Raw genomic sequence first — 140,067 nt, 5'->3', positions numbered from 1 at the left:
GCCTTGAGCTCAAAAGAAAGCTCTAGACTGGAGGTGAAACAGGTGGAACATCTAAGACCTGGCAGTCATGAGGGCTCAGGGTGTGACCGGCTCTGAGCAGAAAGATAAAGGCACCCAGGACCCAGCCCTGGGAATGGGTAGAGTTAAAGGCTTGTGGGAAAAAAATGAGTCTACAGGCAAAAAGAAGCAGGCAGAGAGGTAGAAGGAACCAGGAAGGAGCCAAGGGAGGGCGCACCTGAGGAAGGGAATGGTCAACTGTTCCTCCTGCTGCTGAGAGGTCAAGGGGGAGGTCTGACAGAGTGAGCAATCCCTCAGATTCGGTAACACGGGAGTCACAGGTAACACCAGCCAGAGGTGCTTCGTAGCACGGTGGAGGGAACACCAGTGGTTGAACGTGCACAGGAGAGAGGAGCCCATCGAGCGTGGGAGCCTGAGAAGATGCGGTGGAGGCAGGGGCGCCCCAGGTGAGTAGGGGATTGGCCTCGGAGGGGAGGGAGGCCCCACCGGGCGACAGGAAGGTCCAGGAGAGGATGAGCAAGCAGGAGGACTGTTGGCAGGCGGGGTTTGACGGCTGTGGGATTCTCGTCTACAGCTTCCATTTTCTCTGGAGCAGGGGTGTGGGAATGCGGCCATGGCGGGCGGAAGCAGAGGGATGTGGTCAGGGCCGCTTGCCCTGAGGCACTGCGGGGATGACAGGCCCACGGCAAGAGGCAGGGCGTGAGGGGGTGAGGTGGACACGGGAGAGGCCAGAGTGGGGCCACTCAATGGGCGGGCTCTCCTGAGGAGCTGTCAGCACCCCTGCCTGGCCCACTAGCTATCCCCAACCCAGGAGATCACAGCAGCATGCTGATGTGCAAAAACACAGAGCCAAACAAATCCTGTGCCGCCCACACGTGGCTCCCCTGCCCTAGGGTGTATACTTTGCACTCAACAGGTGATCCTGGAATCGGACACTGGAAAAGTATCAGTCTAGGCTGGAGTAGAAATTTAAAGAAAGAGGGGTGATATCCCTTAAATGTTTTAAAAAAATGTTTTTAATGTTTATTTTTGAGAGAGAGAGAGCATATGTGGGTGAGGGGCAGGGAGACAGGGAGACACAGAATCTGAAGCAGCCTCCAGGCTCTGAGCTATGAGCACAGTGGGGCTTGAACTCATGAACCATGAGATCACGACCCGAACCGAAGTCAGACGTTTAACCAACTGAGCCACTCAGGCACCCCGATACCCCTAACATTTTAATCACAAATACAACAGAGGGTGGCATGTTTGGTCAGAGAGGCAAATCGACCAACGGCAACAGTGTGCTGCAGGGGTTTCTGGAGAACCACAAACAGCCTCCCCTCACCTTATAGAACTGCAAGGCTTTGGTCCGGGTCAGAACGAAAAATCACGCAAAACTGAGCTTGGTTAATGCCTCTGGGGCCCGAGTACCCTGCCTGTTTCGCTGGGTTTGCGCACCGTGAGCCATCAGGCTGGACAACGTTCCCAGAAGCACTGATCAGGTGGAGGAGGGCAGGGAAGAAAGGCCAAATGGCTTCAGGTGGGGTGTGAAATTGGGCAGGAGGGACAGTCAATCCCACTAGGAGAAGCAACCCAGACGGCAAACAAACAGGGAGGGTGGAGTGAGACCAAGTTATGTGGACAGCTCAGCGGTCACAGAACTCCCACAGAGCCAACATAGCTGCCTCCTCTCTGCACCTCCAGAGACCAAAACTTTCCACTAGGAACAGCATTTGGAGACAGCATGACGTGGCTGTCCCAAGACAAAGCCAGAACGTCCACCTAAGGAATGTGACATGCAGTCTTAACCGCAAGAAGGACCCTCACGTTCAGACTCTAGCCCAGCACGGGGTATAGCCAGGCCTCATGGTGTCTTTGTAGGACAAGAGAGGCCCCCCTGGGTCCCCGAACTGCAGCATTCACAGTGGCACTCAGGACCACCGCATTCACCCACTCTTCCCACGAGATTTTGTTGACCTCTCTCTGCACCCCCTACGGGCGGCCACACTGGCCTCTACCAAACCTTGTTCACTGTGGCACCTCAGAGCCTACTAGAAGGGTCAGTCGTGATGTTTCTAAACAACATATGAATGAAAAGGACAGGATGGACCCCCTGTTCCTAGGCAAAAAAATCAACAGCTCTTAGTTCTTAGTCAAGTTTTTTTCTGGGGTCGACTCCGTACCTGCTAAATCAGATCCTTTAAAGGTGGAGCTCTGGCATTCATATTCCTAATTAGGAGCCACTGTCCTACAAGAGAAGGGTCTCCTACTTTAGCGGGCGTAAGAATTACCAGAGGTTGGGGCACCTGGCTGGCTCAGTCATTGGAGCGTGTGGCCCTTGACCTTGGGGTTGTGAGTTTGAGCCCCATGTGGGGTGTAGAGATTACTTAAAAATAAAATCTAAAAAAAAAATCAGCAGAGGTACTTGATAAAAATGCAGGTTTCAGCCACAAACCATTTGGGAAAGGAAACGTAAAAAGTATTATTACTCAGTACCATCAAAAAACATGACCCAACCACGGATGAGTGGATAAACAACTTACATGTTGATTTCCAACATAGATGCCAAAGTAATTCAACAGAGAAATCTTTTCAACAAATGGTGCTAGAAAGTTGAATATCTGTAAGAAAAGAAAAATGACCTTGACTCTTACTTCATACCAAACACAAAAAATGGCTTAAGATGTATCCCAGACCTAAACATGAAACGTTAAAACTACAAAACTTCTAGAAGAAAACAGGAGAAAAAGTTTTGTGACCTTGATAGGCAAAGATTTCTTAGGTGGGACCCTAAAAACAGTAACTATAAAGGGGAAACAACTGGAAATCTGGACTTTCTCAAAATTAAAGTCTTCTGCTCTTTGAAATTCATTGTTAAGGAAATGAAAAGGAAAGCCCCAGACTGGGAGAAAAATATTTGCAATACTTACATTAAACAAAGGACTCGTATCCAGAATATATAAAGAATTCTGAAGGCTCAGTAAGAAGTTGAACAACACCCACTACATACACAAAGCTTTGGACAGACTTCTCAAAAAGACGATACACAGACAGCCAAGAAACATACCAAAAAATGCTCAACACTGTAGTCATTAATGCAAAGGAAAGCCACAGTGACATACCTCTATATATTCACTTAAGGAAGTCACGTTTAGAAGGCTGACAGTTCATGCATATTAAAATCGAAACGACGGAGACCAGCAAGCCTTCTGTGCAAAGATAGCACACCTATCTGTGAAGCAGTCCACATTTTTAAATGACAAGACAGGCTTGGTAGGAATTGTGAAAGAACATTCGAAGGCTTACTTTACCTCTTAACACTTCTAAGTCAAGAAAGTTAAGATGGAGATTTCAGTAAGTTTACAACTCTACATTCAGCTAAACATCTACACTGTATACCATCATGTGGTTCATACTCAGGTATTTCTAGAAATAAAACTACTCGCTGTATCTTCTGATCTTCCACTTTTATCGCAGTATCATCTTGGTGCATCAGTTATCGTGAACTTTTTTACTTTTGCTTTTGGGGGGAAGAAACATTTCTTTACAATTAAATGTCTTTCGATCAAAGCTGAATATATACTGTGTATATAGAGAGAGACCCTTGAGCACCATGGGTTTGAACTTGTGTGGGTCCATTTGTACCTGGATTTTTTTCAATAAATACAGTCCAGCACTGTAAATGTGTTTTCTCTTTCTTACAATTTTCTTAAAAATGTTTTCTTTCCCTAGCTTACTTTATTGTAAGAATACAGTATATGATACTTACACAAAATAAATGTTAATCAACTGTTTATGTTATGGATAAGGCTTCCAGTCAACAGTGGGCTATTAGTGAAGTTTCTGAGGAGTCAAAAAGTTATACACAGATTTTTAACCACACTGTAGGGTCAGTGCCCTTAACCCTGGCATTGTTCAAGGGTCCACTGTCTATATAAATCTATTAAGTATCATATATTTCAAAGTTGAACTACCTGTTTTTATTTATCATATATATACATAATACCTATATGTACATAATAAAGAAAAGACCGACAAAATCAAGTGTTGTGTGGATGTGATGTAACTGGAACTCTCATACATTGGTTTTGGGAAATCAACACGGAACAAGCCCTTTGGAAAAGTATTTGAGAATTTCTTATTCAATTGAACACGCACGGTATAACCCAACAATTCCACTCCTTGATATTTATCCAAGAGAAAATATATTATATACATGCACAAACTTGTTCATAACAGCTTTACCCATAACAGCCTAGATGTAGGAACGATGCAAATACCCATCAATATTTGAAATGAAGAAACAAATGCAGTATATCCATCCAACGAACTACTACTCAGTAATCTTAAAAAAATGAATGACAGTTACAAACAACATGAACAAATATTAAAATCAGGCTGAGCAAAAGAAAGCGGGCGCACACAATTTTATCCCACATGCATTCATTTGTTCCCTAGGGCTGTGGTAACAAACTCTCACAACCTTGGTGACTTAAAACAACAGAAATATATTCTCTCAGAGTTCTGGACACCAGAAGTCCAAAATCACGGTGTCCCCAGGGGGGCTGCACTCCCTCTGGGGGCTCTGGGGTGGGTGGGGGGGACCCATTCCTTGCCTCTTCCAGCTTCTGGTAGCTGCCAGGATCTCTTGGCTTATGGCCACATCACTCCAGTATCTGGGTCCATTTCCCACTCACTTCTCCCGCTGTGTGTGTGGTGTTGAGTCTCCTTGTTATTTCCCTCTTATAAGGGCACCCATGATGGCGTTTAGGGCCCACTTAGAGAATCCAGAATTATGTCCTCATCTCAAAATCCTCAACTTAATCCCATCTGCAAAGGCACTTTTTCCAAATAAGGTAACATTTACAGGTTTCAGGGATTAGGACATCATACCTTTGGGGCCACCATTCAAGCCAACACATTGAATGATTCCATTTATAGGAAATTGTAGAAGGAATAAAACTCATCTGTAGTAACAAAAAGAAATGTTGTCTGGGGCCAAGGGAGTGGTTAACTGACGGGCCTGAGGGAACTGTCTAGTGTGAAGGAAATACTATATATCATGATTGAGATGACGGTTACATGACTGTGTAAATTTATCAAAACTCATCAAACTTTGCCCTTACAGTGGTAACATTTCATTATACATTAATTTGCCCCATAAAAATTAATTTTATTTTATTAAAGTTTATTTATTTATTTTGAGAGACGGAGAGAGCACGAACCGGGGAAAGGGCAGAAAGACAAGGAGAGAGACAATCCCAAGCAGGATCGTCAGCGCTGAGCCCAATGCAGGGCTCAATCCCACAAACCGTGAGACCGTGACCTGAGCCAAAACAAAGAGTCAGACACTTAACCAACCTAGTCACCCAGGTGCCCTCAAAATTAATCTTAAAAAAAAAAAAAAGCATAAAAGTGTAGCTTTTGGGAGCCAGTCTCGGCCAGGCAGATTTGACAAGTGTTGGGTGCATTCGAAACAAACAGCCCAGGTGCCCGGAAGCAGGCGGTCCTGGAACCCTACCGGAGAAACAGCACTCTGGAAATTGGGGAAAAGATCTACCTCATCCCACTGTCTTCCCTTTGGCTCCTCAGATACCTCAGAGCCAGGTGCTGAGCTGGAGGTGCCCCACAGTCAAGTCCCGTTCACAGTGAGATCAGGGTATCAGGACAGACACCCACTAACTCGCTCCAGCACAGGCAGGTATGACAACACCCGACAGCTACTGAATCAAAGAAGAAGATGAATGTTGACCCCTGATTAAGCTAACACTCTCCGGACAGGGTAGCATGTGAGCTGGGCCTTGTCAATGGAATAGGATTTTGACATGTGGGATCATAATGCCAGTTTCTTCCTGCTCGTGTCCTCTTAGTGCACTCCGGGTCCTCTGTGCCACCCTCCCCATACATGTCAGGTCTGCTCAGGATGGCCTCTCCAGACATTCTGTTTGCCCAAGCCAGGTTCGACGCCAGGCATGCCAATCCCTTCTCTAGATTCTTCATCTACAAATCCCCAGAAACAAGACGTGGCCTTCAATAAGGTGTGCTGGGGAGGCCCCTCCTGTAGAGAACCAGCCTCCTTGTCCCTTCTCGTGACTATTCTACCCCCAGGCTCCCATCCACGGCTCCAGCCAGGCCCTCGTGTTCCAAGGGCTCTACCGCTTTGACCTGACCCCTTGGTCCCTTGCAGCATCTGCTCTAACCCTGGTTTCTCATGAAGCCTTTCCCGATTTCCAGATGGCCCCTGCCCTGCACAGCAGAGGGGTCCGTGGATGGCGAGCTCTTCTCCTGTGTCCTGGCGTCTGATCCCCGCCTCCGTCCTGCATCCCTGGCTCTTCCCAGGCCTCCACCGCTCAACTCCTAGACTCTCGGGAATGCGCTTGGACCAAGGAATCCAGCAATTTGAAGCTTCTCGGACCTACTCACAGCGCAATCCCTGGATTGCATCCTGTGTGTTTGCCTGAAGAAAGTGGCTTAGAATCTCTCAGCCTATATGGTCCTCATCTCCCAGTAAGCCAGGGAGCTTCTCCCCTGCCCCTCCCCGCTTTGCTAAGTGCGGAAGGGCAGGCTTCCAGGAGCCAGGTCCGAGCCACTCTTCCAAGTGGGAAAGCCGAACCCCGTGTGCTCCAGGCGGCCCTCCCTGTATCCTTGCTGTCATCACACGAGAACGAGATGTTCGATTCTCTGCGCGCACCATCTTCACGGAGTGAGCACAGCTGTCCCCCGACTGCTGAGCAGGTAGACCTGTGACAGGTCCCCAGACAGGAAGTGTGCAGCCTGCAGGGCCACAACCAGCTCCAGTGAAGCCTCCACCTTTTGGAGAGCTCTGTGGCCTCCGAGAGCGGGTCCCAGCAGCCAAGGAGGGAAGCCACGGGGCAGGAATGGAGACTTCTGAGGCGCTCACAATCCTAGAGTGATGAAAAGCCCTCAGCCTGACAAGCACCCTGAATCCACCACCTTGGGTCCAAGACGTGGACCCAGAATATTCTTAAGTGGGACTTCCAGGTCCCAAATGCCCTGGTGAGGAATAGATGCAGGAAAGAGACTGCCCTCCTCTCGTTCCAGAAGAATAGGCCTGGACCTTGGGCAAACAGGACACCAAATGGGGCTCCAATAAATGTCCAAGTCCTCCATCAAATCTGACAGGCTGTTCCAGCAGCAGGTACCCAATCATGGGGCCAACAGGCCCCCCGGGACACCATTAGCATCCCCACCTACTCTGGGAAGCATTCTGACCCCTGAGGAAGGGATCCCAGGGATTACAATAGCCAAGTGGAGCCCAGAGCTTACTCTATCGAGAGACTGACGAGAGATAGTAATATCAGCTGTTCCTAATATTTCAGCTCTTCATCCTCCCAGCACGTGGGATTATACTCCCTCTCCCACTTTAATTGGATGGGGTCACGTGAGTAGTTCTAGCCAATGAGTTGTAAGCAGAGGTGACACGTGTCGACTCTGGGTTGGATCACTCGGGTGCTGCTATGTGATGCTCCAGAGCCCTCTGTCCCCTCTGCCATGGCACCCTGCAATGGTCCAGACGGTGGCTACGCCGTCAGCCTGATGTGATGTGACGACCTGGTGCAAAGCTCCCAATCTATCCGCGGTGGATATGAGCATGGGCGAGAATTATATCTTTGTTCTTTCTTCCTTTCTTTCTTTTTTTCTTGAGAGAAAGACGGTGGGGAGGGGCGGAGGCACAGGAAGAGAGAGAATCCCAAGCAGGTGCCACACTCAGCACAGAGCCCGACACAGGGCTTGATCCCAGGAACCTGGGATCATGACCTGAGCCGAAATCAAGAATCAGACGCTTAACCCCCTGAGCCACCCAGGTGCCCACCCCCCATCGTTGTTATTTCAAGTCACTGACATTTGGGGGGCCTTGTTACTTCAGGGTAAACCAGCCTGTGCTGACTGAAATGGGGGTCAGAGGCCAACCGGCTCTGCCCACGATCAATACCACCTACTCCCAGTGACCCTACACAACCTTGTTTGTTTCCCAGTTGCCCACTTTTCACTTTGGGTCCAAGCCACCGTCCTAACACAACGTGAGGGTGAGGATGCCAGAGTCCTGTCCAGCCTGAAGATTTGAGACGATGATCTTTCTCTCTGAGACCGAGATGCCAACACCTCAGGATTCGGTGGATTCCCGGGCAGGGTTAGGATGGGGGGGCTAGGCAGCCACAGGTGCCAAAGCTCAGGGGCTGACCTGTGGCATGTGAACTGATGTCTGCTATCAGACCCGGGAGCTCCAACAGCTTGTGCCCGGTTTGACGAACAGACTTTTCCTCTTCCCTGACTTGGGAAAGAGGCCAAAGGGAACTCCCACCTGCGGGTCCCACCCTGCCAACTGCACTGGGCACCACCTTCAGTGAGTCCTAGCGGTACTTCCGTTCAACCACCGGTCTGCTGGTTTGCTAGCTCGTGGAGGTGCGGCTTCTAGCCTCACCTCCCTGCTTCCACCCCTCACCAGCTCAAGCCGCAGGCCTTGGCCTGTCACACCCTTCCCTCTCATCATTTAAACCAGGAAGGTTCTCCTGACTGAGAGAGGCTATCGGGTCAGTACCGAGGCCTCACCCTACCCACCCCTACAGTGCCTCACTCATTCGAATTCTCAATTGTACATTTGATTGCATCTTTGTTGTCTTATATAGACCCAATTTTACCCTTTCAATCAAGCGGGTAGGGAGGGGGGAATAAATGAATGTTTCTGAACCTTTGCGATGAGCTAGTCATTCTTCACTCACTCATTCGTTCATGCTGAGAGGTTAGGGCACAGGCTCCGCCATTGAACCTGCTCCACCGTTCACGTGCTGTGTGATCAGTGACATGGTGCTTGACCTCTCTGGTCCTTATTTTCTTTTCCTTTCCCTTTCCTTTCCTCTCCTTTCCTCTCTTTTTCCTTTCCTTTCTCTTCTCTTCTTTCCTTTTCTTTTTCCTCCCTTTCCCTTTCTCCTTCCCTTTCTTTCGTCAACCAGGAATAACATGAGATGGCCATTAACAAATAAGATCGCTATGGCTACTGACTGAGTTGCTACACAGAAAGTGCTGAGAACAACGTCTAGCTCAGAGTGCTCCATGCATGTGAGCTGCTGTGACTCACTTACAGAACATCTGAGTGTGCCAGACACAGGAGATACACAGGAGAACAAAACAGACCTATTCGTTCATTCAACAAATATTGACTGAGAAGCTGCACGTGCTACACTGTGGTGGGAGCTGGGGACACACATCTCCACCCTCATGAAGGTCACAGTCCAGGAACAGAGGTCAGCAGACACGGCACAAGTAAACAGATCAAAATATACACCAGGGAGCCGTGGTCCCGGCTAACAAGGGAGGGACCAGGTGCCAGAGGAGAGACCGAGGGAGGCAGAGAAGCCGGGGTGGTCAGCAAAGTCCTCCCTGATACTGAAAGCATGATCCAAAGGGGAGAGGGGGTCAGGCCGTTCACAGCAAGTGTAAGGGAGCCCTGTGGGGGTGAGGAGGGGAGGTGGGAGAGGTAGGGGCCAGGCCATTCAGGCCCTACCGGCCATGGTGCCCTGAGTGCAACCAGAAGCCGCCAGGTGGTTGTAGGCGGATTAGAGGCAGAGAAGCAGCAGGATCTTTTGCCGAGGAGGTCACTGAGGCTCAAGGGCGCTGGTAAATGGTGCACCTGAACTAGAACGGGTCCCCTAAGCCCTCGCTCAGCGAACTGGCCAATTCACCCTGCACTCCTCACTCACCCCGTCCCGCGAGGCAGGGGCCAGCTGCACAAGGAACACCTTGTTACCTCCAAAAGCCCTTCGCAGGTTCACGGGGTCAGCGTGCCTGTCTGGGCTTAAGGTCACGCCATGCCCACGGCTCCGCCATGTGCAATTGGGTGTCTCGTGACAGTTTCCATGCCAATGGCTTCTGGAGACAAACTGCTTCCCCGCGCTTCTTTCCCGCCACTGTTTCCATCCCCCACAACCACGCCAGTAACCACAGGTAAACGTGCTTCTCCCCGGGACACAGTTAAACACACGACCGCAGAGATGTGTCTCGGGCCCAGAATGGAAGGGGCCAAGGTGCCAGGGATGACAAATCCCCCGAGAATCCAACTTGAAGCTCCCCTGAGAGACACCCCTCCCCAGAATAGGCAGAGAGGGTCAGGAACACCCATGCAAACAGCTGATCCACAAAACCCCCACTGTACCCACAACTTTCCCCACCTCAGCCCTTTCTATTTTTATCAGGAGAGTGAGAGGGGGTTGCCAGGCGGGGCCGGGACGCTGTTTATGTCTGAAATTTGAAAAGATGCACAGTGTACTTGGGAGAAGGTGTTTGCAGTTAAAGGAATTTCGGAGAAAATTTTCAAACCCAGCGGGGTGAATAGGTGCCTTGTGTTCTGGTTTTTGACTCTGGAAAAGCCACGTTTCCAACCAAGGCACGCAGAGGGGCTGGGATGGGGAGAGAGACGCTGGACTGTGAGATTTGGGCAGGCAGCGGGACCCAGCTCACCTGGGCACAGGGAACAACCAATTTTCAAGTTGGAGGGGTGGGGGCGCTAGGGGGAAGTCCTTCTGCCCTCCAGCGTAATTTCTGTTTATTTGCCCCCTAATTTAAAAAAAAAATTTTTTTTAACATTTATTCATTTTTCAGAGACAGAGAGAGACAGAGTGTGAGCGGGGGAGGGGCAGAGAGCGAGAGAGACACAGAATCTGAAGGAGGTTTCAGGCTCTGAGCTGTCAGCACAGAGCCCAACGCGAGGCTCGAACCCACGAACTGCAAGATCATGACCTGAGCCCAAGTCGGACGCTCAACCGACTGAGCCACCCAGGTGCCCCTATTTGCTCCCTAATTAATTCATAGACTTTCCTGCCCTCCTACCCTCACCTGCTTAACCCCCTCTCGGGCCTAATCATTCCCTCACTCAATTATCTGCTTTCTATCTCCTCTTGATCAGTGAGTTGCACTCAGTATTGATTTTTCTCATATAGCCGTATTTTTTGTCAGGGCTTTAAATTGCTCTAATTTGACAATTTTCTGCTTCCTACTTAAATTGTTAAGTGTCCCTTTGGGAGCCGTATGGCTGCTATTTCTTTGACACACACACAAATTAGGACCTGGTCGAATGCTTTACTCTGTAGGCACATGGCTGGGACTCCCTGACCCTATGCCATCAACTGGAGAAAACGGGAGGCCAGAAGTAACAATGAGGTGACACCCACACACACGCACTGAATGCAGTTCACCCTCTTTTCTCTTCTTCATCTTTCAAAGGTTAAACTGGCTCTGGGACAGCTCTCCAGAGAACTTCTAGCTCAAGCTGGCCAGAGCCCTTATTGAGCCAGGGACGCTCAGGAAGGCTGGGGTGACCTTTGGAGGGCTGGACTTCTGACCTGATCTGAAACCAAGGTGGGCCCGGTGGTGCGACCTGGCCAGCGTGTATAAGAAGATCAGAACTGTTTATCTCCTTTCTTTGTGCCTAGGGATACATGCCAAGAGGCACGAGCCTCATCTGTACCCCCGGCGGCAAAAATGCAACAGTTTTTAAAAGTCATTAGCCACAGAGTCCTAACAGGCACAGGATGAAATGGTTATGCATCTAGACCATAGCTCTATGTTTCGTGAAAGTTCACTGCTCCACACTTGTCCATGTTTCTGTCTCTCTATAACCCCCTTCTATGTATCACTTTTCCTTGAGCGTGTCAGGGTCTCTGGCATTCTCTGTACTTCTGGATGTCTCTGTTTCAGCATTCTTGCATTTCTATCCAACAGCCCGTCTTCTTCCATCTTTTCTGCCCTTCTTCATTCTCCCTTCAACGGTTACAGCATGCAATTAAAGTCTATTTTAGCATTTGTTGGATAGAATTCAATGTTCCCTGCTTTTATATGTGCGGAATCTCAGGCCGAGCATTTCCCCAATTCCCAGGCCCACAGTTCTCTCAGCCTGCTGGCCACCTCCACCGAATGTCCCTCCAACCCCGTCTGAACACACAACTGTCTACCACGGAACTTGCTGTCTTTCTCCCAAGCCAGCTACTCTTCCTGACTCCCTGGCTGCTGTCACAGGGACTCCCCATCTCCCAGCTATAAGGTTCAAAAGTTTGAGACCATTCCTGCCTCTTGCTTCTCCCTTTCCCCCAAGATCCAGCGTCACTGATTTTTCCACCGTAGTGGCTGTCTCCCGGGATGGGGCGTACGCTCTCCAGTTTGTCTCCAGCTTGAGTGAAAGAAGCCAGAGACAAAGGGGGACTCACAGGATAATAATATTTCTATCAAGTTCAAGAACAGACAAAACTAGGGCACCTGTGGGGCTCAGTCAGTTGAGCCTCTGACTCTTGATTTCGGCTCAGGTCATGACCTCTCGGTTTCTGCAATCGAGTCCCGCATAGACTGCACTGAGCATGGAGCGTGCTTGAGATTCTCTTTCTCTCCCACTGCCCCTCTCCCCAGCTTGTGCACTCTCTCGCTCGCGCTCTCTAAAAATTTTTTCAATGTTTATTTATTTTTGTGGGGGGGAGAGAAAGAGAAAGAGCGCAAGCAGGGGAGGGGCAGAGAGAGAGGGAGACAGAATCCAAAACAGGCGCCAGGCTCTGAGCTGTGAGCACAGAGCCCGATGAGGGGCTCAAACCCACAAGCCGTGAGATCATGACCTGAGCTGAAGCTGGAATGTTTAACTGACTAAGCTACCGAGGTGCCCTCTCTAAAATTACATAAAAGACAACAACAACAAAATAGACAACACTGGTTTAGTGAGGTCAGAATAATGGCCTCCCTGGGTGAAGTGCACCAAAGAGAAGGGGCACAAGGGAAACTTCTGGGGAGCTGGAAATTTCTGTATCTTGACTTCATTGTGATTACAATGGTGTCTATGTGTGTTAAAAATTCATCAAGTTGTATGCTTAAGATGCACTTTATGCTATGCAAATTATGTATCAAAAGAAAGGGAGGGAGGAAAAAACATGGATACAATGCCTAGCTTAATATCTGGCACAAAGCAGGTGATCAATAAATAGTCACTAGTAAAAGTTTTTTTGTTTTAAGTATGAGGGCTCCAAAGCCAGGTGGCCTGGGTTAGATGCTTGGTTCCATTTAGCAATGATGTGAACTTGGGCTGAGCGTCGCTGTTCCCAGGCTCTTCATCAGTGAGATGAAGTTCATGAGACTTCGTAGAGTCTGAGGCTTAATGAAGCACTTAGCACAGGGTCTGGCACATAGTAAGTGCTCAACAAATGTTACTGCAAAATAAAGACAATTCCAACACATGCTCTAATTTGTATGAACCTTGACGACATTATGCTACGTGAATAAGCCAGTCAATAAAGCACATAAATACTGTATGATTCCACTTATGTCAAGTACCTAGAGTAGTTAAATTCATGGAGACAGGAAGTCAAATGGTGGTTGCCAGAGGCTGAGGGGGTCAGGGGATGGGGAGCTAGTGTTTAAGGGGTGCAGAGTTTCAGTCTGGAGAGATGAAAAGACTGGAGACAAATGGTGATGGTTGTAGAACACTGTGAATGTATTTAATGCCACTGAACTACACACTTAAAATGGTTAAAATGATTGACTTTGTGTTATGTATATTTTACCACAATAATAAAGGTATATGCATATTTTACCACGATAAAAGAAAAGGAAGGAAAGAGGGAAGGGAGGGAGACAGAAGGGACAGAGGAAGGGAGGAAGGGAGGGGGAGGTGAGAGAGGGAGGGAGGGGTTCTCTGCTTGGGATTCTCTTTCCCTCTCTCCCCGCCCCTCCCCCACTCGTGCTAGCTCTCTCTCAAAATAAATAAATAAACTTAAAAAAAAAAAAACCCAGATCAACAGCAACAGCTAACATGTCAAGATAACTATTCCCCAGGATTTTGCATCAAATAAGTGCCAGGTTTCCTGGGGAAAAGCCATGCCCGTGTTTTAACAGATGATTTTCAAACTATGGAGACGTTTTCTGTACCTCTTACATTTCATCTCTAGCAAGCGACTGTGGGATGCCATATTTGTTCATTTAATAGGCATGTATTTTGCTATCTCTACTGTAATGGGCAAAACACGCAGATGAAGTTTGCATCAAACTTCGGAATGATCCGATGTCTATCAAGGAAAGAAAATAAAATCATCAAGCACAATGTGACAAGAAGGGCTGGGCAGGCAGTCCCAAAAGACCCCAGTGGCGAGAATAAGAGAAAGAGATGGGCTCCAGGTGTGGGAGGTAGTCCCTTGGGATTCAGGGTTGGGGACAGAGAAGGTGAGCAGGCTTCTAGGAGCTGCAGGGGCTGAGGCCATCGGGGGGAAGGATCCTTCTACCTCTCCTCTGACCCCAGGTGTGTGGCTGATGCTGATTCTGTACACCAACATGGTCCCCCCCGTCTCCCCCAGTGTCGTCCCCTGCGTAGTCTCAATGATAAAAACACTAGTGAGTCATGAGTAAAACGCTGCCATAATTTCCTCTTTTATAAATGGCAGGGTTTCACTGAAAATAGAATCCGCTATAAATTCAGGGGGGGAAAAATCAAACTTAGTCTTCAAGAACTGAGTGTTTCCTTAAACGTGCCCTTCAATATCTTTGTCTTAAGTGACACAGCACTTTCGTGTTACTGAACGTCATTATTCCATACGGACCTGTGGGGAATTGTAAGTGTTTCATTAACTTACCCCATGTTCTTTATTATTAGAACACTTTCCTCTGAGTTTGTCACTTGAACAGTATTAAAGGAATAAGACAGCACTTTTTGAATGTTCTACTAATTCTCAGAAGACCACTCCCCCGCCTCGGTCTGCAATGAGAAGGCTTTTCTACATCCTAATTCTATGGCCCTTTGCTTCCAGAAATGATCGCAATCTCTCTACACACATTGCCTATAGTATTTATCATTGCCACACTCCAAGGAGGTGAGGATTTTAGTTTCTTTTACAAACCCAGAGAGCAGCACACACTTACTCAGGGACATCAAACTGTAGCGGAGAAGAAAGGGAAGAAATTTCACCATCTTGCTCCTGGAGCCAGATCACTGCGTAAGTGCTGACATCACTTAATTCGAATCCTACAATTCCACACAATTCCGTTACACCGATGAGAAACCCCAGGGGTGCCTGGGTGGCTCAGTCGGTTAAGCACCTGACTTCGGCTCAGGTCACGATCTCACAGTTTGTGGGTTTGAGCCCCACATCGGGCTCTGTGCTCACAGCTCAGAGCCTGGAGCCTCCTTCACATTCTGTGTCTCCCTCTCTCTCTCTGCCCCTCCCCTGCTGGTCCTCTATCTCATTCTCAAAAATAAACAGAAAGAAAGAAAGAAAGAAAGAAAGAAAGAAAGAAAGAAAGAAAGAAAGAAAGAAAGGAAGGAAGGAAGGAAGGAAGGAAGGAAGGAAGGAAGGAAGGAAGAAAGAAAGAAAGAAAGAAAGAAAGAAAGAAAGAAAGGAAGAAATCCAGAGAGGTTAAGAAACTTGCCCTCATTCTCTGTGCCAGAACTGGGATTCACTTCCAATGTTATTGCACACACAGGGAACCTGATGGTTTTAACTGTCCACAAGTTTCAATATCAACCAAAAGTGTGACAGAGCTCAGCAACTCAATAATCTCTGGCGGCACCATCAGGAGCGGGATGCTGAAGGCTGTCCTGCAGAGATGGGGGCAGAGGTGTTGTCCCAGAGAACAGGCTAGACCGCTTGCTCGTATAGGGATATTGGAAGGATGCTTCGGAGGAATTCTGCAAACACCCTGCGCTGGGACTTAGCAAAGTACATGCGTGGCGTCCCCACGTAAGGGACAGAAACAAGCAGTCTCGATGCCACATTTAGGTGGACTGGGAGACTGGCCGTCCTCTAAGAGCCAGTCTACCGGAATGTAGAAGCCAACCTCCAAGAGGCTTCCCAGCAATCCCCAACCCCTGGTATTCACACCTTTGTATGTCCCCTCACACACTAATTCAGGGCAGGTCCTGTGTGACCAATAGACTATGGCGGACGTGGCAATGCGTGACTTCCAAAGCTAGGACATCAGACCACTGCAGCGTCCACTCGGCCTCCTGTGTCACTTGCTGTGGCAGAAGCCGGGTGCCATGCCATGAGGCAGCTCCACTGGCAGGCCAGAAGGAGAAGAGCTGGGGCCACTGGCCAACAGCCAACACCGACTTGCCAGCCGCCTTAGACCTGGACCCTCAAGCCCCAGTCAAGCCTTCAGCTGACATCCGACTGCAACCCCATGAGATAACCCAAGGCAGAACTGCCTGGCCATATTTCTCCCAAAGTCCTGACACACAGAAACCATGAACAATCATTGTTTTAAGCCACTAATGTTTGGGTTGATGCATTACACCGCCATTATAATTGTGGTATGGAGCATGGCATCCTATAATTGCCTTATGGAGCCATGACACTAAGGTTTGGGTTGATGCATTACACAGCCATTATAATTGCAATATGGGGCATGGCATCCTGCCTGCTCTAGAACTCAGCCCCAGGATAAGGTAAGACACAAAAGCGGGACACTAGTCAGCTTTGTAGAAAAGCTGCTGCTAAGAACAACAGCAAACAAACTGATAGAAATAGGATCCAGGTTGAGGAGGGCACTTGTTGGGATGAGCACTGGCTATTGTATGTAAGCCAATTTGACAATAAATTATATTAAAAAAAAAAAAAAGAAAGAAAGAAATAGGATCCAAGATGGTCAGGAGTCGTGAGCTTAACTTATTAGGGAAATTTTTAGGAGAAGCAAAGATAAAGTCCCACACTTGGATTACAACAACCCATTATACCAGGGAAGACACTGGGCCATAGCAGTACATGTGGAAAGGGGATCTCAGTCGGCTGCAGGCTCAAAATGAGCCACGATGACACTGCCAGAAAAGCACATAAATGTAGGCTGCATTAACAGAAGCATAGCACCCCGTCAGAGGAGGTGAGATCCCCCCTGGGTTGAGCACACTAACAGGTCTGTGTTTAGGTCTTGACACAGGACAAGGAAAGTCCAGACCTGCTGGGAGAAGATTGGTGGGAGCAGGTGGGAGTCCACTGATGGAGAGAGATGAGGAAGGACAGTGTGAAGTGAGAAAGCCCAGCCCTAAAGGAGAAGAGAGGGAGGGTGAGAACAGTGAAATCGCTGGTTACAAACGCAAAAACATCCACCATGTGGAAGGAGGTCTGGGGGCCAGGGCCAAGAGGGGGAAACGGGCCTGTTATGTTCATTGCTCAACCATAGTGATGGGGACCAGTAGGTGCTTCTGTGAAATCTAAGAGCTGCCTAAATACTAGAATCACATGAAAATGGGACATGGCCTCAGAAGAGAGTGAAATCCATGGCAATATTCACGTGGAGTAAATGTTCCAGTCGGTCAGGACACCGTCCTCAACGTTCCCTAAGAGCCCTTCCGGGCTCTGAGATCCTCTCGGCTGGTAATTTTGCGATTGAATGAGTAGAACCTGCTGAATGATACCAGCACAGTGGCCCTTAAACTTCAGAAGGCATATAAGACACCTGGGGGATCTTATTAAAATGCAGATTCTGAGTCAGAAGGTCTGGAGCAGGCCTTTGGCATTTTGCATTTCGATTTTTGCATTTCGAATAAGCCCCCAGCTGACACCACGCTTGGACAGCCAGAGGTTAAAGGTTGCCCACCACAGCAGATAGGGTCAGGCAGCCTGGAAAAGGCATTAAGCAAATATTAAAGTATCTGAGCAGAGGAAGAGTGACCAGCATCAGAAATACCACACAAGGAACAGACTCTGCACTGAACAGGGGAGCATCCATATGCCACAGAGGGCTTTCTGACCTTGATGTCCTTTGATTTTCTGAACATGGTCTTTAGAAATGTCCAAGCACTTCTCAATCATCCTGGGTTTTCTGTAGCCTGTAGGGGCAGCAGTGTGGAGTTATGCCAACCCACACTCATTCACTACCTGGGTGGCCTGTGAGTCTGTTTCTTAGTGCATAAAATGGGAGTAATATCCACCTGAAAGGCTGCTGTATCAAGCAGTGGGCACGTAATTGGTGCCCATTGTATGTTTCCCTGCCTCATTACAACACTAGATGATCAAGAAGCATTCGCTCCCTTCATTACAAAGATTAATTACCGAATTAATATTTGTCCTTGAATCGAACTGTCCTTCGCTAACCCTGGGATGTAAGTCAGATATGACCCCATTTTACAGATGAGAGCGCGGTTTGTACTCACCTAGAGTATCAGGCAAATCCTGGCATGAGAACCCATGACTCCTCCTGTTGGAATTTTAAGGATTTTTTTTTTTTTTCTGGAAGAGTCACTTCCACTAGCCTAAGCATTGGAGTCAGTAACAAGATTGCATCCCACTTTCTTGTCTGAGAAACAAGATGCTATTTCCCCTTGAGGGGCTCTGATCACTATCAAGCCAGCCCTGCCCAAGGTGCTCTGTAGCTTGCATACCTGACCGGGAGAAGCCAACAGACTCAGGTAGAAAAGGAGTGAAGCCAAGAGGTGCCCACCAGTGGAACATCTCAGCCACAACTCCCGGGGACCAGTGGGTAGAGTGGGAGCCACGCCCTCCCCAGGCGTCACTGCCCTGAGCAGAGAAGACACAAGAGAATGTGCTGGGCCAGGGCCAGTCCTGCCCCCTAGCAGAGATGGCCAGCAAAATACCCACACGATTCCAGAGTTGTCACCCTGGGGAAACGGAGCCACTTCCCTGCCTTTGGATCAAGAAAAGGCTGAGTCTATTATCTCTGTAATGGGCAGCCCACAGAGATGCCACTTCGTGTTCTTCAGTCCATGCCCAGTGAGGGAGTCAAGCGGCTTCTACCACACCGACCGAGGCCACTAAACCTTAGCGTCAAGCACCACCAGCTCCCTCCATAAGGACCCCGAAGGCCACCAGCCCAGCCCGAGTCCCCCAAAATTTCTGTGCCTAACCAGCAGCTTGTGTAGCGGAGGGAGCATGACTGTGGATTTGAATTCGGACCCCACCAACTCCATCACTCTCTGAGCCTCAGTTTTCACATCTTTTGGGGGTGAGGGAATCCTAATATTTACCTCATCGGGGTTTGGGGAAAATCAAGTGAGATATGAATGTATGTTAAGCAACTAGCTCACAGAAGGTGTTCAAACGCCGCTGGTTCCTTTACTCTCTTGCCTGGAAACAAAACTCTTAAGGAGGGTGGTCTCGGGAGCTACAAAAGTACTGGAGAACTCCTGCTTCGTTGGAGATGTCCTCGGTCTCTCCGGGATTGTGAAGACCCTCAGCCTTTTGCCCCGAGGCTCCGGGTCCCCGGCACACCTCCCCGCCGCCGCCTAACCTCCTTCTCTCCCACTCCTCCCTGCCATCCCGGCGCACCCCATCCCCAAAAACTTTCAGCCGGCTTCTCCCGAGGGTCCTTCCAAATCGCGGCCGGGGAGCAGGGGGCGCGCCCTGCCCTCTCGCGTCTCCCCACCCCCCCCCTACCCCGGGCGTCGGCTGCACACCCCGCGCCGGGAGCCCGGGCGCCCCGTCCGGCCACCGCGGGTGCGGGTGCGGGCACGGGCACAGTCCTCCGGGGCCCCTCTGACTGCGGAGCCGCCGACCGCATTGCAGCCCTTCCCGCGCCTCTGCCTCCCGCCGGCCCCGGAGCTGCCGGCTCCTCTCGCGCCCTGCGCCCCGGGCGGCTTCCCCAGCGGCGCGCCGGTCCGGAGCCGGGGTCCAGCGCGCTCCAGACGCCTCCGCCCTCCCCTCCCCCGCCGGCCGCCCCTCGGGTCCCGCGGGGGTGGGGTTTCCCTCCCCTCCCCCGCCCGCCCCTATGTATGTGTCACCGCGCGCCATGCCCGCCCGCCCGCCCACCCGCCCACCTACCTCCCCGCCGCTCCAGAGGGGGCTCGCAGAGCTGAGGACGCGCGCCACGCCGCTCAAGGTCTCTCTCTCCGCGCGCTCGCCGGCCGGCATCTGACGCGGGTGCCAGGGGCTCCGGGCACCTTGCAGTGGCCCTTTCCTCGGCCAGCCGGGACTCCGCAACCCAGTCGCCGCCGCCGCGGCGGCCACCGCCCGAGGGGACCCGCGGACAAGACGCCGGCAGGCGGAGGGGTGCGCGGCGCGCGCGCAGAGCGTCTCCCTCCGCTGCGCAGCGAGACCCGGGCCTCGCGGCCCCAGGAGCCCCCGGCTGCCTCGCCAGGTGCGCGGCACTGAAGTTCTCGCGGAAGGGAGTCCAACTCTTCGAGGTAACTGTCTCCTTCCCTTCCGGGGCGCCCGGCGAGCCGGCAGCGGAGCCGCGGCTGGGGGGGCTGCGCTGCCTCGGTCTCCCCTCCGAGGAGGCGTGCGCCGGGGGCTCCCGACCGTTGCGTGCGCGGTGCAGTTGAGCAAACTTTCCGGCTGTTGCAGACTCCGCGTGAAGGGGGCAAACGAACGCGTGAGGAGGGGCTCTCGTCTGCCGCCGCCCCCCCCCCCGAAATTCAGGACTAGAGGACAGGGAGCTTTTACTCCAAACTCCCGTGTGTTTTCAAGCCGTAGGGTCCGGAACGAGCCCCGGTTGACATAGCAGCCGCTTTCGAGTCGGGGGTTCAGATGCCCTGTGCTACTTTTGAGCTGGAGAAGTTGCTTCATCTTTCTGAGCCTTGGCCTGTTCTGCCTAGAGGGAAAGGGGAGGCTTTTTGGCAGGATGGCTGGGGGATAAACGAAGTGACACGGGCAGCGTGTCAGGTACGCAGCAGGTGCCCAAGCAGAGGCTGCGCGAACCCATTGGTCCCACTTGCTTGGCCACTTGGCCTGCCCCAGGAGTCGCAGGGTGCCCAGACGGGTGGGGGAGAGCTGGGGGGGATTGGCAGAACCCAGGACCGGGCCACTGAGCTGCCAGCAAGGGAGACGAGCTCTGAACATGCCACCAAGAAGGGACATCTCTCAAGGAAGAAGAGGGGAAATGAGGACACATGACCATGGGCAGTTTTGCTGTCTCTGGGTCCCTCTGCCTCTGAAGCCAGTGATGGTGGAGACTTTCTATCCCTGGGGTTGGGTGGACAGTTGTCGAATGAACCTGTGTTCTAGGCCAGAGCAAACTGTGGGGCGGGGGTTCGCCTCCTCTTGGGAGACGGGACCCAACCCAAACTTTCCCATCATTCTACTCCTTGCAGTCCTGAGCAGGGTTGTGATAGGATTCTTCTAGGGTCTCACCACTGAGGAGCCCAGGTCCCAGCATTCCGATAGGTGCATATGTCCCTGTTGTGTGGGGGTGGTGGCCAGGAATAAAGGAAGATGCAAAGCTGAGCGGGTTAGTGTGGTGTTTCAGGTCCCAGACACTGAAGTGGGTGGGTATCTGACAGTCTAGGAGAACCCCGGACCTTGGAAACACATTGGAGAGAAAGTGAACCCAGAAAGATGTGATGACTTTCTAAAGGTCACCCATGACTTACCGGAAGGGCAGGACTCCTCCAACCCAGGTTTTCTGAGGCCCTCGTCAGTTGCTTGTCCTGATTCAAGAGTTCCGAAGTCTGGGCTTTTATTCTTGTGCCTTCCTTGCCTCTGGGTTGCCAAAGGAGAAGAGGCGATCGGATTGCCTGTGCCCCTGGGCACGGTGGTTTCAGGAGGTGTAGATCAGTGTCAGTCACTGAGCCTGAAAGAGACTGCCATCAGGGAGAAAACCCCCGAGGCCACGGGGGAGAAAACCCGAAGGAGGGGGGTGTTTCTACCCCGAAGGAAAAGAGCCCTCTGATTTAAAAAGTTTCGGATGAAGGCATTATCAGAAGGAAGAAAATGTCTCTCAAAGAAAATGCTGGCGTGTTTCAGGTTACATCGAGCTTGAGTTTAAATTAGATGTATTTCTGTGCAGCTTCTCGTGCAACACCTGGTTCCTTCATTCATTCTCCGGTAACTAGTGAGCGCCACCTAGGTGCCAGGCTCTGTGCTCAGTGCTGGCCCGTAGCGGGTCCTCAGTTAACGGTAGCTGTGATGACACAAGCACTTAGCACGGTGCCTGCCACGGGGCAAGTCCTCAGTAACTATTTGGTATCACTATTATTATGACTACTAATTTTAATATTCAGGAGACATTTTTCTTTTCCTAGAATTGTCCGTGAAAATCCTACTTAAGTTAGGATTCTTTCTGTATTATTTGAAAGCCCTCTGGTCAATATAGGAGTAAAGAATCCAGAGCGGGAAATGACAGAAATATTCTTAATTATTTGCAAGGCGTCTCTGTGCGCTCGAGTGGCGAGACCCTGTGCCGTCTGGTGTGGGCCGCACCTGACTCCATGCCCCTTCTCACACCCACGCACACATTTCACCCCTGCGCCCCCTCTCACCCACACCCCTGCATGCTGAGTGGGGCACCCTCCATCCCCACATGCCCAGAACAGATTGTCCAACTCCCCAGTCAGAGAGAGAGCTTCAAGATAGTTGGTGGGGGAGAGCTGTGAGGGTGGAAGCCTGCCGGGCAAGGCAGACCTGCGTTCACATCCCAAGTCAGCCACTTACTGGCTGCATGGTCTTTGAAGAGGTTCTTGCCCAGATCACAGGAGGCACCAGAAACCTGAATTCCTCCCCTCTAACGGTTTCTAGGCCCCCTTGGGGTCACAAACTGTAAGCTCAGGAGATTACTGATTTAGAATATTCTAAAACCGTAAAAGACTGTGTGTCCTAACTTTTTGTGTGGAATTTTTTCATGATGCCTTCTAGAACCTGGTCCCTCCCAAGCCCCTTCTTGTTGGGCATTGGGAGGGCCTCAGCTGAGCCAGGGGAGGCCCACGGGCCCCTGCTTGGAGTCTCACTTTCAGTCTGTCTCTACTCCTGTAGGGACATGTAGCATAGAATGTGTCCATCGGCAGTTTAGGGGGGTGTAATGACATAGGATAGAATAATCTCATAGTGCCTCTCATGCAGTAACAATAAGTATTGTTTCTGGAAGCTTCTATTTCTGTTATATATTTCGCAGTCCTCTCTAAGTGTGTATGTGTGTATAATATACACACAATATATACAAATTTGATGTTTATGTGATGTATTTCTTACTGCGGGTTGTGGTCAAAAAAGTTGGAAAGACACTGATCCTGATAACGTTTCTGTCTCTGAGAAATGCCGGCCTCGTGGCTCTGGCCGGCAGGTGCCCGTATATTCACACCTGGACTGGACCATTAAGCATCTTGGGAGTGGAGACAGGAAGGGGTGGAAGCTGGGGGTAGGAGTGAAAGTCAAGTTCAAGGCAGAGGGTCCAGAATCAGAGAGGAAACAATGCATGGAGGACAGACCTACTTGTAAGTGGAGCAGGAAAGGTGACAGGGCCGATGGGCTGCCCTGGGAAAGGGGATCTATCTGTGGGAACATCTGGAGACAGGAGTCATCCTCTCTGCTGTCACCAGGCGGCCTCTTGGCCGTGCTGTGGGCCTTGACAGGAGCTTCACTGCTACCCTCCTTCCTTGAGAAAGCTCTGTTCTACCCATTCTTTTGGGTGAAGGGGGGCTGTGGCATCTCCCCTGGCTACTCTCCTCCCCCAAGACCCGTCCTGAGAGGAGGTCTGGGCCCCTGGGTGTGGTTGCAGATGGAGTCAACATTGCAGGGGAGGAGCTGCTGGGGGGTGGGGTTAGAGGGAGAGCTGGAGTGAGCTGGAGTGAGGCAGAGGGAGGACCAGAGAGAGGGGGAATTTGTAGGGAAAACGGGAAAACGGTTCCTTTTTTCAAAAGTTGAATCCAGGGCAAGGACGGAAACCGTGGAGTTTACTTTTAAAAACTCAGAGCCTCCTTGTAAGCGGCTGAGTGTGTGTGTGTGTGTGTGTGTGTGTGTGTGTGTGTGTGTGTGTGCGCGCGCGCGCACGAACATACTAGGAGGGCGGGCCCTGCGGGCTGGCCTGGACATATGAGAGGCGACTTTTCTCCCTCTCAATGGCCTTATAGTGTATCCTAAAGAAGCTTTTTGTTAAACTCATGAATCGGTGGATTTGGGGTGTGCGATGCTGGCCATCACGATTTGGATATTTGGTTACCTTTGAGGTTACATGTTTTTCCTTTTAAGACACACACCCAAAAAAGGAGCCACCTCTCCTGCGTCAGGTCTGTTTGGTGCAGGCCTTGCTCGTCTGTCTGTGATTGATTTGACTTGAGGGGTAAGGGTATGAAGGAGAAACTCAGGACTGGGCGGATGTGTAATCTCCAGCCTGGCAGACGGCGCCCCCTCAGCCCCACGACTCTGGGCCTGTGAGGTGGAACATGGAAGTTCCCAGACCACGGACATCCAGGGCCTTCAGGGCCTGTGATGACCCTCATGGAAGAGATCACGAAGGGGATGGAGGCCCAGATAGGAGAAGGTGCACGACCCAGGCCGGCCCAGAGCAGGCCAGAAGGATCTGGATGGGAACGTAGGCCATCGGGCCCTCATCCTGAAACATACCATGTCCATGGAAACCGTTCATTCATTCTGCCTTCAGCAGCATTTGCTACGTGCTACAGGCATTGCAGTAAGGGTGTGTCGAGAATTCACTCTCCCTGCCCTCCAGCTGCTCATGGTCTAATGGGCAAGACAGGCTATAATCAACTTGACCCTGACCCCGCATTCCTATCAAGCAGTGGTTCTCAACTGGGGAGCTGTTTTGCTCCCCAGGGAACATCTGGCCTTGTGTGGAGATATTTTTTGTCGTCACCCCAGGGGAGGCGTGATGGTATTGGCATCTAGTGGACAGAGACCAGGGATGTTATTAAATATCTTAAAATGCACAGGACAGTACTTTCCTCCTACCGGTAGGGAATTCTCCAGCCCAAAATGCCAGTAGTGCCAAGACTGAGAAGTCCTGCTCCTGACCTCCATTTACTTATTGGGCCAGACTATGCCCAACTGTGTGCGACAGCGGGAAGACTAGAGGTGGGAGGGCAAGAAGGGAGGGTTTGGCAGGCAGTGAAGAGCAGACAACAAGAGAAAGAAAAAAGCCAGGCCGCAATGGTAAAGTAGAAAGAACGTGGACCTTGGTAGCCCAGATGTAGGTTGAAATCCCAGCTGTGTGCCCTTGGTCAAGTCACTTGTTCTCTCTGAGCCTCAGTTTCCACATCTGGGAAATGAGACTTGTCTGATGATTGAGAGAGTTCAAGATAAAGCGAATAAAGGACATGGCACAAAGTAGACTTACAATAAAACAGCAACTGCTGTTATCATCTTTGAGGCTTTTCAAGGTCCCACTGTGGAAAATTACAGCACCAGCAGGTGTGGACGTGGGATCACGAGGCCAAACAAGGTTGCTGTTTGGGGCACGGTTGCCACAGTAATGCCTTCTGGTTGGTGGGGGGGGGGGGGCTGCTGTGTGTGCAGCACCTCCCCGCCCCCCTGCACACACAGCTCCCAGCAAGGGGTGAGAATCAGGGGGAGGGGCTTGCTCCAATGAGAAGACCAATGTGTGCATCCTATAGTGTGGGCAGTGGGAGAAGCGTTGGACTTGAAGCCGCTTGAACCGGGCACTGACTGGCTGCATGATGTGGGCAAATTGCTTTGCCTCCCTGAGCCTCAGTTTTCTAATCTGTAAAATGGAGACACGAAGGCCTGCTTTCTCAGGGCAAGATCCAGGGAGAAATTACTTCTAGGGAGGTGCCTTGTAGGGGGGGGGGGGGCATCTATGAAGCCTAAGCAGGAATATTTTCTTTCTTTTTTTTTTCTTAATTTTTTTAATGTCTTTATTTATTTTTGAGAAAGAGAGAGTGAGTGGAAGAGGGGCAGAGAGAGAGAGAGAGAGGGAGACATAGAATCTGAAGCAGGCTCCAGGCTCTGAGCTGTCAGCACAGAGCCCGATGCGGGGCTCAAACTCATGAACTGTGAGATCATGACCTGAGCCAAAGTCAGACGCTCAACCGACTGAGCCACCCAGGAGCCCTAGCAGGAATCTTTTCTATCTGGTGTGCACTGTTCCTAATCCAGTGCCTGGCACACACAGGCAGCCTGGTTGAATGAATGAATGAGCAGACCCTGGCGCTATAAATTCCTTGCAATGCTTGAGAGAAGCTGTCCCACACTTTGCCTCTCCTGCATCCCAAGCAAGCCTGAAGAAGCCAGGACCTATGTAGTTCCCAGTGGGTACCAGGCTCAGATTACAGCACCGACAGCAGCGCCCTCTAGAGGGTACTGCAGTTACAGCAATGGAGTTGTGCCAGCCACCAGGATGGAGCCCCACTGGGAGTGGGGGTAACGGGGAGACATCAGAACAGAGGAAGCCCAAGCTACTGAAAAGAAGCTGATCCAAATCAGCATCAGGAACCTGGAGACTTACCTCAGTGCAGGCACATCCATTTTCCCATCTGTGCAACAGGGCCTTTGCTCCACCACGTGGAGTGGAGCTTACAATATATCAAGGCCTAACTGAAAGTCACTAGCCAAAGGAGTGGCTGTGGGAATTGCCAAGCTTCCCTGAGCCTCTGTTTTTAAGTCCTGAAGCATTAGATCAGAAAGGGACCCAGGGGACACCTAAATAAATCACCCATGTCCTTCATTATGCAGATGAGGAACCTGAGTCCTAAAGAGGGAGTTCGGGCTGCTCTCAGCAGAGCCACGGCTCCCATCAGGGCTGCTTCCATGTCACCTGTCACATTCAAACTAAAAGGAGGCACCTGATCACAGAAGCACTGTGCCCACCAGAACCCAACTATGGACACACTTCATCCTGGGGCCACCCATTGTCTACCCTTGGGCCACCTTCTGACTCGGCACCTCCCGAGCCCTTGCTGGTTCCAGGGCTGCTCTGGGGAAGAAAGCTCCTATAGGAGAAACGTCCAGGGCGAGGAGAAGCCCAGCCTCCCAGCTCCCTTAGAACACCTGGACTTCCCGATCCCAGCCTCCGCCCTTGATCACATCCAGGGGGTTTTCCCCAACCAAACCTGGACCTTGGCCTGACCTTCCCCTCCCTACTCCCCTCCTCCATCAGGTGCTCCAGGTGGCTCGGGAGAACACCTGGATTTTAGGATGACTCAGGAATGTAGTGGATGTTTGTCAGCTTTACAAGGGACTGACAAAGGGAAGCTGGGTGCCATCATCAGAAGTAGCCTCTGTCCCTAGAATCGGAGGCATTTGAGAAGCTTTGGAAAAAATGAGATTCTGCTTGGGAGGGGAGGAGAGGGGAGGAGAGGAATCTGTGCTTTGCAAAATCACGCCAGGTGATTCCAATGCAGTCCAGTTTCTGAACCCTTCGTGTAAAGCCCAAAGCAGTTCCTCTGGGTGCATTTGGTTCTAAGCCATCTCCTTGTAGCCCTGCCTCTGGGGGGTCACCTGCCCTCCCCCCGCCCCCCTGCAGGCAGAACTACAGCGTTTGCCCCCAGTGTGTCCTTTAGGGGAATGAGAAGGTCAAAGCCTGCTTCTCTGTCTCCTCCCTCCTGCCTGAGACAGGGGCCCTGCTTCCTTCACATAGTTGTCCTTGACCCTGGATTGAAGTACATTTGTCCCTAGAGGAGGATGAAGCTAGGCCAGGGTTCCCACGGTGGAACCCACAACATTTCCTGCAGAGATGGTCAATGCTCATTTCTTGGGAAAAGGGTCTCATCCCTGAGTGTCAAACAGAACAAAATGCACCCTTTTTCTGCAGGAATTCTCAGTATGTTGGTGGATATTGGAAATCTCCCAGAGTTTCTTACACCGAATTTGGCCAGGGAGCTCTCCTTGCCTAGAGAGGACTGAGGGTCTACAGAGATGCTGATTTAAGCAATCAGCCAGGGCTGATCCTGCAGCAGGAATGAGGCAGCTGCACCAGGGCCCCAGGGGCAGACAGAGATGGGGAGGACTTAAAAACTTAAATCTCAAACACCCGTCACTGACCCAGCAAGCCGTCTCCACCCCCAGAGCAAAGCGGTGCCCGCCCTCTCCTTTTTCCACCTCATACCTGCCACCTTCTCTTTAAAGGCTGGCCATTTTAGTTCCATTGTTTCCCGGATTGAAAAACCTGGGAGGGAGGTGGAGCACCCAGTGTGGTCTCCTTGGGGATGGGAGAGTCCTGCCTGCAGACACGTTCTTGCTGTGAGCCTGGCTGGCCCCTCCCAGCGCGAGGGCCAGTGGCCAGCGGCCTGACTTGGAGGGCCAGTGCTCTACTTGCTGTGAGCCTCCAGGGGGCGCCAGTATAATGGACGTTCCATCCCCTGTGGAGTGAACTCCCGGCCCCTGGAGCTGAGCAAGGAAAAGCTGTGTCTGCATGCTTGTCTCTGTCCCCTGTCCTCATCGCTACAGCCTTGAGTGTCACTCCCAACCCAGCCCCACACAGTTCATCAGGGGGCTGCTTCACCTTCTCTGGGCCATTGATTCCCCTTGAAGCAGCCTCGTTCTGGGACTCCCCCTTCCAACCCGCAGTGACTTCTGCTTTTCTTGCTTTGCTAATGTTTTAGCAGAGTGGGTCTCCCTGGTGTGGGGGGACCTGACTGCATAAAGGGTCTCCACACCCAGTCCTGATGGAGAAGAGTGCTGTGGGGCTAGGTTGGGGGTGGAAGCACCTTTATTAGCCAAGAAAAGACCTAGCACTGGCTTAGACCTCACCTCCTACTTCTTCCCCTGCCCACCTGCCCCCCCCCCCTCCTGTCTGCTCTAATCCAGCTGCCATCTCAGTGGCCCAGGGGCCCCAGGGGCTTACCCACAGGGGTCAGTGAGACTCACCTATGCCAGGGAAGGCTCCAGCAACATTCAGTGGCTGGAAAATTGTGACTAGTCCAGCCCCCTCCTTAGTCACTGCAAGTGCGGTATGGAGTGACTGACCCTTAGATGCTTGCAGCAATCAATCAGGCGATTTGCACATCCCTCCTCAGCCTTCTGGGGATGGCAGAGGCTCTAGGAAGACCTTCCACACTTGGAATAAAGCCCAGTCCCCTTCCTTGGCCCGGAGGCCCTCAGGCGCTTGTCTCCCCTTCCCCCTCAGCATCCTGATTCACCTTCCCCTCACCCACCACCCTCCAGCAGATCCCACTTAATTCCTGCCTTAGGGCCTTTCGCCTCCTAGCCTCTCCCACCTGAAGCTCTTCCCACTTGGCTTTGCAAGGTTGACTCATCTTGGTCATTCGGGTCCAAATATGACCTCGTCCGTGAGGCCTTTCTTGACCACCCAGTTGAAAGAAGATGAACACATCCCGTGTCCCAGCAGCCCTGAGTTGCACTGTCTTTGCAGCTTACCACCGTCTAAAAGGTCCTGGTTGGTTGGTTTTCTTGGAGGTTGTCTGCCCCCGCCCCAGCCCCACCCAACCAAAAGCTGCACAAGACATCATGCAGATGATCTGACCAGATCATCTTGCTGTGAGACTCCAGAAAATGCTTAGCACACAGTAGGTGCTCAGTACAAGTGTGCTGACCAGACAAATGACTTCAGTACTTTTCAAACTGTGCTCCAGAGAGTCTAGAGTGGTGATGGGGTGTCTGCAACACCCCACAGGGGCCACAGGGGTGAATAGAGAGGTGGCAGTGATTGTAGGGGTCCCCATGTCAGATTTGATCAGAGTGACCCTGATTTTATGCCTTTTGGAAGCCACTGTTATGGGGCTTTCTACTCTTGTCAGAGATAAGAGAATGGACATCTGAAAAGGAGGATGTCCGGTAGAATGCTGAGTGAAATAAGCCCATCAGAGAAAGACAAATACCATATGATCTCACTCATAGGTGGAATTTAAGAAACAAAACAAGCAAGGGGAAAAAGAGAGGCAAACCAAGAAACAGGCTCTTAACTACAGAGAACACACTGCTGGTCACCAGAGGGTAGGTGGGGGACGGGGAAAATCCGCGATGGGGATTAAGGAGGGAACTTGTCGTGATGAGCACCGGGTGATGTATGGAAGTGTCGAATCACTATATTGTGCACCTGAAACTAACGTAACGCTATATGTAACTATTCTCGAATTAAAATTAAATTAATATGTCCTGCCTAGGGGCATATGGCACTGGATAGTGTCAAAGCTAGAACTAGGTCCCAACTTCCTAACTCCCAGTGCTCTTTCCAAAGCAGCCCCCACCTATCCCGGCCACCTCAGCAGCCCCATCTCCCGCTGGCTGTGGCTCAGAACGGCCACCAATGGGATCCAGCTAAGGAGAGAAGAAGCCACGTTCCATATGCCTGCCTCCCCGCTGCCCCTGGCCTCCCTTAGTAGTTCATGATAACTCGAACATCAAGGGGGAGCAGCTGCTTTTAGGAATGAATTTATATTTTTAGGTTCTATCACTGGGCTACCCAACATGGGCCACGGGCCTTCTGACATTTCATTTCCAAGCTGCGGTGTCCCAGCGCTCCCTATGACATGGAGGAGGCAGGCCAGACACCAGGGATAGGACGGAGATACGGTTCCCTGGCCTGGCAGAGTTCAGGGTCTTCATGACCCTGAAGATCTCAGTGGGCAACCTTTCTCAGCCTTCCCCATCCACACTGAACGCTGAATGGCGTCTCTCCCCCCGCTGTCCTATGCGCCTGTCCTCTCAGACTCCCCCACCGTGGGCCTCCATATCTCCCTCCAGCCCTATCTTGTCTTTCTTTTGCAATGGAGGGTCCAGCACATAGTCGCCTACGTTTTATTCCCAGCCTCCTTCCTGATTGTAGCACTTGCACTCCCTGAAGAATCCATCAGGCTCTTGTCTTGTACGAGTGGAAGTCAGGCAGATGAGCTCAAGGTCCAGTTTGGCCAATTCACCAGTGGTGGGAGCTTGCCAGATTTGACTGGTCTCAGTTTCCATATCTGTAAATCAGGTATACGGTCTCTTACCTCTTGAGTTTGTTGGGAAGATAAAATAACAGAGGTTAACCGAGGTACCTGGCCCAGAGCAAGTGTCCTCGAAGCTGTAACTGATGTTAATCGTGAATATCCCCGGGTCATTCCTGGTATCTGAGAACGTGGGTTGGGTGGTCATGTGACTGCCTCTTTTTGCCCAACCTGAAGTTCCTCAGCTCCTTTCCTGACCACTTAGGCTCTTTTTTTTTAATGTTTATTTATTTTTGAGAGAGAGACAGAGCATGAGTAAGGGAGGGCAGAGAGAGAGGGAGACCCAGAATCCAAAGGAGGCTCCAGGCTCTGAGCTGTCAGCACAGAGTCCGACGCGGGGCTCGAACTCACGAGCGGCGAGATCATGACCCGAGGTGAAGTCAGATGCCAAACCTACTGAGCCACCTAGGCGCCCCTGACCACTTAGGCTCTTAAGGCAGCCATGCAAACTTGGAACACAGAGGGATGTGGGGAATACAAGAAGAGGCTTATGCTTTTGCCACCCTGAAGCTAACTGGGGAACAGGCAGGTCCCCTAATCTACCCCCCGCCCCAGCCCCGGTAGCTGCAGCAAGCCCTGTTGTACCGAGGGGCCCCCACCACACCATTCCAGGGGGTGTTGTTCCATTATGTTCCATGTGTAGGATGCCCTCCGGAGTGGGGCAGCGCACAGCCCCTTGCAGCTTTGCACAACAGCCCTGATCGTACCCATTCCTTCTGCTGCCCCTTGGGACTGCACCACACCTACAAAGCAAGAGATTCCTTTTCAGGTGTTCTAACTGCCACCAGCTTTCAGGAGGCAGGCAGCTTTCAGGAGGGAGGGAGGGGCTGGTATACTAGGACCAGGAGCCGCTTCTGGCCCCTCTGATCTCCTGCTCCAGGCCCTGTCGTTTCCTCCTGGAACTGGGGGAGCTAGGAAGTCTAACTGTCCTGGGAGAACCTTCGGTGGTTCTGAGCGTGTTAAGACAGCTGAACAGCCTCAGTTGTGCCTCTGTTGAGACATCAGCCTTTCTTGGTCCTATGTGGACACTAGGAGAAAAGAGGCTCTGAGTCTCGATGGGCCAGAAAACTCAAAGAAACCTTCACTTCTGGGTTTTTGTTAATAAAATCCAGACCAGGATCTGGGATAGGTTTCTCCCCTCTCCTGGCTCCCTAGAATACAGAGAGCCACATTGTCAATCAGTGAGAACAGAAAGGGAAATGGAAGGGTCTGATGATGACGTCAGGGTCAAGGAGCCAAACCAAGAAAGTCACAAAGATTGAGTTTAAAGGGGGCTCCTGGGTCACTCAGTAGGTTAAGCGTCTGACTCTTGATTTCAGCTCAGGTCATGATCTCACGGTTTGTGGGATCGAGCCTTGCAGTCAAGCTCTGTGCTGACAACGTGGAGCCTGCTTGGGATTCCATCTCCTTCTCTCTCTGTCCTTCCCCTGCTCACATTCTCTCTCTCTCTCTCTCTCTCTCTCTCTCAAAATAAATAAATAAGCATTTTTTTAAAAAGTTAAAAAAAATATTGGGTTCAAAGGGCAGTTGAGAAAGATCTAGAAAAATCCATCAAGAACAATCCTGGTGAGGCACCTGAATGGCTCAGTTGGTTACGCATTTGACTCTTGATTTCTGCTCAGGCCATGATCTCACAGTTCATGGGTTCAAGCCCTGCATTGGGCTTCGTGCTGTCAGCATGTGGAACCTACTTGGGATTCTCTCTCTCTCTCTCTCTCTCTCTCTCTCTCTCTGCCCCTCCCCTGCTCATGCTCTCTCTCTCTCTCTGGCTCTCCAAATAAATAAATAAAAACTAAAAAAAATAATAATAATCCTGGTCTACACTTGCAGAGCCTGCTTGGGGTTCTCTCTCTCCCTCTGTCTCTGCTCCTCCCCCTGCTCGTGCTCACTCTTTCTCTCAAAATAAATAAATATTTTAAAAAAGAAGAAGAAAAGAAAAAAGCAATCCCAGGGATCCTGGCTGGCTCAGTTGGTAGAGCCTGTCACTCTTGATCTCAGGGTTGTGAGTCTGAGTCCCACATCGGGTGTAGAGATTACTTAAAAATAAAATATATATATAAAAAAAAGACCAATTCCAAGGCATGACGCCTGAGTGGCACAGAGAAAAGAAAGGCAGGAGAGGGGCTCCTGGGCGGCTCAGTCGGTTAAGTGTCTGACTCTCGGTTTCAGTTCAGGTTGTGATCTCACAGTTCACAAGTTCAAGCCTGGAGTCGGGCTCTGAGCTAACAGCGTGGAGCCTGCTTGGGATTCTCTCTCTCCCCCGCTCTCTCTCTCTCTCTGCCCCTTCCCCGCTCATGTGTTTTCTCTCTCTCTCTCAAAAATAAATAAGCATTAAGAAAAAAAGGCAGGAAAGATTTAGGTCAGACATGAGAAACAATTTTCGAAAGAAATCGAAATCATCCTGAGGTTGACTACCAAGTAAGGTTTGGCAATCTCCTTTTTCAGAAGTGTTTTCAGGAGTAGTAGTAGCAGTAGTAAAAAAGTTACCTATTAGTTTCCTGGGCTGCCACAACAAAGCACCACAAAGACCACAAACCGGTGGCTTAAAATGACAGAAATGTATTGTCTCACTTCTAGCCAGAAGCCCAAAGTCAAGGTCTCTTCGGGGCCATGCTCCCTCTTAAACATGTAGAAGAGGCTCCTTCCTTGCCTCTTTCCAGCTTCAGGTAACAGCCCGGCCAGTTTTTGGCATTCCTGGGCCCGCCTTGTCTCACTCTGGCCTCTGCCTCCGTGGTCACATGACACTCGCCATGCGGGCCTGGGCCGTCACTCACCGTTTCCCCTTCTTCTGAGGACGCCAGTCGTACTGGATTCAGGACCCATCCTAATGACCTCACCTTAACATGACTACGTCTGCAAAGACCCTATTTCCAGATAAGGTCACATTCACAGACTGGGGCTTAAGGCTTCCACATCCTTTTTGGGGGGTGGGGAACTTGGTTCAACCCATAACACCCTTATTGACATGCTACTGTATTTGGTACTTGGCTTCATTTCTGAGATGTACGGGAAGTTCTATCAAATTAAATAAATGACACGTCCTCTGATTCATCAGTGCTTTCATGTAACCAGAGACTGGGCATGTTGAGTAGAAAGGATTTAAACGTTGTCACATAACCTGGAGCAGCAGGAAGCTCTATGAAGTAGGTCTGATTATCCCCATTTTGTAAATGGTGAAACTGAGGCACGACTGATAAGCGATAGGGCCAGGATTCGAACTCGTGACTGTCTGATTCCAAAGTTCATGGTTTCCAGCTATTTCATGCCTAGAGAGAAGGTGAATTTCTCAGATTGGACCCAGGCAAAGAGAAGCAAAGGGGCTTGTCGCCTAGTCTGGGGCCCATCCATCACGGTGTATGTCCAATAAAGCTCTGCTCATTCTGGCATGCCATGCCTGTGAACATCATGGGCATTCGTTGGCTCACAGACAGGATCACCTTTGGGAGAGAGTCATGAGCTGGAGAGACCTTGGACCCAGAGTCTGTTGAACACCTAACTGTAACAGGAGAAAATACTGTCTCTCAGTACATTCCCCAGAGTTTTAATACATAGAGAACTTTCTCCTCTCCTCCAACCCCCACCCCCACTCCCTCCCCACCCCCATCCCCTGCTGGCTATCACCTTGGTCACTGGGGAGTTTATTGGCTTTGACACACAAGCTCCAGTTCTAATGGCCTGCCAGGGCTGGAATTTATTGTCTCCTGTGGTTGTCCTGAATGCAGATTTTTTTTTTAAAGCATATAAAATTTCATTTTATTTTTGGAAACACTTTTCCTTTGAAAAACAGTAAAGGGCATCATAGAAAGTTTAGGAAATATAAACACGCAAAAATGGAAAAAATAAAAATCTACCATAAACCTAACACCCAAAGATAACCAGAGTTAAATCTATGTATATCTTTTGGGTCTTCCCCGCCCCGTGAATAGACACACACTAAAAGGGAATGGAGTTGTGTTCTGCGTAACATTTTGCAGTTTGCTTTTTCGTGTGAGCGCGTTTGCAAGTCAGTAAGCGGTTTTCCATAATTAGAACATTCTATGTGCCAGGCTGCCTATGGGACACAGTGGGGAATACACAAGGCGGAGGAAGTCTGCCCTGCCCTCGAGGAGAGCCCATGGTCCCCGTGGGAGAAAGCCATGTCTGCAATGAAAACTAAGTATGAAGCAGAGAGCCCCAGGCCTTGTCCCAGCACGACGGCTGTCTGTGCAGCTGTGGGTGGATTTTTCCACCCTCCTTCCAGCAGGGAAGGTAGGCACTGCTGCTCTACCAAGCTAAGATGGGTATGAGGCTCAGCTACCGTGCAGTGATAGTTACTGAGAGAGAGCACGCTTCCATGAGGAAGTCTGCAGGTGCCTGGGTGGCTCAGTCGGTTAAATATCCGCCTTCGGCTCAGGTCATGATCTTGAGATCTGTGCGTTCAAGCCCCGCGTCGGGCTCTGTGCCGACAGCTCGGAGCATGAGGAAGTCTCCAGACTCTCCCAGGTCTGGGGCATCTGTACCCTGCAAGCCGGAGACAAGAGACTCAAATTTGCTTCTCCCAGAGAAGGCCTCACTTCCCTTGTGCCTCTCATGGTATGGGCCTCTTGAAGAGCCAAGCATGTTTCTAGTTTTAATAAGTATTGCTCACATAAGATAGCCCTTCTCACAAGCCAATTAATTCATCTGCTGCTCAGATAAAGAAATAGCCCAGGGGCACCTGGGGGGCTCAGTCGGTTAAGCAAGCATCGGACTCTTGATCTCAGCTCAGGTCTTGATCTCAGAGTTGTGAGTTCAAGCCCTGAGTTGGGTTTCACACCCAGCGTGAAGCCCACTTTAAAAAAATTAAAAAACAGGGGCGCCTGGGCGGCTCGGTCAGTAAAGTGTCCAACTTCGGCTCAGGTCATGATCTCACCCTTTGTGAGTTCGAGCCCCACATCGGGCTCTGTGCTGACAGCTCAGAGCCTGGAGCCTGTTTCGGATTCTGTGTCTCCCTCTCTCTCTGCTCGCACTCTGTCTCTCTCTCTCTCTCTCTCAAAAATAAATAAACATTAAAAAATAAATAAATAAAATAACCCAGCCCAGAAATAGAAAAAGACAATTGTATTTGATTCATTTAGAAAGAGTGCGAGGGGGCCCCAACATGGCGCCCTCTGAAGAAATTTTCAAGGGAAATGTTGATCATACCTGGTTTCCACCTCCTGTGGCTTTGGAGCCCACCCCCGTGACAAAGCAGGCTCCCCTAAATGCTGAAGGCAGTGTGGTACCTGGCAGGGCCCTGAGTGCACAAAGTTCTCCTTGAATATATAAAGCACTCCAGGAAAAAAAAAATGGAATCTATCCAATTGGACTAGCGCATGAAATCTCTAGATAGTGTGTTAGATAGGGATATTGATTTTCCTCGTCGAAAGGACAGACAGTCATCAAATTCATAGGGACAGAAAGTAGAATGGTGGCTGCCAGGGACTGGGGGAGGGGGAAACAGGAGTTACTGTCCAATGGGGACAGAGTTTCGGTTTGGCAGACGGTGGTGAGGGTTGCACAATAATGTGACAATGTGAATGTACCTCACGTCACAGCACCGTAAAATACGCGCAGAATAGTTACGATGGTGAATCTTGTGGCTTGCGTATTTCACCACAATTCCCTTTAAAAGAATTTAAAACAGCAGCAACAACAACACAAAAGGAAAGGTGGCTTTCTTGTGAGGCCACGAAACACTGGCGGGAGGAGCGGGGAGGCAGCAGACAGAGTGAGTCCCTAGAAGGCGTTTTCTGGAAGGCGGCTGCGCTGGCATCCTGTCGGGAGGCTATTAGGCACTGTAATCCTGACAGCCTTGCAGGGCAGAGTCACACAGCCAGAAAAGGCTGGCCGAGGACTAGGGACACGCCGGAGGCAGCTGGAAGGGGAGGAAAGAAGGCCGGGTGTCCCATCCTATGTCAGTTGCTTCACAGCTCGTCGCCAGCTATTCCGGAACAAATTGAGAGTCAGAGGGGGTCTGTGAGGGACTCAGAGAGCAGGCTCTTTGGGGTTTTCAGCCTTGCTCTGCAGCCCCACGGTGCTCTGAGTCAGACTCTGAGGCTTAACCCGACCCGTGGGAGGACTCTTGCCGCAGGCACGCGGCAAATGTCCGCTGATGGGATCCATGCTTTCAGGCTGGTTCCGTAGATTGTCAAAGGCTTCGTTCGGATGATGAGAATAAACTGACAGGCTCCATCCTTGTCACCTGCCCCCATCGCCAGCATCTGTGTGGGAAGCAGAGCCCTGGTGAGGAGTTAGACCCGCTTGGGCTTGAGTCCTGGCCCCCTGCCACTCCCTGGCTATGGGATTTGAGATAAGTTATTGACTTGCTCTGAGCCTCTGTCCCCTCCATTCCAAAATGACGCTAGCAGCAGTGTGCCCTCCCAGGCCCAATCGTGAGCATTGAAGGAGATGATGCGTTTGTTCAGACTGCTATTGGGCATCATGCTGGCCTGGGGTCAACTTTCAGTACGTGGCAATATTTAGGGGAAATGGTGGTGGTGGGCACTCAGGCATGAGGGAGACCCAAGGAAGAATGAGCCTGGTCCACGCCCTGGTGGGTGCGGTGTCCTCACAGAGGTGGACAAATGCTGCAAGCCGTGTGTGATCCTGCTCCCATGGAGGAGGGTGAACTTGGTCATGATGGGGCACCAGGGAGACTTCACAGAGGCATAGCCAGCCAACAGCTGGAGCAGAAGCTTCAGTTTCCTTCTGACTCACCTCAGATCGGGTCTTTCCTGAACCCCCAAGAGCCTCCCCATCACCTACAAAATGAAGCCAGGTTCACTAGCCTAATTATGAAGGTTCTTCAGAATCTGGCCCAGCCTTGTTTCTGACTTTATTTGATCCTATACCACTTGGATCCTACTCCTTTCTCCATGCCTTTGTTCATGCCTTTCTCCCTCCTAGAATGCCCTTTCCCTCTACCATAGGGTCTTGTCTGTCAAGGCTCAGCTCAAATGTCACCTCTTCTTCAAAGCCCCTCCAGGCCCTCCAAACAGGAGTGATTTCTGCATTTTCTTAGCTCTGGAACTTTCTCATTGAGAGCAGCCCTTCCGGTCATTGTAAGGCTTATTCATACATCGTATCTCCCGTCCCACACCATCCATCTTATCTCCCATGGATTCACACGGGCCCATCCTTAGATCCCCCTCAGCACCTACTACAGAGGTTTCCCTGTGGTGGGAGTTTGACAGAGGAAAGGAGGGAGGGACGTAAGGCAAGAAATGGTTGGAGCTTTTCCAGATGAGAGGCAATTATACCTTCCACAGGAGAGCTAAAAAAGAATCCTCAGCTCTTCAGAGCACATGCCCCAAGAAGGGACAGCAGTGTGGGTGACGGATGGCCATGGGCTGAAGGTGTCTTGACCACTGTCCCATCAGCCAACCCTGAACCACGCTGGGCAGGACGGGCTAACCTGAAGGAGCAGTTTCAGGAGGTCTCCAAGACCACGTTCTCATTCAGTAAGTTCTTTAGAAGGATGCTCAGAAGTCAGCAGAGCTGTTCTACTCGTGGTTTTGGTGTTTTCTAGCAGAAGAATACAGATCAATGAGCAAAGCAAAGAGGCCCGTAGGAAGGCATCCCAGGGTGACCAGCTGTGTTCGCCCAGGGGAGTCGTGTGGACAGCACACAGGGTAACACAACACGGAGCACTGCCAACCAGGGAAGCTCACCGAGCCTCGGCGTCCGGAGTTTTTATGGGGGGGGGGGCGGGGAGTGGTCACGTGGCTGACTGCCCAAATGGTTGACCTTCGTCTCCAGCACCTCCAGAGGTCAAGTTGATACCGTATGACCCAAGACGCATAGGTCACATTGTTAGCATAGACTATCCAGTGTGCCCTAAGGCCCCCAAGAAAACTTAAATGTCCCCTCCTGAAAGCTGTGTCCACAGCTCCCATTGTCTCTCAAAGAGGAGCATGACCCAAAAGGAGTTAATGGCTGTTCTCCAGGAGTCTTTCCCAGTCCTGGAACAGAGGCATGCAAACTAGAATCAAAAGAATGAGGTTTGACTCCAGTAATCCATTTTCCTTCTTACCCTTGACTAGACCCTGGAACGAAACTCATAGAACCTGATCATCTGCCCCACAAGTTTAAGGGGTTGGGTCAGCTGCTCCCCGTTTCCTGCCTGCCACTTGCCAGGCATCTGGCCCTCTGCCTGCCCAGGGACTCGACTCTAACCCCAAACACCTGATGGCCCTTTCTGACAAGCAGACATTTCCAACAGGACTCTCAGCTTCCAGAAACCTCTACCGAAGATCATTTTTGAAACCTGGGCTCCATTCTCAGTCAGGGAGGCCACTGAGGAGTCACACTGGGTCCCCTAGCCCCTTTCCCAAACCCCATCAGGAAGGAGCTCTCTGTTCTGCCAGGTTGGCGGTCAGCACCACGCGGAGGGAAGTCAGCTCTTGGCCCAGGATCCCTGCCCCAAAAAGGGTGGCTTGTGCTTGATGGAAAGTTTGGGCTGAAGGACACTCCTTTCCAAAATCCCAGGTTCGATATTTACACAATGTCTGAAATTAATGCAGAGAAAACCTCTAAGTGCCCGGCTGGAAGGGGAGGCTGAGAACAGGAAGGGGCGGGGCCCAAACCCTAGGTTTTTTTCCACAGAGAGAACAGGGCAAAACTAAATGTCCCTGGGTGAGTGAAGAGGAACCAATAAGCATGCCATGTACCCCTCCACTTTAAACTGGTTTTCCTGGGAATTTGCAACGGAGAGTGGGGAGAGGGGGGCAAAACGGGGAAAGGTTGGTGGTGTTGAGCTGAATTCTGCCTTCAAGTGCCCCCACCCTTGTCCAGGCATATGCTTCAGGGCCGGGGTGGCCACAGGCACCCAACCCTTAGGAAGCACCACCCACGGCCAGCCTTTCTTCTCAGCTCCTGGACTCAGCCTCCCTCCCAGCGCCTTGGAAGTACAGCCTTTGTCGTGTTCTGTTTTGTTCCTGGATGCTGTCTCTGGAGTCGCTCACCACTCCCTGCCTGGCCATCCTGCCCCACTCTTGGTCCCCTCCTAGCAGGAGAGGAGCATGAACAGATGTTTCCATGGGCCATGTATGGATGTTGCCATGGGCTACGGGAATGCTCCAGACTCCCCTGACAGCCCCTGCTCACAGCTGCCCTTTCTCCTAGGGCTTCTGGCAGTCTCCAGGACTGAGGAGGCGGGAATGCTCTACAATCAGGTGACATTCAACAGTTACGATCAGTCTTAAGCTTTCCACGCCTTCCACTCCCAACCTTGATCCGGAAGGGGCATTGCCCATTCATTAACAGCCATCCGTTCATTTATTCAGTGACTATTTCTTGTTTACCTACTACCGTGCCAGGCATTAGCACTGGAAATACAGCAGTGAGCAAACCAGACAAAAGTCCCTGCCCTCACGGAGTGTATATTCAAGTAGGGGAAACAGGGAATAAGCAAGAAAGGACATTAATTTCCAATAATAATAATATCGATAAACAACATCAGGGAGGCACTGGGTGGTGGTGAGAGAACAGGGCGCTCAGGGAAGGGACATTGGGACTGAGCCTGGAATGCTGAAAAGTGGCCAGGTAGGGGAAGATCCACAAGCGTGTGCCAGAAAGAAGGAAGGGCAGTTACAAAAGCCCTTACAAGGAAACAAGTCTTTGTGTTTAAGGAACAGCTAGAGGGGCGCCTGGCTGGCTCAGTCAGAAGAGCTTGTAACTCTTGCTCTCAGGGTCATGAGTTTGAGCCCCACGTGGGGTGTAGAGATTACTTAAATAAAGAAAACTTAGGGAAAAAAAAAAAAGGAACGTCTAGAATATGGCTGGAAATAGAACTCTGAGATGTGGCATGAGCAGGAGCAGAGGCAGATCGTGTAACGCCTTGTAGGCCGTGGCGGAGGGCTGGCTTTCACTCCAACGACATTCATCCTGCTTTGCCAGGACGTACATAGGCCAAGCTTCCCTTTGCCTTAGCCATCCCTTCTGACCTAAGCTTCCAGCGTGATACAGGCTCCCTCCCTCCCCATTCCTGTCACCTCACACAAGAGGATCTGACTCCCTGGGGGACATAGAAACTTCTGTTTTGTGATTTGGAAGGAACAAGAGGAAGTTTAGAACGTCATTCGCTGCCTCTCCTCCTGACTGGAAGTTAGCCATTTCCAGAGGCCTCACCCATAGACTTTCTGGCCAGAGATGCCAAGACGCTTGCCCAAGTTCACCCGAATAGCAAGTTATAGGTCAAGGGTGTGAATTCAGGTTGCATTCTTAAGGTATCCACCTTCTCCCATACCATACCATAGGTTTCCCATATTTGAGAAATGTGAGAAGAGGCCATTTTAGGATATTGCAAAGAGCCTGTGTTCAAAGTAGACCCCAGAGAGCAGATGAGGAACAGCATATCTCTTGTCACGACAGATCCGAGCCAAACAGTGATGACTAGCAAGGACGTTTATCAGTGGGTGAAGGAAATCAAGACAGGCCAGAGAGGAAAGAAATCGACGTCTTCTAAAGTCTTATATGTGCTCCGTGCCCTGACCCGGGTCTCCTCCTTTCTGTTCCATGTTGTGCTCACCACCCCCCTCCACAGGCAGGACCTTCACCTACAAGACCACATATGCCTTCAGCAAAGTGAGGGCAGATTTGTTTTTATTGTGGAACCAGCGTCCTGCTAGGCCCCTGGTCAGGACGGTGAGGTTGGCCACCGATCGGCATTGGCAGAAACAGCTCCTTGGGCTAATTTCTGAAGCTGACGTTCAGAAAGGGCTTCCTTCCCTTAGCTCCCCTGTCCCTGCCCCTGTGGGATCAGCAGCACAGGAAGCAGCAAGGAGTTGGCCAGCTCTTCCAGCTGCCAGAGGCCAGGGTCCTCCATGGCAGAGTGGGACAGTAAGAGAGACCCAGAAGACCCAGCTCAAGGGAGGGCTCTACTGGCTTTCCTCCTGAGTTGGCCGATGGGAATCCAGCTACACCAAGTGATATTCATGTTTTTGCAGGTACACTGGCTGAGACAAGACCTGTTTAATCAGGAATGGCTCAGTTAGAGCTTTTTACTTTTGAATTTTTATTAAAACAATTTTTAATGTCGGGGCACTTGGGTGGCTCAGTCAGTTAAGCGTCCGACTTTGGCTCAGGTCATGATCTTGCAGCTGGTGAGTTTGAGCCCCATGTCGGGCTCTGTGTGGACTCCCAGAGCCTGGAGCCTGCTTCAGATTCTGTGTCTCCCTCTCTCTCTGCCCCTCCCCTGCTTATTTTCTGTCTCTCTGTCTCTCAATAATAAATAAACATTTAAAAAAAACTTTAAAAAAAAAACATTGAACTTTTTTTAACGTTTATTTATTATTGAGAGACAGAGAGACAGAGCTCGAGTAGAGAGACACAGAATCTGAAGCAAGGCTCCAGGCTCTGAGCTGTCAGCATACAGCCCGATGCGGGGCTTGAACTCACAAACCGCGAGATCATGACCTGAGCCAAAGCCAGTCACCCAACCAACTGAGCCATGCAGGCGCCCTCTGATTAGAGCTTTTTAAAAACCCACCTGAAAATTCCTGGAAGGAAGTTAGCAAGGACCACCTGCAATTCCGCAAGCAGAAGTGGATTTGTGTAGCGGCCATCCTTCTTCCTCGAGCATCTTCCCTGACAGGCTTTGGGGAGGAGCTGCCATGTTGGGCTGCAGGAACCAGTCCTCCTTGGGTTTCTGGGGGCACAGGGAGAGCCAGGACTGGGGACACCTGCAGGACTCCTCCCTGCTGATGGATGGTCCAAGAATGGGTTAGGGCTCTCACTTGGGAACTCACTCCGCCCCCCAGACTCGACCCTGCATGAATGGTTGTCAAGAATTTAAGACGCGTCAGTGACAGCAGAGCAAATAACAAAATAGGAAAAAGGCAATCAAAGATATGGAAAAAGACACGGGTAGAGAGAGACTAAGGAATGGGAGGAAGAGGGAGAGAGGAGAAAGAGGAGGAAATACAAAAAGAATATTCACATGCACAAAAAATACCTTCACAATTCTCATGGGGGTGAAGCTTGCGTTGTGATTCCAGTTTACAGATGGGAAAACTGAGGGCTTCCATGGGTTCCCCCGTGAGTTAGGACAGAGCTAGGACTGTAATCAGCTTCCTGGCTCCCCCTTTCCATACCTTCCCACCATGTCCGGTTAGAGTATATGGAAAATTAGGAGGTGTATTCGGGGTCACTCTGGCTAGATGTGTCCTTGGTGTGGGACCCCTGCCCCTTTCTCTATGCTGGGTTTGAAATCCCAGTGTTAAGTGCGCGTGCCAATACCGTTATGCACAGATGTAGGAAGGGGCTTGTCCACGAACAAGAGACATGGTTGTGAGATTAGCCTGCAAATAAGTGATATGATGGAGGCCAGTGGCTGGAGGAATGGGTGACCTTGGTCCTTTTCAATCCTTTCCTCAGGACTTAAGTCACGGACATAGAGCTGCTTAGTTACTGGCAAATCTTACCGGTCAATCAGTCTACCAAATTCCAATGTCCACTGGTTCATCAATAAGTAGTATCGAAAATCATTTTTGTTGTTCCCAGCGCTGTGTGAGTTAACACGGAGGGAATTCTTTTTTTTTTTTTTAACTTAAAACTTGTCCTTCATCCTTAAGGAGGTCATGATCTGCATGATGAGGCAAAGCTAGCATCTATAGGAGAAAAAAGAAAGTGCTAACCTGGCTGTAGCCCAGTTGTGAGAGGAGAACCAGCCTTGTTCTTTATTTAGTATTAGTTACTTCCAGTAGTGTGCTGATAAGCCCACTCCCAAAAAGGGAGAGCAAGACAGAAGTCCCCGTTTGTAGTGTTCCCTCATTTCTGTGCCAGAAATGTTCCCATCATGACCAATTTCTGGCTACCAATGTGATGTCGTTGAAAACGGAGCTGGGAAGAGATATCCAAAATTGTCTCTGGCCAGCCAGTGCAGGCTGGCTGTGGCATCCCAGTAGTTCTCCCTGGGGCCCTGGGAAGGGAAGACCCTATTTGTCACACCCCTGAGCTGCACATGGGCTGTGACCTTCCCAAAGTCACATGCCATTATTGGGACGCTGGCATGAATCAACACAGCCATGTACATCACAAGCGAGCAGTATGTATCTCTCTAGCTGAGATGTGCTGAATGCAAAATGGGAGCGGTCTACCCCCAAAAGCCATGCCCCTCATAGATGCTTAGCCTCCAGCACCCCTTCTCCTCCTTCAGAGGCCTAGGGTGCTTAGGCCTCCATTTATTCATTCATTCATTCAGCAGATATTTCCTGATTGACCTCTCTCTGGGCTGGGTGCTCTGCTGGGGGCCGGGGAGACAGGGAGGCACAAGACAGATGTGGCCACTGCCTTGTAGAGCTTACAACATGGGATGATGATGACCACGCCCCTAGTTCTGGCCCTGGTTCCATCTTCAACTTACTATGTGACCTTGAGCAAATCCCTTAACTTCTTTGGACCTCCGTTTCTTCACCTGTAAAATGAAGCAGTTGAACTTGACATGCACTAACGTCTGTGGCTCCAGGAAGGAGGGTGAGATGTGGAAGGTACATGAGGAAGAGTTGAAGGAACTGGGCAGCTCTGTGGGAGAAGACAGGACCCCTGAAGATCTGGCATGAGTCCCTTGCAAGAGGAGTGGACATTTTTATTGCGGTCCCTGAGAGTAGAGCTCCTGGGTCGAAAGTATAATGGGGGTGGGTCATTCAGACCCCAGCTTGGGAGATGTTGAACACCATCCCAGCTGCCCAGCCATGGCATGAGCCACCTTGTGAATGGGCACCTCCTATTCAGTTAGAGACTGCAGACCACGTGCCTCAGATGCACGTGGACAGGATCCCTGGCAGGGAGGTCACGGCTGTGAAGCCCCAGCCGCTGGGTGCTCTTCCAGCCCACACATCTGGAGAGGCTCACCCAGTCCTGCCACCAGGGACGTGGGGGGCAGTGGTGCTGACAGATGCCTACTGAGTTCCGAGCTGGAGACACGGCCCCCACCCTCAAAAGGGAACCTGACTGTCACATTATCTCTCTCAGTCTCGGAACAGCCATGGGGGTGGGTCCTGTGTTATTAAAGTAGGAGGTGGCCACGCCAGGACCAGGACTGGATACCTCTGGCCTGGGTGGGGGGGAGCGGGGTGTGCCTCAGGTCCGGGGGTCTCCACTGCACGGTGCGGGAACAGAGAGATTCAAGGCAAGCGGGTAAGCTGCCCACCCAGTGTCTTAATTGGGTAGAGTAAAGGCTAAGGTCACGGCCAGGTTGGCACCCAACCACGTGACAGAGGCTAGCTGACGAGGAGGAGGAGGGTTTCCCTATCTATACGCACACGCACCCGCACCCTCAGCTCAGTTTAAAAGCCCCGCTAAGCTTACTTTCCCCCGTCGGGTCTCCTAGCACTTCTCTCCCGAGGAAGCCAGCTCCTTGATGACCAACCCAACCACACACGGAACCCCTCGCACCCCGGCCTTCATCCAGCACCCACTTCCTGCTCCCCCAAACTCCTCTTTCCCCTTCCTTTCTGACGCCCCTGTCCCCTTGCTCTGCCCCGGCCACACATTCCCCCCTCACCTCCACCTGGCTTTGCTTCCCATGGAGAAAGGCCTCCCTGTTGACCGTCTGGCAGTGCCCACCTCCTCCCATGAAAGACTCAGTGAGTCCTGGAGACACTTGGAACCCAGACAGAATGGAATTTCTCCCTATTTTCTTTACAGCTGAGAAAACACACACACACACAAGAGCATATTTATTGCGATGTTTCTAGCCCAAAGTTTGTCTTTAAAAAAAAAAAAAAAAAAAAGAAGAAGAAGAAATAAAATTAGTTTCTCTGCCCAGTCCACCCCTACCCCAAGCCTCCACCCTTTTCATTCCTGGTCGAGGCCAAGGAGAAACACAGAGCGGGCCCAAGCCCCACAGAGAAGCACTGCATCCCAGACAATATCAGTCTTGTTCACAGAGTTTGGGAAGAAACACACCTCCGAAAACACACAAAATTTCCCAGTGGAGGGTGTTCTGAGGGAAGAACAGGCGGGCCCTGTGTCTGGACACAGTATCCCTGAGGCTCTGGGAAGAGAGGAGCCCACAAGTCTAGCCCCCTCCCCAGACCGGAGGGGACACCTTACCCTTTTAGCCTCAGTGGGGCCGGGGGTGTCATACTGGGCCTGAACAGGGGTGCCCACAACTCAGTGGCCCCTCACGGTCCCAGCACCTGGAAGCCCAGAGATCGTTTTTTGAAGGCAGCATCGGAGAAAAGTCCCTGAGGAGAGAAGCAAGGGGCTGCTTGTTAGATCTCTGGCATTTTCCAGACTTCCTATGGTGTGAGGGAAACGTGCCTCACGCATACGTCTCTGTCCCCCCAGCAGGGCCACACAGACAGCCCTTCCATCCCTCAGGTGACCAACGTATGTGGCATGAATGACAGATTGTGATGGAAAGAAATGTCACTCAAAAGAACAGGCCAGGTCACCCAAAAGGGTTCCTCAGAGTCCTGTCCCCTGCCCGCCCCTCCCCCAGGCATTCCTGGGATGGCAGCCCAGGAGCCCCCCGCTGATGGTGACTGAGCCAACAGCGACACCTGCTGGGCCATCAGACTCTGACCCAGCAGAGAACCCGGGGGCGTCACCCCAGCTTCCCAAAGCCCCCCGAAGCTCCATTCTTGTCTTTAGTTCCAGATCCTCCACCCTGTCCCCCTCCAGGGCTGCCTCTCTCCTCCCCAAGGAGCATCTGTGATGCAGACACTTTTCAAACCAAAATTGAATGCTTCCACACCGGAGAGGGCAGGGTGGGCCCCAGCACAGGACCCTCCCGCAGGAGAGCTCAAGGGACATCGTCAGGCACATGTCAGGGAGTGCCAGTTACAGGCCTCCGCAGTGTGACTGCACACCCTCTAACCAACGGTGCTCATCTAGGCCGCACATTAGAAGCATCTGGGAGCTCCTGAATGCCTGAAGACCAGGCTGACGCCCAGGTGATTTCAGTGCACAGCCAAGGCTGACAACCACTGCTCTGGCTGACCTCTTAGAAATTTAATGGGGTCTTTTGAGGGTCTGTGCACGGTCCACTTGGGAGTCAAGAGCCCAATTGTGCAGGGAATGCCTTTATGATGTGATTGTCACATATCTGTATACTTGGCGTGACAGTTCTCCAGCAGAAAAAGAAGGTTTTTCTGATGCACATGAAGTCATTGTTGAGGCCAGCAGGAGGGCTCCGGGGGTCCCGGACTCTCATTGCTCTCCTACATTATTAACCTGCCCATCCCTGAGCCTCCTCAAGAGCTCTCTGGGTGGGCATCCTTCCCCTGGCTTGAAGCAGGCCCCTGAATTGTGCACGAAAGCTTGGAGCATCCTTCATCCTAAACACACAAGGTTCTTGAATTTGAAGTTGGTGACAGGTCTGGATTTCATCAGGGAGGTTGGCTAACTCATTTCATTTCTCAGGGATTCTAACAGGGTTCTCCAGAGAGGAAGAGGCAACTGGAGGTATGCATACATAGAGTAAGAGATTTACTAGAAGGACTTAGCTCACATGATTACAGAGGTATCAGGCAAGCTGGGGGCCGAGGAGAACCAGGGTGTCGTTCTAGCCTGACTCTGAAGACTCGAGACCCAGGAAGAGCCACTGTCTGGGTTCAAGTCTGAAGGCGGTTTGAAGGTCATCAGGGAAGAGGAATTCTCTCTCTCTCCTGGGGGAGGTTCAGCCTTTTTGTTTTATTCGTACCATCAACTGATTGGATGAGGCCCACCCATATTAACAGGCCAATCTGCTTTAGTCTACCAACTTAAATGCTCATCTCGCCCAAGAACACCCTCACAGACACATCCAGAATAACATTTGAAGACATACCTGAGGACCCCAGGGCCCAGTCAAGCTGATATAAAATCACCCATCACAGGGATCCTTCCAGATCAGCCTTTGCAGATTAGAAGATGGGAGGTTGCCTAGAAAAGACAGGAGGTTTCCAGCCTGCCACGTGCAATGAAACCGAGAAACCTGTGAAGGCTTTGTGAAAAGAGGATTCTTGCAGAAGGCATCCCTCCAACCACATGTAGCCTCTTTATCTTGATGTGATTTCAGATCCCTGCACGTGGAATTTATCACCTTGCGTCCTATGCCCACGTGACCCTCAACCTCACTGTAGCTGAACCTAACTCCTCTGCCTCCCTTCTTCCAGGTGAACTATGACCACTTTACTCTTGGTGTTTGTGACTCTGAGGGTCATTACAGCAGCCAGCGCAATAGAAGCTTCAGGTGAGGACACTCCCGTGCGTGTCTCATGTATCCAGCAGGCACTGAAGACTGGATTCTGGGTACTGGGTCCCGAACTTAGTGCTGCTACTCCCAGGGTTATGATTTCCCCTTTCCTGGCCTTTTCCTGGCCTTTTCCTGGCCCTGGCTCTTTCCTATCGAACGAAGGCAAGGCTAACCACAAGGGATGAGGGCGACACGCGTGCATCCAGGAGCCCTTGCTTGGGTACTGCTTCTCCCGGCTGCCCTCTAGGATGGACAGACAGCATGAGGGGGAGAGCTCCTGGCAGGTGCCCATCTTCCCAGTCTCCCCTCTGTGGACCTTACCCCAAATTGCCACATACTGAGCTTGGGGTAGAGACAGGATATAGATAAGCCAAAAGAGAAAATGCCAGCAAGGGAGGATCAACTGGGATATCAAAGAAGAGAAACTTGCTTGAGAAGTGGTCAGAAAGAAGCCACCAACAAATCACACAGGTCTTTGTTTATCTAGGCAAGCCATCCTCAGGGAAGACCCCCCCCCGCCCCCCCCCCCCCGCCCGCCATGGTCTCTTTCATGTGGCAGGCACTAAGTGGGTTTCTGGTCATCAGGCCCTAAACCAAATGAACAAACTATCCACCGACCCCAGGACGGGTTTGCCCCAAAGTGGGCTGTATCTCCCTTAGACCCAGGCCAGAGAGGCCCCTGCTCTGGGCCATGCACTGTAGAGGCCTTCCTCTGGCCCTCCTCCAGCCCCAGTGCTCCTTAAAGGATGAGGAATCTGTAGGGCCAATGAGACATGTCCACACAGATCTATGCTCCCCCTTTAGACCACACTGGGTACCTAGGATGCCCCTAATTCCCTGCCCAAGTGGACCCAAGCCACTTCCAGAGACACATAGGTGTCTCCTCTGGGCCCATCCTCCTAGACGGGGGACCATTCCCCTGGTGTGAGCTACCCCAGGCCCGTGGGAGGAGTCAAGGGGTGGCCGTTTGTATGGGGTGTGGACGGAGCTGGGGCATGAGGGCTGGGGTAAGCACGGAGCCCTCACGGGGCCTCCTGCGTGGCCACCCAATCCCAAACTCCAAGGAATCCAAGAATTCTAAATGTGAGTCTGGCTTCTCCTTTTGAAAGGTATCATTGTCCAATAGCAAGATAGAACGGATTTTATTTAACAATCTGTGGCCTTGATTTATAACTTTTAAATATTTATACGCAGGCTCTATGGGTCTCCATCTGTACTCCTTCTCTGGGACCCACAGATACCCGGCCCCGGGCCGTAACCTGGGTGGTTTGTCCACACAGGCAAACCGGTTCCTAGGGTTGGTTGAGAGCTTTAAAAACTGCAGGGTTGGACACTGCTGTCACTCTTAGCTCTCCCCAGAGAACCGCCAGCGCTAAAACCATGCTGTGTTACGGGGCATGGGCTGAGCCCTCAGAGGGAGATTTTTGTGGAAGGACCTGGTGGTGGCTGCCCAGGACATCAGAAGGTTGGGTCTGGACCCCAAACATTCCTGGCACCCCCTTCCTTGCCCTGTTGTGTGTCTACCACCCACAAATATCTGGAACATTTTTATTTTCAACCTGTAGGCTCTCCTGGAAAAAAAAGGGGAGGGGGCCATAAGTGTATGACATGCCATGAAAGGTGCTGTTTTTGCAAAAGCTGTTTCTTTCCCGTCCCAGGAAGATCTTTTATTTCTGACAGGATTTGGTCAGGATTTTGGTCCCTACTAACACTCTCCATGAGTTTTTATGGAGCTGATCATCCCCCCCACCCACCCCCCCACCCCGGTCTGATGTTTTGCAGACATATGTAAATGTCCGACCCCCCCTCCGTTCCCCAACAGCAGAAGAGAATGCCTTATCCCTCAGCAAAGTCGGGATGGAGTCCAAAGTGGACCCCCTCAGCTGGGACACGCCTTTGAAGTTTCGCATCGGAGCTTTAAACATTGTGTGGATTTTTTTTTCTTCCCCATAATAATTTTTCCTGCCCCAACATGATTTTTTTCCCCAAAAATCTTTGAGTCAAGCTGTCACTTCAGGCAGGTGATCCTGTTTGTCTTATGGCTTGGCATCCCCCGGGGTACCCCAGTTTGAGGAACAGAGAAGAGGCTGTCAGCTCTGGAGCTTTCCTTGCCCTCCTCTGCAGCCCGTTTCCAGCTCCGTAGTTCCTGTCTCGTGGCACAGAGACCAGGGGGCTTGAGGAACGCTGCTCTGGAAAAGGTGTAACAACGCTTCCCGGGAATTCCTGATGGCACAGGAACGGCCCCCACCATAGACACGGACACGCTCACGGGCTTTTGTCATTTCCAAAATGACAGGGAGGCTGGGCGGTCCTCTCTCGGCACTAACAGCTCTGTCTCTCCCCCACAGACCCTGACAACTCGCTGAGTGTCAGCATCCCCGAACCGTCCCCTCTGCGGGTCCTCCTGGGGAGCTCCCTCACCATCCCCTGCTACTTCATCGACCCCATGCACCCCGTGACCACCGCCCCCTCCACCGCCCCCCTCTCCCCGAGAATCAAGTGGAGCCGCATTTCCAAGGAGAAGGAGGTAGTGTTGCTAGTGGCCACGGAAGGGCAGGTGCGGGTTAACGGTGCCTACCAAGACAAGGTCTCGCTGCCCAACTATCCGGCCATCCCCAGCGACGCCACCTTGGAAATCCAGAACCTGCGTTCCAATGACTCTGGGATGTACCGCTGTGAGGTTATGCACGGCATTGAGGACAGCGAGGCTACCCTGGAGGTCGTGGTGAAAGGTGAGGACCTCCCACGGGGATGCTGCTTCGCCTGGGGAAAGAGCCAGAACAGTATCCTCACAGCAGTGGACCCAGACAGGCTGGTTTTCAGATCCCAGCTGCCCCCCACCCCCAGCTTGCACCTCCCTCAGTCAAGTCAGTTAAGCTTCAGCTGCTGCCCCTATAACACGGAGCTGGTACTGTCATTCTCTCTGGACTTTGAGGGAATTAAACACATCCTAGCCCTAGTCACCTGTAAATGAAAGTTTGCGTTGCACAGCAATCCCAGGATTCAGTGGACCTTGTGCTCCTCCCCATCTTACAGACTAGTAAACTGAGGTTAAGTGACCTGCCTGAAGTTTCCCTGGAAGTGACTCTTCACCCAGGTGTCTTTTCCCTCCCCCAGCCCCATTCTGTTCCAGAAGCCAAAGAAAAAGATGAAGTCTCTCTGGTTCCCTTCTCTCGATGGCCCACAGGGAATGGTTGTGGCCTTTCGGTTGGCTTGAGGACAGGGCTCGCACTAGGATGCCCCTGGGCTGAGGATACATGGGGCTCTAAGTGTCCCTCTCCCCAGAGAAAAGATGGGGTTCCAAGAAAAAATTAAAAGGAGGCAGATTTTAGTTGAATTCAAAGAACTTCCTGATTATCAGAACTATAGAAACTCAAAAAAGATACCTTGTGAGGTAGTGAGGTCCTGTTACCGGAGGTGTTTCAGCAAAGGCAAGAGGGCCACGTGCAAATGTGGAGAGGAGGTCTAGGCATCAGCTAGAGGCCCGGGGCAGATGTCCCTCGGGCCCCTTAGGGACCACGGCCACAACTCTTCGAGGTCTTCGATGGCCAGAGGCCGTGCCTGACTTGCTGTCCCGCCCACGCGTGTCTTGCAGGCATCGTGTTCCATTACAGAGCTATCTCCACACGCTACACGCTGGACTTTGACAGGGCACAGCGGGCCTGCCTGCAGAACAGTGCCATCATCGCCACACCCGAACAGCTGCAGGCTGCCTACGAGGACGGCTTCCACCAGTGCGACGCCGGCTGGCTGGCCGACCAGACTGTCAGGTGAGCCCCCTGGGGCCACCCTCGGGGCGGGCGATGGACCGGAACACCGACTGGCACGGAGCTGGTGCCAGCCCGACACCACGGCCGGCCTCGGTGGGGGCTGGAGTAAGTGCCTTGGCCGACTGTGACAATACGTCTATCATTACACAGAAACAGGCGGATTTGGGGCTGTTTATCCTATGCGGTAAGATAGAATAAGGTCTCAGGTATTTTGTTTACAGAAAGCTCATCAGGTGCTTTTCTGGATAGCTCCAGTGCTACCGTGGAAATACTTTTATTAGCCGATAGGAATTCTAAAATAATACAGAACTTGCCACAGAAGGCCTTTATGTGCCTTACTTTTAAAATGTTTTTAATGTTATTTATTTTTGAGAGGGAGAGAGAGAGCGTGCATGCAAGTGAGGGAGGGGCAGAGAGAGGGAGGAAGACAGAATCCGAAGCAGGCTCCAAGTTCTGAGCCGTCAGCACAGAGCCCGACGCGGGGCTCGAACCCACAAACCGTGAGATCATGACCTGAGCCGAAGTTGGACACTCAACCGACTGAGCCATCCAGGCGCCCCTGTGTGCCTTACTTTTTTTTTTAAAAAAAAGGGGGGTTTATTGTACTCATTTGAATATACAGTGTAATTTGCAAGACGGTAAATGTGCCCAGGGCAATCCGTCTCAGACATGCTCATGTGGGAGCTCCCAGGGAGCCAGGACATGTCCTGGGGTGTCTGGGGGTTCTGCTCGTGGAAATCCCATGGCACCACGACCGGTCCAAATCCTAGCAGCTTTGCCCTACACGATCATTTTCTCCGTGCAAATTACACATCATTCTCCTTTCTGCCCACATTCCCCTTTGGCATGATGTCTTCACTGGTCCTTTAAACTTTGGTGTTTCGGGGGCGCCTGGGTGGTTCAGTCAGTTAAGCGTCCGACTCCAGCTCGGGTCATGATCTCGCGGTCCATGAGTTCGAGCCCCGCGTCGGGCTCTGTGCTGACAGCTCAGAGCCTGGAGCCTGTTTTGGATTCTGTGTCTCCCTCTCTCTCGGACCCTGCCCCGTTCATGCTCTATCTCTCTCTGTCTCAAAAATAAATAAACGTTAAAAAAAAAATTTTAACTTTGGTGTTTCGTGTATTTTTTTTAGCTGCTTTATTTTTTTTGTTGTTGTTTTTAATAATGCAAGACATATATAAATTAAGCTTTTTGGCACATTTTCCCCCCTACAAGTACAGCTGCTGAGGGATGGGTAGCCCAGCAGGACAGACAGAGCTCTGCCCTCGAGGGATCTCAGTCTGTGAGAGCGAGCCTGTTCAGGCGAGAGGAGACATCCATTCACGATGGATCTGAGCTCTCGAAAGAAAAACCAGAACCACAAAGCCTCCAGAGGAAAACAAAGGAAAACATCTTTGCAATCTTTGAGATTTTAGGACACAACACCCACTAAAAGGAAAACAAGACGAGACAGTGGCCTCACGTAGTCCGAGAGCCCACATCCCCAGCTCACAAACAGCTGGGCTCAGACCACAGCTCTGACAGCCGCTGTGTGACGTTGGACAAATTGCTTAACGTCTCTGGGCCCCAGTTTCTTCCAGGCTAAAATGGAGTCTTTATAGCACTTGCCTCATTAGGTTGACGTGAGACCCAAATGATACAAAGCAGGGGTCAGCAAGGGACAGCCCATGGGCCGAATCCAACCATCCTCGTTTCTGTGCGTAAAGTTGTGTGGGAACCCTGTGGTGGTTTCACACCACGGTGGCAGGGTTGAGTGGTCAAGTTGAGACCCCAGAGGCTGCAAGCCCTAAAATATTTACCATCTAGCCTTTCTACAGAAGAGGTTTGCAGGCCCCTGATACAATATGTTCAGTACTGATAAATATTCGGTAAAGGGGGCTGCCTGTAGTCACCACAAACTGTGAAAACACGCATCTCGGTAAAGCTTGGGAAAAACTGTAAAAACATGTGGTCCACGTACCCAGGGCAGATGCTGGCAAACACATCAGTGAGTCACTGTTTCCTCCCACGTCGGAGGGAGGGTACAAGGGCACAGGCCACAGGCCCCTTCTGTTTCCTGAATGTCACGCCCCCACTCTGGGTTCCTGGCAGATACCCCATCCACACTCCGAGGGAAGGCTGTTATGGGGACAAGGATGAGTTTCCGGGTGTGAGGACATACGGCATCCGAGACACCAATGAGACCTATGATGTGTACTGCTTCGCTGAAGACATGGAAGGTGAGGCCCCACCCCCGTCCCCAAAGCCCCTGCCGGTGCCCTTCTCCCCACTGACACTCAGGATCACACGGGCTCTTCTGGGGCAGGGCTCTAGCCCAGCTGCACCCCATACTCAACCCCTCTGCCATGCACAGGCAGAATGGGAAGGAGGGAAAGGGCCTGCAGGCCCCTCACTGTCCACTTGGGAAAGGGCCTCAGAGGCCCCAGGCACCTGCCAAATGTCTGGCACCGCTACTGGGCCCGAGAATGCTTGTCTCTGTCTCTCCCCTGGGACCGCCCCTCCCAGCCAGGATGCCCCACCGCTCAGTGCTCGGGCCAGCCCATCACTGTCCCAAGGTCCACTGCACCAGCCCAGCCCATCACTGTCCCAAGGTCCACTGCACCAGCCCAGCCCAGCCCCCCTCACCAAGGACACCCCAGGCTGCTCCAGGGTGGGCCGAACAGAAACGTAGTTCCCAGGAGAGCTGGCTGCCCCCCCCACCCTCTCTCGGCTTCTCCGCTGCCTGCCCCCAGCCCCATCCAGGCAGTCTCCGTGGGCTGGTTCTGGAGGGCCCTGGAGCATAGCAGGAAGGGACCTGGAGTCTTTCTCTGCTTTGTAGAGGGTGCTGATTTTGGTCCCAGTCAGAGCTTCCCAAGTTACCCAGGCATGTGGATGACAGTTCTCCCATCTGTACCCTTCACCCCTTTGGACATTCCAGACCGCAGCCGCTGCCCCCAGCCCCAGCCCCAACCCAGCTCGCAGCTTCTCCCAGGAAAAGACCTGACAACCTGACTCATTGGAGGCAGGGACAGTCCCCCGCTTTCTCACCTCTGTGCTCCTTTTCCTCATTCTCATGCCTGGGCCCAAAGCCTATTAAGGAGCAAGCAGTTGTGTCCCCATTCTTGGGCACTGCCCATCAGAGCTGCCCCTGAACAGGGCCAGCCAGCACCTTCCCCGAGAACAGGTGCCCACCACGCACCCCTAACCCCCCTCACATAACTTTCTTAGGTTTCTGCAAATAGTAAAAAGAGCTCAGAAGCCCCCACTAATGCCCTTATGGATGCTGCAGGCTAGAGACCCCAGTTTGAGAACCACTGCTCTAAGGGTCAGAGTTCAATGCCTGCTTGTCCCGTCAGAATGGGAAGTTTTGTAAAGGATTGCTTGCATAGGCAATGCTTAACTTGTAGGAGAGATGCCCCGGGAGGAAGATGTTCCACAACAGAGTGCGTGCAAGGATGATTTGGAGCAGGATTTGGGATCCTAGCAGCCACATGGATTGGCTGGGGATGCAGGGCAGGAGCGGGGAGGGAGATCCTCACTCTGCCGGCCCCGTCCTTCGCAGGCGAGGTCTTCTATGCGACATCTCCGGAGAAGTTCACCTTCCAGGAGGCAGCCAATGAGTGTCGGCGGCTGGGCGCCCGGCTGGCCACCACGGGCCAGCTCTACCTGGCCTGGCAGAGCGGCATGGACATGTGCAGTGCTGGCTGGCTGGCCGACCGCAGTGTGCGCTACCCCATCTCCAAAGCCCGGCCCAACTGCGGGGGCAACCTGCTGGGCGTGAGGACTGTCTACCTGCATGCCAACCAGACGGGCTACCCTGACCCCTCATCCCGCTACGACGCCATCTGCTACACAGGTGGGGCTGGGGGGGGGGTACTGGGGGCCGGGAGGGGGGTCGTGCCACGGAAATTGGGGCCCAGAGGAGGGGGGCTTGGAATGGGGGTTTGTTTCTACTCCTTCTCAAGGGGCCACAGGGTGCCTGAACTTCATGTTTCAGCAATCTCGCCCCATTCTTCCTTTCTTCCTTTCTTTCTTTCTTTCTTTCTTTCTTTTTTCTTTTTTCTTTTTTCTTTCTTTCTTTCTTTTTTCTTTCTTTCTTTCTTTCTTTCTTTCTTTCTTTCTTTCTTTTTTCTTTCTTCCTTTCTTTCTTTCTTTTTTCTTTCTTTCTTTCCTCCCTCCCTTCCTTCCTTCCTTCCTTCCTTCCTTCCTTCCTTCCTTCCTTCCTGAGAGGGAGAAAGAACAAAAGAGCGAGAGGAGGAGAGAGGCAGAGGATCCAATGCCGGGCTCCAACTCACGAACTGTGAGATCATGACCTGAGCTGAAGTCGGAATCTTAACCGACTGAGCCACCCAGGGGCCCCAGCAACTCCCGTTTTCACTAGCTCCTGGAAGAGTCACATAGAACCACTGTAGGCACCGGCATCCAGCCCTGTCTCATCGTCGGCTCAGAATAGGGTTAAAAGCACGAGCTTTAGAGTCTGCGCTTTCTCAGATTTGAATCACAGCCCTGCCAACGTTTACTGTGAGGCCTGGGAAAGCCTCGCCTTCCCCATCTGTCTGCGGGGAAGGTGGCGGGGCCCTGACCTGGAACCATGCCGCACAGGCGGGCACTGTTACCCACCCTCTTAAATCAAATGTGCTTAAAAAGACGGGCTTTTTAAAGACACACACTTAAAATGTGCTTTAAAAGACGCACACTTAAAAAGAGTGCGGGGGGAGGGGCGCCTGGGTGGCGCAGTCGGTTAAGCGTCCGACTTCAGCCAGGTCACAATCTCACGGTCCGTGAGTTCGAGCCCCGCGTCAGGCTCTGGGCTGATAGCTCAGAGCCTGGAGCCTGTTTCAGATTCTGTGTCTCCCTCTCTCTCTGACCCTCCCCCATTCATGCTGTCTCTCCCTGTCTCAAAAATAAATAAACGTTAAAAAAAAAAAAAAAAAAAAAAAAAAGAGTGCGGGGGGAGAGGTTTGACAGGCAATTTATTTTGAAAATTTAGACTAAAACCTTTAAAAATGAGATTTTTCTCTTATAGTCCACACAGTCGAGGTTAGAATCACAATCCCATGCTAATTCTTAGAGGGGGAAAAAACCCCCAGTAATATGGGGCTGCATCACGTTATGACAAAATTGATGACGGTGCGATGGCATAGCTCACTTCACGTTTGACCGTCATAGCTGGTCTTACGTGAAGATGGGTATTTTTGCAAAAGTAATGAGGATTTCCCCCAAAGCCTCTCTTAACCGTTCAGTATCCTTAGCAGCTTTTTCAAAGTGGTAGCACCCTTGTGGATTTCATCTTTCTTAAATTATGGGCTGGTCGTTTCTGCCAGACCCTCGTTTGCTCACGACAGAGACACGCAGGTGCCTTATGTCACTTTTATCCGTTTCGTGAGCTCCCACATCTTTGGCAAGGTTTTCCAGTTCCACCTTGTAACTGATTTACAACGTCCTATTGGCTAGTTACAACGTCAGATGGTCAACAAGGCACCTGGACGATAGGTAAGGAGGCAATGGGTGTTGATCAAGAACGGATCCTGGAGCTGGACTGGTTTTCTGAGCGGTGAGCTGCTTGGTCAATATCTCGTGCTATGATGATGTCGCGTTCTTTTGCAACATGGAAAGGCCTCCTAGAATGAGCGCGTGCAGAGTTGAAGCCGCCTGCAAAGGGTCCGGCAAGGTGCCGAGGCACCGTGAGTTTTCCTCCCCTGGTGGGGGAAGCCGGTGGATCCGAGGCGTCTCCCTCAAGCCAGCCCCAGGCTGAGCCCCTAAAGCCGGTCTTTCCCCCTGCCCCAGGTGAAGACTTTGTGGACATCCCAGAAAACTTCTTCGGGGTGGGTGGTGTGGAGGACATCACCATCCAGACAGTGACCTGGCCTGATGTGGAGCTGCCTCTGCCCCGAAACGTCACCGAGGGTGAAGCCCGAGGCAACGTGATCCTTACTGTGAAACCCATCTTTGACGTCTCCCCCACTATCCCGGAGCCCGAGGAGCCCTTCACGTTTGTCCCCGAAGTAGGGACCACTGCCTTCCCTGAGGCTGAGAACAGGACTGGAGAGGCCACCAGGCCCTGGGGTGTCCCCGAGGAGTCCACGCCTGGCCTGGCCTTCACCGCCTTCACCAGCGAGGACCATGTCGTGCAGGTGACCGCAGTCCCAGGCGCCACCGAGGTTCCCGGGCGGCCACGATTGCCAGGGGGTAAGTGCCCGCCCCTCAGGGGGCCGCGTGGGGGCTAGGGGCAGGTGGAAAGAACTTGGCCTTAGGGATGTACCTTCAGCTTAACTTGAGACCTGGGCCGAGGCTTTCTCCTGTCAGACTCGGTTCTCCTTGTTTGTAAAAAAGGGGGATGGGCCAGAGCGGTGACCTCCATGCTTTTTTGCCACAGAGCATTTCCTTCGAATGAAGTTATAGGTAGAAACCAGACTATGTGTCAAGCAGGTAAAGATGCCACATGGGTCTAGGTGAAATCGAATAAAGAACTGGGCCTCTTTTGTCCAGGGGTCCTTCTTGCCCCATCAGACACCCCCAAAGAACAGAGCCACTTGAGAACTTCTACAAAGGTGACCCCAGGGCTTCTCACAGCACTGGCCTTCCAGGACAGGGGTCAGCAAACCAAGTTCCGGCGGCCAAATCCAGCTTGCCACCTGTTTTTAAATTTTTTTCAATGTTTTTTTATTTTATTACTTAGAGAGAGAGAGAGAGAGCAGGGGAGGGGCAGAGAGAGAGGGAGACACAGAATCCAAAGCAGGCTCCAGGCTCTGAGCTGTCAGCACAGAGCCTGATGCAGGGCTCGAACTCCCAGACCGGGAGATCATGACCTGAGCCGAAGTCAGACACTTAACCAACTGAGCCACCCAGGTGCCCCACCACCTATTTTTTTAAGGCCCACAAACTAAGGATAGTTTTACAGTTTTAGATAGTCGGGGCACAAAGTCAAAATAAGAATAATATTCTAATATTCTGTGATGTATAACGAAAATTATATAGCATTCAAGATTTAATGTCCACAAATAACTTTTGATTGGACCAAAGCCACACCTGTTTGTCCACGTGATGTCTGTGGCTAATTTAGGACTGTCATGGCAGAGTTGAGTAGTTGTGACAGAAACCATTCTTCACATGAAGAGTGAAATGTGTCCTGTCTGGCCCTTTCCAGAAAATGTCGGCCAACCCCTGATCTAGGATGATGGTGTTCCAGGTGTTTAAGGAATGTCTGGAGACTTTGGATGTCATGTCACATAGAGCTCAGCTGTTCCCCATACTCCAATCCAAGAACCAGAAGGACATTCTGGGGTGGCTTTCCTAAGGGCCTTGGTGGTGTCCCCTCCTGGGGGAAGAGCAAATAGTCACTGTCTTCCACCATCACACACATGATGCCACCAAGCAGGATTTCAGCCTGAATTGCCCAGAGAAATACAATACGTTGGGAAGGAGAAATTGTTTGGAAGTTCCGGGGGGTAACGCCAACAATGGCCGGGTCTGAGGGTTGGCCCGGGACTGGGAAGAGCCCCACTGGCCACCATGTGAGAAGGCGCCAATGGACGGATGGGCACCTGCCACAGGACAGAGGATGTGGGATTTGCAGCTGTGATATAACCTGGCCGATCACCCAGGGAAGTGTGTGTGCGGCTGGATACAACAGGAAAGGCTGAGTAAATGGGGGGCTCAAAGACAGGGCCCCTTTGGGCACCTGGCCAAAGCCATGAGGACACTCCCCAGAATGTGCCCGGTGCACACCCACAAAAACTCTCACAGCCACTTTCAGAGAGGCCGCCCACCCCCTGGCCCCTGGGCCAAGTGGAAGAAATGCTAACGGTTGGTGTATTCCTTAGCCTTTTCTGTATTTTCCGAATGTTCTGTAATGAACGTGTATTCTTTTTGTCATGAGAAAAAAATGCGTTTGTTTTAAAGGGTAAAGGGACAAATGAGCAGTCTGGGAGTGAGGGGCCCAAAGAGGAAGGTTGGGGACACCCAGGGCAGAAGAGTCATCAAAGGCTTTCTCAGGGAGATGGAGTTCAGGAGCAGCTTGAACAAGCGGAGGGAACCAGCTTGGTTGAGAAGAGGATCAGAAGCAGGAAAGGAAGGAGGGGGTGAAGGGAAGTCACTCCTCAAGGAGCCAGAGCTCCCTCCACGCCCTCAAAGCCATGAGGACCTGCCCCATGGGCACCGGCATGCTGGTATCCAGTCCCTGCCCTGAGCCTACCTCGTCTCTCCTTCTCTCCCTCCCCTCCCCACCCAGGGGTTGTGTTCCACTACCGGCCAGGCTCTGCCCGCTACGCCCTGACGTTTGAGGAAGCTCAGCAGGCCTGCCTGCGTACCGGGGCAGTGATCGCCTCCCCGGAGCAGCTCCAGGCCGCCTATGAAGCAGGCTACGAGCAGTGTGATGCTGGCTGGCTGCAAGACCAGACTGTCAGGTGAGGGATGAGCCCAGCCCCGCTTCCAGCCCAGAACCGTGAGGGGTCGGGCTTGGGGAGCCAGAACCTGTCACGGCACCCAGTGCACAGTGGGCACCCAATACACTGTGCAATAATGAACGAATTCATGACTCCATGGCTGCTCCCCTAATTTCTCCCCCAGAACCAAGCCATATTATCCTGAGTCGGTGGCAAAGGGCCCCAGGTGACATTAAGTCCTTGGTCATTTACCCCCAAGGAACAGGGAGGGAGAATCTCTCCTCAAGGCCCCCCCGCCCGGGTCCTCTCCAGCTTGACCCAATGCCCTTCTATACAACCGGCTCTCTTCTGAAGCCAGGAATCCCCCCAGGGGCCTCCAGACCCTTTCCTCAGCCACACGGGGAGCTTGCCACATAAGGGGACTGCTGTCACTGAAGATGCACCCTGCCAGAGTCCCAAGAGGCCTGCCAGCCTCACCCCGGGCCCTGCCTCTCCCGGCCCCTGGAATAGGCTTTCAGGTGCCCCTCCTGCCCTCCTTTGCAGATACCCCATCGTGAGCCCACGAACCCCATGTGTGGGTGATAAAGACAGCAGCCCGGGAGTCAGGACCTACGGCGTCCGGCCACCGTCAGAAACCTATGATGTCTACTGCTACGTGGACAGGCTCGAGGGTACAAGCCACATTCTCGCATTTGGGGCCCCAGCCAGGCAGGGGGCTGATGGGGAGACACAAAGAGGAGGGGGAATTACCATCCCCCCGGCTCTCTTCCCACCCAGGGGCAGAAAGGCCGGCCCAGCCCCTCTCTCGGGCCAAGCTCCCTCTCTCCCTCTGGAATGGTTCATATGGGTCCCCCAGGATTGCAGGCGAGGTCTCCACCATCTGCCTCTTGGAGAATCTCAGTGCCCTGGAACAAATGAAAGCCTCTGAGAAGTCCTGCAATAGAAAAACCTCTTTAACTGTGCTTAGCCAAGTGCCCAAGCTTAGTCAACCACAGACATTTTATTTTGTTGCGTTTCACGTCTTTTCGTTTCAATTATAATCATCAAATTACTATCCCATAGAACCCAATTTTGGAAATGCTGGCATTATTCTAGAAAGATTTTGGTATAGCCACTCACCTGTTTTGGGGACCTGGGGCAGGTTACTTAACCTCTGTGGGCCTCGGTTTCCTCATCTATAAAATAGGGCTGATCGTGCCTTATATCAGAGATTTCTGTGAGTATTAAATGAGATGTGTATGAGAAGGGCCCGGTACAGTAGGGCCTCCTACTCCTAAATGTGAACCTCCTCCCCCCAATTCAGACAAGCAGCTGGGTACAGTTCTGGGTGTGGGGACCGAAACCCCAAGAGTGGCTACAGGACCCACCCCTCCCCTCGAGGAGCCCCCAGGGTGGGGGTGGGGGTTGCAGGTCCACAGCATTCGGGTGCTCCATGCTTAAGTGCTGTGGTGTAGGGAGCACAGGGGGGTCGGAGGGAAGGTGCCCAAGGGAACGCCTCTCTTAGCAGAGGAGGGGGGTGCCCAAGTGTGACGGGGCAGTCTAGAAAACAGAGAAGGAGGGAGGCTGTTTCCATGTAGAGTGACCAACTGGCTTCAATTCTCTTGCCCCGGCCCCTGGGTGAGCTGAGACTGCTCTGGCTGTGGACATGAGGGTCACACCTGCACCTGCCTCTGCCCCCAGGGGAGGTGTTCTTTGTCACACGCCCGGAGCAGTTCACCTTTGAGGAGGCCCTGGCATTCTGTGAATCCCACAACGCCACACTGGCCTCCACGGGCCAGCTCTACGCCGCCTGGAGCCAGGGCCTGGACAAGTGCTATGCTGGCTGGCTGTCCGACGGCAGCCTCCGCTACCCCATCGTCACCCCGAGGCCCTCCTGTGGCGGAGACAAGCCAGGCGTGAGAACGGTCTACCTTTACCCCAACCAGACAGGCCTCCCAGACCCACTGTCCCGGCATCATGCCTTCTGCTTCCGAGGTACGTGTTCCTCACCTCTCCTCCAGCCTCCCTTCTGCCTGGGGGTGACTCCTCTGGCTTCACCCCTTCACACCTTCACTCCTGCCCGCTATCCCCATCCATCAGAGCAAGGAGGGAAAAGTCAGTCCCTCTTGGGCAGGGCCAGCTCCGGAGCTAGCATGATCTTGAGCGTTGACCCCAAGGCATGTACATCCTTCTCAAGTTCCTCCAAGACAGGCAGAGAGAGGCAAGTGAAAGCTTGGGCTCTAAAATCAGGTTGACCTGAATTTTGATTACAGTTCTTCTGCGTAATAGCTGTGTGACCCTGGGCAAGTCACTTAACCTCTCTGTTCCTCTGTTTCATCTATAATATAGTGATGTAATAGTTCCTACCTGAAAGGGTTGCTGTACCGATAAACTGGGATAGTGCACACAAAACACTTGGCATTGTGCTTGGGACATAGTAAATTCTCAGCAAATGTTAGCTTTACTGTTGTAAATAACACCCATATACACATGCACACATATATATACCGTTTTAATTTGCAACCCTTGCCAAGGTTTCTCCTGCTTCCAGATATTTTTGTGAGGAGTTGAGTCCAAGTGTTCTATTACGCTTCACTAAACACCAGAAACTCAGATTTTTAATTGACCTGTGCTGAGGACCCAGTGCGGATCAAACCACTTTACTAGCGGGAGTTCCGAGAATTCTGTCATCAAACGGCCCAGGGGGTGTGGCTAGGGCGTGGCTAGGGCGTGGCCAAGGCTTAGGGCGGGGCTCTGAAGGGATGAGATCGGCGGGTCTGAAAGCACTGACTGGAACCTAGATTGTAGTCGCAGCTTGAGCCGTGTTTTATATATGATGCATCAAAGCTGAGTGTCTTTGTAGCTTCCTGTGAATGTAGAATTATTACAAAACAAAGTTAATGAAAAATAAGACCTGAGCTTTGCCAAGTTTCTCAGACTTCCAGGGTCACCTTTTAAAACCCAGCTCAGAGAAAGCTCAGCCCTGCACCACCAGCCTCACGAAAGCCAAACCCCTCCCAGAGGATGATGTGTCGAGGCTCTTGTGCCAGTACCGCTGTCGGAGCCCCCGGGCAGCAGAAGCCGCACCAGTTAGTCTCCCTGTAAATGTTTACCCATGCACCCCCCGTGCACAGTCCCCGACCTTCCGTGAACTCGGCCTTTTCTGTAACTGCCAAGAGGTTTTGGCCTCTTTCCCGACCAAGCCCACCTCCGGTTTCCCCCAAACCAAAACAGTTACCCCCAGTCAATAAGTCCCTCCTTCACCCTCCAGTGCTGGGGTGACTTTATGGATTTTAAATCACAGCCTCCTATTTTTGACCCATAATTTCTGTCCCCAGGAAAGGCAGCGTCATGCCGTAGGTGAGAGCGGGGGCTGGTGCCAGATGCTTTCCTTCAAAGATTAGATCTGCCTCTTATAAGCCACTGACCCTGGGCAAGTCATTTAACTCTGTGCCTCAGTTTCCCTAGCTGTAAATGATATAGTACCTATCTCATAAGGCTGTTGTGGGATAAAATGATTTTATATACATAACACCTTTAAACAATGCCTGGCATGTATAATAGATTCTGCAGAAGAGATGTCCCAGACCGCCCTGAAATAATGTGTGTGCTGATGGTGTGTGCGTATCGAAATTGTGTAATTGATGCAGACAGCTCTTATTGAGGAAGACAGAAGCCATCTCACTGCGTTTGGAGGAGGGGGGACTGTCGAGGTCTAGCAAGGTTTTTGCACCAGCCTGGCCCCTCTCGGAATCTTCTAGCCCCCTTTGAGAAGGGCCAACCTGGGATGGGTCACTGGTAGGAAGGAATTCTCACCACCCTCATCTCTTTAGGTGTCTCAGCAGCGCCCTCTCCAGGAGAAGAAGAGGGTGGCACAGCCACGCCCTCTGTGGAGGAATGGATCACTACCCAGGTGGTGCCTGGTGTGGCTGCTGTCCCCTCCGGAGAGGAGACCACGACAAGCCCAGAATTCACCACTGAGCCAGAAAACCAGACGGAATGGGAACTGGCCTACACCCCAGTAGGCACTTCCCCATCACCAGGTCTGTGTGGCTAGGGCTCTGGGGTGTGTCCTAGGGTGGGACATGTGCTCTGTGTCCCCTCTGTGTCACACTAGCTGAATGTGCTGCTCTGGGCAACGTCAGCCCCCGCAACTGGCCTCTAGGACAACGGTCAAGAGAAGAAAGGGGCAGCCTTGTTCATAAAGCACCTCTCACTCTGTCTTCCTGCATTTGCACCCCTACCTTCCAGCCTTTTAAAAACTCTCTTGTGGGAGGATCTCTAATAGAGGGGTGAGGACCCAGAGGGGTAGTTGAAAGTGTGACCGTGACCTGTCTCCTTGCTTTGTTCCTCCTTCTATGTGTCTCTTCTGGTCCAGGCATCCCCAGCCAGAACTTCCTGAGCCCCATCTGTCCTGATAAAATCAGATGGGACTCGATGGGTGAAAGCTTCTAGGCCCCTCACCCTGTTGGAAAAAGTGTTTTGTGGCCATAAGGGAAATGCTGGCTTACAGAAAGATTAACAGGTTTCCTCACTGCAGACCTTCTCAGGGCCATTGGATATGCTAATATTTACTTACATATTTATATTTTGAGAGAGAGAGAGAGTACCAGCAGGGGAGGGGCAGAGAGAGAGGGAGAGAGAGAAAATCCCAAGCAGGCTCTGCACTGTTAGCACAGAGCCCCATGTGGGGCTCGAACTCATGAACCGTGAGATCGTGACCTGAGCTGAAATCAAGAGTCGGACGCTTAACCGGCTGAACCATCCAGGCATCCCCGCGTAAGGCTGAATTAAATGCACAGTAATGTGTGTGTGCTCAGTAGAGTCACCTCACCCAGGGGCACGTTCATTTGAAGGAACGAGTCCATCAGAGCTTCCCAGTTCCTCATCTAGTCACTCAGTGCACTGTTCCCCAGCAATTCAGCCGTTCTCGGCGCTCCTCTGGCTGCTGGAAACACAAAGCCTGGCCTCCCTCCATGCCAGAAGGTGAGGGTGCATCAGTGGAGCAGGTGGGATCCTGGCCCAGAGACCTCACCCAGCAGCCACACCCGCCTGTGACCCTTTCCTTACCTCCCCCTTCACCAGGACAAAAATAACTGAGTCCTCTCTGGCTTGAGTGTGTGGCTTGGCACAGGATCCTGGCAGCAGCTAGTGGGAGTTTCCACGGGAAGTCCTCTTGAATGCCACGACTGCTGTCCTGAACCCCCTACCCACCGCCAAGATTCTGCCTGGAGGGATAGCACCCGCTGTGCTCAGGCTCTCTACCTAAGAAATGAGCCCAAAGGAACATGCGAGGTCCAATCCCAGCTAGGTTGTTTTTAAATGCCCAAGGAAACAACATGGAAAAAAAAAAGAATGCCATCATGATTATTTAGCGTGATGGGGCTTCTTTCCTCTGTTTTCCAAATCCTCTGTAATAGCACTCTCAGAATTGAAAAAGTTGATGTACTTGATGTATTTTTGCAAACAACACCAGCTGGCCTCCCCTGCCTTGAAGGGATGGTTTGGATGAATGATTCTCAAACTTGAGGGGTCATCAGTGTTGTCAGGGTTCGGGGGTGGGGGAGCTTACTAAAAGATAACATGCTGGGGCACCTGGGTGGCTCAGTGGGTTGAGCGTCCAACTTCGGCTCAGGTTATGATCTCACCGTTCGTGAGTTCGAGCCCCGTATCAGGCTCTCTGCTGTCAACCGGTCAGCATAGAGCCCAGTTCAGATCCTCTGTCCCCTTCCCTCTGCCCCTTCTCTGCTTGTGCTCTCCCCAAAATAAATAAATATTAAAAAAAAAGACAACAAGCTGGGGTGCCTGGGTGGCTCAGTCGGTTAAGTATCCAACTCTTGATTTTTGCTCAGGCCATGATCTCATGGTTCCTGAGATCGAGCCCTGTGTTGGGCTCTGTACTGAGTGTGGAGCCTGCTTAGGGTTCTCTCTTTCTCTCTCTCTCTCTCTCTCTCTGTCTCTCTCTCTTCCTCTTCCTCTTCCTCTCCCTCCCTCCCTCTGCCCCTCTTCCCCACTCGCACTCTCTCTCTCTCAAAAGAAATAAATAAACATTAAAAAAAAAAAAAAAGACAACATGCCGCCCCCACCCCAGTCTCCCTGAACCAGTGGGACTGGGGTGAGATCTGAGAATCTGCTTTTCTATCAAGCTCCCAGACAATGCTGGTGTTGCTGGTTCAGAGACCACACTTTGCAAATCGTGGATTTAGATAAAAGATCCAAGTATGGAGGTGCCTGAGAGGTGCCCTTGATTACTTTTCATGGGAGCCAGGCCCCTACTTCCATGGGGATGGCATCCCCTGGAGCCTCACAGAGCACAGCGGCCAGGTGGGGCGCTTCCTGGTCCCCTCCTTCCTTGCCTTCCCCAGACACTGAGCAAGGCTCCACTAGAAAATGTCTAAACACACCTCTCAAGCAACATTTTGCTGTGGAAGGAACGAGTGAGCTTAAATAGGGCAGGGTTACTAAATCCACACCTCATCTTTCTTCTTCCTTTCTTCCAGGGATCCCTCCAACGTGGCCTCCCACCAGTGCAGCAACAGAGGAGAGCACAGAAGGCCCTTCTGGAACGGAAGTGCCCTCAGCCTCGGAGGAGCCGTCCCCCTCGGAGGAGCCAGGCCCCTCGGAGGAGCCCTTCCCCTGGGAGGAGCCATCCACACTTGCCCCCCCAGTGCCCAGTGGGACTGAGCTGCCAGGCTCTGGGGAGGCATCCGGGGTACCCGAAGTCAGTGGTGACTTCACAGGCAGTGGAGAAGTTTCAGGACGTCTGGACTCCAGTGGACAGCCCTCAGGGGAAATTTCAAGTGGTCTGCCCTCTGGAGATCTTGACTCCAGTGGTCTCACCTCTGCAGTGGGCTCAGGCCTGCCTGTGGAAAGTGGACTGGCCTCCGGGGATGAAGATAGAATTACAGGGCCCAGCATTCCTAAAGTTGAAGGTGAGGGCCTGGAGACCTCTGCCTCTGGAGTAGGGGACCTCAGCGGGCTGCCTTCTGCAGAAGGCCCAGAAGTCTCTGCCTCTGGAGTAGAGGTCCTCAGCGGGCTGCCTTCTGGAGAAGGTCCAGAAGTCTCTGCCTCTGGAGTAGGGGACCTCAGCGGACTGCCATCTGCAGAAGGTCCAGAAGTCTCTGCCTCTGGAGTAGAGGTCCTCAGCGGGCTGCCTTCTGCAGAAGGTCCAGAAGTCTCTGTCTCTGGAGTAGGGGACCTCAGCGGACTGCCATCTGCAGAAGGTCCAGAAGTCTCTGCCTCTGGAGTAGAGGTCCTCAGCGGGCTGCCTTCTGCAGAAGGTCCAGAAGTCTCTGTCTCTGGAGTAGGGGACCTCAGCGGGCTGCCTTCTGGAGAAGGTCCAGAAGTCTCTGCCTCTGGAGTAGAGGTCCTCAGCGGGCTGCCTTCTGGAGAAGGTCCAGAAGTCTCTGCCTCTGGAGTAGAGGTCCTCAGCGGGCTGCCTTCTGCAGAAGGTCCAGAAGTCTCTGTCTCTGGAGTAGGGGACCTCAGCGGGCTGCCTTCTGCAGAAGGTCCAGAAGTCTCTGCCTCTGGAGTAGGGGACCTCAGCGGGCTGCCTTCTGCAGAAGGTCCAGAAGTCTCTGCCTCTGGAGTAGAGGTCCTCAGCGGGCTGCCATCTGGAGAAGGTCCAGAAGTCTCTGCCTCTGGAGTAGAGGTCCTCAGCGGGCTGCCTTCTGCAGAAGGTCCAGAAGTCTCTGCCTCTGGAGTAGAGGTCCTCAGCGGGCTGCCTTCTGGAGAAGGTCCAGAAGTCTCTGCCTCTGGGGTAGAGGTCCTCAGCGGGCTGCCTTCTGGAGAAGGTCCAGAAGTCTCTGCCTCTGGAGTAGAGGTCCTCAGCGGGCTGCCTTCTGCAGAAGGTCCAGAAGTCTCTGCCTCTGGAGTAGAGGTCCTCAGCGGGCTGCCTTCTGGAGAAGGTCCAGAAGTCTCTGCCTCTGGGGTAGAGGTCCTCAGCGGGCTGCCTTCTGGAGAAGGTCCAGAAGTCTCTGCCTCTGGGGTAGAGGTCCTCAGCGGGCTGCCTTCTGGAGAAGGTCCAGAAGTCTCTGCCTCTGGGGTAGAGGTCCTCAGCGGGCTGCCTTCTGGAGAAGGTCCAGAAGTCTCTGCCTCTGGAGTAGAGGTCCTCAGCGGGCTGCCTTCTGGAGAAGGTCCAGAAGTCTCTGCCTCTGGAGTAGAGGTCCTCAGCGGGCTGCCTTCTGGAGAAGGTCCAGAAGTCTCTGCCTCTGGAATAGGGGACCTCAGTGGACTTCCTTCTGGAAGAGAAGGTCTAGAGACCTCTGCCTCTGGAGTAGGGGACCTCAGCGGGCTGCCTTCTGGAGTAGAGGGTCATCCAGAGACTTCTGCTTCTGGAGTAGGGGACCTCAGTGAATTTTATTCTGGAGGGGAGGGTCTGGAGACCTCTGCTTCTGGAGCTGAGGAACTCAGTGGGTTGCCTTCTGGGAAAGAAGACTTGATTGGGTCAGCTTCCGGAGACTTGGACTTAGGCAGAATACCTTCTGGAACTCTAGGAAGTGGGCAAGCTCCAGAAGCAAGTGGCCTTCCATCTGGATTTAGTGGTGAGTATTCTGGGGTGGACCTTGGAAGTGGCCCATCCTCTGGCCTACCTGACTTTAGTGGACTTCCCTCTGGATTCCCAACCGTCTCCCTAGTGGATACTACATTGGTGGAAGTGGTCACAACCACCGCTGCAAGTGAACTGGAAGGGAGGGGGACTATTGGCATTAGTGGTGCCGGAGAAACATCTGGGCTGCCCTCCAGCGAGTTGGACATTAGCGGGGCAGTTAGCGGACTCCCGTCAGGAGCTGAACTCAGTGGCCAAGCCTCTGGGTCTCCTGACATCAGTGGGGAAACATCCGGATTCTTTGGTGTCCGTGGACAGCCGTCAGGATTTCCTGACATCAGCGGGGGAACATCTGGGCTTTTTGAAGTCAGTGGGCAGGCATCAGGGTTTTCTGGGGAAACATCTGCAGTGACTGAGCTCAGTGGACTGGTCTCCGGCCAACCAGATGTCAGTGGAGAAGCTTCTGGAGTTCTTTCTGGCAGTGGTCAACCATTTGGCATAACCGACCTGAGTGGGGAAACATCTGGGGTCCCTGGTGTCAGTGGCACGACCTCTGGAATCCCTGACCTGGTTCCCAGTGCCGTGAGTGGCAGCGGTGAATCTTCTGGCATTACGTTTGTGGACACCAGTTTGGTCGAAGTGACCCCAACTACATTTAAAGAAGAAGGCTTGGGGTCTGTGGAACTCAGTGGACTCCCTTCCGGGGAGGCAGGTCTGTCAGGCACATCTGGGATCATGGATGTCAGTGGACGGTCTTCTGGAGCAGTTGACTCCGGCGGGTTTACCTCCCCGCCTCCAGAATTCAGTGGCCTGCCAAGTGCAGTAGCTGAGGTCAGTGGAGAATCCTCCGGGGCAGAGATCGGGAGCAGCCTGCCCTCAGGAGCATATGACGGCAGTGGACTTGCTTCCGGTTTCCCCACTGTCTCTCTTGTAGACAGGACTTTGGTGGAATCTGTAACCCAGGCTCCAACAGCCCAAGAAGCAGGAGAAGGGCCTTCGGGCATTGTGGAACTCAGTGGTGCCCATTCTGGAGCACCAGACGTGTCTGGAGACCATTCGGGATTTTTGGACCTGAGCGGGCCGCAGTCCGGGCTGGTGGAGCCCGGTGGGGAGCCATCAAGTACTCCGTATTTTAGTGGGGACTTTTCTGGCACTGTGGATGTAAGTGGCGAATCTTCTGCGGCCACGGGCACCAGTGGAGAGGCCTCAGGACTTCCAGAAGTCACTTTAATCACTTCTGAGTTCGTGGAGGGTGTCACTGAACCAACTGTGTCCCAGGAACTTGCACAAAGACCCCCTGTGACACACACACCCCGGCTTTTCGAGTCCAGTGGAGAAGCCTCTGCGTCTGGGGAAATGAGTGGAGCCACCCCAACGTTCCCCGGGTCTGGGGTAGGATCGGTCCCGGAATCCAGCAGCGAGACACCTGCCTTTCCTGAGGCTGGAGCGGGGGCGTCTGCTGCCCCTGAGGCGAGCGGAGGGGCTTCCGGGTCCCCTGATGTAGGTGAAACCACCTCCACCTTCCCCGACGCTGATGTGGAGGGAGGCTCAGGCCTGGCGGTGACCGGCAGCACCTCAGCCTTTCCGGAAGGCCCCGGGGAGGGCTCGGCCACCCCGGAAGCGCGGGAGGAGCCAGCCACCACCCACGATGTGGGCACAGAGGCATCGGGCTGGGCTTCGGCCACTCCGATGGCTTCTGGAGACAGGACTGAAATCGGCGGAGACCTGTCTGGTCACACGTCAGGGCTGGACGTGGTCATCGGCACTAGCGTCCCAGAGTCTGAATGGACCCAGCAGACCCAGAGCCCTGCAGAGGCACACCTAGAAATCGAGTCCTCAAGCCCCTTGCACTCAGGAGAAGAGACCCAAACAGCCGAAACAGCCACCTTCCCCACAGATGCTTCCATCCCAACTCCTCCAGGAGGGACAGATGAATCCGCGGCAACCGTTGCAGGTATTGTTGGGATTTTTTTTTTTCCTTAAATGTGTTCGAGGAGTTCAGGCTGTAGCATAGTAGGAGGCAGTGTAAATTCAAGCTTCACTACAGATTAGCTGTGCAGCCTCAGGTAAGTTTCTTAACCTCTCTGAGCCTCCCCTGTAAAATGGGAATAGTACCAGGGACTATTAAACAGGATATAAATATATACCGAGCAAGCACTTAGCGTCCTGCTTCTCACATGGCACACACTTAGTGATTAGTGGTTGTTACTGTTACAGTGGAGTTACATCACAAGAACATTGATATGTGAATTCGACTATCTGTACTTGGCAGAGGGAGAGAGGAGGATGACTGTTTACACGATGCTAGAAATTCTACTCGCGCCCTTTCCCCGTGGAGTTTCTCTTTCTTCGTGAGAGGAGAGAACGAATCTGATGACATCTATGCCCAGATATTTATTTCGTGTAGGGATAAGACCTGCACAATTTAGGAAAGTATGAAGTGTCATCTTGGCTGTCCTAAAGTGTCATTTAGTCCCCACCCCAGTACAGGTGACTTCTCTGTACAATGGTGATGGTCTCACCTCGACGCAGCCCGGGCACCAGGCACTGGAAGCCGATGATTTTCCCCTGCTTTTTGCCTTGGGATCCCTTGCCCTTCCCTCTGGGCCGAGAGACCTTTCCCAGTCAAAGAGCCCCACCCCCTCCCCCAGGATGCTAGGGCCAGGTGCCCAAGAAGGACAGAGACCCCAAAAACATGCTGACCCAAAGCAGCCTTATGGGCTCCAGGGGTCCTTGTGCCCCGACCTTGAGGTCACAACCCCAGGCCGCTGTGTTCTTGACGCTCAGCGTCTCCCTGAGAGCCGCAGCCCCTGCCAGGTCCTGTGCCAAGGAGCCCTGTGGTAGTGCAATCTGCCAGAGACAGAGGGACACATCACAGGCCTGTACCCCCCTGGCCCCACCGGCAAGAACTGCAACATAGGTAAGACCCTCATCGGTCGTGGGGGTGCAGGCAGGGGCAGGAGGGCGACTCCTTCGTCCCTAGAAGGGGCCACAGGTCAGAGGAGGCAACCGAGGCCAGCGGAGGCTCGGGCTTCTCAGACCCGAGAGGAGAGGTATGCAGTGACGGGTCAGTGTGGAAGCCACAGGGTAAACATTCTACTCTACGTGGAGTTTAGGAGATAAACTAAAAGGTAGTTCATCTTTTTGTTAAGCCAAAGATTGTTTTTAAATTTTTTTAATGTTTATTTTGAGAGAGAGACAGACAGGGCATGAGCGGGGGAGAGGCAGAGAGAGAGGGAGACACAGAATCCGAAGCAGGCTCCAGGCTCCCAGCTCAGAGCCCGACACGAGGCTCGAACTCATGGACCGTGAGATCATGACCTGAGCCAAAGTCAGATGCTTAACTGACTGAGCCACCCAGGCGCCCCAAGCCAAAGATTGTTTTATGAGTCAAACACAACATATGCTTGAATTTTGAAGGGAAAACATCACTTCCGAGAAGTGTGGAGCGAGGATGTAGACGGGAAAGAGCAGGTCATGCCTCCGAGAGGGCTGTCTTGCATCGGGCCGAGCCACCCTCCTTGGGAAAGCGCTGCAGACCCCTCCATGCCTGGCCCTGGGCGGGGTTCAGGTCCCCTTCTTGCCCTGAGGGAAACGGCAGGCAGTACTTACTTGTCACCCCCAGCTCCAGGGTTCACGGTGGCAAGTCGGCCGTGACCTGGCAGCCCCCTGCCCCTGGGCACCCACCACCCTGGGGCCCTCTGTCCTTAGCCATGGGTGAAGCAGCTTGTGGGACAGGTGAGGAGCCTGGGGAGTCCTCTGACTGGAGGTGGCGCCCCGAACGAGATGGTGAGAATCTACCTGTGTTCCCTGAACACTTGGAGGTCTGTGGCCATGAGAACACTCCATCTTGTCAGATCGCCACCCGGAAGGGAAGAGATGCCCAGTTACCTCCAAGCTCATTCTCTTGGGTTGGGTCTCCGCACTGCCCCCACGCCCTTACCCCAGCCTCTGTCCCGGGGTCTTTCCTAGGACATGTGCAAAATCAGAGCCATGAGTCCTGGGGGGAAGCAAATACTACTAAACAAATAGGGCTGGACACCTATCATCCAGTAGCCATTACATCGTGCACAAGGAAAGATTTTTGTGTTTGTATATATTGACATATATGTAAATACCTCCTAATATAGGCTCACGTAATACAAATATGCTGTATATACACAGCATACACAGGAAATATTCTATATAAACAGGCACTAGGTTGACTATGAATTCACTCTTTTCTCCACTTGGGTCAGCCTCTGGCCAAGTGTCAAGGCCGTGACTAAGAGCACTGGGGGCCTCTGTGGCCAGAGGGGTGGACTCTCCTAGGACGGTCCTGGCCCTGCCACCTAGGAGGCAGTATGTCACAGGGCCACAGTCACCTCAGGGGCTAGAGTCACGTCCCTCGTCATCCACCTCGATGGGAGGGCAGGGCACTGCCTCTGTCCTGAGAGAGGCTGCCCCTGCAGGAACCCTGGGGAGACCCTGTGTGTGTGCTTTCCAGCTAGTGGGGCTCTGACTCCTCGGTCAGCAGTGGGAATGGCTCTGTCTGTCCTGTGAGTGGCAACCCTGGTGGACATCATGTCTGGTGCGCAAGCACTTCCTCCCTCCGGGTGTGCGGGGGGGAGGACAGCAGGGCCGCCTGTCTTGAGTGAGGTGTTAAGGGAGCTCAGCCTGAGTCGGAGAGGAGCAGACTCGGAGCCCAGCAGGACTTCCTGGACAGTCGCCAGGACCAGAACGCCCTCGCCCTCTTTTCGTGTCTTCTGACACCTCCCTCCATCCTTAGCAACTCCTTCCCTAAGCAAAAACGGGACACTGGGATCAGAAGTCACAGCAGGGCTCACGAAATGAGAAGTAGGTGGCAGTCGACCCTAACTGATCTGCTGGAAGGACAGCCCTTCTCTGACTGGGTGCATTTCCAAAGGGCTTTCTTCCCCACGACTTCCTCCCAGACAGCTCTGTGGATAGCTTGGCAGTTATCCCCCTTCGAAACGGAAGCACAGAGCGGTCAAGTAATTTCCCTCACCCCTTTGAGTGAGTCAAATGCAGAACAGGGGTCTTCATTCACTTGTTTAACACGCTCAGCCAAATAGGAAGCTCCCTCTTGAACATAATAATCAGTTGCCGGTCTTAAAGAGCCGGAAGATGAACTTCAGGGCGACCAGAATGGAGAGAGGTTTTAGAAGTGGGGCTTGGCCAGTGAGAAACCCACAGCCAAGCCCTTAGTACCTCGTTTGTAATAGGGTCAATCAAAGGTAGTGGTTCTCAGCTTTAGAAAATTCTGAGGCCTGGGGTCCCACGCCCACAGATTCTGATTGAAATGGTCCTGTGACCTTGGCACTGGGTTGTTTTCTTTTATTTATTGTTTTTAATGTTTATTTAGGTGGGGGGAGGGGCAGAGAAAGGAGAGAGAATCCCAAGTAGGCTTCTTGCTGTCAGCGCAGAGCCCGACGCAGGGCTGGAACTCAGGAACGGTGAGATCTGGCACGGGCGAGGGTTAAGGCCACCCAGGTGACTCCACTGTGCGGTCAGTGCTGAGAAACTGAGGAATAAGGAATACCTGAGTACAGCATCTGGCCCAAAAAAGTATTAATAAAAATTACTTCCGGGGCGCCTGGGTGGCTCAGTCGGTTAAGGGTCCGACTTCGGCTCAGGTCACGATCTCGCGGTCCGTGAGTTCGAGCCCCGCGTCGGGTTCTGTGCTGACTGCTCAGAGCCTGGAGCCTGTTTCAGATTCTGTGTCTCCCTCTCTCTCTGACCCTCCCCCGTTCATGCTCTGTCTCTCTCGGTCTCAAAAATAAATAAACGTTAAAAAAAAAAATTAAAAAAAAAATTACTTCTGCTTCCCCATCTCTTACTCTGCTGGTTAGGGAAAGCTTTATCATCCCAAAGAGCAGGTGTCGAGGATGCTTCCGAGAGGCCAGAGGAGCATGCTAATCTCCACAGGTGACCCACTGTTGTCCTGTGCTGGGACTGGGAAGCACAGGCTGTTGAAAGACCATAGGTCAGTGTTCTCCAGGCGCCAGAGGGAGCAAGCTACAGCATTATTCCTGTGGCAGTGTTTGAATACTCAGGGTCATCTTTCACCTAATAAGTGAGGTTGGAGGCTGTGTTTCGTCCTTAAAAGAAAGTATCTGACAGTTGCCATCAGCTTGTTTCATCAACATGCCGTAGACAAGTTCTTGACAAATTATTCATCTGTACTCTTGATGACTATTCAGATTCTTTAGCGATTAGAAGCAGGGCTATGCCACTCCCATCCACTTAAAAAGCAGCAGCAGGGCCACCTGGGTGACTCAGTCGGTTAAGCGTCCGACTCTTGACTTCGGTTCAGGTCACGATCTCATGGTTTGTGAGATCGAACCCTGTGTCAAGCTGTGCACTGAATGCAGGGCCTGCTTGGGATTTTTCTCTCTCCCTCTCTCTCTGCCTCTTCCCCTGATCACACTCTCTCTTTCTCTCAAAATAAGTAAATAAACTTTAAAAAAAAAAAAAAAAAAAAGGCAGCAGCATCCGCCCCACCTATGTTGCTGACATTTGGTGAGCTTTCTGGCTCTGAGGTTTTAAACCCTGTTGCTCCTTGGAATCACCTGGATGCTTTTTTAAAGTCACTGCACCTGGGCCCCACCTGGAGCTACTCTGATGCGATCATTGGTCTGAAGAGGGTCTCTGGCATTGGTATTTTTTAAAAATCCTTTTTAAAGACGTGTTAACTACAGGGTGTAACTACGTGTACACCCAAGGTAGGAACATGCTACCTCACGTCCAATTTCCCGGCCATCCCCGGTGCCGGGTGGATTTCTCTAAACTCTGGGGTTGGAAGGGCGTGAACTTAAAATTTAATCAGCCTCTTTTCGGTCTTAACCACCATTCTCCGTTTTGTAGGCTTGAGACTCCGATCTATGATCTGACACGGTCACTTCCCCTAGAGCAGAAATGTTTGAAGTTCAGTGAAATCTTAGCCCTGGGTGGGGAAAATGCTTTCAAAGCAAGTGAAAATACAAGGTTACAAGTGAAAACACAAATCACACCTTCATGACTTGACGTAACTAAAAAGTCTACAGGCAGGTTTTTGTTTTTTTTTTTACGTTTTATTTTTGTTTTTTTGAGACTGAGAGAGACAGAGCATGAACGGGGGAGGGTCAGAGAGAGGGAGACACGGAATCCGAAACAGGCTCCAGGCTCCGAGCTGTCAGCACAGAGCCCGACGCGGGGCTTGAACTCACGGACCGTGAGATCATGACCTGAGCCGAAGTCGGCGCTCAACCGACTGAGCCACCCAGGCGCCCCAATGGGCAGGTTTTAACAGGGAACCAAGGTTGACCCTTGAATAGCACTGGGGGTTGGGGGTGCAGCCCCCATATGGTCGACAATCTGCATATAAATTCTGACCCCCCCCCCCACTTAACTACTAATAGCCTACTGTGGACCAGAAGCCTTCGTGATAACATAAACAATCGATTAATACTTATTTTGTATGTTCTGTGTATTATATGGAACTCTTTTTTTTTTATGTTTTATTTATTTTTGAGAGAGAGAGAGCATGAGCAGGGAAGGGCAGAGAGAGAGAGGGAGAGAGGATCCGAAGCAGGCTTTGTGCTGACAGCAGTGAGCCCAATGCGGGGCTGGAACTCACGAACCGTGAGATCACAACCTGAGCTGAAGTCAGACGCTCAATCGACCGAGCCACCCAGGTGCTTCTATGTATTGTATTCTTATAATAAAATAAGCTAGAGAAAAGAACATCATGGGGGGGCGGGCACCTAGTTGCCTCAGTCAGTAGAGTGTGTGACTCCTGAGCTTGGGGTCATGAGTTTAAGCCCCACGTGGGGCATAGAACTTAATTTAAAAAAAGGAAAATTATAAGGAAGAGAAAATACATTTACAGTACTGTACTGTAAAAAATCTGCATGTAAGTGGACCTACACACAAACCCATGTTGTTCAAAGGTCAACTATAATTGAATTTAAGAAGCAGGATATTAAAGTCACATTCAGGATCAACCTTTAGAAATATAAGACTTGATTGTACAATTATAGCATACTGTTTAGTGATGTTTATTTTTTAAGTTTGTTTATTTTTGAGAAAGAGGGAGAGTAGGAGCAGGAGAGAGACAGAGAAGGAGAGAGAGAGAAAATCCCAAGCAAGCTCCACACTGTCAGTACAGAGCCCAGCATGGGGCTTGAACCCACAAACTGTGAGATCATGACCTGAGCCAAAACCAAGATTGACTGAGCCACCCAAGCGTCTCGTTATGTTTTTTTTTTTTTAAGTTTTTAAAATTTATTGTGTGTGAGAGAGCAAATGGAAGGGGCAGAGAAGGGGGGAGAGAGAATCCCAAGCAGGCTCTGCACTGTCAGCACAGACCCCAATGCGGGGCTCGAACTCACGGACCATGAGAACATGACCTTAGCTGAAACCAAGAATCCGACGCCTAACTGACTCAGCCACCCAGGCATCCCCTATCATGTTTATGGTAAAAGCAAATTGGAACTGATAAATATGTTCTTGCAACCCTCCTATCAATTGTGATAGACCAGAAAGCAAATGTGTTTACTCGGGTCTGTCCATCTGATTGATCCTAGGTCTTTGCAGGGTGCAGAACATCCACTGGGTTAAGAAATGGTCTCTGTGCTTCTTGAGGGGATTTTCTCCCATCTTTGTCCAGGAAAGTTATGTCCAGGATCACCACATATAGCTGCACAGGTTGTACACTGAACAACTTGAGGGGTACCATTCATATCACAGTCTTTATGATTGGCAACCCCTTCAGTTGGGTATCACCTGAGTAAAATACCTGCTGTCACTCAGCCTCTATGAGCCAAATAAAGTCCCTCTCCCTTGGAGGGTCTTGGGCTCTGACAGGAGCAAAAACCAGACAAGACCTGTTCAGCATGGAGGCCTGAGGTCTCCAATTCAGATGCCAAAGTGATCACTTGGAAATATCTTTATTCCCCTTGCCTTTACTAGGGGATTCTCTGTTATTTTCTCCCCTAAGTTGGAGGTATCTCTAGAGGGCCTGGTTCCGGAACAAATCATCGCTTTTGGTTATAGTAGTAGGGAGAGGACTCAGTTCTGACACTCCCCAGGGTTCCTGCTCAGAGATGACAGGGGAGCCCTTGGCCGGTGCAGCGGAAATGGTAACGAGGCGCTGAGATCCAAGACTTCAGTGTCCCTCTCCCTCCCCAGGGGACAGAGGCCCGACTTCCAGCCTCAGTGTCGGATTCTTCCACCTCTTCCAGTCTGTCCCCCTGGCTTACCTACGTGGGCAGGCCACTTCTCGTGTTCCCCTACCCGTACTGCGACATGTGACACCTGTGCCCCATAGGGCTCCTGGGAGGGTCACATGTGGGGAACACTTAGCATCTGGCTCAGGGAAGATTGTGAAAGACCGGTTCCTTCTCTTTCCTCTCTTCCTTCGTGCAGTCTGCCCATTGCCCAAAGCCCTTCCGTCCCCCGCCCTCTGTCACCCTGTCTGGGGTCCCCCCTTCTGTGCTCAGCCCAGCCCAACTCCTCTTGCGGTTCCGGAAGATGAGCAATGTCCCAACTGCCCTTCGCAGAAAGAGGTGGGCACTGCCAGGCTGCGGTGGCTCTTCCAGCCAGAGGGAGAGGAGATGGGGCAGGACAGGCCTGCGGGGCTCCCGGGAAAGCCCCACAGGGGACGCTCAGCCCTCTTCCTCCGGCTGAAGTCCCCCGCTCTAAACTGCCCAGCTGGCACCCACGGGCTCTCTGGTCTTCTCATTGGTGAACCCCGGGCTCTCCACAACACAGCTTCTGAACCCAGGAACTGGTTCCCCGAGTTGCGGTCTCTCACCCTGCTCAGATTGTGTGCCAAGGCCAGGAGGAAAAGGACACTGCCGACCCCCCACCCCCACCCCCCGGGGCCTCAGGCCACCTGGGGGGGCCAATGACGTGAAGGGAGCCACCTGGCCTGACTTCCTGCCCCTCCCCCACGGTTGGCCAGAGGCCCCAGGGCCGATGTCTGGCTCTTCTCCCACAGGCCACTCCTGTCCCCTGCTCTGTAGAACTGCTTTAGCGCCTACATTTGCTTAATCCCCCCTCGCCCAGGTGCTTCCTGTGACCCATAATGACGCTTAGTGGACAAAAGAGAACAGGGGCTCTCCTGGAGCAGGAGAGCAGCCCCAGCTTCCGCCCAGCCCACCGGCCTGACCTATTGCTGCTACTGCTGCTGCTGGGAATCCTGGTGCATGCTGGGAATCCAAGTGCATGCTGGGACTCCGGTCAGTTCCTCCATGCATTTTGGTTTCGCTTGGAACAGTTCCAACCTTGGAACTGTTGGTTTCTAGTCCGTGGTGTGCACTCCCCGAGATGAAGGTAAGAACTCCGTGGGAACAGAGAGAGACACCTGAGGACTTGAGTGCGTGGGAACCGGCCACCCACTGCACAAACCCAACTCTGATCCTGAAGACGTGTACTGTGCACCAGCTAGCAAAAAGGATCCACAAGAAAGTGTTCTTGACTTCTTAGGAGGGGACTGACTCTAAGGTCTAGGCTGCTGCTATGAGAGGCGAGAACTAATCCTGGAATATGTGCGAGACGCTGCTCACGTGGACGCCACGCGTGGATACGTCGGGTCCTGAAGGTGGTACAAACACAGCTGCACACACTGAGGCTTTGCCATATATCGTGATGCCCCCTGAGCCAGTGGCACCCATTCATTGAAGCATCTTATTGACCCCCTGGGAAGAAGAGCTTCATAAGACCTTTTAGCAAGTTCCCAGGGGAAGTACCCCAGGAAAAAAAGACAGCAGCGGCCTTCATGATATAAATACGAAGACAGTAAAAGATCCCCAGGTCTCTGGCTTCTCAGAAAGACACGGAAAAACTGGATTAGGAGATCCAGTTCTCACCTTGGCCACTGGATGAAAATTTGAGGCGAAGACCAATGACTTAACAGCTCAAGTCCCACAAAGAGGTTGGATCAGAAAGAACATCTTGGGCCCGAAGAACAGAAGGGAGGAAGAGTGTGCCTGGGAGGAATAAGCCTGCCGTACCTCAGGGTGATAGGTGGCCACTTATTAGTGGCTCACCAACTTTATTTATTTATTTATTTATTTATTTATTTATTTGAATTAGAGAGAGATTGCAGGGGAGAGGGGCAGAGGGGGAGAGAGAGAGAGAGAGAGAGAGAGAGAGAGAGAGAATCTCAAGCAGGTTCCATGTTTAGCATGGATCCCAACGCGGGGCTCGATCCCACGACCCCAGGATCACGACCCAAGCTGAAATCAAGAGTCAGATGGTCAACCCACTGAGCCACGCAGGTGCCCCAGTGGCTCCCCAGCTTCAAACATTGGTTTCCCACTGGCCAGAATGGAGCCCCTCTAGAAACTGTGACTCACTGGAGGTGTCCACGTTCTAAGGCCCTAAGCTGGAAGGAACATGGGAAAATGTTGGGCTGGTTTCTCTTCCTCCCGTGAAGAGAATGATGCTGGCTTCATCTTTGTTAGATACTCTAGAATCGGATTTACTGAAGACAACGAGGGTATCTGCAACCCCCCAAAACTGAAGGAGTCTCATGAGAATATCCCATGGTGCCGTTCTCTCCTGGCTCAGTACTCTGCAGACCACTTCTGGCTTTTTGTCCTCATGCTCCATGCATGGCCTTGCCCTCTCGCCTTGGTTCATAACTACCGAGAAGATAGGAAGAGAAAAGAGTTCTAACCAGACTTCAAGAACTTGACCTCCAGGGTCCTCGCTCAGCACCATGTTCAGAGCCAGGTTCAGACCCCAAGGCCTCTTGAAATATTCACCGGAGAAGGCATCTTGGAGGAGCCGTGCAATGGGTGTTTGCCTTCAGAAGCACCCGATCTCTTCACCACTGGGAAACCTGGCTGCGGTGCTCCCCGCTTGCCCGTCGAGAATCACACACATCCAGGAAAACCCTTGTTGGATCTTTGGCTCAGCGCTCCAAGATGGCGGCAGCAGCAGCAGCAGCAGCAACAGTTCTTAGGAAATCCAGCCACCCCTCCCAGGGCTCTGGAGAGCAGCAGGGCTGGCCACCCGTAAAGAACCTACGATGCTTTCAAAGCTGGAGTTGCTGGCAGGAGTCCTAATGGTGGCCCTTGGTTTCTTGCAGACATTGATGAGTGCCTCTCAAGCCCTTGTCTGAATGGAGCCACCTGCGTGGACGCCATCGACTCTTTCACATGCTTATGCCTTCCCAGCTACCGAGGGGACCGGTGTGAGATTGGTACGGCCGTCTCGGCTTCAGCTAATGTTACTAACTGCTGCACCCCCTCCTTCTCCTTCACCCTTCCCTTCTAACCACAGGCTCTGGGCCCTGGCTGGGGGCCCCCAAGGCCCATCCAGACAGCCATTTCAGGGGCCACGACCGAGAAGTCTGCCTCACTCACTCCCACTCTTCCTGCCGTTCCTTGTGGCAACCCTCCTCCGGGGCGTTGGCTGATCTGACCGCAGGAGAGACACGCAGGCCGGGCCAGCCTGCACTTTGGAAGGTGGGGCTCTGGGGGACCTTTAAAACACTAACCTTCTTCAGGGCTTCCAGACCTGCTGAGACCACATCGAGGTCGGTGCATGCATCAGACTAAGAGGACAGAGCTGATCCCGTGCCTTTGTCTTGAAGGAAGCTATGGGTGGGAGTAATTAATTGGTTCTCACTCCAGATGACAGCAAAGATCTTCCAGCAGTCGTGAGCCCGCGTCTGCCCGCTGTATTGCCCGTGGGACCTCCGCGGCCCCTCTGTGGCCTCGGGAGCCGCCGTGCCACACTGGCCACGCTGCCTCTCTCTTCTGTGGCAAGAGCTGTGTTCTGTCTGCCTGAGAGCTCCCGTGTCACCAGCAGGCTCAAGTCATGCTTGAGCAGGGACTGCTGCCCGTCACCTTGTCACCACCACCATGACAGCTGCCATGTCAGTCAGTGCCACTCCGGCCCATGCTTCCTTTCCCCCCCACTCCCACAAGGCAAAAGGCTGGCCAGAGACGACAGAGCCTCACTGCAAGGGGCAGGGGCTGAGTTTCCCCTCCTGGGCCTTGCCAACCCCCTGCTCCTGCACCTGGGCCAGGCTCTGCCAGGGGAGCTGTGTGCCCGGAACTTCCCAGGGCCGGCTGGAGCCCTCGGCTCTCTCGCCTCTGGTGCTCCTGGTCTGCCCCCTTCCCTCCAGGATCTCAGGGCCATCCCCACTCAGAAAGGGGGAGATGGGGCTTGTAGTTACTAGTTGCAGTAACCCCCACAGAACTAGAAGCGTGCCGGGGTTCAAAACCATTTTCTATGACCCCTCAAGCTAAATGTCCCAGAGACTTCAGAAAGCAGATGAAACTCCTGGGCAATCTCCCTTTGGTCCTAAGCAGGGTGGGGAGGAGTTTCGGATTGCATGTTCCTCGGAGGCACTGCTAAGGTTCCAGGCCGGTGGAGGAACTTAAGGCTTCTGGAAGAAAAGGCCCGGACCCTCTTCTTTCCCTGCCGCCTCCCACTCTCCACCTCTGCCCCAGGAAACTGGTGCATGGGGTCTTGGCTGGGGGGCTGGGAGGGAGGGGAGAGTCCTAAGGCTTCTCTCCCCAGGATGCCAAAATATTTGCGCAGAGGACAAGCATCTGGCGCGTCCTCACAGACAACAGCTCTTAGATGCCAGACCAGGAAAGGAGGTGCTCTGCCAGACTGGAGGCAGGGTCTCCACGGGGCGCTGCACTCTGGCGGGGCACAGAGACGGTGCCGGGTCGCCCAGCTAAGCCAAGCCAGGCCCCGTCTCTTCTCCCGGTTCAGTCCGGCGGGTGTCTCATGGCTCGGCTCCCGGCCCTGCTGCTCCTTCCGGGCTCCCTGCAGTTCCGTCAGTGTTTCCCCAGAGCCACCCTCCTGCATGCCCCGCACCCTCCCAGAGCAGCTGCGGCCTCCGGGTTTGCCTGCTCAGCTCGGCGCTCAGCCCTTCCAGCCCTGGAATGAGGTCTCTGGTCTCCCCCGGACGCCGAGCTACCTCTTTGCAGGCACCTTCTTTCCAGACCTTGGCCTCGCTCCGTGGAGAAGCAGTTGGCTGCAGGGGACCGGTGACCTTCCCCCCAGCCCTCCTGCTGCTTGACCTCTTCTCCTCAGGCTTCTGGCCTCTGCGTGTCCTCTCTTTCTGCCTTCCCCTGCGTGTCTGTCTTTCAGTCCTGCCAAGCACCCACCCCTCAGCCTAAGCCTCCTTGCCCTCAGGTCCCGGTCCCCCCCATCCTGGGTCAGCCAGACTATCGGTAGCACCCAGTAAAGGAGGCTCCATTCGGCCGGAGGGGTTCCCGGCCCTGCACTTGGCCCCCAGGCCTGAGCAGCAGCCCTCCCACCCCAGGAGAAGGAGGAGGAGGGGGTCTTAGAATTCCCTCTGTCTGCTGGTGTGCTGGCTGCTGTTTAGCAACTGGCTCCTGAAGAGGAAGCAGGAGCCCTGACGCATAGCGCCTGCCAATCTCCCAGGTTTATAACACTCCCACCAGGACCAATTTACGGCTACCAGTGAGATGTCGCTGGGGGCAGAGATGGGGAAAGGCACTCCCAAGAGCCGGCTCCTGCCCCTGCCTCCGTCCGTCCCCTCAGCCTGCTCCAAGATCTCCAAACCAGTCCCTTCCCCTGAACTCAGAACCCATTACCCACATAGGTTTGTGAGGAGAGAAGCTCCTCCCTCTTTTCACCTGCTCTCCAGAAATTAAAAGCCGGGGCCCCTGGGTCGCGGACCCCGGGTTGGCTACCTCCTCCTCTGAGAAAGAGGCAGATATCCTGGGCGCAGCTCAGATAGACAGACTTAGAGCTTTGAGTCATCTTTAAACCCAAAGCAGACTTACTTCTGTCCCTCTGTCCCCACCCGAGGTGCCATTTCATGCCCCCGGCGCTGCCTGCAGCTCCCTGCCTCCCTCACACACTCCCTATAGCTCCCTGCTTCCCTCCCCGCGGCTCCTGGGAGCCTCTGACCCATGTTGGGCCTCAACCTCAACACCTCCCACCTCGCCACTTCTTTTCTCCAGCCCTGCAGAGCAGAAAAGCTCTGGGGTGGGGTGGGGGTGGGGGCGGAGGGCGACATCAGGGAGAGAAAGAGTGGAGATGTGCCCAGAGGCTCTGGGGCTCCGGGGCCAGGCCTTCCTGGCTTCCAACTTCAACCTCATCCGTATGGGCCTCTCCCTTCAAGGATGGACACTGAAGGCCGGGTGGATGTAGGAATCTGGCGAAAGACTGGCGGCACTGGGCACGCCCAGTCGGCCCCGGGGCCTCTCTCTTCAAGCCCCCGACCTGTGTTGCAGACCAAGAGCTGTGTGAGGAGGGCTGGACCAAGTTCCAGGGCCACTGTTACCGCTACTTCCCCGACCGCGAGAGCTGGGTGGATGCGGAGAGCCGGTGTCGGGCACAGCAGTCACACCTGAGCAGCATTGTCACCCCGGAGGAGCAGGAGTTTGTCAACAGTGAGTGCGGCGGGGCCTCACCGGCCAGACGTCAGCAGACTTGGACCCAGAGAGGCTGCAGGGGTGGGAGGCAGGGGGGGGGCGGGGGGGGGCGGAAGGGTGTTTCCGCAACCAGGGCCGCACCGGAAGCCCACCACGTGCCACGGTCAGTGCCAGACTAAGCCCGTGGCTGTCACCAGTCTTCACCAGCTTGGGTGGTGGCCGAAGTGCACTCCGGACATGCATGTGCGGAGAGCCTTGTCAGGGCCTTAGAAGTAGGTGACGTGCCCCCAGGAGCCTGCCTACCCCCTGCCACCCCTCCATCCTCTCTGCCTCGGTTTCTCAGACACCCTCAGGGTGTCCAGCGCCGTGCCCAACACCCACACTTCTCTCTAGACAACGCCCAAGACTACCAGTGGATCGGCCTGAATGACAGGACCATCGAAGGGGACTTCCGCTGGTCAGACGGACACTCCTTGGTGAGCCCCGGGAAGAGTTGGTGGCCCAGAGGAGGGGAGGGAGCAGAGACCCCCAGAGAGGGACATGGTCAGACCACATACACTCACTGAGCAGCTGCTGGGCTGGGAGCCCTGGGGGCAGGGACCATGTGTGGTTCATCCCTGCCTCTGGAGACCGGCCCAGGGCCGGGCAAGTCGAGTGAACACCGGCCTGGGAAGAGGGGGACGAGGAGGGCAATGATGGAATGAAGTCACGCCACCAGAAGGGCCACGTGGAAGCTTTAGAGGGCTCCCTTGCCCGCAGAGGACTCGAGTCTGCCCGAGGAGGCAGGCAGAAGGAAAGCAATATAGATGCCAAGTAGACAGTACACGTAGTCAGCGCTGCAGGTCAGCCGAGGACATCAGGGAAGGCTCCCTGGAAGAGGTGAGCGGCCACAGAGCCATGTCTCTACCGCCCAATCCTACCTAAGCGAGGCAGCAGTGAGACCAGCCCCTGCCGGAGGGGGAGCGGCACAGGCTCATGGTGAGGGACTGAGGAAGAAGGTGGTGTCAAGCTCCTGCCTTAGCCTCACCCCTGCCCCCCTCCACCCCACCACCCCGCAGCAATTTGAGAACTGGCGCCCCAACCAGCCGGACAACTTCTTCGTCAGCGGAGAAGACTGCGTGGTGATGATCTGGCACGAGAAGGGAGAGTGGAATGACGTTCCCTGCAATTACTACCTGCCCTTCACGTGTAAAAAGGGGACAGGTGAGCAGCCTCCTGGGAGGGGTCCGGCCTGGTTGGAGTCAAGACTTTCGGCTCCTGCCATGGGACCTGGGGGGAGTCCCCCTATCTCCTGGCTGCTGATGGCCCTTCACCACTGACCTGGGGGGTCTAGGGTCTCAGGGCCAAAGACAAGAGCAGGTCCACTCCTAGGGACCGTTGACAGGGACAGGTGATGGTCACAGGCTAGGGGACAGACCAGCCCCTACACACACACACACACACACACACACGCAGTCCCCTGGGCACCAGCACAGAAGTCACCCACGATGGCACGTGGGTGGGGAGCCCCATTCTCTTTGGTTGTCAGACCCCCGTCCTTAGCTCAGAGTCTGGGGATATAGAGGTGCTGGTAGAACATGCCCCTCCTTCCCGTCCCTCTTCCCTATACTGGCTGTTTTCTTTCTTTCTTTTTAATGTTTATTTATTTTTGAGTGAGAGAGAGGGAGACAGAGGTTCTGAAGCGGGCTCTGTGCTGACACCAGAGACCCTGATGCGGGGCTCGAACTCACGAACCGTGAGATCACAACCTGAGCCACCCAGGTGCCCTCCTATACCGGCCGTTTTCATCAAGAAGTCGCAGAAGATCTGCCTGGCTTTCCCCGCCGTCCCCACCTTTCTCCGTCCCTGTTGTCTTTTCCTCGCCCCCTCAAGACCCTCCTTCTATTCCCACCCTGCTGGTCTAAATCACTGAGAACCCCAGACATTATAACCAGTGGTTTCCAGATTCTCGGCACGGCGTGAAAATGCCCCTTTGCCAGCCACCAGGGCTGGTGGCCGGGTGTCCAGGCTCAGTGCCCCTTCCTTGGGCTCTGGACTGTCTCATCGCAGCCACAGGGGACCATGCGGGCTCATCACTGGCCTGAGTCCCTCTGAGAGCTCTTTCTCAAGGGTGTTTGCCCCTCAGTGGCCTGTGGAGACCCCCCGGTGGTGGAGCACGCCAGGACCTTCGGGCAGAAGAAGGACCGATACGAGATCAACTCCCTGGTTCGGTACCAGTGCACTGAGGGCTTTGTCCAGCGCCATGTGCCCACCATCCGGTGCCAGCCCAGCGGGCACTGGGAGGAGCCTCGGATCACCTGCACAGACCGTGAGCACCACCCCTCTCCACCCTTGCCGGGCACAGCGTTAGATCCTGCCCCCCTGTCCTCCTTCCTGTTCTGGCAGCACAGCAGCAGCTGGCCCTCGCCTGGGGATCCTGAACACCAGCTGTCTGCACCATCCCTGGGCTCAATCACACTCCCCCCACCCCTGCCCTCAGGGAGGGCTCGCTTTCGGGCGAGGATGAAGGAAAGCGCAGGTGGCCCGATTTCCCTTCTGACAGCACCTCAAACCCCCTTTAGCCCAAGTTGGTGCCAAGAAAAATCAAAACCAGAGAGCGGGGAGGTCAGGTTGCGTCCTCGAGTGCATGCTTTCTGCGGGGAGGGGAGGCGACAGAGAAGGGGCGAGCGGGGAGGGGTGAGGCCGGCCCCGCTCCCTTCCAAGCGGTCAAGATGCTCCCGTCTCCCTTTCACTGCAGCCTCCACGTACAAGCGCAGACTACAGAAGCGGAGCTCACGGCCCGCCCGGAGGAGCCGCCCCAGCACTGCCCACTGAAAGCATCCCGGACGCGCCCAGGATGCTGAGCCCAGGAGCCTCGCCAGGCTGACATCCCACACGGATGGGGTCCTCTTCTTGTCGCTTTCTGTCATATAAGGAATTCCATTAAAGAAGGAAAAAAACAAATCCCACATTGTGTATGCACCCACCCAGCCCCCCACCCCCTCCCAAATCGCCAGAACTGCATCTGATTTCCCCCCCAGTGCCAAAGCCAAGCAAACGTATTGTAACCCGTGGACTGAGTTTAGAGACATTTCTTCAATCTCCCGTTGTGCCTTTCCAGGGACCAGCGCAGGGACAGGGGGAGAAGGGGAGGGGTTAAGTTAAATAAAGAAGATTATTTTTTGTTTCCTGACTTTATCCAAGAGCAGTGCAATCGTTGGTTCTTTCACCTCCAGGGAGAGCTAGGGAGGAGGGAGGGAGGGAGGGGCACGAAGAACTGGAGCCCAAACCGCAGCTGAATGTATTGGATGAGGACCCAGGAGGGCCGCACCATCTGCATCCAGGAGGGAGAAGCCTGGGAGAGAGGGGGCGGGTTCCGCCGACGGTGAGGGGGCAGGAGAGAGCCATGGAGGGATCTTCCGCTGCGTGGGGGCCAGGTTCCCTCCCAGGGTCCCTCTTCCAGCGTCCTCCCACCCGGGTCTGCCACCAGAGCAGGTGTCGATCTCGGCAGGGCTGGGTGGGGGGGCACTTCCTTTCCAGGGGGAGTGCCCCCCACCCCCTCCCCCCCTCCCCCCCCCCCCCCCGGGACTGTGCAGGCACCAGAGTTCCGTGCACCTATTTATATTTTTGAAAACGAGATTATGATAATTATAATAATAAAGACATTGGAAGAGATCTATTTCTTTTCTTTTCCCTTCTTTTTTTAAAGAGAAGGCAACCAGGGTCTGAGGACCACCGAAGGGGCTCTTAAGGAACGGAGGCAGTTGGGACACGTTTTGAGCAAATGATCCCGAGTTGGGTGAATCTTGTCTGTTCAGAAGGCCTGGAATAGTCACACCTGTTGTGCTTTATTTTTGTGAGGGTGCCTGTACGTTTGGTGGACGGTGTGTGTGTGAGAAAGCCAACGGGTGCTGTGTGTGGATTTGCAAGCTGGCACGTGGTCAAAGGACCATGACCATTAACTCACTTGAGCTAATGAGACATCTGGTCACTTTGCATAGTTTGGTTCTTTGATGGCACACTGCTCACACAGGAGTTGGTGGGTAGAGTAAGTCAAGAGCAGAGGCAAAATCAGGATTTATAAGAGGGAACGAAAACAGTTGACGACAGCCTGGAAACGGTGAATCTTTGCCTACACGTAGTTGTGGTTAGCTAGTTAGCTGGCCACTGGCAAAAAGTTTTGGGCATCCTGCCCTTAAGTAGGCTGTAGGATATCAATGAAAACAATTTCTTTTTTTTTATTTTTTTAACGTTTTATTTATTTTTGAGACCGGGAGAGACAGAGCATGAACAGGGGAGGGTCAGAGAGAGGGTGACACAGAATCTATGCAGGCCCAAATTTGAAAACCACAGACATAGTGGTGGGCTCGAACCCACAGACTGTGAGATCATGACCTGAGCCAAAGTCGGCCGCTTAACCGACTGAGCCACCCAGGCACCCCTCAATGAAAACGATTTCAATCGCTCATGGATTCCCCCAATAGAGCTTGAGTGGGGACTGCATCAGAATCAAGAGGGTTTGTGACTCAGCTGGTCTGGGGCCGAGAAATTTGCATTTCTAGTAATTTCCCAGGGATGCTGCCTGGCCGCACCTTGAGAAGCAAGGGCCTACGTGAAGAACAGGCTGTATAACTTACTGAGAGTTCCCCCGGGGGTGCCCGAACAGGGGCAGCGGGTCTGGCTTCCTGAGGCTGGGGGAGGGGGAGCAGAGGGTGAGACACAGAGGGGGCTGGTCTCTGAAATCCTCAGGGTGGGGCAGAGAGGCACCTCCCTCTCTTCTGGGCCCAGACACACGGTCTGGGAGTAGAGGCGGCAGCAAAGCCGGCCGGGGCCTCCAGCCGCAGGGCCAGCACCGACACAGGTTGTGCTACGGGGCCAGTGAGCCAGAACGAGCCTCCTCCAGGCTGAATGAGGCTGAGAGCCAGACACGGGGAGGGGCCGCGTCTCAGCACCATTCATCATCCCAAGAAAGTACACACACGTGAGGGCCGCTCCCCAAACGGGGAAAAGTGAGAACAGAATGCAGGCTCTTTGGAACGAAGAGAGAAGGTAACACTGGGGAGGGAAACCGCTCCCTTTCCTGGGACTCCACACAGAAGCCGCGGGACCCGTGTCCTCCTCAGGGGTGCTGACCTGAGCTGGCAGCTCCACCAAGTGGGAGCAGGCAGGAGACCACAAGGCCCAATGCCCAGCCCCCACCCCACCCCCCACGCCCTGCCCTGCCCCGCCCCCAGGCTGAGGGGGAGGGGAGCCGCAGCCACCACGGGTCATTGCCCCCTCTGGGTGCCGGCCTCCCTAGGGCAGGGACAGGGGCTACATTCAGTGATGGCAGAGAGCCCTCGTGAGCCCAGGAACCTCCAATGTCCTGGAGGAGAGGGGCAGAGGGATTCCTGGGGAGAGGGGAGAGCCTTGAGGTCTCCGCCAGAGCAAAGGGAGGATTTGGAATCTTGGATTTACCAAAACACAAACAAACAAAAACTCAGCAATTTCAAAATTTGTTTTTAATTTGAGAAGTATAAAAGCAACACAAAAATGGCCCCAACCTGCAAGGAACAAGGAACCACTCAATAAATAGAGCCTGAGAGGGGAGGGTGCGCGGGGACTAGCGTGGGCGGTAGCAGTAGACGCCGTACCTGCGGCTGCGCGGGTCTGGGAAGCCGAAGCTTCGGACGCCAGGCTCCAGGGGCCCGCAGTTGGGACGCGGGTGAACCACAGGGTAGCGGGCGCTGCCATCTGCCAGCCAGCCGGCATCACAGCGGTCCAGGCCACGGAACTTCCAGGCGGCAAAGAGCTGGCCCACCTTGGCAATCCGGGCGCCATCTTCCTGGCAGGCCTCCCTGGCCTCGGCCAGCGTCAGCTTCTCAGGGTGGTCCAGGTAGTACACCTGCCCTGTGGGAAAGTGGGGTGTGAGGGCGGGGCAGCGCAGGGGGCAGCCAGAGAGGACGGGGGGAGGGGGGGAGCTGCAGAAATGCCAGTCTCCAAAGGCCTGGCAATTAGGAGCCCAGGGGGCCGTGCCATGGATATTCAGGGGATACCTTCCCGGTTCTGACCCCTTCTCTGAGAGTCCCATCCCATCTGCCGTGGGGCTGGGGTCCCTCCAGTCCCTCCAGTCGTGTCTGTGCTCCACCCCACTCGTGTCTGGGCACCCCACCTAGGCTGGACCAATCGGAGTCTCTCGCCCACTCATTTACTGAGCACCTACTACGTGCCCGGACACTCTTCTGAGTGACCGTGAATCCATGTCTGTTTTTATCCTCCCATGAAATGATCCTCCTTGTGGGACAGACGATGCTGCATTTGTCTATGATGCCCAGAGCCTAGGCTGGGCCCTAGCACGCAGTAGGCTCTCAAAACGCGTCTGAGGAACGAGGAAACCAGCGATTGGTGTGAAACAGCAGCAAAGCACTCAAACACTCAGCCAGACGTGGCTTCAGTGTCGGCAGGTGCTCCAGACCTCCAGGCGAAGGTGCGGGCAGGGAGGTCCTAACGTTCCCCCAGATGCCGCCCTCCCACCCCTGGCCTGTGCCTGGCCACGGCACTCACCCTTGAGGGCAGCGGAGAAGCAGAACACGTCATAGCGGTGCAGGCGGCGGTGACGCGGGCCGTAGCTGCGCACCCCGGGCGCCAGGCCCAGGCCACCGCAGGGCTGCCGGGCCAGCGTGACGGGGTACTGCACCGAGGCGTCCTGCAGCCAGCCCGCGTTACACCAGTCCAGGCCCTCCTCCCAGGCCCGGAATAACTGCTCGAAGGAGGCCACCACCGCGTCCTGCTCCTCACACGCCCGCTGGGCCTCGCGGAAGTTGAGCAGGTAGCGGCCCTGGGGGTGCTGGTAGGGAAAGACCACACCTGGGGAGGGAGGACAGAGGGGCTGGAACGGGTGGGCAGGGGCCCAGCCGGCTGGAGACCCCGGTCCCTGCCCCCGGCACTCTGAAAACACGTAGTAGCTGGTTAAGCTCATGAATGGATCAGCCAGTCAATGTCCCCACGTATAGAGTGGGAATGCCACCTAATTCACAGGGCTGTCGCAGGAACCCCAGAGCTGTGGTCTCCATTGTATCCCGTCCACCCCCCCCCACCCCCGCCCAGATCATATGTTGAAATCCTGAGGCCTGATGTGATGGGATCAGGAGGCCACCCTCAGAAGGCATTTAGGTCATGAGGGTGGCACCCTCGTGAATGAGATGATGTCCCCTCGCCCCTTCCACCGTGTGAGGACACGGCGAGCAGTCTGTGACCTGGCCAAGGGCTCTCACCTGCGGTGCTGGCATCCTCCCATCCCCACCGGCCCCGCCATCGGGGATGAGGAATGTGACCCCTCCGGCCGCCAGGTGGGCTAGGGAGGCGGGTGCTGATGGTAATAGCCCTTGACTTGCATTTTATGTTCAATTCCTCAGAAGGAGGTACAGGAGGCGCTACCCCCATCCCTCATCTCACGCGGGAGGGGACGGGAGCTCCGAGGGGATGAGGCGTCTACCCAGGACGCCAGGCTGGGAGGGGGTGGATGTGGGGCCTGAACACGGTTCTCCGTCCGTCCCAGCCGTCTCCCTAACAGGTAGGAGAGGTCTGAGGACGCACAGCCCCGTCCTAGGGGCAGAGACGGGACTGCACACAGGGCCTGGCTCGTTTGGACAGCCCTGGTTTGTGACTGTTGGGTTTTTTTGGTTTGGGGTTTTCGTTTTTTAGAAGAGCCTTACATAAAAATCCAGAGATTTCACGTAAAAATATACACTTCTCTTGTCAAATCAGAAACCCTGGCTGCACGGACTCTGCTTCCGGACCTGAGTGGGGCACTCCTTTGGGATGGGATGAGGGTTCAGCCACTGAGTGGAGGGTTCAGTCCCCACTACTCCTGTCACTCGCACTGGGCAGCCTCTTTGGTTTTGGGAGCGTCTCAGCTCCGTCTCTAATTGGCTGTGGGGCCAGTTCCTCTAAAGAGGGTGTGAGCCAGAGGGAGTAGAGGGTTCTGGAGCCCGACTGCCTGGGGTCGACGTCCTACGCCGCCATCCATGAGCTGTGTGACCTTAGGGAAGTTACTTGACGCCCCTGTGCCTGTTTCCTCATCTATAAAACCAGGCTGATGATGACAGCAGGGGTGGTCCTGAGGACTGCATGCTTGTCTAACGCACAGAGTTCTAGATGGTTTCTCAGGGCCTCACCCCGCAGCTCCAGCTCCACCAGGCCGCTCTCGTCCTCCAGCCCGTCAATGACCTCACAGCGGTAACGCCCGTAGTCCTCCGGCCGCAAGTCCCCGATCTGCAGCGACACTTCGCGCTCCCTGTCCTGCCGCAGACACACCCGGCCTCGGTAGTCTCCGAAGGAGCGGTGCCTCAGCCCGATGGCCACCAGCACATCCTGCTCCGGGGCCCCGTTCTCTGACAGCTTCCACCACTTGATGCGCACGGGCCTCGGGGACAGCAGGGCCGGCTCGTAGTGGTAGTGGCACGGCAGGGTCACATTGGCCCCTCGGTAGGAGAACAGGGTCTCCTCGGGCGTCTCTACCACCAGCCTCACCCCGTTGAAGACGCCTGCGGGAGAAGTGGGGTGCAGATGGGGACCCGTGGGGCACACGTGTACCCCTGCAGCGGCCACCCCCAGCTCATCCCCAGCTCCCGCCAGGCCCGGGAATAAACACGTTGCAAGAACTGCCCTAACACCACACCCGTCCCTGCGTCCACGCGTTCTGCAATGGGACTCTGCATCTCCTGTCAAGAGGGGACTCTGTGTCCCCTTCCCCTCGAATCCGTGCTGGCCTTGCCACTCGCTTTGACCAAATGAACTTGGCAGAGGTGACTGTCCTGAGCCTGGGCTCCAGGAGGCCCCGCTGCTTCGGCTCCTTCTCGGAACCTTGCCAGCCTCCATGAGAACGAGCCTGGGCTCACCTGCTGGAGAAGGAGAGCCCCACATGGAGCAGAGACGAGCCCTCCCAGCTGAGGCCGTCCTAGGCCACGCAGCCCCCAGCCGACCTGTCCCCCGACTGCAGGCACAGTCTGTGAGGAAATGGCGGCCAGCCCAAAATGCTGACCCGTGGAATAAGCAACAAAGCAAAACAGAAAAACCACAGCTGTTGTCTTAAGCCATTAAGTTTGTGCATAAGAAGCTAGCTGATGTAGTTAGGTGATAAGAGTACCCCATATCAGGTGGCTGGTTGGGACTCAGATCGCCCTGAATGTCCTTCCCTACCACGCTGACCACGGAAGAGCACAGCTTGTCCTTCGCTGTCTGTCTACCTGTCATCCATGATTCTTCCCCAAATACCTAGAAACACAGGTGAGAGGAGGCCAGGACTTCTACAGGAGACAATACTCAGGGCTCACGGGTACCAATAAACACAGAGCCTAACAAACACCCCCCCGCACCCCCCCCCCCTGCCCCCAGAACCAGGTTTATGCTGAGGCTGGCTCATCTTTAACTTGGGACCCAGTACAGAGGCCTATCTCCTGATCTTGGGCCTGGACTTAGACCCCTGGAGGGACACAGGGTGGGGGAGGGGGGTAGGCTCGGGGCAAGCAGGAGATAAGAGGCTCCCTGCAGAGGACCTCAGGCTGCAAAAGCCAGATGCTTTGGTGCAGTGGTTCCCAAAGCGGGGTCCCCGAGCCAGCAGCAGCAACATTCCTGGGAACTTGTTAGAAATGCAAACTCCTGGGCCCCAGCCCAGACCTCCTGAATCAAAAACTCCGGCGGGGGCGGGGAAGACCCAGTGATCAGTGTTTTAACAGTTCTCCAAGTGACTTGGCTGGTCACTCAAGTTGGAGAACCCTGGACAGGCAGTGGGCACGGAGGTTTGAGACCACAGGCCCGGAGGCAGCTAACTAAGCCAGCCTTGCATCTTGGCTCCAACTTTCCACAAAGCTAATCTGATCTAGTCTAGAGAAGTCCACGGACTCTGCAAACACTTTCCTTATTTGTAGAACGGGGTAGTAACAGTACCAACGGCGGGCCGCGGTGAGGCCCAAATCAGGTGAGGTGGGAAACCTGGCACACAGAACGGGCCCAACAGACGTGAGTCAGGACTCTCATTCCGTGGCTACATCCTTTGTGTTCCCCAGTGCTCTTTGGTCAAGCTGTGTTTGAAGCTGTAACCCGAAGACCATGAGAACATTTGGCTGAATCATAATGCATCTGTACGACTAAACACTACACGGCCAGGAACCAAACACACACACAAAAAACAAGAAACACTACACAGCCAGGTAAAATAGCCTGGCAGCTGGATATCCACTCACTGACCTTGGGGGGAAGAGCTGTATTCTACGAAGTGATGGCAAGATTCCCAAATCACATGTATAGCAGGAGGTTGAAGACAATTTTCTTAATCTTATGTAAAAGGCTGGAGGGATACATCTGAAATGGCAGTAAGGGTTCCCTCAGGTGGGGGGAGCTCTTTGTGATTTTGCTCACATGTATTCAGAGACTGACGGGAAATGGTGAGATCACGGGTAGAAAGTTTCCCTTTGTAAGTTTCCTTGAATCTCCTTAAAGTAGCGTTTGTACAAAAAATAAGTTCTAAGGCAAAGGAGGGTGGGAGGTCAAGTCATGGATGCCCCAAGCCCATCCATCACTGATTCCTGGAACTTGTGAGGGTCACCTTCTACAGCAAAGTGGAGTCTACAGGTGGGACTAAGTTAAGGACTCCAGCCACAAGTATCTGTGTAGAAGGAGGCCGAGGAGATGGGAGGATGGAACGGGAAGGCGAAGCGACCATGGAGGCAGGGATGGGGTGACACAGCTGTAAGTCAAGGTCCATCAGCAGCCACCAGACAGCAGGAGGGCCAGGGAACGGATTCTCCCCAAGAGCCTGAGGGAGGCTCACGACCAGGGGGCTGGGAAGTGTTCGTCCCCTCTGGCTTTCCGCAAACCAATCTCAGCATGGGTTCTTAAGATCTGCGTGTCCTGGGAAGCTGGCTCAACTCTGTGAGCGTCAGTTAGCTCATCTATGAAATGAAATAATCCACAGGATCTGCTTTCGGGGCTGCAAGGGCAGCCGGCATCAGCTTGGCCCGGTTGGTACCTTCATTATGCTGGTTGTTAAGCTTGCCTATAGGTCAGGTGTTTGTGAGGATTATGAGACCGTGTATAGAAGGCGCTAGAAGCATGCCTGACACATAGTAGGTGCACAACACATGCTAACTAAACAGTCACCTGCCCAGGGGCGCCTGGGTGGCTCAGTCGGTTAAGCGTCCGACTTTGGCTCAGGTCATGATCTCACAGTTCATGGGTTTGAGCCCCGCGTCGGGCTCTGTGCTGACAGCTCAGAGCCTGGAGCCTGCTTGGGATTCTGCATCTCCCTCTCTCTCTACCCCTCCCCACCTCTCTCAAAAATAAACATTTAAAAAATTATTTTTAAAAGTCACCTACCCAAAGCCACATAGCTAGTAAGTGGCAAAATTGAGATTCAAACTCTCATCTGTCTAAACTCAAACCCCCTTTCCACTGAGGAACTCCAAGGGGGGTCACATTTAATTTGGATCTTGGAAAACTGGCAACTTCGGGAGCATTCTTAAGCGCACCTGTGTCCCACACAGGTGAGATTGTCAAGTGCTTTCGGCTCCAATGCGCTCAAGCCTGAGGGCCTAGCAAACGGAGTAACTGAACCAGCCCTTGCAGTGATCTTAGAAATGCACCTGGTCCCCTGCAGGGCCCGGATAGGGAAGGGGCTGCTGGCTCCGTGCCCTGTCCCCTGTCCCGGCCTGGAACCTGCATATCACAGCAGGAGCCAGGAGAGGTCTCGGTCACCCAGTGGAGCCCAGAGCCAGATCCAGGAGGCCGCCCACCTTCGCCGTGGCCGTTGCCCAGGTTCCAGCCATTGGGCTTGGAGTAGTAGAAGCCGTTGTAGAAGGGCAGCCCAGAGACACAGGGCAGCAGGTACAGCAGGAGCAGAGGGCGCATGGCGTCACGCACGGCGGCAGGGCCAGGGTGTCCGGGGCAAGGCTGGAGCCCGGGGCAGGCTGGGAAGAGGAGAAAAACCCATTAGAGAAGCCTGCTGCAGGGGGGGTCAGGGCCCCCTGGGTTCCAGCACCCACTCGTTCGCTCGCTCAACAGATAATTATGGAGCATCACGAGCACAGGCACTGTTCTCAGAGTCTAGAAGATGTGCTAGAGCAAGGCCAGGTCCCTGCCCTCGGGGGACCGCACCCCACGGGCAAGATGGGCAGGGAGGAAGCCAGCAAGGTCTCGGGAGGAGCCAGGAGGAGGCAAAAGTCCTGGAGAAGATTTCACAGGGCAATAGGGCAGTGTCAACTTTTCAAACCGGACGTTTGAATTTGAGAAGTTGTGAGCAGCATTTCTCAGAGACTAGACTGGAAAATCTCGGGGTGCATTCGTGTTTAGTGAAGGGAGTCCTGCATCGTCGAGCTTTGGTTTCAGACCAGAGATGTCTTTTCGGGGGGGGGGGGGGCGGGGAGGTCACAATGTGCCATTTGTTTCTGATCCCGAGTCAAGGTCAAAACCAATTTTAAACACCATTCCGACCTTGGTGGACACACAAAATAGGCAGCTAGTCCGTGGCTGTTTTTTTTTTTTTTTAATGTTGCATTTAAATATTGTACCTTGATTACTGAGGGTTTTTTGATGGGCACACACACGCTCCTCCCCGGCATTTATTTCTGCACCCAAGGCTAACGCTTCACTCACCTGCCCCTCATCACCATTTGCTGAGCGCCTAAAGGTTTAAAAGACCGGCAGCCTTGGAGGAAATCAGTACAGAGCCGGGGCAGAGGCGTGGGCTGTGTGGGGGGAGCAGAGGCCAGCGGTGGGGCCGCAGAGAAGGAGCGCGGAAACTAGACTGGAGACGTGGGGGTTAGCCAGGCGGGAAGGACACTAGGGTGTGCCCAGCAAGGGCAGGGCAAACACAAAAGCCCAAAGGCCAGAGAGAAGGGGGGAGGGGAGGAGGGGGGGCTGGGAATGTGCTGGAAGCTATCTGTGCTCTTTTCTGCCCTGATCCCCATGGTGGCTTCTCTTGGGGGGGGGTACTGGCTTACCAGCAGGCTCCTCTCCCCAGCACCTGTTCTCACAGGACCTCTAACCCTATTTCCTCCCTCTTTCCCCCCAAGACCTGGGGGGCAGTGGCTGTCCTTGCTTGTCTGTGTCTTCTCCCTTATCTGTTGCCCCCACCCCCCTCTAGAAGCTAGCCAGTCCTTATTAGAGTCTCTTTAGTGGAACCACCTAGGGTGAATTCTGTTCCTGCCAAGACCCTGACTGATCTCGGGGAGAGGCCGTGAGCCGTTGGGGCCCAACAAGCCGCTTTTTCCCCTCTCTCCTTTGCCCCAAAGGCCCTGGGGTGCCAGGAAGGCTCTAAGCAGAGGGGCCACAGGACCAGACAAACCTCGCAAACTCCCCTCCCGGGGCTGAGTGGAAAGGGGAACGTGAGGCAGCAAGGACAGGGCAGCAGCAGGCATCTGGGAAGCATGCTGATCATGCAGCCACGTGGAAAAACACTTAGGGTGTAATTTAAAATGGACAAAGCAGATGTGGGAACTGCCACTCTGCTATGATTGTAAGGTTGGGCCCCTGTGAGCGCGTGTTGTATGGAAACCAGAATGGGAGGGGACAGCAAAAGAGATGGGGGGAGGGGGGACGGGAGGGAAGGGGAAGAGCAAAGGAAAGGAGAGCACGGAACCCGTAAGGGTGGTTGGATTATGCAGGGAACCTTCTTGTTTCCAGAACAGTTAGGAACTCTTGGCAGGGGGGAGGGCAAATGTGCAGGAAGGTGAGAAGTAGAATCTACTCTCTTAGACGCCTTTGTGGAGAGCCTGAGGCCTGGACTTGCCCTCTGTGCCGGGCATTACAGTAAGACCTTGCCCTTCCGAGGTCTTGCGTCTTCCAAGAGTCCCCAGGTGACCCCCATAAAGCCTCACGGGGACTTGGATCTGGGCAGCCCGAGCACAATCAGGCAGCCTAATACGGAAGTTTGGGGGTAGGAAGATCTGGGTTCAAGTCGCATCTCTACTGCTGACAAGCTGTGTGATTGCAGGCCGGTTTCCTCATTTGGGACACCAGGTTTGGAAAACTCCCTGGCCTATTTCTCCCCCATATGGTCTGCTTTTCTCCTACAGTAACAGAGCTCTAGACAGGTGTGTGCTCAGCTGAAAGCCGTATTCCCAGCCTCACTTTGCAGCTAGGAGAGCCAGAGCTGGCCAACGGCAGTAAGCCAAATGAACGTGCCACAGGCAGGCCTTGTGTTAAAACAGGGACAAGGGGCACCTGGGTGGCTCAGTCGGTTAAGCGTCTCTTGATTAGGGCTCAGGTCATGATCTCTCGGTTTGTGGGTTCCAGCCCCATGTCGGGCTCTGTGCTGACAGTGTGGAGCCTGCTTGGGATGCTCTCTTCCCCCCCTCTCTGCCCGCCGCCCCAGGCTCACACTGGTTCTTTCTCTCAAACATTAAAAAAAAAAGGGAGGGGCGCCTGGGTGGCTCAGTAGGTTAAGCTTCCAACTTCGGCTCAGGCTACGATCTCATGGGTCATGGGTCCGAGGCCCGCGTCAGGCTCTGTGCTGACAGCCTGGAGCCTGCTTCGGATTTTGTGCCTCCCTCTCTCTCTCTGCTGCTCCCTTGTTCGTGCTCTTTCTTTCCCAAATTAAACCTTGAAAAGTTTTTAAAATACAGTTAGGGATACTTCTTCCTGTATTTCCCTCAACATGCTGGCACCCAAAGGGGCCACCTCACGTCTCAGATGTAAACCACAGGCTGAATGATAGAGCTGTGCCCCTAGCCCTGGACCTCCCCCATCTGCACTAAGAGAAACAATGTCCTATAGTATTAAGCCACCACATTTTGAGTCTCTTTGTGATCACAGCTTAGCCTCACTCGAGCTATCATTGGCATCGGCATAAAGTTAACAGCTGAGTTTAATGAGCACTTACTATCTCATTTAATCCTCACAACTCCTGGAAGTTGTAGAGCACGCAGCTCAGTGCCTGGCAGGAGGAGGCAGGAGGTAGTTTCTTTTCCCTTCCTTGAGGTCCCACGTTTGGAACCCAGAAGGAGGTGGAATGAGGACAGAGAGGCTGTTGATAGGAGCTGGATGTCCCAGGGTCCACCCTGTCCCTGGGCGGGGCTCCAGCGGAGGGCTCGCCAGGCCAGGCTGTCTGCCGTATGCCCAGCAGCGCATCCGGCCCGGGTGCCTCCCAAGTGAGAAAGGGCTTCGGGATGAGCGAATGGAGGTGTTTCTGCTACAAAGTAATATTTGTGTGCTTGAAGAAAAAAAATGCATATTTTTGCATTAAATGCATTAAAAAAATAACAAGATCGGGGGGAAAATAAGGTTGGGGCAGATTGCTCAAAACATATGCAACTTTGCAGCCAGAGTGTTAACAAAACCAGGAACAGTCCTAGTAAAAAACGCCAGGACTTTTCATTCTCCTCTGACATTGGCACCCTGTCAATCAGCCCTTTGACGCCTCCCCCACGGAGGCAAGTGCTTCCTCCTTTGAGATGTAGATCTTTTCGGGTATTGGATTCCAGTAGAAACCAGATTCACTGAAATTAAGAATCTGACCCAGGGTGAAGCCATCTTCTTCATTTTTTTTTTTTTTTTCTTTTTAACTCCAGGGACATGTCTTTGCAATTTCTTCATGTGATTCCTACATTTATCAGAAAACTTTTGTGTTAAGCGGCCATCCAGGCATCCCTCCCTCCCCAAATCTATTGCGTCCTTGAGTTGACATGGTGCAGAGTTTGGGTCTTGAGAGGTGAGAAGGGATGCTGTATTATCCAAATCTGTTGGGTTCCTGAGTTTTGGGCCCTGAACGGCAGGAGCCTAGACCGTGAGAGACCTTTGCACATGTACTAAGAAAGGCACTTCCTGAGGACTGTGATTCTCAAGGAATCCGTCGCTTGCTAAAGCTTGCTCTTTGGGAGAAATCCTGTCCCGGTCGCTCCAATACATCAGCATGTTGAGAAAAATCACCATTGAACCGATGCCACTCGGTGTTACTACTGACATCAGTCCCTTGTTCTTCTTACCAATTGTGAATGAGGTAATTCCTGGCTCAGAAACACGCCCTGAAGCAGGAAAGACTTCTAGCACCTTGTGGTGCCCTCCAAGGAGCTCCTAGGCACCCCTTCCCAGCCCCAAAGACCCCTACACACATTCCCAACCTCAAGCCTGAGAACTGCACTTACTCCCTGGGTATTAAAGGGCTTCCGTGGCCAGCAGCTCCCTTGATCCTCCCAAGAACAGCCCCACCCCCCGCCAGCCAGCAAGAATTTTATTTTCCCCAACTCATAGGTAAACAGAGGCACAAAGCAATTCTCTAAAGGTCACATGGCCAAGACAGTAGAGGCAGGACTCTACTGAACCCTTAGGCCAACCCCATCACGGTCTGTCACATTTAAGGACTGCCTTCCACTTGTCCATGCATCTTCACGGATGTCCTTGCCTGTGGGTCTCAGTGTCAGAATTTTTGTCCCCGCTGTACAAACTGAGGCTTGGAAATGCTAAGGTGCATGGCTAAAGTTACCCAGGGTAATAGACGAAGGAGCTGGAATCTGACCTCATTTGCTCAGCGAGGATTTATCACACATCTACCATGTGCTAGGCACAGCTCTCGGCCCGCAGGATACAAATCCGAAATCTTCCTGGAGATTACGTGCCACCGAGGGAAACAGCACGATGCGGGACGTACATGATGTCAAAGCCGTGCATGTGGATAGAAGAGGCTGAAGCAGGAGAGGGGGGTGGTGTGCCTGGAGACAGGATGGGTCAGGACGCCTCCCTGAGAAGGGGACCAGCTGAAGGTGTAAACTTTGAAAATCCTAGGGAAAAGCATCCCAGGGTAGGGACCAGCAAATGCGAAGGCCTCTGGCAGGAATAGCCTGAAGTCCAGTGAGGAGCGAGGAGCAAGAGAGAGGGTGGTGGGAAATGATGTTCACGCAGCTGTCACCGGACCACTGTGGACACGGAAGGGTTTTCGGCGGAGGACAGCTATGCCTCTGATTTACCTGATCCTAAGAGCACCATCCAGGCTATCTCCCTACCTCAGCTCAAGTGCCTGGCCTCATCCTGGCTTCTCCTTTCCAGCTAAAAGCAGCCCTACCCAGTTCTCTTCATTACTTCCCGCTCCTCCATTCTGGACACACCCCTGTCTACTCTCTGGTTTAGGAACACTACAGCAGGGGCACCTGGCTGGCTCAGTCGGTGAAGCCCGTGAGTCCCGATCTCAGGGTTGTGAGTTCGAGGCCCATGTTGGGTGTGGAGCCTACTTAAAAAACCAAACCAAATTACAGCAAGTGGAGAGGTGTGATCTGGTCAACCCCTCTCTTTGCTGGAGGGTACCGAGAAAAACGAGTTCTGAACATCAGCCCTGTGTCCAGAGCTGTGACCCCGATGGAAGCAGGCCCCCCTCTTCCAGCCCTCTCTGGGCTGCACTCCCGTCAAAACATCTGATGTGTCCAGGCTGACAGATGCCCAGGTGACACCTGCTGGCTGGCTGGCTCTGGGAAGCCATTCGATTTCTCTGAACAGAAGCTTCCCTTCTCTGAACAGAGGTCTCCCCGTCCCCAGAGAAGACTAACAGGGAAGCTCGAGGGTTGAACCCAGTGGCCACCCTGAACGTTAGGCGAAAGCATAAAGCCGCGTCCTGATTGCAGGCCACGGGTGGAAGATGCCGCTTAGCTGTCGCCCGGCCCCAGGCCCGTCTCTGACCTCTCCCACTCAGGGGAGCGATGGGCTGCCTCCGCTCCCCTAACCTGCCTATCCTGGTCCCCAGCCCCTCAGAACTGCCACAGAGGTGCCACCAGCTTGAAGGCCCAAGATCCAGTCCAGCCCAGTCACCTTGGCAGCTGGGGGCTCCCCAACTCAGCTGGAGCTCTGCCTGGGCAAAGACCCACCCGCACCCTGCTGAGGAACCTTGAGCAAGTTATTCAACCTCTCTACATCTCCACGACCTCCTCTGTAAGAACAAAGGATCAATACTAGCCCCTCACTCGAGGGCTGTGGTGAGGGTTATATAAGATGAATTATGTCCAGTTGCAATATGTGGCAGGTGTTCAACAAAGAGCCGCTAATACATCTCGGCAGAAGAACACAGGGGCAGATTTCGGGTCCTAGAGTCAGATTGGCCACCTGAATTCGGTCCTGGTTCCACCCACATACTAACACTGTATCAGTGGGGGCGCCCAGTTGGCTCAGTCGACCATACAACTCTTGATCTCAGAGTGGTGAGTTCAAGCCCCACGATGGGTGTAGAGATTTCTTAAAAATAAAATCTTGAGGCGCCTGGGTGGCTCCGTCAGTGACGCGTTTGACTTTGGTTCAGGTCATGATCCCATGGCTTGTGAGTTCGAGCCCCGCGTCGGGCTCTGAGCTGATGGCTCAGAGCCTGGAGCTGCTTTGGATTCTGTGTCTCCCTCTCTCTCTGCCCCTCCCCCAGATCACACTGTCTGTCTGTCTCTCTCTCTCTCTCTCTCTCTCTCTCTCTCTCAAAAATGAATAAACACAAAAAAATTTTAATCTTTAAAAAAAGTGTATCAGTGGGCAAGTCACTGAGTTTCACTTTCCCCATCTGTAAAATGGGGGTCACAACAATTCCAATCAAAAGATAAAAGGAGAGACTAAGGAGGGTGAGCACTCAAGATATTAGCTATTATTACTAGGGTTAACAGTGCACAAGGTGAACTCTCACGTTACTTCAGTGGATCTTTCTCCCCTCTCATTGCCTAGGAGAGAAAGCAGCCACCACTGCCTTCTCTTTACAGTTGGGGAAACTGAGGCTAAGGGCACACAGATGAGTGAAATACCCAAGGCTTTAGCTTTGGTAACTCCGCCGGCAGAAGTTAGAGAAAATTCCAGTCTCCGGGCCACCCATCCTTTGCCTGTCCCAGCACCACTTGCCTCGGGTCCCCTCCACACACCAGAATAAGCTGAACCCCACCTTGGAAGGAAGATGGGCCACACGCCTCCCCTCAGACTATTCTCACCGTGCGACGGCCAGCCGAGTCCCCCAAACTCCAGCAGGGGGCAGCATTGCCCTCCAGGACTCCGTAAGCCCCAGCTCCGCGTGAGGAATTTGACTTCGGTGCCCCGTTTAGACAAGGCTGACCGGCGCCTTTGAAACCTGCGGGCCCCGTAAAGTGGAAGCCGGAGGTGTTTCCTACCAGCATTCCCACCCCGCTGGCTCACGCAGGGCGGCGAGAGAGGGGCCAGGGCGCCTCTCCGTCACCATCCCCTGCTGCTCCGAGCAGAAGCACTCCCCGGGGTCAGCGCTGGGCACCGCGGTCGAGGCCGGGTCACAGGCTGCTGAGGCCACCCAGCGAGCTGGTGACACAACTGGGTCCTTCCTGGCCGCTCACCAGACCTAAATTCCTTCCCGAAGGATCCCATCTCCCACCCATCTCCCTTCTCGCCGCCCTCTCTCTGTGCCTCTGGTCTTGCCGCCTTAAGGCAGAAACCCCGGTGAACCGAGGCCTGAACCCGACGGGCATCTTTGCGCTTGCCCTACGCAGACGCCAAGAGGCGCAGGTCCGCCCGCCCGCCCGCCGCCCCGCGGGTCGTCCCCAGCCCCCCCCCCTCACCCCCGAGCTCCAGGGAACCCCGGAGCACGCGACACGTGCCGCGGGGCAGAGCCAGGCGCGCGGTGCACCGTGCTGGAGGCTGCAGGACCCAGACCGGACGTGACCGGCAGGGATCGGCGGGCCCCGGTGGCAAAGGGGCTGGACCGGGCGGTGGTCTCAGAGGCCTCGGGTTTCGCTTCCTCGTGGTGAGCCCAGGGGATCCGCGCCCCTCTCCCCGCACTCGCCCCCGCGGCGCGCCCCAGGGGCGATCAGAACCCAGCTCCGCCCGGCCCCGCGGTGCCCAGCGCACTCCTCCTGCCCGCGAGGCCTGGGGCCCCGCGGGAGACCCAAAGCGGCGAGGGGAGAACCCGGCCCGCACGGGGGCCCGAGGAGCCCGAGCTCCCCCGAGCTACGCACCGTCCCCAGGCGGCTCCTCGACGGCCGGAGCGCTCGGCCTCGGACGGTCCGGGTCCCAGGGAGCCCGAAGCGCTTGAAAGGAAGCGGCTGCGGACAAATCCCCGCGCTCCCGCCTGGCCGGCCCCTTAAAGGAACAGGCGCCCCTTTCCCTCCCAAGGGCTGGGTCCAAAGGGAGGAGTTGTTGCCGACTTGCGCTGTCTCCAGCCTCGGCTGGGGACCACCTCCAAAACTGAGTGTCCACGAGTTGCCGTCACATCTTAGAAAGGGTAAGTGGGAAACGGAAGAGGCGCATTAACTGAGGAGGGTCCCATTAATTAGATCACTCCCGTTTACCAAAAACAGTGGGACTGAACAGGGGGAGCCCCTCCCCAGCTCTCTGCAGGGGGGCTATGGCTGCCGCCCACCTTAGGGAGAGGAAAGGGTAAGGAATGTCCTGCCTGCCTACCTTTCCCCCCTGTAAGACAAGAAGGCAAGGACATCCCTCCTGCCCATGATTTTGGCCGTCATGAAATCGCCAGACCGCTAACTCCGTGTCTGGAGCAAAGATGCTGATAGTGGGTGAGACTTGAATCTGTGGTCTTGGAAGGAGGCAAGGCGGTTAGGGGTGCTCCCTGCAGCCAGCAGGGGCAACGAGGCTTGACTGGTGCTCCAACAGGGGGTAGGGCCCTCCCTTAGAATCCTGCCAGCAGTCTAATCAGCCATCCGGCATCACCTCCCAGAACTGTTTGGACAGGGTGTTTTGTTTCCGCCCTGGCCGACAGGAGTCCTGGGCTGGACCGTTTCCCTCAGCAGAGAAGCCGAGAGATCCTTCAACCCTAGCCGGAAGAAGGGCCACGGGGTCAGGGAGTCCAGAAACACCACAGCCTACGTTCAGGCAAGCAAGCGTGTGTGTGTGTGTGTGTGTGTGTGTGTGTGTGTGTGTGTGTGTGTGTGTGTGTGTCTTACACAAGAGCCAGAAGCACATCAGAGCACCAAGAGGTGCAGCGAACTAGAAGGCACACCACATCCGAAGTGAATGCCAGGCTTCCGGGAGCCAGTGAAGGTTCCTACCCCAGGAGGAGAGGTCTGTCTGACCACTGTGCAGATGGATTGGAGGGGTGATAGATAAAACACGAGTACCAGTTAGGAAACTCTTGCAAGCTTCTCTAATGATGGCGTGAGCAAAGTGTTTGAGGCCTCCAACACACCAGGCTTTGCATCTGTACGTTCTCTCCGTTAGTCTCCACAAGGCCGTGGAGGCGGTCCTATTATCTCCATTTTACAGATGAGGGAACCGAGGCCCAGAGATCTCAACAAGTCGCCTCAGGTTGCTTGGAGCCAAGGTGTGAACTCAGATCTTCCAGCCGGAGGCCCTGCGTTCCTCAGGACTCCACCCTGTTTAAACCAGGGGATCCCAGACTCCTGGGAGAGACAGGCCAATGCATCCCGGTGCTGATGGCCACAGGTGAAGGAACAGGGGCGACATCAAGGGAGGGCAGTTTTGCTCCAGCAAGTTTCACACGCCAGCCAGGGCTGGCCCCCCAGACAGCGGTCAGGAATAAAACAAATCCGGGGAGGAGATGGTGAACGTCTGCGGAAGTGGAAAGACTACCCAGGCGAGAGGAGCCGAGGGCAGGGGGAGCAGGAGTGAGGGCCCCAGGCTCTCCAGAGGGGGACTTCTAGAAGGCCGTGACCAACTCCTCCAAGGTCGCAGAGATGAGGGTCTGGGTGGCTTCAGCTACTCCAGAGTGACCTCGGGGCTCCTGGGCCAGGTGGGGGCCTTGTGACGACTGCTCACCAGCCCCCATGGCCAGTCAGCCGATGCGATTGGCCCACAGCAAACCTTCCCATGAACGGGGGTTGTGGACCTGTAAGAGCAAAGCTCTCCATTTCCCTTTATGGGCCTCCCGACTTCTAGCAAGGCTCGTGGCCCAGTTGACTGGGGAGGTGGAAGCATCCCAGAGCACAGGTGCACTGGAAAGAAGCTCCTCCCACTGGCTGCTAGTCCCCAGGAGAGGCCGGAACAGGGTTGTCGATAGGAAAGGCTCCCCCGAGGGAGTCCAGATGCCGCCAACCAGCCAGAAGGACTGACTCCAAACACAATCCATGCAGCTCCACAGAAGAGGTCTCGGAGACGGGAGGGAGTGACCCGGCTGAAAGACCCCCAGGGGCGGGGAGCCCCAGTCCCCATTCAGAGACCACAGCCTGGGCCTTTAGTCTGTTCCTGCCTGGCTAAAAATCCCTGGCAAGGGTAGCTCTCTGGAAGGAGCCACTTGCAGACTAATTTTCCTCCCCAGGTTCCAGCAAAGCCACACCCTCCCTTTGGCAGCCGTGTGGCCAGATCTGCTGCCTAGAAATGTATGTATATCACAGCAAGTCTCCCAAAGTTTGTTCAAGAAAATTCACCTTGTGTTACAAGGCTTAGGATACTAGGGTGGTTTTACATACCTTTCCCAGCTACTCGGTCCCTCCTCTACCTGCCAGCCCCCTTGTCCCCGATCACCAGGGTGTGGCCGGCACTGTCCCCCCAAAGGCTGCTTCCTGACTGCCCCTGCATTGGGGGGCAGGGTGGTGAGAGCAGAGCGGGTACCCCTGGAGCTTTCTGCGGCCCCACAGCCCTGCCAGTGGCCTCTCGGGAACTAGTGTGCTCAGCCAGGAGGCCTCGTGACCACTTGGCTGAGCCCTGGCCCCTTCTACCCACACTGCACCCCACCGCTGGAGCCTCACACAGCTCTGAATGCAGCCCAGGTTCGCGGAGTTTCTAGCAGTTTCTCCGGCCCATCACTCTAGAAGCGGAGAAAATGCTGAAGGGGAAAACCAACAGCCTCAGCCTCTCCTACTGGCATGGGAAGAGAGCAAAGGCATTCAGAGACAGGCTGTGTGTGTGCCAGGCATCCCCTGGGCCCCTCACTGGGCGGCAGCTGTGGACCCCAAGGCTGCAGGAGTCTGGGTCTGGGGTGGGGAGAACGGAGAAGAGGCCCGGGCATGAGGACTCCGTGGGACCCCCAACCCCCAACCCCCAACCCCCAACCCCCAACCCCCAATAGTCTCTCCCTTCTCGTAAGTTCTCCACAACCAGCAGGTGATACAAGAATACTGATGTCTGGAAGGCCTGAGGGGAGCGGGGAGGGCAGCCCAGGCCAAAGCCCATGTGGACGGAGCAGTGATGAGCCACAGCAAGAGTTCAGGGGGTGATATAAATATATTTTGGAAGCTGCCTGTGTACTCTGGGGTAAAGAACCAGCACAGAGGGCGCCCCCCCCATGCCCACCCACCTCCACCCCTCTCTCCATAAGCCCGCCCCCTCCCACTCCCCCCCCATTTCTGTTTCTTCTCAGGCTTCAGAACAAGGGTCAAGAGGGGCGGGTCTCCAGGGAGAGAAGGGGCACATGGGAGGAGGGCTAGGTGGCAGCAGGAGGGTGGCAGCATCAGGCTGAGGGACAGGAGACCGTTATCTCCAGCCTGGCGCCTCAGGGCCTTCCTCCAGGGCCGTGGGAACGCGGGGTGTGGGAGAGAGTGCGGGGAAAACAGACTAGAACCAGGGATCCGAGGGGTGCGGGTAACCCTGACTCCCTACTTCGCCCTTCCCTCTCCATCCCAGACCTACTCCACTCCCATGGTGTCTAAGAAAATGGGACGGCGTGAGGGCAGGGCACCAGGGCCATGGGGGAGGGGGAGGGGGAGGGGAAGGAGGGGAGAGGGGAGGTGACTGAAACCCCTGCCTCTCCCCTTCCCCCGTCACCTACAATCAGGAGGTGGGGTGCAGAAGGCCACAGGCCAACAGAAGGCCAGGAGGACGAGGTGAGGGCAGGCGCCCCACGGCCCTTCGGGTGGCGCAGGCCGGGCCTACCGCTAGCAGCCCAGCAGCTCCACACGCAGGGTGATGCGGTTGTGCCAGGCTACGGGCAGGACGCGCACGAAGCGAGCCAGAAAGGGCATCTCAAACATGTTCTTCTTGTGGGAATTGTTGTCCAAGTTGCCAGGGAAGATCTGGAGCGGGGAGAGGGGGTGGTCAGGGGGGCCAGCGCCCCCCGAGCCTCAGGCCAGACTGAGGGTCCCCCCCACCCCAGAGGGGTGACAGAGGGTCAGCCGGACGGACACTCACCTTGCTGTCCAAGGCCCCCTGGTCCCTGTACTCGGTCCAGTTCATGCTGTTGTTACTGTAGGCCACCTTGTAGGCTGCCACATATTGAATGTGGCCAAAGTCTCGGGCCCCCTGGGTAATGATGCCCGTCACTTGCCTCTGGGTGCCCAAGTCAACCTACAGGAAAAATCAAGCACGTTTTCTTCATTTAGACCATTCTCCCGGAAGGTGGAAACAGGCAGGCATGCTGGGGCATGACTTCTAGTTTCGGGAAAGCGATTTCATTTGGCACAACCTCAGTTACCCCATCTATTAAATGGGCATAAATCCTACCACCTACTTTGCCAGACACGGTTAGACGCATCGCTGCAGTGAAGCTACGTTTCAGAGCGGGGGCCTTGGCCAACCCGTAGCCCATCCTCCCCACCCCTCAGTACAATGAGAACAAGGACAGGAGAGTCCACGGCCGGTTCCTGGGTGCCCTGCAGGGCTGTCCACAGCCTGGCCTTAATCCCGAGGGCGTCCGGATGCAGGCAGCTCCTCGTAGAACCTGGCTGCGCAGGCTAATGGCTCCTTGGGACCTAGAGACAAAGTCCCTGTCCTCCCCTCCCCCCCCCCCCCCCCCCAGTCCCTGCCCACCCTGGGGAGCCTGCCTTCTGTACCCGGACAGGCAGTCCCAATGCCCGGGTGGCAGCAGGTGAGGCCCAGGCAAATCCTCGCCCTGCCAGGACTGTTTCCTCGTCTATAAAGTGAGCAGACAGTCTGGTTTTCTGTGACCCTCATGCTTCCCAATCTCCTGAAATCCAAGGGCTGCCCCACAGTGTGTCCTCACGCCAAGTCAGAGAAATCCTGGGGTGAGCCTGCCTGGGTCAGATGGCCCTTCTCTGTCCCCTACTGTCCATGGGCTCAGCCTTGGCACCCTGGAGCAGCTGGTGGAGATGGCCACACTCACACACACACACACACACACACACACTCTCTCTCTCTCTCTCTCTCTCTCTCTCTCTCTCTCACACACACACACACACACACACACACACACACACACACACACACACACACACACGTGTCCTTTCTGTGCCTGGGGCTTTGGGGCCTTCGTGGAAATAGCCCTGAACTCCCCCACCCTCCCCCTCTGGAGTTGCAGAATCAGGAGAAGGTAGGGCATGTGGGAGAAAAAAGAACAAAGCAGAAGGAAAACAAGGCTTTTTCAGACCTTCCCTCTTGGGGAGCAGAAGCCTGGGGTGGGGGCGGGGTCAATGATCAGCAGCCCAACTCCAGCCCTTGCCCTTGCCCTTGCCCTTGCCCTGCATCCTGACCCACCTGCAGCCACTCAGAGGCATCATTGGTCTGGGCGGTCCAGGCGTTGAACTTGCCCTGCTTGTCCAGCCTCGCGTAAAAGGGATACCAGCTGAAGGCATTCAGGCCCCAGGTCCTGTAGATGCTGGAGGCCGTGATCTGCCTGTCGGGGATGGTGTTGTCCTTCATGCCCAGGGGTTCAGCACATCCTGCCGGCAAAGGGGTTTGCCACCCAGGTCAGCATCCACAGCCTCCCACAAGTGTGAGCAAGAGAAGACCAGGGGAGGAACTCCGGGGGTCCCGACTGGCCCCTGGCATCCTCTTGGACAGAGGGAAACCCCTTCCACCTTTGAGAGCCAACTTTCTCTGCCCACCTCGCCCGCTCACCTCTGCCAGCTGTGCCCTCCATACCCAGTCCTGCCCTCACTTGCCCTTCAGAGGACCCACCACCTTTCCCATCTACACGAGGGCAGGCCCTGCCACGACCTCCCTTCCCTCCTCTAACGCCTGCCTCATGAGACCCCTCCTCCAAGAAGCCTGCCCTGACCACCTCACTTGGGCGGGACTCGTCCCTCCTTTGGACTCAGCACTGCCTCTGTCACTCCTACGGTACAGCTGTTGTCTAGGAGGCTGAGGCCTGCAACTGTGGTCAAGAACCTCAGCAGCTGGCATCTCCATCCAGCGCTCACGTCTGTCATTCGATCTACCACAAAAAACCTGAAAGCCGCTATCAGCAACCCCGTTCTACCGAACGAATGAAACTGAGGCTGAGTCATTAAGCACTGTGCCCACGACACACACACACACACACACACACACACACACACACACACACACACACACACGCAAACTCATCACCACACCACTCTGTGGCATCATCGCCACCATCCACGCCCCTTGGCAGAGCCAGGAAGGCTGGCCTGCTGGCGACCCAGTGACGGACGGGACAACACTATCCCCCTCCAGCAGGTGGCAGTCACAGAAGTCCTAACTCCTGGGGCTCACGGTGGATCCTGTATCCTGCCCCAGCAGCCCCTCCCTGAGTGTCCACCAGGGGGCCTTCCCACACCCAATACTGGGGGCCTCCTCACCCGGGCTCCGCGGTGGGCCCAGCGGCACTGCACTACTCCTCTGCACCTGCAGGTGGCGGTAGCAGTTAGGGACGGGCAGAAGATAACCACCCCCCTCCCCCAAAGAGAAGGATGGGCGTGTGTCACACCTGGCACAATCCTTACTCCAGTCTGTCCTTGTGGGGAATCTCGGGGTGGGGGGAAGTGGGTCTGGAAAGCCACGCCTCCAACTGGAAGCAGGTATATGGCTCTTTACATCCCTGTCTCCCCAGACGCTTGCACATTTGCCACTGAAGACATTTGCCTCCTGGGGCGCCTGGGTGGCTCAGTCGGTTGAGCGTCAGTCAACTTCCGCTCAGGTCATGATCTCACAGTTCGTGAGTTCGAGCCCCGTGTCAGGCTCTCTGCTATCAGCGCAGAGCCCTCTTCGGAACCTCTGTCCTCCCTCTCTCTCTCTCTCTCTCTCTCTCTCTCTCTCTCAAAAATACACTTAAAAAAAGAAATGGAAGTAATACATTTATTTTAAAAAGACCTTTGCTTCCCAGGTGTGCCCACACCTGCTAACGCAACATCTCCTCGTGACGGTGGTGCCCCAGGGGACCCCCATGCTCCTCCCACAAAGAGAGCCCCCAGGGCTGGAAGCGGGTCGTTCCCAGGCCAAGGCCCGGGGCGGCTTTGCAGAGGATGCCGGGTTGGCATCCTATGCTCAAGGTGGACCCTCCTACAAAACTGCTTCCCTGCCATTCACGCCCTCTCACCTCTGGGCGTCCTGAGGAAGTCAAACAGCCCTCCGAGGAAAATGCAGTTGGGAGGGGCCCTGAGCCAAGGGCCCAGACTCTCCGCTCTGTCACTGACCCTGGGAAGGCCCCCCCAGAGAAGTGTTCCTCCTGCATCAACCCGGGATCTTGTTAAAATGAAGACTGTTTCCGCAGGGCTAGGGCGGGACTGGCACCCACATTTCTACAAGCTCCCAGGTGATGCTCCTACTGGGTCCACGGAGGGCACTTTATGAGCAGAGGACTGTCACCCACCCAACCCAATGAGTCTACAACCTGATCCAAGCCATCTTCCCACGGGGCTCCCCTCACACACAATGGCCCTCTGCCTTCATTCTCCCCATACAACCTAGGGGATCCCTTCTAGACACACTCCAGTCGTGTCCTATTAGCACTCCCCTTACCCCCACATGGCTGCCCCTTGTTCTGAGCATACAGACCCGGATCATTAAAATGATCCATACAGCCCCTAACTTGTCTGAGACCTCTCTCCATCCACCTCTCCAGCCTCCCCACCCAATAAGCTGCCCCTCACTCTCTAGGCTCCAGCCCCACTGGCCTGCCTTTTATCCTTAAACATGCCCCAGGGCCTTTGCACCTGCCAGCTCCCTACCTGCCTGGAATGCTCTTTCCACGTTCTTCACGTGGCTTGCTCTCTGTCATGCAAACCTCCATTCAAAAACCGTCCCAACAGGGCAATCCTCATGCCCAGGCCTCAGGGCCACACAAGTGCACACAGGTACACACACCTGCACACACCAACATTCCAGCCCACTAGAATGCCGACTAGGGAAAGGAGAACTAGACCCCGAGGAGAGCAGACAGGCCAGCTTCCACAGCTTGCCAGGCTTACCCTCTCTTGGCCTAGGAGGGAGCCATCTGGGATAGGACCTTGCAGGCAACTTTAATAGCCAAAGGCTGCAGAGCCCCCAGCCCTGTCTGGTACCAATAGCCTACGTTTCCTTTTATCAGAAGATTGTCTTAACTCCGCGTTTAAACAAGAAGGCTCAAAAAGGCAATGACCCTGTGACTTGGAACGCGTGATGACTTAAGTTCATACTTTAAAAGGGTGGGTCTGGGGTAAGACCAGAAAGGCAGAGGAGCCTAGCGAGCCTTACAGTTCCGCCAATGGCCAGCAGGTGGCGCTGTAGCTGCAAAGAGGGGGAAATATCCAGACCTCAGCGAGCACCCCAACCCCTGCAGCCTGGGGGGGTCCAGACATCAATTTTTCCTGCTCATCAGAAACCTGTCCCTTTCTGGTGCCCCCCGTCCCTCCACCTGGGAATATCTCTGGAAAGGGCAGCAGAAAGCACCAGCTCCAGCCCTATGTCCCTAGAAGCCTCCATGTTTCTCCTGAATGATGAGTACAGGAGATTGGGGGGGGGGGGGGGGGCAAGGAGCACTAGATGGGTGGGTGTCAAAAGCCCAGGGATCTAGACCAAGTTTTAATCCCTACCAGCCTGTGAGCCCTTGACAGATAATTTATCTGGGCCTCACTTTCCTTATTCATTCACTAGTTCATTGAATGTTTGAACAGAAGCACTTGGGTGGCTCGGTTGAGCATCCAACTTCGGCTCGGGTCATGATCCTGCAGTTTGTGAGTTTGAGCCCCACACTGGGCTTTGACACTGATGGCTCAGAGCTGGATTCTCTCTCTCCCTCTCAGTCTGCCCCTCCCCCACTCACGCTCTCTCAAAAATAAGTAAAACATTAAATGTTTTACTTATTTTTGAGTGAGAGTGACAGAACAGGGAAGGGGCAGAGAGAGAGGGAGACCCAGAATCCAAAGCAGGCTCCAGGCTCCGAGCTGTCAGCACAGAGCCCGATGCGGGGCTCAAACTCCCAGACTGGGAGATCCTGACCTGAGCCGAAGTTGGACGCTTAACCAACTAGCCACACAGGCGCCCCCACCCACCCAAATTTTTTTTAATGTTTACTGAACATCTATGATCCAGGCCCTGGGAATACAGAGAACAAAACAGACTTCCTGCCCTCATGGAGCCAACATCGGAAAAACTAGTGCTATGTGGTCTAGAAGTTCAAGGAACCAATCAGAAGAAGTGAAAGCCCTTTGAAAACTGAAGTGGTCTTTTTTTTTTTTTTTTTTTTTTTTTTTTTTTTCCCCCCTCCTCTCTAACCAACCAAGATGCCCAGGGTTGGCAGATAGCAGACACCTAGGCGAGACCGCCGAGGGCCCGGTGACCCGTCTAGTGCGCATCTACTGTGTGAGCCCGGGGCCCCGGGCCTTGTGCCGCCCTACCCAGCTCATCCTGGCTGAGAAAAGACGGAGCAGGGAAGGCCATCTCTTAGCATTGACCACAGCCCCCAGCACTCACCATTCAACTCGCATCCAAGGAGCTCGAAGCGGAGGGTACAGCCCCGGTGGCAGATGATGGGCACCAGCCGCACATACTGCACCTCCAGAGGGAAGTCAAACAGGTTGACCTTCAGGCCGCTGTTGTCCGTATTACCCACAAACAGCTAGGGGGAAAGAAGATCGGAAGGATGGGTCGGTGGGGGCAGTCCACCTTTCTGGGCTTGCCTCACCTTCCTCTTCAGCCCTGGGAGGCAGAGGTGGGGCTGAGCAGAGCAGGCAGGGGGTCAGCTCTTCCTCTGGCCACCCACAGCTCTCAACACAGGTTCCCCTTCTCCCCCACCTTTCTTGGTCATCATGGGGCCTGGGCAGAAACCCCGGTCTTTCACACAGGGCCACCTGGAATCCCTAGGGTGCCTCTGCAAATTAGAAAAAGGCACTCCTGTCTCAAGACACTTTATTATAATAATTTCCCCACAGACAGAAGTATGCAAACATGATGTCTACATTCTGAACGGTGTTCACTTCGTGATGACATCCTCTAGCAATGTACAACCTGCACAACTGCCCATGGTGGCCCTGAAGGCTCAGAACGCATCCCACCTCCACCACTCCAGCCATCCTCAACAAGTCACATTGAACCTGACTCTCCTTATTCTCACCTGTAAAATGGGGGGAGGGTATTGTAACCACAGAACATGGGCATAATCCAGGTTTCCCAATATCTGGGAACCAAGGAGCAACGGCAGACCCACCTCATGGCTAATCAATCGTCCAGGGCACACTCACTTCACTGGGGACCCTCAAACAGCTCTGGAGCCCCAGAGGGTGCAGACCACAGCCCTTCTTTTACAGCCCTCACCTTGTCTCCTGACCCCTCTGCGCTCTGGATAAACTGGAACTTGCGTCCGTTGACGCTGTAGGCCACCTTGAAAGTCTTCAGGTACTCGGCATTGCTTGCTCGGCTGGCACCCTGTGTCACCACGCCCGTCACCCACATCTTCCGTACCAGGTTCACCTGTACCCCAGGTGGAGACGACAGTACCCTTATCTCCCGGCTTCTTTATGCTCTCTCTGCTCCCCCCACCCAGAGTGGGAGCAACCAAGCAGGACAAAGGAGTGGGGACCTTCTCATCTGGGCCTCTCAGAGCTTTGGGCCCAGTGCTCAGAGGGGCACCCGAAGAGGGACGAGGCCCCAAAGGCTTCACCCAGTGCAAACAGCCCCTCCACAGCCTGGGGTCTGCTCCTCCTCATCCAGCCCGCCCCCCGCCCCGCCCCCGCCCCCAGGCTGCCCTCCACTTACAGATACTTCACCTGTGGGAACCACTGCCTTGCTACCTGGACCCTGGTTATGACCCCAGCGTGGTGACCCCCCACCCACCCCATGCAGACATCCTCGTCTCACCCTGTCCCCTCCTGTGACTCTGTCCACCCTAGAGCCATTCTTTCTGTACCTGGATCCAGGGATTCTTGTCATAGTTGCTGGCTGTCCAAGCGTTGACGATGCCCGTGCGGTGCAGGCGGGCCAGCTCTGGGGCCCAGCGCTGTAAACCCATGAAGCCCAAGTACACAGACGAGGCAGAAATCTGCGAGTCGGAAATGGCACCCGTCTCCATGCCCAGCGGCATGGCGCAGGCTACGGGGGGGGGGGCGGGGAGAGGGGGACGTGGCTGTCAGGCGGCCACCCGAGCCCCAGAGGACCAGAAAACAACACAGTGTGGCCTCCGCTGAGACTCCGAGCAGAGACCCGGAAAGGACTACGAGGGCCCGAGAAAGGTGCACGGTGATGAAGAGGGTGGGCCGGACGCTCGGGGGGGGCGGGGGGGGGGGGTGCGTGGGGAGCCAGGGCTGCCAGAAGGTTCCAGGCCAGGCTGGCACTCGTGGCGTCTCCAGAATCTCCTGCAAGGCTGTGGTAGGTGGTCTTGTCTTTACGGGGCATCTAACAACAACTATGGGGGAGTGGGGGGCAGGCAGGGACTGGACCAGCAGGAGAGAAGACCGGTGTGGCCTGCTCTCCTTCAGGGTCCCCAGCCCACCAGGAGGCCCACCTGGTCCAGCCCCACCCCTGGCTCCCCCAGGATGGCTTTGGGAGGCAGGCACGTCAGGTGGCAGGGAACAGTACCTGTTTTGCACACAAAGCAGTAAACAAATCTGCCTGGACTTTTCTACAATCCCACTGGCAGGACTTTCTGGGTGGGGCGTGAATGCCATTCTGTTTTCTCTCCTGTTCTTCGCGCCTTCCAACTACTGGTCGTGACCCAGCCATCTGCGAAGTTGCTCCCTGCCCAGGGGCCGTCACCTTCACCATTATCCCAGGGATGTGGTCCGAGGGGGCCGGGCCCCTCTTATCCCCCAAACAGAGAAGCCAGGGACAGACCTACTCTTGCTACAACACCCCAGGTTCATGCTGAGCTCAGTGCTATGACACTCTCACAGGAAAGTGAGACCAGGCAGCCAAAATCAGAGCTGGGGGGGGGGGGGGAGGGGAGGGATGTTGAGCAGGGATTTGCACCCAGGTCTGTCCTCACACCCCACATGTTCACACTCTAAGGGACCCAAACGTGCATTCTTTGGGCCTGTGGGGTCCTTGTGGGCTCCAAGAAAACCTACCACCTGACTAACAAGGAGGGGCTGCGACGGCCCCTGGGGGCCTCCCCTGCCTTTGTGGTTCTCTCCTGCCTTCTGCCCCAGGAGCTGCCGTGTCCAACCCGGGGCAGACCCCAGGCCACGAAGCAGGAGGCTAGGTGTGCGTAATTCCAATTCAGGTACACCCATGGTTACCTTGGCTCCCAGCACGGTAATTAGTGGGCACACCTGACCCCACCCAGGGCTCTGTCTGCCTTAGCGACCCCCCCACCACGCATGCACACACGGATACACACACGCACACACATTCCTCCACCCAGGATCTCAAAGACCTTAGCCTCAGCCCACAGACCCAGGGACAGCCCCTGGGTGCCACCTCCTCTAAGGTGAATGGAATTGAAGGCACTTGCCTGCTCTCCTCCAGGCCCTGCACCCCCCAACTGGCCCAGCACCCCCCAACTGGCCCAGCACCCCATCCTCCTCCTCCTCCTCTTCCTCCTCCTGCCGGTCAGCGAACCTCAGAGAATATCCCCACATCTGCCTGAAGGAGAACCGCCTGCCCCTGTCCAAGATGCTTAGTGACAGGCCCACCGGACCAAAGAAACCGGACATCCCTAAGAAGTGGACTCCCCCACCCCCAGCAGGAGAGGAAGAGTCCCAGCTTGGTGGGAGGGACTCCAGCTGGGCCAGGAGGGAGGACGCGTGGACAGCCACCGCCAGCACTGCAGGCTGGGCACCCACCCAGGGCCATTCTGTGGCTGAGTGCATAACCAAGCAGGCCCGGCAGGTCAGCCCCTCTGCAAACGCCAAGCCTCTGACCGCCTGACCATGAGGGGACAGCCCAGCCTGCCCAGGCCTCTCCCTCCTCCCTGAGCTCTGTGATGAGGCCACAGTCAAACTTGGGCCAGGACCTATCAGACTCTAAGACCCAAGCCTTACTTCCTGAGCTGCTGGGCCTGAAGATTAAGAAATGTGTTTCCTGGGGCGCCTGGGTGGCTCAGCTGGTTAAGCATCTGACTTCGGCTCAGGTCGTGATCTCATGGTTTGTGGGTTCGAGCCCCGCGTCGGGCTCTGTGCTGACAGCTCAGAGCCTGGAGCCTGCTTCCGATTCTGTGTCTCCCTCTCTCTCTGCCCCTCCCCCGCTCACACTGTGTGTCTGTGTCTGTGTCTGTCTCTCTCTCTCTCTCTCTCTCTCTCTCTCTCTCTCTCTCTCTCTCACACACACACACACACACACACACACACACACACACACACACACACACACACACACACACACACACATAGACACATAAAGAAACCAAAAAAGAAATGTTTGTTTTCCCCTCTTGGCAGAAAACTCTCAAGACTTAACCCTAACGCTACGTATCTGGTTCACGGTGACCTAGGAAACGGTATTGCCGTGACCTCTGGGGTTACCACCACCCTTTCCACCCCTCCACCACGCCCCCTACAGTGACATCAGGCCTAGCCTGTGGTGGAGAACAGAAGGCCGAGCCGGAATTCGCCCGGGACAACAGGACGGCTCACTCCCCTAACATGGCCTAACTCTGAGGCTCTGTCAACCCCCATCTACCAGACGAGACCCTGATGCAGGGAGTGAGGCCAGCGCGTGGCCTGAGCTGCTCGGGATCCCCCCCGCTCCCCATACGAGCATTCACCCCCCAGATACTCACTGATCTCACAGTGGACACCTGTATAGCCATGAGGGCACTTGCAGAAGTACTGGGTGAAGATGTCCCCCCGGTGTTCGTCCTTGATCACCTGGCATTCAGCATCATTGTAGCAGGGGTTTGGGTTACAAGGACCTAGGGGTGAGGAGGCAGGTAAGATGGGCAATGGATGAGGAAGGAGTGGGGACGGAGACAGCAGCAGCAGCAGCAGCAGAAGGTGCCCAAAAGGACCCTCTGTGCAAACTCAGCCCCATGCCCGCCTCCCCCTTCCCACCTCCTCCCTCCCCCATCTGCCTGAAGGAGCCTGGGCCAGCCTGGGGCCGAGAAGGGTCATATGTAGGCGAATCAGTCCAAGTGAGGGAAGCATCCAGCTTTCCAACTGGCATGGGGAGTTTCCAGGGAAGTGCCGGCTGACGGCGGGAGAGGTGCAGGGGACCGCTGCCCGCTAGGGCTGCAGCCGGGAGCCGGGTGCAGAGTGGGGGGCACTGCCCAGGCAGGTACCTTTCTCGGTCTCATTGCAGATGATGCCTGTGAAGCCTTCGGGGCAGAGGCAGTAGAAGGGGGTGTTGTCCCGGCCCAACAGGCAGGTCCCACCATTCAGGCACTGGCTAGAGTCACAGAAGTCACCTGCAATGGCAGCCCGGACTCATTCAGTGAATACTGGGGTGGGGCGAGGGGAGAGCTGCTGGGTGCATGCCGCGTTCCTGAGACAGAGAACCCAGGTGTGGTCCAGGCTTCAAAGAGCCACTGGAAAGAGGGGGACGGTCACTAGGTGATGCGGAGGCTTCGGGAGCTCTGACAGAAGCCTGCAGGAAGGGCCACTGGAGGTGTGGTTCCTGCCAGAGTTGGAAGCTTGGCAGAGCGGACATGTGAGCTGGGTCTAAAAGATGGAGTGGAGTGTGCCCGAACGGGGAGTGAGGAAAGAACATTCTAATGATGAGCAGAAGCACAGGGGGGCATGGTAAGTGGGAAACAGGGAGACGGAGCTGAAAAGGTAGGGAGGGGCCCAGACCCGCATGGACCTTAGGACTGACAAGCTCAGACTTGGCGTCGCACAAACCAGGGGCTCTTAACCTTCCTTCAGCTTCCACCGTATTCTACCGGGGCAGGGGGGAATCAGAGTCTCAAGTGTGAGGGGGCAGCGGGGAAGCCATTTCCCATCCTGGGAAGGAGAATGGAGAAAAGGCCATCTGCAGAGACGTGTGGATGGGCTCCCCCGGGGCAGGCAGGTTTCCTGGGGCTACACAAACACCCCTCTGGCTCCGGGGTGGGAATGTGACAGGAGTGGGTAAGGTGAGAGGCCTGGAGAGCATCTAGGAGGCTGTCACAGGCCTCCTAGTGACAGAAGAAGTCAGATGAAGGGGTGAGGGGGCCGGGCAGCGTTGAGAAACACTGCTGACACAGGAGAAGGGCTGGAGAGGTCTTCACAGCTTCTGGCTGGGGGCCTGGGTGACAGATGTGAGCTTATTCATGCAGCCACCAGGCCAGCCAGGCGGGTGGGGGACCTTCTAGCTGACCTTGGCATCCCAGAAGAGCCGACCCCATCATTTGGGGTAAGACATCAGAAATCACTTTTCCTCCCCACAGAGTCGTGCCATCCCAGACCAGGGGGCCCTCCTGAAATCTCAAAGCGCCAGAGAGCTGGGCCCAGCTCCAGAGAAGGGAACAGAGGGGAACAGGGATCAGCATTAGTGAGCACCTCAGAGCTCCACCTCAGCCCCCGCCTGGGAGCTTAAGGCGGCTCCCAATGAGCTATTAGTCACTGGCTTTAAATAGCAGGTTAATCCCTCCTGACCTGGCAGACTGCAAGCGCTGCCACAGACAGAGGCTTGGGAATGGCCAGAATCCTGGGCCCCTGTCCCAACAAAATCCAACTCCTCCTGCCCCCCCCCCCCCACCACCACCACCCGCCCCCTCTCTCCTTTCTGCTCCAGGGCAAAGCAGTCTGGTTCCCCTAAGATGAAAAGGAAAGTGAAAGGCGGCCCTGACCCCACATCGCCTGACTCACCTGCGCACAGCACGCAAGGTGCTTCCCCGTTCCGGGGAAAAGCCAGGTCACCCTGTACAAAGCTACCTTTGGGATTTCAGAGTCCTGCCTTCTGGGAGATTTCCCCAGGGACATTTTGTGGGGACAGAGAGGAGTAGAAACGGACTCTTCCGAGATCCAGCTGTCTCTCCCGGTTTCTGGGAGAGCCACCAGCGCCCAGCGCCCAAGGGCCTGGGAGCTTGAAGTGCCCTTAAGCCTAAGGCTCCAGGCCCTGGGGGTCAGACTGTCACAGGGAGGCAGTTCTAGGGCTCAACTGTGTCCCCCCTTCCCCTTGCTTTCTTTGAGAAAACGATGCAGCGGGTGCCCGAAGAGCGCCCACCATGGGCACCTTTTCCCAGCCTTGGAGGAGGCTGTGCGGGCCCCTAGAGAAGGGGATGGTGCATCCCCGGGACCAGCCTGCCCGGAGGCCCAGCTGTGCGCGGGAGGCCTCCTGGGCGGGGGCGGAGCCAGGAAGATACAGCAGCACGCCAAGGCCACGGGAGGGAGTCAGGAGCCACCAGCCCCGGGGGCAGCCCTCTCCAAGTCCCTCCCCGGGCTCTTAGCCCCCTTCGGGGCCCCACCTAGAGCCCCGGCCCTTCCTCCGCCTCCCCAGCCCTCGCTTATCCGACCAGACACCTACAAGCGGGGATGCAAAATTCCAATGAACAGACCGGCCGCCAGCGCTTGGGAGGGATTTGCCAGGGAAAGTTTGGCTGGACGAGTCTTCTCAATACAAGAGTCCTAGAAACTTCCAGGCGGAAGACGCGCGAAAGTCACGCACAGTTCAATGGCCTCATTTTACAGATGGGAAGAGAGAGGCCGTACACAGCAGATTCCTTTGTTATGTGTAAGCCGCATCCCTGGGGACCGTTGGGCTGTCACCCGGTGTCCCCGGTCCCCGCCCAACTCTCAAGCCTGTATCACTGGCCAAGAACGCCCGGGCGCCGAGACCTCAGGAGAGGCCGAGCGCATCCCCGCCGGCGGGCGGGACGCGGCCGGAGAAGTCGCCCCTCCGCACGGCCCTGGCTCTTTGCCCAAGTTTGTAAACAGTGGAGGTGGAGGGAGGGCGCCGCGGCGAACTTCCGAGCGGCGCGGAGAGGAGGGGCGAGGGCCAGAGGGCGGTGCGATCGACTCACCGGAGAAGGCCAAGAGTCCCGAGGCGCAGAGGAGCGCGCCGCAGAGCGCGGCCAGCAGGCGGGGGCCCGGCATGCCGTGGGGACGCGGGCGCGGGACCGGGCGCTTCGGCCGTGCACACCGCGGGGCTCTCACTCCGGCTCCCGGACGGGGAATAAATCGGGCAGCGCCGCCCCGCCCCCGGCCCGCGTGCTCCGCCCAGGCCCTCGGGAGGCGGACCCGGGGCGGGGCTCCGCGGCCAGGGAGGGAAGGGGGGGCGCCGGGAGTTCCGCGCCCCTGCCTCCTGCCCGGGGCCGCGCCCGGCATCCCTCGTGGGCTGGGCCCGCCGGGCCCGAGTCCTGAGCCGACTGGACAGGGAAAGGCTCAGAGGGAGCTGTTTGGTGTTCCGTTTTTTAAGACTTAAGAAAAGATGCTTAGCCCTTATTCATAACGAGAAAAATGCAAATTAAAAGTACAGTGAGTGCCAGGTTTTGCTTATCAGATTGGCAAGGGTCGAATTATTAGCACACTGTTAGTGCGAGGCTGTGAGAACAGGCCGAAGCATGCGTTGCGGGAGGCGCTATAAATTGGTTCAGCCTCTCCACACAGCTGCCTGGTAATACCTATCCAAGTGACCAACGCGGAGACCCTGACACCTAGCAATTCCACTTACAGGACTCTTTTGATCCAGATTCACATGTGTATAATGCCATGCACACAAAGATGTCCTAGCATATCAGAGCAGCATTTTTTGAAACGATAAAAGGCTAAAAAGGGAAGCGGCAAACTTTTTCTATAAAGGGTCCTATAGAAAAGATTTTAGGATTTGTAGGCTGTAAGGTCTCCAGGGCAACTGTTCACCTGTTCACCAACTTAGCAGATAAGCGGCTACGGTCTCCGAGGACAGGAGCACAGTGGTTGCCCTTTTTAAGGGGAAGGAAACCAGGGGGTCAGGATAGGAAGAGACTCCTTTGTTACATTGCATTTTATCTAAATGACTTTTTTTTATCATATGTAAATATTACATATTCGCAAATAAATAATTTTAATAGAATTCCAGTCATATTAGCCTAAAAGAGAAAGAAAAAAAATCCAGACATCTCCCTTACCAGCTATGTTGAGACCTAGGTTAGGACTAGAATTAGACCTAACCACTGGCAGGAGGCCCTTCTTAAAACTGCTCAGAAACAAAAACCACAGGGGTGCCTGGGTGGCTCAGTAGGTTAAGCATAGGACTTTGGCTCAGGTCATGATCTCACGGTTCGTGGGTTCGAGCCTTGTGTTGGGCTCTGTGCTGACAGCTCAGAGCCTGGAGCCTGCTTCGGATTCTGGGTCCCCCCCCCCCGTTCATGCTATCTCTCTCTCTCCCAAAAATAAACATAAAAAATTTTTTTCTAAGACATTAAAGACCTAAATAAACAAAGTCATCCTTGTTCACAAATGGGAAGACTTCTATTGTCAAGATGGTTAACACTCCCCAAATTGAGGTACAAGTTCAACATCGTCCCTATCCACATTTCAGCTGTCCTTTTTGCAGAAATTAACAAGCTGATCCTAGAATTATACGGGAATGGATGGAACCCAGGATCGCTAAAGCAATCTTGCAGGGAAATAAAAGTTGGAAGATTCGTGCTTCCCAACTTGAAAATGTGTTACAGTAATCAAGACCGCATGGTCCTGGCAGAAGGGTAGACCTATAGATCAATGGAATAGAATGAAGCGTCCAAAAACAAATCCGTCTATCTACAATCAATTGATTTTCAACAAAGGTGCCAAGACAGTTCAGTGAGGAAAGAGCAATTTTTTCGACAAATTATTCTAGGACAACCGGATAACCACAAAAGTATGAAGTCGGACTCCCTGATCACACTTATTACAAAAACTCACTCAAAATAGATCAAATACCTAAATATAAGAGCTAAAACTATAAAATTCTTGGAAGAGAACAGATCTAAACCATTGTGACCTTGGATGAGGCAACGCTGTCTTAGATAAGACACCAAGGACACAAACAACCAAAGGAAAGAATAGATTAATCGAACTGCATCAAAATGTGAAACTTTTATACTTCAAAGGACACTATCAAAAAAGTGAGAAGACAACCCACAGAATGAGAGGCAGTACGTGCACATCGTGTCTGATAAGGGTCTATATTCAGAATATTAGAATGCGAATAACTCGTAATGTAACAAGAAAGGACAACCCAATTTTATTCATTCATTTATTTATTTAACGTTTATTTGTTTTTGAGAGAGAGAAAGAGACAAAATGTGAGTGGGGAGGGGCAGAGAGAGAGGGAGACACAGAATCTGAAGCAGGCTCCAGGCTCTGAGCTGTCAGCACAGAGCCCAACGTGGGGCTTGAACTCGTGAACCTTGAGATCAGGACCTGAGCTGAGGTCGGACGCCTAACCAACTGAGCCACCCAGGCGCTCCGGGTGCCCCAGGACAACCCAATTTTAAAATGGACAAAGAATTGGGATAGATATTTCTCCAAAGAAGATCTACAAGTAGCCAAAAAAGCACATAAACAGATGATTAACGTTATTAGTCATCAGGAAAATGGAAATCAAAATCAAAACCACATGAGATACCACTTAACACACCCACTGGGAGGGCTATAATCAAAAAAGACAGATAAACACAAGTGTTAGTGAGGATATAGAGAAATTGGAAACTTCATGCATTACTGGTGGGATTATAAAATGGTGCGGACACTGGAAAACAGTTCGGCAGTTTGTTAAGAGATTAAACAGAAAGTTATCCTATGACCCAGCAATTCTACTCCTAGCTATATACCCAAGAAAACTGAAAACATATGTTCATAAAAAACCTATACACAAATGCTCATAACAACGTTAATAGCTAGCAACTGGAAACCACCCGAAAGCCCATCCGCTGATGGGGGCATAAACCAAGTAGCACATATCCATATATCCCTACAGTAGAGTGTTGTTCAGCATACAAATAAATGAAGGGGGCACCTGGGTGGCTCAGTCAGTTGGGCGTCCGACTTCGGCTCAGGTCACGATCTCACGGTTGGTGAGTTCGAGCCCCGCGTCGGGCTCTGTGCTGACAGCCCAGATCCTGGAGCCTGCTTTGGATTCTGTGTCTCCCTCTCTGCTCCTCCCCCGCTCATGCTCTGTGTCTCTCTCTCTCAAAGATGAATCAACGTTAACAAAAATTTTCAAATAAACTTTTTTTCAATTTAAAAAAAAAAAAAAAGTACCAGTACTTAGAAATCTGTCTCAGCTGGCAGAGAGGGCTGGGGGCAGAGTGTCTTTCTGGTTGTCGCTTGCTCCTGCAGAGTAGAAGCTCCTGATCACCCTCACCAGTTGCCTGGCACAAATGCACAGGTGCCCAGTTAAGTCACATTCAATCATTAAGTCATTCAACACGCATTTATTGAGCAGTAACTGTAGTGAGCATTGAGGCTGGAAACCCTCACTGCACATTAGCATCGCTTGGGAAGATTTTTAAAATACGGATGACCAATGGGGTGCCTGGGTGGCTCAGTCGGTTAAGCATCCGACTTCGTCTGGGGTCATGATCTCGCAGTCCGTGGGTTCGAGCCCCACCTTGGGCTCTGTGCTGACAGCTCAGAGCCTGGAGCCTGCTTCGGATTCTGCGTCTCCTTCTCTCTCTGCCCCTCCCCCATTTGTGCGCGCGCGCACGCGTGTGTGTGTGTGTGTGTGTGTGTGTGTGTGTGTGCGCGCGCGCGCTCTCTCTAAATAAGCATTTAAAAAAAAAATTTTTTTTAAATACAGATGACCAGGATGCATTCCAAAGCAAATAAATCTCCATCCCTGAGGAGCCTAGGAATGAGAATTTTTGAACCTCCCCAAATGAAGCTAATATGAAGAACCATTGGCTAGACTCAGAGGAAAAACACAAGAGACCTAGGCCTTGGGACCAGGAGCTGACAGAGGGTTTTAACAGGTGAAGGAAGGATAGAGAGGGAGGGGATTTTCTTGTATGATCTGACCCGTGTAGAGTTCAGTGGGCTAGTAACACTAGTTCCTTGGTCTGAACACTCCTCTTACCTGATACTAGAGCATTTCAGTATTATTTGGTTGGTTTTTCTTTTTCTTTTTTTTTTTTTTTTAATTTTTAACGTTTATTTATTTTTGAGACAGAGACAGAGCATGAACGGGGGAGGGTCAGAGAGAGGGAGACACAGAATCTGAAACAGGCTCCAGGCTCTGAGCTGTCAGCACAGAGCCCGACGCGGGGCTTTTTTTTTTTTTTTTAATTTTTAACGTTTGGTTGGTTTTTCTAACCATAGCATCATCCACGATCATCTGAAAGAGGTAGTCCACTTAAAGGCTTCAGATTTTTGTTCACATACATGACAGGAAACCAGGTATACTTTTATTTTTTAGTTAGTCATGCCCCTACACAGAGAATATATTCTGTCTTCCAGAAACTTAACAAAAGTCCATTAAATTGACAAAACTCGAAGCTGATGGGGCCGTAGAGTCTAAAACTTACACCAAGTTGATTCAGTCTCTGAATCACAGTCTGACTATGGCAAGACCTACAAAACTTGACCTTGGATTCTGCTTTGGGCAAATTCACTGGAAGGAAATTACCCAACTAGAAAGTAATGTTCAAAGATTCGACCCCGTACCGCTACTTATGGTGTTGAAAAATTGATAACAGTCCAAACTGCCCCGAGGTGAAGAGCTAAATAAGCATGCCAGGACACAGCCTGGTAGAGCTGTGACAAATGAAAAGGGTGTGGAAGTTTGCGCGTGAAAGAACACGAAAAGCGGAATGCCTATCTACAGCCTCCATACTCCCCAAGAGCTCACCGAGGTAGAAAAAAAAAAATGCCTCCCACAGAGACGAGTGTACGTAAAAACAAAACTCGAAGGGGAGTTGAGTCACGAATGGGCAAAAACACGTACAATCCCACGATTCTGCTTAGAGGAAGCATCTAAAGTAGTCACACTCGCAGACAAAGTAGAGTGGCGATTGCCAGGGGCTGGGGGGAAGGGGCAGGGGAGCTGCTGTTTAGTGGCCACAGAAAAGTTCTGGAGATTGTGGTTCACCCTAGCGCAAACGCAACACCACTGAACTGCATACTCGATTAAGACGGTAAATTTTCTATGTTTTTTTACCACAATAAAAAAAGAATTATTAACTTTACAAAAGAGAGGGGCGCCTCGGTGGCTCAGTTGGTTGAGCAGTGGGCTCAATTTTTTTCTGCTCAGGTCATGATCTCACATTTCGTGGGTTCCAGCCCCGCCTCCGGCTCTGCACTGACAGCGTGGAGCCTGCTTGGGATTCTCTCTCCCTCCCCCTCTCTCCGCCCCTCCGCTGCACATCCGTGTGGTGCCTCTCTCTCTCTCTCTCTGTCTCTCAGAATACATAAATAAACTTTAAATTTTTTTTTTTAAATAAAATGGGGCACCTGATTGGCTCCATCAGTTGAACAGCCAACTTCAGCTCCAGGCACAGTCTCCTGGTTTGTGATTTTGAGCCCCTGGGTGGGCTCTCAGCTGTCAACGCAGAACCTGCTTCAATCAAAAATAAACATTTAAAAATTAATTTGTTTCTTTAAAAAATAAAAAATAATTGGGGCGCCTGGGAGGTTCAGTCTGTTGAGCGTCTGACTTCGGCTCAGGTCACGATCTTGCAGTTCGTGAGTTCGAGCCCTGCGTGGGGCTCTGTGCTGACAGCTCAGAGCCTGGAGCCTGCTTTGGATTCTGTGTCTCCCTCTCTCTCTGCCCCTCCCCTGCTCATGCACTGTCTCTGTCTCAAATGTAAATAAACATAAAAAAATTAAAAATATATATTTCAGGTCCTACAAAGAAAACACCACAGGATTGTATGACCTAACACGAAAGACAGAAGGGAAACCGGTTTAGATAGGTGACTGGCACAGCCTTCTTCGAAAAGGTAACATTCGCACTGAAACCCTGGATAGTAAGAAGCCAGCCGTACAAATGACCTGAGGAAGGGGCACCTGGGTGGCTCAGCTGGTTAAGCATCCGACTCTAGATTTCTGCTCAGATCATGACCTCATGATTTGTGAGAACAAGCCCCACATCAGGCTCTGTGCTGTGAGCCTGCTTAGGATTCTCTCTCTCTCTCTCTCTCTCTCTCTCTCTCTCTCTCTCTCTCTCTCTCTCTCCCCCCCCCCCCTCCTGCCCATGCTCTCTCAAAATAAATAAAGATTTTTAAAAAAAAAAAAGGAAAGCAGAGGTTCTGAGAAAGGAACAGAACAGAGAGCTCAGAAATTGACCAACACAGTCCACTGAGTTTGACGAAGGGGCCACGCAGTATGGCGCAAAAAGGAGGGCCTTTGCAACAGATAGTGCTGGCACACCCGGATGTCCGTGAGCCAAAAGAATAAAATCGGAAACAAACTTCACACCTTCGACAAAATTTAACTCAAAACGGATCATAGGCCTAACGGTAAAACACACAAAACTCTAAGACTTCTGGAAGAAAACAGAAGAAAACCTGCATGATCTCTGGTTCGGTGATGACTACCAAAAGCAGGGTCCGTGAGAGAAAAATCGATGTAAAAAACGGGCTTTATCAAAAGTAAACCGTTGGCTCTGGGAAAGACACTGTTAAGAGAATTAAAGGACTAGCCACAGACTGGGAGAAGATCATTGCAAATCACTATGTAATAAGGAACATGTGTCCGGAATAAGAAATCTTAAGACACAAAAACCAGAAAATATGAGGTTCATGGGGGGTTCTGTGGGTTAAGCATCTGACTCTTGATTTCCGCTCAGGTGGTGATCTCACAGTTTGTGAGTTTGAGCTCCGCATCAGGCTTTGGCCCAACAGCACGCCAAGCCTGCTTGGAATTCTCTCTCCTCTCTCCCTGCCCCTTCCCCGACTTGTGTTCACGTGTCCACCTCCTCTCTCTCCCAAAATCAGTAAATAAACTTCAAAAGAAATTAAAAAAAAAACTTCAATGGAAAAAATAGTAAGAACGACGGTCCCTGGGTGGTTCAGTCAGTTAAGAATCCGACTTCAGCTCAGGCCATGATTTCATAGTTCAGGAGTTCAAGCCCTGTGTGGGGCTCTGTGCTGACAGCTCGGAGCCTGGAGCCTGCTTCAGATTCTGTGTCTCCCTCTCTCTCTGCCCCTCCACTGCTTGCACTCTGTCTCTCTTTCTCAAAAATAAATAAAAGATTTTTTTTAATTTAAAAGAAGGAGAAGAAGAGGAAAACACAAAACCCAATTTTTAAAATGGGTAAAAGATCTACCCTGATCATGGAACCTGCTTAAATTTCTCTCCCTCTCTCCCTCTCCCCCATTTGTGCCTTTTCTCTCTCTCTAAAATTAAATAAAAAAATAAATGGGGAAAGATCTAAACAGGCAAACAAAGACATATGGCTGAAAAAAAGACCCATGGATGGCAAATCAACATATGACAAGGTGCTCAACACAATTTTCCATTAAGGAAATAAAAATGCAAACAGCTATGAAATGTCACCGCATACCTACTAGAATGGCTAAAATCCAAAAAACTCGATCACACCAAACGCGGACAGCAATGCAGCGCGTTGGGAAGGTTCGTTCATTGCTCAAGAGAACGCTCGAAGGCGCAGCCCCTTGGGAAGGTTTGGCCATCTCTTGTAAAGCTAACCACACACTTTACCACACACACGACCCCGAAGCAATCACGCTCCTAGGCTATTTGCCTAAGGGAATTAAAACCCGTGTTAACCCAAAAACCTATTTGCTGGAAAGAAAAAAAATGTTTACCACAGATCTGTTCGTAGTCCTCAAAAACCGGAGGCAACCAAGTTGCCTTTCAGGAGGGAAGTGGGTTGAGTGTGGAACGGCCATACAACGGAATACTGTTCTGTGAGAAAAGGACCGAGCTATCGATTCACACAACAACGTGAATAAATCTGAAATGCAGAGGGGGAGGCAGGGGGAATTCTAGGTGATGGGATTGTCCTGTACGATCCCGGGCTGGTAGATATAAGATGCTAGGCAGATGCCAAATCCTAGAACTTTGCAGCACAAAGACAGAGCTTTCACATGTGCACATTAAAAAAAAAAAAAAACAGAAGGCTGGGAGACTCCAGAATATAAATGCATTGCAAATGTATGACCTGACTTAACTGTAAGTAGTTGGGGAGCTATGGTGGGGCGGGGCGGGGAGGGGAGGGGAGGGGTGGGTAATGGAGAGGAATTGACCTAAGTAACTTTGGAAGACAGTTTTAGCCAAAAACCGTGAAGTTAAGGCGAAAGGAACTGTGCATAACCACTGAAGCCTAGAGGCAGCGAAATTAGTCCTCCCAGAGACACGGGTTAACAATGCTGAAACTGCCGTGCCCGTGTCCTGGGGTCAGACCAGAAAGTGGAGGGTGGCTGGGAAGGCTCAGGATTCTCACTGCTGGAGAAGAAAGTCGTAGGTAAGCAAGGAGGACAAAGCACATCGTGCTGGGGTTGTCAGAGACATCAGTACGAATTCATGTTTTAAAAAGGGTTTTGTTGTTTTTGTTTTTTTTTTTTTTAATTAAGCAGGCTCCATGCCCAACATGGGGCTCGAACTCATGACCCTGAGATCAGGGTCGCATGCTCTACCAACTGAGCCAGCCAGGCACCCCAGTATGAATTCATGTTTAACTCAATTTAGATACAGATGAAAGGTGCAGAAATAATTATAGATAAGTGCATATACACGCATAGGTATGTATACACAGGTTTGAATGCATATGCGTATTTCCTAGCTCTGCTGACAGGGACTAGAAGCTGCGACGGCCTAGTGCTCAGAATTTTGTCTGTATCACATGTTTCTAATGCAAGAAATCAGGGGCTTTGGAGAAATAGCCGATTCTAGGGCTAGGGCAGAGAGAACACAAGATAAGCTTGGAGCTTCTAGAAAGTGCTTTAAAAAACTAAAGGACGGGGCTCCTGGGTGGCTCAGCCAGTTGAGTGTCCAACTTCGGCTCAGGTCATGATCTCATAGTTCATGGGTCCGTGCCCTGAATCAGGACAGCCCAGAGCCTGGGGCCTACTATGAGTTCGTTCTCCCTCTCTTTCCCTCTCTTTCCCTCTCTTTCCCTCTCTTTCCCTCTCTTTCCCTCTCTCTCCCTCTCTCTCCCTCTCTCTCCCTCTCTCTCCCTCTCTCTCCCTCTCTCTCCCTCTCTCTCCCTCTCTCTCCCTCTCTCTCCCTCTCTCTCCCTCTCTCTCCCTCTCTCTCCCTCTCTCTCCCTCTCTCTCCCTCTGCTGCTCATGCTTTGTCTCTCAAAAATAAACAAACATTAAAAAAATTTTCTTAATTAAAAAAAGGATGAGGACATGTGAAGAGAATAAAAAAGCTAGGCCAAAAGAGTTCCCAATGGGCACCTGGGTGGCTCAGTCCACTTAAGTGTCCGACTTTGGCTCAGGTCATGATATCATGGTTTGGGAGTTCAAGTCCCTCATCGGGCTCTCTGCTGTCAACACAGAGCCCTATTTGGATCCTCTGTCCCCCTCTCTCTGCTTCTCTCCCACTTGCTCTCTTTCTCTCCAGATAAAAATAAACATTAGAAAACAATAATAAAAAAAATCTAAAGAGTTCCCAATCACCAAATTGGGAAAAAGGCAAGCAACCAAATAATGAGGTATTAGATTATAACCCAAAGCATAAGATAGATATCCATGAGTCCATAGCAGTATAAAGGACTGAATGAATGAATGAGAACAAATCTTTCTTACAGAAGAATTGCAAATAATTTAGGTACATAGTCCCTCCTCCAGCAGGTAGGGCTTACTGGCTCTCCCCTCACTTTGAGCATAGACTATGCTCAGTGACTTGTTTCCAAAGAGTAAAGTACAGGAAGGATGGAAAGAGAAGTAATTTTTCAGTGGATCAGTGTTTCAGAAAACATACCTTCTCCTTTCCCCGGGCGATCAAGGTGAACAGCGTCAGTGAGGAGTCCCATGGCTAGCATTGTCCGAAATGATATCATAAGAAGTGTTTCTCCCAAGAACCCAGAACCCTGGCCTAACCTTTAGAAAAACACCAGACAAACCAAGTTGCAGCACGTTCTACAAAACCCTAGACCAATATACCGCAGAGCTGTCACGGCAAGCCTGGTCCCAGACCAGAGGAGATGAAAAGACAAGATGGTAAGTGGATGTGGCATTCTGGACGCCATCCTGGAACAGAGGGTATTATTGGAAAAACTAGTGAAATCCAAATAAAATATGGAGGTTAGTTCATAACGATGTGCCAACGTTGGCTTCTTAGTGGTAAGGTAAGACACGGACGACGGGGGATACTGGGTAAGGGATCGGTAGGCAGGGACTCTCGAACTGTCTTTACAAAGTTTCTATAGATATGAAAGTACTCTACAATTTTCAAGGTGGGCAGGGCTTGAGAAAGACACAGGCTTCTTGCTGATTAGCCAGGAGCAAGAGAGCCACCATAACTGGACTGGCAGAGGTGAGGGGAGTGAAGCCCAGAGAGGCTGCAAAGTCAGACCGGGATCAGCCCTGGCAGGGCCCTGTCAGCTGCATTCGAATCCTGGTTGTGCCTTATGTCAAGTGGGTGATCTTGGGCAAACTCTTTGCTTTCAAAAAAAAAAAAAAAAAAAAAAACCTAATGCCCAACATGAGGGCAGTAGGAGGTGAGGCTTTGGAAGGCGCTTTGCTCATGAGAGTGGAACCCTCATGAATGGGATTGGTTCTCTCATAAAAGAGGCCAGAGAGCTCCTTTCCCCCTTCCAGCACATAAAGGACTCAGAGAGAAGGCACCTACCATCTATGAACCTGAAACCAGGCCCTTACTAGGCACCGAATCTGCTGGTGCCTTAATCTCGGACTTCCCAGCCTCAAGAACTGTGAGAAGTACGTACATTTCCGTTGTTTATAAGCTACCCGATCTCTGATGTTTTGTTATAGTGGCAAGAATGGGCTAAGACATGCTTCAATCTCCCTGAGCCTCAGTTTTCTCATCTGTGAAACGGAGCAGTAGTGATACTTTCCTGATGGTTTCCACTTTGAGGCTGATACGGACATCTTAGTACATGTCTTTAGGTGAACATTTGCACACGCAACTGTTGGATGTTTACCTAGGAGTTGCTAGAGCATAAGGCATGCACATAGTCAGCTGTGGTGGATACCTTCCAACAGTGTTCCAAAGTGGGGGTACCCCTCTGAAAGATTTCACATATTTAATTTTGTGCAGAGAATAAAATCCACAGTCACTTTACCAGTGACTTTACCAATCAGTCACTCAGAAAATGGGAAGGTGAGAAAGAGAAACCAAACACAAAAGAGAACATGTCCGGGGCGCCTGGGTGGCTCAGTCGGTGAAGCGGCCGACTTCGGCTCAGGTCATGATCTCGCGGTCTGTGAGTTCGAGCCCCGCGTCGGGCTCTGTGCTGACCGCTCGGAGCCTGGAGCCTGTTTCGGATTCTGTGTCTCCCTCTCTCTGACCCTCCCCTGTTCATGCTCTGTCTCTCTCTGTCTCAAAAAAATAAATAAACGTTAAAAAAAAAAAAATTAAAAAAAAAAAAAACGTGTCCTGGGGCACCTGGGTGGCTCCATTGGTTAAGTGTCTGACTTAGGTTGTGATCTCACAGTCAGGAGATCGAGTCCCACGTTGGGCTCCATGCTGGGCACGGAGCCTGCTTAAGATTCTCTCTCTCCCTCTGTCTCTGTCCCCCGCCCAAAAAATAATAAATAAAATAAATACATATATAAAAGGGAAAGCACGTGTTCTGTAATTGTGTATATACAAAGACAAAACCAACCAACGGCCTGGAAGTCAGAATAGCGGTAACCCTTGGTGGATGGCTAGGGACCGATAGAGGCACAAGAGGGGCTCCTGGGGGGCGGCAAATGTTCCGTTTCTGGCTCTGAATGGCTAGCTGTGTGGGTGTGTTTCCTGTGTGAAAATCCATCAAGGTGTGTGTTTTGCATATTGGTTGCACTTTGGGAAAATTTTATATTAAAGAAGATTCTAGAGGCACCTGGGTGGCTCAGTCGGTGAAGCATTCTACTCCTGATCTCCGCTCAGGTCATGACCTCACAGTTCGTGGGATCAAGCCCCATGTCCGGCTCTGCACTGACAGCGAGGAGCCTGCTTGGGATTCTCACGCTCCTCTCTGCCCCTCCCCCACTCACGTGGGAGCATGTTTTCTCTCTCTCTCAAAATAGATAACTGTTTAAAGAGGATTCTACCGAAGGACTTTAGGAAGAAGAGTGCCATTATTTCTAAAGGTTGGTTCTGGCTGCTGCGTGGAGAATGGGTTCTAGAGAAATGAGAGAGAGAACCAGAGACCATCTAGGAGGCTAGTGCAGGGTGGGGGGCAGAGAGACAGTGGTTGCTGGGAGCAGGGGAGGGGGTGGGGAGCCGTAAAGGAAAGGATAAATACTGGAAGTATTCTGGAAGTGAGCTGACAAGACTTGTGGGTAAACAGGACGCGTGGGGTTAGGCACGAGAGGGGTCAAGGATGACACCCAAGTTCCAGCCTGACCGACTAAGTGGACAGCACTGACTTTTACTGAAACAAATTGCCTGTTAGTCATCGCTGTCATCCACACCCGGGAGGCTCCTTATCTCCAGGCCTGGGCACGGTGCCCAGCAATAGAAAAGGAGCACCCCTAAAGTACTTATGGGATGAATGAAATGACTCTCCCCGCTGGGCAGACCCGGAACCAGGGTGTGGAGGTGACGGCAGAGCAGATCATATACGAGAGAAGGAAGGGCTTAAGTCGCGGGAATAAAAGGCACAGGATAGGGAACATGATCGATGACATTGTGATGCTGTTGTGTGGTGACGGGCGGGGACTACACTCGGGGTGAGCGCAGGGTAACGTGCAGAGAAGCTGAATCACTATGCTGTACCCCCAAAACTGATATAACATGGTATGTCGAATATACTCAAATAAAAATATTTTTTTAAGTTTATTTCACTGGGGTGCCCGGGTGGTTCAGTCAGTTAAGCGTCCAACTTCAGCTCGGGTCGTGATCTCACGGCTTGTGGGTTCGAGCCCCACGTCGGGTTCTGTGCTGACAGCCCGGAGCCTGGAGCCTGCTTCAGATTCTGTGTCTCCCTCTCTCTCTCTCTCTGCCCCTCCCCCATTTGCACTCTGTCTCTCTTTCTCAAAAAATTTTTTACAAAAATTTATTTATTTTGAAAGAGAGAGAACGTGCAGGGGAGGGGCAGAGAGAGCACATCCCAAGCAGATTCCTCACTGTCCACACCATGTGGTGATCGAACTCACAAACCATGAGGTCATGACCTGAGCTGAAATCAAGAGTCGGACGCTTAACCGACTGAGCCAGGTGACCCTCAAATAAAAATATTTTTTTAAAAAAAGAGAGAGGGGCGTCTGGCTGACTCAGTTGGTAGAGCATGAAACTCTTGATCCCGGGGTTGTGAGATTGAGCCCCATGTTGGGTATGGAGCCACTTCAAAAAAAAATAATAAAAGTGAAGATTTAAAAATAATATTCACTTCTCCCTGCTATTCCTAAAAATAAAGTAAAAATAATAACTAAAAAAAATACGGAGAGAGAAAGACATGTTTCCCGGTGATGGTAGCTATGCACACAATGGGGGATGGGCTGCTGTCGTGGGTGGGGGGGGTTGGGGACGGAGGGGGGCTCCCTGTGCCCAAAGGGGTTGAAGCAAAGGGCATGTGTTAGGACAGAGTAGGAGAGGGACAGTGAGGACAGGTGACCTCCGAGGTCTACACCACCTCCAGGATGCTGGTTTATGATTACCGTCAACACTTCCCAGCCCTATCCAAGCTCAGAGGAGGGAAGGGGTTTCCGCTGTGGGTTCCCCTCCTCTGCTCCTCTCCTCTGCTCCCCACTCCCGCCGGGAATGCAGGCATCACGTGAGCTGGAGCAGAGCGACCGGCAGCCCCACGCTCACACCCTCCAAGCCCACACCCCCTTTCCCAAACCAGATGCTCCGAATACACATCATGATCTGTGAGCAAACATCCCGGCCCAGGGACCAAACAACCCCCTTTTGTTTTGAAGCCGGAGACCAAGGGCCGGGGGCCAGTGCTGGCGAATAAATATGCTTTGAGCTGAAAAACGTCAAAGTGTTTTCTCACTGAAACCAACAGGGCTTGGCCAAATTCTAAGGTTCCCTTATGTGACTTTCCGTCCTTCGGCTGGGGCTTCAGCTGACTACCGTCCTCGCTGATTTCTCTGGCGACTCCCTCCACCCTGACAAAGTTCCCCTTCTCTGAATACTCGAAGCCCCGACCCTCTGGCCCCGGCCAAGATCTGTTTATACCGAAGTGGAGCCCTGAGGTGTCTCCTCGCCGGGATTGTCTGCTTCTCTGAGACCGGCAGCCACGTATTGTTCAGAAAGACTTAGACCTGGGACCTGGCTCCAAGCCCCAGCCTCACGTCTCACCTGCGTGGTGACCTTTCCCAAGCTGCTTCCTCAGGCACAGTTACTTTCTTCATTTACAGTCTGTCTCCTTTCCTCCTCTCCAGGAGGTCAGTGACACGAGCGAAAGTTGCCTCCTGGGCCCAGGGAGGTCCTAGGCATCTCCATCTGCTGTGGAACATGTTCACATCTGGGTTGGGCTATTTGGTCTGCAGAGTAGAAAGGATGTGGAAGAAATGCCTTAGAAAGATCTATTTTTATAGGGCTCTGCTCAAAGCCTTTCTAAGCGGGCCAGCCGGACATCTGGACAACCCATTGCATGAATGAAACCAGAGCGAGGCCATTTCCGGAAGAACATCAAGTCCTTCCCTGGAAATTGTTGAAAAACAAAATTAACCCGAGTCAATTTGAAGATCTAATTGGCCTTATTAAACGATTTGCCAATCGGGTACATCCCACCTAGCAAGTAGAAAGGAGCTCCCTCAAGCTACAGAAGAGGAAAGATTTTTAAAGGCAGAGCTGGGGGGAGGGGGGGTGGGAAGGAAAGTATTCGCCAAGAATGCCTTGTTTTAGGCAAGGTTGTCCTAAGGGGAATGGAAAGGGTCTATCCGTAAATTTCCTAAGTGCTGACCAGGAAATTCCACATTGCCTGGTTAAAGGTTACATTCCTGGGAGGGTTGAAAGTGCAGTTAGGTTAGGTATTAAGTCTCGGTTCACTGACGTGAGGCCTTAACATAAGTGACTCCATTTTGGGCCTGTGGCTTTCTTTTGAACAAAATCAAACTCAAAGAAGGCTGGAGCCAGAGCCCCAGATGGGGCAGGATCGAGAGGTGGTCAGCACATCGCAAGCCCAGGAGGGCTCATCACTGGCTAATCCCCACCCCCCACCCCCCGTACTACCCAACACCCAGTCTCCTTCTATCTCAATCCCCCAGCCTGGGGGCCTCTCGTTAAGGATGTGGTAACCTCTTCTAAGCAAAGATCATGGACCCATTGGGCACTGCTTGTCCTCCTTCTCTTACTGCCGTCTGTCCCCTTTCAGGCCAGTAGCCCTGCTTGTCAGACACTCCTTCTGCCACTTCTTGCAAGAAAAAGTCAACCCTCTCAGTGAACCGAGTAGCAGACTTAAAATCTCTGACTTCTTGCTCCACACCTACTGCTCTGTGGCTCCGGCCTCAAAGCCTCCTAGAACTCAACCCCCGAGTCCCAGCGGATGTCAGATGAACTGCCACAAGTTGCCACGTGAGCAGGTGGGGCAGCCCAGCCTTTGATAAATTTCAGATGTGCCACTGTGCCTGAAGAGAGCCCGGTTTGGCTGTATGGGGCGACCTCTCCCCGGAAGGGGGAGTTCGGACTTGGTTTCCTGCCCCAATTCCTGTGCCACATACTTGGCCAGCGGCCAACGGCCTCCCTACCGAACCCGGACTGTGTTCGTTCATTCATTCAAAAATATTTATTGAGCAGATGCCAAGTTTGTGTGGTGTAAGGACCCACTCAGAACCCGAGAGTTGATGTAAAGAGTATTTTTAAATTTTGTATTTTAATTTATTTTTCTTAAGTAAACCCCATGCCCAACATGGGGCTCGAACTCACGACCCTGAGATTAAGAGTCATACGTTCTACTGTGTGAGGCACCCAGGTGCCCCAAGCATCTTTAAAGCTGAAGATATTTGAGATTCAACAGATGAAGGAAAAAGCCTTCTGAGAGCTTCCATATCTGACTAAAAGCAGACACTTCTAAGAAAGGAGGGTTGCCATAAATTCCTTCTTTGGGGCAAGTCGATTCCCAGGAAAGAGTGAACCTACTAAAAATCCCCTGTCTAGAGGAGTTTTATGGCCCTGAAGAAGACAGAAAAACCATTCATTCCTTGACAGACAAACCTGATCACAAACGTTATGTCCCCCTTTGTTCTCCTAAAGAAATTTCTTCCCATTAGAGCCTTTTCTCCCCCTTTCCTTTCCCCTACTAATTTAGATACACGAGCCCTAATTCTAACCCCCTCATTTGAGTTACTCATCATTAAGCACTCTGGTGGGTAAATAAATTCTTTTTCATTTGTTCATTGGTCTTTTGTCAGTTTAAGTCACAGGCCCCAGTGACTGAACTTAAAAGGGTAGAAGGAAAGTTTGTTTTCCTCCCCGACTGGGAGTACTGGTTTGTACTGGATCTTCCTTTACCCTTCAGTTCTCAGCAGGGCCTGGAGCCCCTAAACCCCTCACCTAGCATTGCCAACCTCTCGATCCTAAAACATTAAACCCTTCTCACGGGGCCCTTGGGGCTGTCCCTGTCCCTAGCCTTAACTCCCCTGCTGTCCTTACTCTCCAAGTATCTAGTCACCTCAGCAGAGGTGCCTGGCCTTGAGCTCAGAATCTACTCCTTCCCTAGCACGACCACAGGCGTGGGCTATTTGCCTTTCTAGAAATCAGATTCTAGATTCTATTTTCTTTCTAGAATCTAGAATGTCGACTGATGCCCTGGGGGCTCCTGCCAGACGGCACGGTGACTTTTGGTGAAAGGAGTTTTGGCAGAGTGCAGACGCCTTCAAAGTCCCACCAGCAAGGGGCTTGCAGAAAAGCCTCATTTTCCCCATAGTCCAGCTCATCGTTGCTGAAGCAGCTGCCCCCACGTTTCCAAAGGGCAACATCTGTCCTCAGAAACAGTACCACCTAATCCTCGCGGAGGACAGGACAGTGTTCCTAGGCGCCGTACCGAGTTAGTAGTACGCAGGAGCAAGGCACAACCTATGTGTTTTCACCCGCCTGGCTCTGCAAAGATGCCCTCCCTCATCTCTGGCCGATGCCCCCAGATCCTTGGAGCGGAAGAAGGGGCGGGTGGGAACTAAGAGACTCTGAGTCCTACCAGTCATAAGGCAACATTAGGAGCTCATGATGTCGTGGGGTTCTCAGTCCTCCAAACTGAGATGGAAGCTAGTTCTGCCATTTTTGTAGTGGGACAACTGGAACCGGCTAATAACGTGCGGGGCCCAGGGCAAAATGAAATACAAGGCCCTTTGTTCAAAATGTATTAAGAATTTCAAGGGGCACGTGGGTGGCTCAGTCGGTGAAGCATCCAACTTCAGCTCAGGTCATGATCTCACGGTTCCTGAGTCTGAACCCCACATCGGGCTGGCTGCTGTCAGCCTGTCAGCCCGGCACAGAGCCTGCTTTGGATTCTCTGTCCCCCTCTCTGCCTCTGCCCCGCTTGTGCTCTCCCGAAATTAAATAAATATTTTTTAAAAACCATTAAGAAGTTCAAGATGACAACAGAACTGTGTTTATTTTTTTTTAAGTTTATTTATTTATTTTGAGACCGAGACGGCACAAATGGGGGAGGAGCACAGAGTGAGAGGGAGAGAGAGAATCCCAAGCAGGCTCTGCAGTGTCAGCACAGAGCCCGATGCGGGGTTCGAACTCATGAAGCCGTGAGATCACGACCTGAGCCGAAACCAAGAGTCGGACGCTTCACTGACTGAGCCCCCCCGGTGCCCCGACAGCAGAGCTTTAAGTCAAGTGTGGGTCCTGCCCAGCAAGGGGCCCTGGGAGACAGGTCACTCTCCCAGGAAGCCAGCCCTGGGACAATTTGGGGCAAGTTCCTTTCCTTCCCTCCGATCAAAGGAAGTAGTTGTGACCTGCGCGAGGCCAGGTACCTAGATGGAGCTAAAATTTGGTTTGTTCCCGTATCCTGTCTGTATCCACAAGACTGTTCTCTCTTGAGGGAAGTGACAATCTTTTCCAGCTTTTGTGACCACAGTGCCTGGCATACAGCAGGTGTTCAATAAATGTTCTCAAGTCCTTGCTCTTCCTAGAACCTCCTTTCAAAGAGGACTGGTCTGCCAGTTGCTTCCGTCAATGTCTTATTTCCTTGCTCAGGTCACGGGGCCCTGGGGCCTTGGCTCCTGAATCCCCACCCCTACGCCAGGGATTGGACGGTCCACTTCTCTAGTTTTCTTCCACACGTGAACTCTCCACCATCTGCTTGGCACTTTACCCTCCAGTTCCAACACTCAAGAAGGTGTTACAGATACTGCCCCTCACCTGGAAAAACAAAATCTTATTAGTCAATCATGAATTTCATGAGGATGGCACAAAACCGCTTTTCCCATCAGGGCCAGCCTTAGCTAGAGACCCAGGCACCCCTTTTTCTCTCCGCAAACCTTCTGTCCTCTCCCTGCAAGCCTGGCTTCACCCTGGCGGCTGCCCTGTGTGGTCCGGACACCTGGGATCTTGTTCCTGGTTCCATGGAGGAAAGCCGGTGGATGGGGGCTCCGGGGGCCTCAGGCCTCTCAGATTCACGTCGGTGACAGTCAGCAGGGCAGACAGACCTTTCTGTCCCCTCCCCTGATGGGACCTTGCTTCATCATTACGCTGTAAGACCTCTTTCTGCTAGGATGGGAGGGAGGAGCTGAGGTGTGGAGGCACACGAAACCAATCAGTCCCCTGGAACTACAGGTCACAGTCGGTCCAGACTCTTCCCCGAGCCTGCAAAGTGGCCCTGGAAAGTTACAGATGGTTCATTGGATTCCCCGTCCTCATACTGAGACTTTAGTATCTGCCAGGCCCGATGCCGAATGCCAAGGGGTGACGAGGAGGACCTCGAAGCCCAGGGGGGAAGCAGGCTCTTCCAGGACTAACAAGGCAAACGGCAGTAAGGGCTGTGTGACAGCTTCTAGCAAAGACCACAGTGGCTCTCAGAGACGGGACAGACAGCAGAAGGCACACTCCCTTCCTCTCTTTCGAAGGCCTCCTGCTGCAGTTCTGATGACTTTTTTTGTAAAGTTTGTTTATTTTTGAGAGAGAGCACGGGGTGGGGGGAGGAGTAGAGAGAGAGGGAGAGAGACAGAGGACCAGAATCCTGCTCCAAGCTGACAGCAGAGAGCCCGATGCAGGCCCCCGACTCGGGAACCGTGAGATCACGACCTGAGCTGAAGTCAAGAGTTGGATGCTTAACCCGGCCGAGCCGTTCGGCGCCCCTCGTGCCTTTGGATGCCAGATGTGTCTGCAGAACTGTAAACCCGTTTCCTGCTTGAAGTAGCAAACGGATGCCCGCTCGTTGCGGGACCTCCCTGGTGAGCGTAGAAGAGGGGTCTCCCAAGGCCCTCTCCTTCAGAGTTAGCTCCCGGCACCTGACTCGTGAGCCCTTGGAGCGGCTGTCCCCCGTGGCTTCCCCCACACCTCCCA

At 53.3% G+C, this 140,067-nt stretch overlaps 3 protein-coding genes and 1 long non-coding RNA gene across 6 annotated transcripts; 1 reads left to right on the top strand and 3 right to left on the bottom strand.

Moving 5' to 3' along the window:
* The first annotated feature begins 19,811 nt into the window (after positions 1-19,811).
* On the top strand, positions 19,812-86,945 carry ACAN (aggrecan). 2 transcript variants are annotated; one of them, XM_042988089.1, is made up of 18 exons: positions 19,812-20,116; positions 47,665-47,741; positions 50,093-50,476; positions 51,340-51,514; positions 53,604-53,731; positions 55,054-55,347; positions 57,279-57,680; positions 59,722-59,896; positions 60,419-60,546; positions 61,556-61,849; positions 63,688-63,897; positions 66,355-70,356; positions 80,482-80,595; positions 83,621-83,779; positions 84,155-84,237; positions 84,820-84,964; positions 85,887-86,069; positions 86,499-86,945. In XM_042988089.1, the coding sequence occupies exons 2-18, from the start codon at positions 47,672-47,674 to the stop codon at positions 86,573-86,575; spliced, it is 7,023 nt and encodes a 2,340-aa protein (XP_042844023.1). In that variant the 5' UTR covers positions 19,812-20,116; positions 47,665-47,671; the 3' UTR covers positions 86,576-86,945. The 2 variants fall into 2 exon arrangements, with proteins under 2 accessions (XP_042844023.1, XP_042844024.1); XM_042988090.1 differs by lacking the exon at positions 80,482-80,595.
* Positions 36,216-43,583, bottom strand: LOC122239373. The gene is made up of 4 exons (XR_006218375.1): positions 43,198-43,583; positions 42,051-42,209; positions 37,977-38,086; positions 36,216-36,783 (listed from the first exon to the last, which is right to left on the bottom strand). It is a non-coding gene; the product is annotated as an uncharacterized LOC122239373 (long non-coding RNA).
* A 2,345-nt stretch (positions 86,946-89,290) lies between the features above and the next one.
* On the bottom strand, positions 89,291-103,697 carry HAPLN3 (hyaluronan and proteoglycan link protein 3). The gene is made up of 5 exons (XM_042987663.1): positions 103,645-103,697; positions 95,512-95,685; positions 91,897-92,265; positions 90,284-90,586; positions 89,291-89,629 (listed from the first exon to the last, which is right to left on the bottom strand). The coding sequence occupies exons 2-5, from the start codon at positions 95,624-95,626 to the stop codon at positions 89,343-89,345; spliced, it is 1,074 nt and encodes a 357-aa protein (XP_042843597.1). The 5' UTR covers positions 95,627-95,685; positions 103,645-103,697; the 3' UTR covers positions 89,291-89,342.
* Positions 103,698-106,806: 3,109 nt separating this feature from the next.
* On the bottom strand, positions 106,807-120,758 carry MFGE8 (milk fat globule EGF and factor V/VIII domain containing). 2 transcript variants are annotated; one of them, XM_042988087.1, is made up of 9 exons: positions 120,588-120,758; positions 117,927-118,052; positions 117,429-117,560; positions 114,621-114,802; positions 114,029-114,184; positions 113,189-113,333; positions 109,031-109,215; positions 107,729-107,884; positions 106,807-107,613 (listed from the first exon to the last, which is right to left on the bottom strand). In XM_042988087.1, exons 1-9 carry the CDS (start codon positions 120,658-120,660, stop codon positions 107,476-107,478), a joined length of 1,293 nt encoding a protein of 430 aa, XP_042844021.1. In that variant the 5' UTR covers positions 120,661-120,758; the 3' UTR covers positions 106,807-107,475. The 2 variants fall into 2 exon arrangements, with proteins under 2 accessions (XP_042844021.1, XP_042844022.1); XM_042988088.1 differs by lacking the exon at positions 117,927-118,052.
* Positions 120,759-140,067: the final 19,309 nt, after the last annotated feature.

The sequence above is a fragment of the Panthera tigris genome, chromosome B3 (genome assembly GCF_018350195.1).
Source record: "Panthera tigris isolate Pti1 chromosome B3, P.tigris_Pti1_mat1.1, whole genome shotgun sequence".
Lineage (NCBI taxonomy): Eukaryota > Metazoa > Chordata > Mammalia > Carnivora > Felidae > Panthera > Panthera tigris.
The sequence above is the reverse complement of the archived record's forward strand: the minus strand, read 5'-3'. Positions and strand labels throughout refer to the sequence as shown.

What these genes read in the sequence shown, in the direction of transcription:
- ACAN (XM_042988089.1), top strand. Translation starts at nt 47,672, where the DNA reads ATGACCACTTTACTCTTGGTGTTTGTGACTCTGAGGGTCATTACAGCA. An exon ending in TCATGCCTTCTGCTTCCGAG is followed by an intron (nt 61,850 to 63,687) that starts GTACGTGTTCCT and finishes TCATCTCTTTAG; the next exon opens with GTGTCTCAGCAGCGCCCTCT. An exon ending in GGTCAGACGGACACTCCTTG is followed by an intron (nt 84,238 to 84,819) that starts GTGAGCCCCGGG and finishes ACCACCCCGCAG; the next exon opens with CAATTTGAGAACTGGCGCCC.
- HAPLN3 (XM_042987663.1), bottom strand. Translation starts at nt 95,626, where the DNA reads ATGCGCCCTCTGCTCCTGCTGTACCTGCTGCCCTGTGTCTCTGGGCTG. An exon ending in GGGCAACGGCCACGGCGAAG is followed by an intron (nt 92,266 to 95,511) that starts GTGGGCGGCCTC and finishes CTTCTCCCGCAG; the next exon opens with GCGTCTTCAACGGGGTGAGG. An exon ending in GGTGGAGCTGGAGCTGCGGG is followed by an intron (nt 90,587 to 91,896) that starts GTGAGGCCCTGA and finishes CTCCCTCCCCAG; the next exon opens with GTGTGGTCTTTCCCTACCAG.
- MFGE8 (XM_042988087.1), bottom strand. Translation starts at nt 120,660, where the DNA reads ATGCCGGGCCCCCGCCTGCTGGCCGCGCTCTGCGGCGCGCTCCTCTGC. An exon ending in GGGACTCTTGGCCTTCTCCG is followed by an intron (nt 118,053 to 120,587) that starts GTGAGTCGATCG and finishes CTGCCATTGCAG; the next exon opens with GTGACTTCTGTGACTCTAGC. An exon ending in CTGCAATGAGACCGAGAAAG is followed by an intron (nt 117,561 to 117,926) that starts GTACCTGCCTGG and finishes CCTCACCCCTAG; the next exon opens with GTCCTTGTAACCCAAACCCC.